Source organism: Chlorocebus sabaeus, chromosome X, assembly GCF_047675955.1.
Source record: "Chlorocebus sabaeus isolate Y175 chromosome X, mChlSab1.0.hap1, whole genome shotgun sequence".
Lineage (NCBI taxonomy): Eukaryota > Metazoa > Chordata > Mammalia > Primates > Cercopithecidae > Chlorocebus > Chlorocebus sabaeus.
In genome coordinates, this window is record NC_132933.1 from 26,274,997 (window position 1) to 26,419,175 (window position 144,179).

Consider the following 144,179-nt stretch of genomic DNA (forward strand, 5'->3'; position numbering starts at 1 on the left):
AAGAAATTAAAATGAATGAAGAAAAATATTAAGATAGATTTGGAAGGTTGAAAGTAGTACAAAAATGTTACTTAGGCGACCCCAATTTTCTGAGTAAAGATGTAAGTGATATATTTTTGTGTGTGTCTTTTGTGTGTAAGGAATTAAGAACTCACTGGAACATCATCATTTGTCAACTTATCTAAAGTCTTCTTTATTTGCACACATTATGTTATTAATTCACACAAGTTTTTTTTTTTTTTCTACTTACTATGATCAGGTTCTGATATATAATAGGCTCTCTAGTATACTGATTCTAAATCTGAAATACTAAGTACTTCTTTTTTCCCTTACCTACACAACGGTGTCACAAACAAGATAAAATCTTCTCTAGTATTTTAATTAATATTGGACACCACAGCCTAAGAGCGATACTAAATCTATTAGTGGCATGCCTTGTGCTCTGGAAAATATTCCTAAACTATTATTAACTGAATCTAGATAGAAGTCACTTGCTCACTAATCATAATATTTTGTTATCTAAAATTTAATAGTAAGTGTTAAGCAAACTGGTATCAACCTGCAAGTTTCCACTCAGTTTTACATTCTGATGTAAAGCAAGCCATTGCTGATTCTTGTCAAATGAACTAAGCTTTTGATGTTACTCAGAATCCTGTACAGCAGGAAAAAAAAGTGTGGTATGATTTTTAAATCACAGATTACTTTTAAATAAGCTTTGAGAAATAAATATGTTTTCTGAAAATCATTATGCCTAGTCTGGGATGGAATTGGTCATTAGGTTATATGGAAGTCAAATATTTAATCTTTCATTGTTAAAACAAAAATACTGAAGTGTTATATTCCTATTGAGTTACTAAGGTAGTGGGGAGGCCATAAGGTCTGGAGAAGGCAGTGACAGCAAGTTAGGAGATATTATGGTGATGATGTAAAAACAATTCAGGGGATAACTTTACAAAATAAAACTTGATTTTGTTTTGAAAATGTCAAGGTGAGGAAAAGTAACAGTTCTGGCCTTTTTACTTACATAAGAAAGTCAGCTTGACATATATTCATATTTCTTTTCTTTGTCATTACAGATAAAAACATTTTGCTCATTAGAAGCATACACAAATATTGGGTTCTTGTATGTCAATTCAGAGGAATATATATATATAAAAATGTGTGTGGATAATATGTGTATATATTCAATATATAATATATAAACTATATATGTTATATATACATATTCATTTTCAAGAGAAACCATGTGTTTAACTCCATCATATATATATATATATATATATATATAAAATTATTATTTTTAATTACAGAGCAAGATGATAGAATAGCCTCAGACTATTCTTCCCCCACAGAGATATGGACTCAATATATGGATCAGTTCCTTTTGTGAGAAATCCAGAAACCACTTAAGAGTCTCCTGCACCCCAGGCAAGTGAGAAGTTAACTGATTCAAAGCTGTTAGGAAAATTTCTGGCAGTCACTCACCATGGTCCTTTACTTCATCTTACATGGCGTGATTGGAAAAAAATTCCTTGGCCATTTCCCTGGAAATAGAAAGACTGAAATGTGTGTTCAAAGTGCTGACATCCTAGGTAGCTGTCTGAGTGATGGTTTCTGTCTTGTATAAATCTAAGTGCTGACAGGAAAGGCTGCCAAGTTTGGGGCCAGTGAGAGCAATGATGGTGGTTTGGATTAGTATGAATTCACTTGTCATAATCCCTTCACTAAACTCAGGATAAAATGAGTGGGAGAAAGTTCCCAACCCTCAGCTTCTCTCTGGAGAGGGAAAGAGTCCAAAGTTGTGGGTCTATTGTCAGACTGCCTGATGGATGGACTTCAGTCTCACTTGTGTCAGAGTGCTGATGGGACCTGGCATATTCAAGATGCCTTGGGGTTGCTCATAACCAAAAAAGAACTGAGGGGCTTGCTGCTGCTTCAGAGGACCGGTGGTACAGGACAGAGAAGCCAATGCAACATGATGGCCTCTCCCTTAGGAATTAAAGTGAAGAATAGAGAATGTGTCCAACAGTCCAGGCTTTTGGAGAGTTGCCTTAGGAAATACTTTCTATTAATTCACCCAACTTAGAATACTGATGGGACCAAGCATACTCTAGAAGTCAAGAAACCACTGGGGAAAACATGATGGCCTCTCCCTTAGGAATTGAGTTGAACAATGAAGAATATTTCCAACATGCCAGGTTTTGGGAGAGCAGCCTGAGGAAAATAATTTCTATTAATATTTCACTCAACTCAGAACACTGATGGGACCAGGCATATTCTAGAAGTCTAGAAGCCACTGGGGAAAACATGAAGGCCTCTCTCTTAGAAATTAAGGTGAACAATGAATAATATGTCAGAAATTCCAGGCTTTGGGAGAGCTGCTTGAGGAAATAATTTCTATTAATATTTTACCCAACTTAGAGTACTGATGGGACCAGGCATACTCTAGAAGTCTAGAAGCCACTGAGGAAAATGGAATCAGGATGGCTTGCAGCATCCCCATAAAACCTTCAGTAACACAGGTGAATAACAGAGGAAGTACGAGATTACAAGCTTCTGAAAGAAGAAAGTGGCAGATTTCTCTAACTGGGAATTCACACATGCAAGTCCAGAGAAGACAAATCCATGGAAAAGACTTGGTAGCTGCTATAGTTTAGATGTTTGTCCCTTCCAAGTTTCCTGTTACAATTTGATTACCAATGTTAGAGGGGGGCCTAATGGAAGGAGTTGGCATCATGGGGACAAATCCTTCATGAATAGATGAATGCCCTTGGCAGAGGGAGGAGTGAGTGATTTTTTTTTTCACACTATCAGTTCCAGCGAGGACAGGTTGTTGAAAAGGGCCTGGCACCTTTCCCCTATGTTTCTTAATTCCCGTCTCACCATGTGATCTCTGCACATGCTGGCTCCACTTTGCCTTTCAACATGAGTGGAAGCAGCCTGAGGTTCTCACTAGTAGCCAAGTAGATGTAGGCATCATGCTTCTTGTAATAGCCTTCAGAACCCTGAGCCAAATAAACCTCTTTTCTTTATAAATTACCCAGTCTCAGGCATTATTTTATAGCAACACTGAATGGACTAAGAAGAAATTGGCCTGGCGCGGTGGCTCAAGCCTGTAATCCCAGCACTTTGGGAGGCCGAGACGGGCGGATCACGAGGTCAGGAGATCCAGACCATCCTGGCTAACACGGTGAAACCCCGTCTCTACTAAAAAAATACAAAAAACTAGCCGGGTGAGGTGGCGGGCACCTGTAGTCCCAGCTACTCGGGAGGCTGAGGCAGGAGAATGTCCTAAACCCGGGAGGCGGAGCTTGCAGTGAGCTGAGATCCAGCCACTGCACTCCAGCCTGGGCGACAGAGCGAGACTCCGTCTCAAAAAAAAAAGAAGAAGAAATTGGTGCCAAGATTTGGATGTTTCTCCAATAATGCCTGAAAATGTAAAAGAGACTTTAGACCTGGATAATGAGCAGAGGTAGGAAAAGTCTGGAGGGCTAAGAAAAAGATAAAATGACAAGGGGACATTTGTAACTTCTTAGAGATTGGTTAAGTAGTTGTAATCAAAACGCTTGTAGAAACAGAGACAGTAGAGACCACGGTGACAAAATGTCTGATAAAAATGAGAAATTGATTGGGAATTAGAGCAAAGGTTACCCTTGTTATTTCATGGCCAATAACTTGGCTCTATTATGTTTATGACCTATTGCTTTGCGGAAGTCTGAACTTAGTGATGACCTAGGGATCTGGCAGAATAAATTTCTAAGCAGTGAAACCTTTTTTTTTTTTTTTTTTTTTTTTTTTTAAACAAAAGTGGTGTGGTGTATTTTAATAGCTTACATTCAAATTTGACAGCAAAATGATGGTCTAAAGGTAGGATTTATAATTAAAAGGGAAGCAGAACATAAAAACTTGGAAAATTTACAGACTGGCCATTTACTAAAGAAGAAAATAACATTTTAAGAAGGAGAATCAAAGGATGCTACAGAAAAAAACCACTTGCTAGAGAGACATTAACATGGATAAAAGAAACTAGGTGCTAATAGTCAAGACAATGAAAAACATGTCTCCAAGGCATTTCAGAAATCTTTGAGGCCATCTCTCCCACCACAAGCCCAGAGGACTAGAAAGACAGAATTGTTATGGAGGAAAATAAGGGAACCCTGTTGTAATGTGGTACCTCTGAATCTTGTTCAATGTATCATGGCAGCTCTGGCTTCAGTGGTGGCTCAAACATCCCCAGGTGCTGATTGGGTTACCACTACAGAGAGGGCAAGTGGTAAGCCTTGGCAGCTTCCACATGGTGCCAAGTGTGCAGTTACCCAGAATACAAAAATAGTGGAAGCTCAGTGGCTTTCACCTAGATTTCAGTGGATGTATTTGAAAGCTAGCGTGCCCTGGCAGAAACCTGCTGCAGTCAAAGAGCCACGAGAGACATCTTCTACTAGAGCAGTGTCAAGTAGAGCCATGAGAGTAGGACTGCTGTGAAGACCCCAAAATGATGGAGCCATTGGTAGTATGCAACTTCAACATAGAAAAGCCATGGGCATTCAACTGCAACCCATGAGAGCAGCTACCTGGTCTGTGTATAGCAAAGCCATGAAGGTGGGGCTGCTCTAAGCTTCAGGAGCCCACCCTTCACACCGCTGAAGGGAGAAGTGGAGGCAAAGCAGATTATTTTAAAGCTTTAATATTTAATCTCTGTTATGCTGGGTTTTGGACTTGCATGGGGTCTGTTATGCTTTCCATTTATCCAATTTATCCATTTTGGAATGGGAATGCTTACCCAATGACAGTACAACCATTGTATCATAAAAGTAAATAGCTTGTTTTTGACTCTACATGCTCACAGCTATAAGGAACTTACTTTAAATTTTATATGAGACTTTTGAATTTGTACTTTTAATTTAATGTTAATATGAGTTAAGAATGTGGGAACTATTGAGAAAGGATGGTTGCATTTTTCAATGTAAGAAGGACATGAGATCTGGTGGACATGGGATAGAATGCTATAGTTTGGATATTTGTTCCCTCCAAATCTTATGTTGAAATCTGATACTCTGATGTTGGAAGTGATTTTATGGGGGTACATAAAATATTTTGTTACAGGTATGCAATGCATAATAATCACATCAAGGTAAATGGGATATCCATCACCTCAAGCATTTATTCTTTGTATTTCAAACCATCCAATTATCCTCTGTATTTGAAATGTGCAAGAAATTATTGTTGACTGTAGTCACCTTGTTGTGCTATCAAATACTAGTTATTTATTTTATCTAGCTACATTTTTGTACCTACTAAGCATGTATCCCCAACAACCCTTCTCAGCCTTGAACAATCATCATTCTACTCTCTATCTTCACAAAGTCAATTGTTTTCGTTTTTAGCTCCCACAAATAGATGAGAAAATGTGAATTTTATCTTTCTGTGCCTGGCTCATCTCACTTAATGACTTCTCATCCCATCCAGGTTGTTGCAAATGACAGGATCTCACCCTTTTTTATGGCTGAATAGTACTGCATCGTGTATATGTACTAAATTATCTGTTCTTCTGATGAAGGACACTTAGGTTGCTTCCAAAACTTAGCTTTTGTGAACAATGCTGCAACAAATATGAGAGAGCAGATATATCTATGATATACTGATTTCCTTTCTCTTGGGTATATAAATAGTAGCAGGTTGGCTGGATTAAACAGTAGTTCTGTTTTTAGATTTTGAGGAACCTTCAAACTGTGTTCCACAGTTTTGTATTGATTTAAATTCACACCAACAGTGTACAAGGATTTCCTTTTCTCCACATCTTTGTCAGCATTTGTTATTGCCTGTCTTTTGGATAAAAGACATTTTAACTAGGTTGATACAATATCTCTGTAGTTTTGATTTGCATTTCTCTGATGACCAATGATGTTAAGCAAGTTTTCATGTACCCGTTTCCCATTTTCCCATGTTCTTTTGAGAAATTTCTACCTAGGCCTTTTTCCTTTTACTGTATCAGATTATTAGACTTTTTCTTATAAAGTTGTTTATGAATCTCCTGTCAGATGGACAGTATGCAAATTATTTTCTCTCATTCTGTAAGTTGTCTCTCCACTTTGTTGATTGTTTTCTTTGCTGTGCATAAGAAAGTAATCTGTCCAGACCAATGTTCTGGAGAGTCTTTTAAATGTATTTTTCAGTATTTTCATAGCTTGAGGTTTTGAATTTAAGTCATTAATCCATTTCAATTTGATTTAAGTATATGGCAAGAGATAGTGTTGTAGTATCATTCTTCTGCATATGAATATTCAGTTTAACAGTGCCATTTTTTGAAGAGACTGCTTTCCTCAATGTGTTTTTGACACCTTTGTTGAAAATGAGATCAATTTAGATGTATGGATTTGTTTCTGTGTTCTTTATTGTGTTCCATTGGTTGATGGCTCTCTTTTTATGCCAATACCATGCTCTTTTGCTTACTATACTTCTGTAGTATAATTTGAAGCCTGGTTATATGATTTCTCTAGTTTAGTTCTTTTTGTTAAGGATAGCTTTGGATATCCTGGGTCTTTTGTAGTTCCATATAAATTTTAGGATTTTTTTATATTTAAGTGACAAATGTTATGGTATTTTGATAAGGATTGCATTGAATCTTTAGATTCCTTTATATAGCATGAACTTTTTAACACTATCAATTCTTCCAAACAATGAACATAAAATATTTTTTGTCCTCTAATTTCTTTCATCAATATTTTATCACTTTCATTATACAGATCTTTCCCTTCTTTAAGTTAAATCTTAAGCATTTAATTTTATTTATATCTATTATAAATGGGATTATATTCTTAATTTATTTTTCAGATTATTCTCTGTTGGCGTATAGGAATGCTACTGATTTTTATATGTTGTTTTTTGTATGCTGCAACTTTACTGAATTTGCTCATCAGTTCTAAGTGTCTTTTTGTGGTATCTATAATTTTCAAAATATAAGAAAACCTATCATCTGAAAATAAGGAAAATTTGACTTCTTTCCAATTTGGATTCCCTTTATTTCTTTCTCTTGTCTGATTGCTCTGACTAGGACTTCAGTACTATGTTGATTAACAGTGGTGAACATGGGCATTTTTGTTGTGTTCCAGGTTGTAGAGTGAAGAAAAGTTTTAGGATTTCCCCATTCAGTATGTTACGAGCTTTGGGTCTGTTATATGTAGCTTTTATTGTATTCTGGTATGTTACTTCTACACCCTGTTTTCTAAGGGTTTTTATTTTGAAGGGATGTTGAATTTTATCAAAAGTTTTTCAGCATCAATTAAAAGGATCATATGGTTATGTCCTTTGCTCTGTTAATATGATGTATCACATTGATTGATTTGCATGTGTTAAACTATACTTGGGATAGTTTAAATAAACGCAACTTGGTAATGATAAGTAATATTTTTAATGTGTTGCTGAATTCATTTTGATAATATTTTGTTGCAGATTTTTGCATCAGTATTCATCAGAGATATTAGATTTTAGTTTTCTTTTCTGATGTATCTTTGTCTGGTTTTTGAATCATTAATACTGGACTCAAAATAAGCTTAAAAGTATTTCCTTTGCCTCTGTTTTTCAGAATATTTGAGTATTTTTGTTCAGCAGTGAAACTGTAGTTTCCAAAAATCCTCTTATTATTGATTTTTTGTTTTATTTCATGGTGGTCAGAAAATATCCTTGACATCACTTCATTTTTAAAATTTTTTTTCCAAGAATGCTTTTGTAGCCTAACCTATGGTTTATCCTTGAGAAGAATCCACATGCTGAGGAGAATAATGTATTCTGTCTCTGTTGATTGAAATGTTCTGTAAACATATGTTAGGTCCGTTTGCATTATAGTGCAGATTCTGTCTAATGTTTTCTTGTTAATTTTTGTATTAATGTTCTCTCCAGTGCTAGGAGTGAGAATTTGAAGTCTCCAGATATTATTGTATTGGGGTCTATCTCTCTGCTTAGTTGTAGAAATCTTTGCTTTATATATCTGAGTGCTCCAGTGTTGGGTGTATATATATTAAAATTGTTACAGCCTCTTGCTAAATTGACCAATTTGTCAATGTATAATGACCATACTTATGTAGTTTTTCTCTTGAAATCTGTCTTGTCTAATACAAGAATAACTACTCCTGCTCTTTTCTGGTTTTAATTTTCATGGAATATCATTTTCCATCCCTTCATTTTCAGTCTGTGTGTTTTTGGAGGTTAAATATGTTTCTTTTAGGCAACAGATCATTGGGTCTTCTTTCTTGATTGAGTAATTTAGTCCATTTATGTTGAATGTTATTATTGATAAATAATGATTTACTTCGGTTATTTGGTTATTTGTTTTCTGATTGTTTTGTGGTCTTACCTTTCTTCTTTCCTTTCTGCATGTCTTCTCTTTGATGAAGGTAATTTTCTCTGGTGGTATGTTTTAATTTCTTGCTTTTTACTTTTTGTGTATCTGTGGCATGTTTTTTGATTTGAAAAACCACTACTACAGTGTTATATATTATGTGTTTTTCTTTGTGCTTACTATTACCAGTAAGCTTTGCACTTTAAGATGAGTACTTCTTGCACACGAACATTCTTTCCTTTCTGATTGAAATGGTAACTTGAGCATGTCTTTTAGGACAAGTCTGGTGTTGATAAAACCACTCAGCTTTTGTTTTTCTAGGAAGGCCTTTATTTCTCCTTCATGTTTGAAGAATAATTTTGCCAGATATAAAACTCTATGGTAAAAAGTTTTTTTCTTCAACACTTCAAATACGTAATGCCACTCTCTCCTGGCCTATAAGATTTTCACTGAAAATTCTGCTGATGGATTTATTGGAGCTCCATTGTATGTTATTTGTTTCTTTTATCTTGTTGCTCTTATGATTATTTCCTTTGGGAGTGTGATTGTTAAATGTCTAGAGGTAATCATCTTTGAGTTAAATCTCCTTGCTGTCCTATAATCTTTTTGTGCTGGAATATTGATATCTTTCTCTAAGTTTGGAAAGTTCTCTAGAATTAACTCTTTCAAAAAATTTTCTGCTCCATCTCTAACTCTACATCCTGTTTAAGGTCAGTAACTCTTAGATTTTTCCTTTTGAGATTATTTTCTAGATCTTTTATCCATGCATTATTCTTTTTATTATTTTTTCTTTTGTCTCCACTTGTTGTGTATTTTCAAGTAGACTGCCTCAAGCTCACTAATTCTTCTGCTTGATCAATTCTGCTGTTTTGTGACTCTGATGCATTCTTCAGTATGTCAGTTGCACTTTTCAGCTCCAGTATTCTGCATGATTCTTTTTTACTAATTCAATCTCTTTGTTAATTTTCTCTGATAAGATTCTGAATTACGGTTCTTTGTTATTTTTAATTTCACTAAGTTTCCTCAAGACAACTATTTTGAATTTTCTATTCGAAAGGTCACATATCTCTGTCTCTCCAGACATTGGTCCTTGGTGCAACATTTAGTTCATTAGGTGAAGTTATGTTTTCCTGGACAGTCTTGATGCTTGTGGATGTTCATTAGAGAGTCTGAGATTTAAAGTGTTAGGTATTTATTTTACCATCTGGGTTTGTTTGTACCCATCCTTCTTGGAAACATTTTCCATGTAATCAGTTACTGGGTGTTGTAATTTAAATTTCAGATTTTCTTTACTTCATCCATAAAGTACATTAGGAGGTACTGCAAATTCCGTAATGCTGTGGCTTTCAGTCTCATTGAGAAACCATATTTGTGGTCTTTAATAAGATCCTAAAGCATTCTCCAGATTACCAGGCTGAGACTCTTGTTCTCTTCCCTTACTTTCTCTCAAATAGTCTCTTTCTCTCTATACTGAGTTTCCTGGATCAAATACCCCTGTAGCCACCAACAATAGAACTGTGCTGGATCAAACTTGAAGCCAGCACAGCACTGGGTCTTGCCCAAGGCCTATCCTAACCACTGCCTGGCTATTGCCTATGACAACTCAAGGCTCCATGGCTGTACAATCAGCAGATGGGAAAGGCAGCCAGGCTTTTGCCATTTTCTTCAAGTCAGCAGGTTCCCTCTCCCCAAGATACGTTCAGAAATGCCATCTGGGATCCATAGCCTGCAGATGGAAGCCTTCAGAATCCACTTGGTGCTCTATTCTACTGTGGCTGAGGTGGAACCCAAAAATCAAGACAAAAGTCATCTCACTATTCCCACCCATTTTCATAAGCACATGAGTCTCTCTCCATGACCACCACTGGCCCAGTCCTACAGTGAATACTGACTGACTATGCCCAGTGTTCACTCAAAACCCAAGGGGCTTTACTCAGCTTGTGGTGAATGCTGCTAGGCCTGGGACTCTTCATTCAGGGTGGTGGGCTCAACTCTGGCCAAGGGCAGATCCAGAAATTCTGTCTAGATTGCATGCCCCCCACCAGGACTCAGTCAGGAATTGCAGTTTTTGTGGGGTTAGACTGCCTTTCAAGTTTATTTAGAATCCCAGAGAACTTTAGCCCTTGGGGGCAAGGCTTGCAGGACCTCAGGTTTGGACCTCTGGGATGGGCAGATTCCCTCTGGCTAGGGCTGGTCTAAATGCTCCCTCCAAGGGCACCAGGTGAGTTTTGTCAAATGTTGCTTTTTTCTGTGACAGGGCAGCATTGAGTTCTAATGCAAAGTCCCACAATCACTGTGCTGTCTCTCCCACAAGCAAACAGAATTTCCTCATGCCACATGACCCTCGTGTGGAGTCATGCTGTTGGCAATTTAAGACTGTCTTTCCTACCTTTTCGGTGCCTTGTTTAGTAATATAAATTTGTAATCAGGTACTGTGATAGCTCACCTGATTTATGTTTCTTATGATGTTGCATTTTTTGTGTGTATAGTTTGTCAATTTTGTGTTCTTACAGGGAGGACAGCTGGTGGAGGCTTCTATTTGGCCATCTTGCTCCTTCTTCTCATTTTACTAGTTAGATAGATGGTCATGTTGCATATGTAACTTAATATTATTTTCTGCTTAAAATTACATAATTACTATCTATAGATTATAAGGTAGTATTCACAAGCCTCATAATGACCTCAATTGAAAAACCATACAATGGACACACAGAAAATAAAAAGCAAGAAATTCAACCTTATCATCAGAAAAAATTACTTTCAATACAGAAAGACAGGAAAAAAATCACAATGAAAATCACAAAACAACCAGAAAACAACAAAAAGGCAGTAGTAAGTCCTTGCTTATCAATAATAACATTGAATGTAAATGGACTAAACTTTCCAAGCAAAAGACATAGACAGACTAAATGAATAAAAACACAAGGCCTATTGATGTGTTGCATACAAGAAGCACATTTTACTTAAAAAAATACACATACACTGAAAAGAAAGGTATGGAAAAAGATATTTCATGCCAACGGAAAACAAAAACAAGTGGGAGTTAATATATGTATATAAGACAAAGTATATTTCAGACAAAAAATATAAGAAAAAATATAAGAAGGGACAAAGAAGATTACAATATAATGATAAAGGGGTCAATTAAGCAAAAAGAAATAAAGATTTTAAATATATATATACCCAATTCTGAGGAACCCAGATCTATAAAGGAAATATTATTAGAGATAAAGAGAAATATAGGCTTCAATATAATAATAGCTGGAGACTCAATATCCTACTTTCAGCGTTGGACAGACCTTTCAGACAGAAAATCAACAAAGAAACGTTAGATTTAGTCTGTACCGTAAACCAAATGAACCCAATATGTGTTTAGAGAACATTTCGTTTAATAGCTACAGAATACACATTCTTTTTCTCAGCACGTGAATTATTCTCAAAGATAGATCATATGTTAGGTCACAAAAGAAGTCTGAAAACATTTTAAAAACTAAAATAATATCAAACATCTTCTCTGACCATAAGGAAATCAAACTTGAAATTCATAACAAGAGAAATTTTGAAAACTATACAAATACGGAAATAAAACAATATGCTTCAGAATGACTAGTGGGCCAATGAATAAATTAAGAAGAAAATAGAAAAAATTCTTGAAACAAATGATAATTGAAACACAACATACCAAACCCTATGGGATACAGGAAGAGCAGCATTAAGAGGGAAGTTTGTAGCTATAAGTGCCTACATCACAAGAGAGGAAAAACTTCAAATTAACAACCTGATGATTCATCTTAAAGAGCTAGAAAATCAAGAGCAAACCAAAACCAAAATTAGTAGGAGAAAAGGAATAATAAATATCAGAGTAGGAACAAATGAAATTGAAATATAAAAACAATACCAAAAATCAGTGAAGCTAAAAGTTACCTTTTTGAAAAGTTATACAAAATTGACATACCTTTGGCCAGAGTAAAAAATGAAGAGAGAAGATCCAAATAAACAATATCTGAAATGAAATAGGAAACATTACAACTGATACTGCAGAAATTTAAAGGACTATTAGTAGCTACTATGAACAACTATATGCCCATACACCAGAAAATCTAGAAGAAATGGACAAATTTCTAGACATACACAATCTACCAAGGTTAAATCAGGAAGAAATTCAAAACTTGATCAGACCAATATCAAGTAAAGAGATCAAAGCCATAATAAAGGTCTCCCAGCAAAGAAAAATCAGGGACCTGATGGCCTCACTGCTGAATTTTACCAAAAATGTAAGCAAGAAATAGTACCAGTCTTACTCAAACTATTCTGAAAAACAAATGGGGAAGGAATACGTCCAATCTTATTCTGTGATGCTAGTATTACTCTGATACCAAAACCACACAAAGACACATCAGTAAAAGAAAACTACAGGCCAATACCTCTGATGAATATTAATACAAAAACCCCCAATAAAATACTATCAAACCAAATTCAAAAATACATTAGAAAGATCATTCATCATGATCAAGTGGGATTTATCCTGGGGATGCAAGAATGGTACAATATACACAATTCAATCATTGAGATACATCATATCAACAGAATGAAGGATAAAAACCATGTGATCATTTCAACTGATGTTGAAAAAGCATTTGATAAAATTCAACATCCTTTTATGATAAAAACATTAAAAAATCTGGGGATAGAAGGAACATACCTCAACATCACAAAGGCATATAGGACAGACGCACAGCTATTGTCATACTGAATTGGTAAAATTTTAAAGCCTTTTATCTAAGATCTGGAAAATGACAAGGATGCCCATTGTCAACACTATTATAAAACATAGTACCTGCAGTTCTTACTAGAGCAATGACACAAGTGAAAGATATAAAGGGTATCTAAACTGGAAAAGAATATTTCAAATTATGCTTGTTTGCAGATAATATAATCTTATATTCGGAAAAACCTAAAGACTTTAAAGAGAAATGTTAGAGCTGATAAACTAAATCAGTAAAGGAACGGGATACCAAATAAACATACTGCAATCAGTAGCATTTCTATATGCCAACAGTGAATAATATGAAAAATATATAAAAGTAGTAATCTCATTTACAGTAGTTAAACATAAAATTAGATACCTGGAAATTAACCAAAGAATTGAAAAATCTCTACAATGAAAACTATGACACACTAATGAAAATAATTAAAAAGGATAGAAAAAAATGAAAAAAAAATCCATATTTATTAATTGGAAAAATAAATATTGTTAAAATGGCCATATTCCAAATTTGTGTGAACATATTCAATTTTGTTTTTGAAAGATGTGGAGTGTAAATGACTATATAACTAAAAAAGGAAGTACATAAATTTAAATACTATACAATATTCCATTCAGTGAACGTAATGAAGTTGATTCAGTCCTTTATAAATAATTGACAAATTAAATATCTTATATAATTTCTGTAATATTATTTCAAAGAACGTTTTCTCCAAATCTTGTCAACACTTTATTCTTTTTAAATTAGGTTTATAATATTAGGATTTCTGAATGGAAGGGTAGAGAATAGTACTCACTGGAACTGAGTCTGGTTTTGCTAAATAATATACATATGCAGGCTAGAGTTATTTTTATGGAGAAATGCAAATAGAAAAGCTGAAATAATGGGGTGGTATTTTAATAACAGCAGTTTACCACCTTCAAAGTCAGATGAGAACTTCTGTATACATTACAAATGTGTCTAATGTAAATGTTACTAGACTTCCATCTGAATACCTGTATATATATTCAGTGAGGTTTGGTGCTGTGAACTATGTCTACTATGAATTCACTCTTTATAATGGAGCCTCATGGCAGAACATGTAAAGTCATGATAGAGTAGAAAATCTACCAAATAACTCAGTAGTCCAAGTACCCCAGACACAGTCGGTATCATATGCCATAATGAATTAAGACAAACTGATACAATGATTAATTTCAAACTGGGTATAGTGAAGCATAGAAAAAACTTAATTCACAGCAAAACTGGTCACCATTCCATACTATATCTAAATAAATTTATATTATACTAAAGTTACTTTTACAAACCTTCAGTAATTCATATTCATTTTAATTTGTAATAAACTTATCTTCAAACACTAAACTGTTTTTTCCTTTTAACTTTCCAGATAAAATTGACCTCATGCAAAAATATTCAGCATGTTAGATGGAAATTGAACTTAGAAACCATTTGGTGAATTTCCCACATTTATAGAGGATGAAATTAGATCCACTATTTCTTTTCTGAGACAGTCAAAATCAGGTAGCTGGTACATGACAGAGAAGAGGCAGGAAACCAGGTGTCCCACTTTCCAGTTAAAGGACTTTCCATTATCCTATCACTTCTACCCCTCCATCCATCACAAATTTGTTAGTGGGGCACTTTCATTTCCTGGCCACTTTCTAACCTCTGAGAATGAGTAGTGATAGATTAATTAAACTAATTCCTACTGATGGATATCTAATTCATTCATCAATATACTGCATTTAGTTAGTAGACCCTAGAGACACGAACTAAAATAGTGCCTCAGACCTGCTTTTCCTGAACATACTAAAATTATTCCTTTCCGACTTATCCCTGGCTAGTGGGTTAAGAGGTGGTGTATAGCAAGGTTTGATTTTCAGCACTCTTCTCTCTCACACTTCATTCTCTTCCAAAATAATCTAATTTATGTTTGAAGGCTTTCAGAATTACAAACAAATTATCTCAATTTCAGGCCTCATCTTTAACGAATATTCAACTGACTAATTAGCACCTCTTCTTGTAATTTCAAACTCACAATGTAGAAAGTAAAACCCAAGATTCATGGTGCCCAACATTGGAAGATTTCCAGTTGCTTTCTCATTATTCCCTATCTGTTGAATGGCATGTCCATCCATTCAGTAATGCCAATACAGAACTTTGACAGTCTTTCTTGACACTTCCCTCTCTTTAAGTCCTAGTAATCTCATAAATCGTCAAGTTGTGGGAATTTTCACTCTTCTACATCTCTAGAATAAGGACATTAAGATTTGGAAATTTAACTTCTCCTAAGCCTTTTTAATCTGTCATCTTCCTAGTCCAAGTTACCATTCTGAGATTCCTAGTTTATGTAGCATCCTAACTAAACTACTTGGTTATACTTCGTTCTTATTCTTAAAATGTTATCAAGTTAGAACCAGTGTGATCTAGCAATTGAATGTAGAGATTGGAAAAAGAGGAATCAAAGATGATATCCAAGTTTTTATTTAGATGACTGGGTGGATAATGTTTCAAGTCATCGAGATAGAGAACACTTGGACAGAGGAAGGGGAACATCACACACCAGGGCCTGTTGTGGGGAAGGGGGAGGGGGGAGGGTTAGCATTAGGAGATATACCTAATGTAAATGATGAGTTAATGGATGCAGCACACCAGCATGGCACGTGTATACATATGTAACAAACCTGCATGTTGTACACGTGTACCCTAGAACTTAAAGTATAATTAAAAAATACAAAAAAAGAGAACACAGAAAAGGGATAAGTCTTTGTGATCTCAAAAGTAGTCTGTGTGTAGGTTGTGATGTAAAGACATAGGAGTGGATGAGATCTTCTAGAGAGTTTAATAAAAGAAGTAGAAGAAGAATGAAATTTGAAAAGTAGGATTATCATTTTAATAACATAGTTCTCTAAATTAAAAAAAAAACAAGGAGCAAAAACAGTATTTATTAGAAATATTAAGTGCTGGATATTCTAATGAGACAGATTCTTCAGGTGACGAATCTTTTGGTTAGATGACATACATAACTGCTTGTTTAATGTCTACCTTTTCTACTAAGGTGGACACCATAGAGGATGGTGACATGATAAGGAAAAAAAATAAACAATGCGACTGCTTTTACTTAAGCATCCTAACTATTCATATCCAATGGACCTGACAATCCTACTGCACTTACCTAATCAATTTTTTCTCACTTTCCTGGATGACATATCTCACCTGAAATATCTATCACTTCCTCCCACTTTCCTCATTTTCAGCTGATGAAAATTCTTATTTTGCAAGAAAATTGAAGCACTCAGAAGAGACTCACACAATAATCCTATCCTTTAGTCTATGAAATTACCTTTTTCCTGTTCCTATTACAATTTTATCCTATTATTTTTGTGTAAACTATCCCTGTATCTTGATAAGGACAATTATTTTATTATGCACTAGATTCCACCCCTCTCATTCGCTTATCCAAAGACATTCTCTAAGTTTTTTTCCCTCTTCATCAATTGCTCCCACTATACTGCATCATTGCCAGCTGCCTACAAACATGTCATAATCCTTGCTATCTTAATAAATTATCTGGATTCTGTACTCTACTCCAGCTGCTACCACCACTTGTCTCTCCTCCGCTTTAAGGGTAACATCTCTGAACAGATTATCTACACATGCACCTTTACTTCCTCTCTTCTCATTCTGCCCTATTAATATGTGGGAGATAATAAAACAGCATACAGAATATACAGAGATTATACATATGTGAATTATGATATATATAAGAAAAGTGAATGAAATATAGAGAAATAATTTAACAAATATTTATAAAGCAAAACTGTTACTACTATCCAGTTAAAAAGCTAGAACATTACCAGTACCCCAGAACCACTCCTCTGTCACCCAATATCTGGTTATTCCCACTCAAGATGTCACATTCCTAGAGATAACTTGTTACCATGCGTTTTATAACAGTAATTTATTTGCTGTATTTTATAGTTTTACCTCAAATCTCTACATCCCTAAATAAAATGGTTTGCCTTTGCTTGTTTTTAAAACATGTAAAAATGAAAATTTACTGTATTCTTTTTTCTTCTTTAACATCATCATTATATGTAATGAAACTCATCCATGATAAAGTTATAGTTTGTTCATGTTCATTGCTGAATAGTATGTAATTGTATAAATACACAAAAATTAATTTTTCCTTTTTTATTGGCGGACATAAAGGTATTTATATATTTGGGTTACCTATGTAACAAACCTGCACATTCTGCACACGTATCCCAGAACTTAAAGTAAAAATTTTTAAAAAAAGAAGAGAAAAAAAAAATATATATATATATGTGTGTATCTCACATTCTCTTTATCCACTTGATGGATGGGTATTTGGGATGTTTCCATATTTTTGCAATTGCAAATTGTATTGTTATAAACATGTGTGTGCAAGTATCTTTTATGTATAATGACTTTTTTTCCTCTGGGTAGACACCTAGTAGTAGGATTGCTGGATCAAACAGTAGATCTACTTTTAGTTCTTTCAGGAATCTCCACACTGTTTTCCATAATAGTTGTATTCATTTACACTCCCACCAACAGTGTAGAAGTGTTCCACTTTCACTGCATCCATAGCAACATCTATTGTTTTTTGATTTTGTTTTTATTATGGCCATTCTTGAAGGAGTGAGATGGTATCTCATTGTGGTTTTGATTTGCATTTTCCTGATAATTAGGGATGTTGAGCATTTTTTTCATATACTTGTTGGCCATTTGTATATCTTGTTTTGATAATTGTCTATTCATGTCCTTAGCCCACTTTTTGATGGGATTGTTTGTTTTTATTTCTTTTGTTGCATTTGCTTTTGGGCTCTTGGTCATGAAATCTTTGCCTAAGCCAATGTCTAAAAGAGTTTTTTGATGTTATTTTCTGGTGTCTTTATGGTTTCAAGTCTTAGATTTAAGCCTTCGATCCATTTTGACTTCATTTTTTTATAGGGTGAGATCCAGCTTTACTCTTCTACTTGTAGCTTGGCAATTATCACAGCACCATTTGTTGAATAGACTGTCCTTTTTCCACTTAATGTTTTTGTTTGCTTTGTTGAAAATCAGTTGGCTGTAAGTGCTTGGTTTTATTTCTGTGGTATCTATTCTATTCCAGCGGTCTATGTGCCTATTTTGATACCAATACCATGCTGTTTTTGTGATTATGGCCATGTGGTATAATTTGAAGTTGGGTAATATGATGCCTCCAGATTTGTTCTTTTTGCTTAGCCTTGCTTTGGCTATGGGGGCTCTTTTTTGATTCCATGTGAGTTTTAGGACTGTTTTTTCCAGTTCTGTGATAAATGATGGTAGTAGTTTGATGAGGTTTGCATCGAGTTTGTAGTTTGCCTTGGGCAGTATGGTCATTTTCACGATATTGATTCTATTAATCCAAGAGCATGGGATGTGTTCCATTTGTTAGTGTCATCTATGATTTCTTTCAGCAGTGTTCTGTAGTTTTCCTTGTAGAGGTATTGTGCGCCCTTGGCCAGGTATATTTTTAAATATTTTATTATTCTTTTTCAGCTATTGTGAAAGGGGTTGAGTTTTTTATTCGATTCTCAGTTTGGTAGCTGTTAGTGTATAGCAGAGCTACTGACTCGTGTACATTAATTTTGTATCCGGAAAGTTTACTGAACTCATTTCCCAGCTGTAGGAGTGTTTTGGATGAATCTTTAGGGCTTTCTTGATATATGATCATATCATCAGCAAACAGTGACAGTTTGACTTCCTCATTACTGATTCGGATGTCCTTTATTTCTTTCTCTTGTCTGATCGCTCTGGCTAGGACTTCCAGCACTGTGTTGAATAGAAGTGGTGAAAGTGGGCATACTTGTCTTGTTTCCATTCTCAGGGGGAATTATTTCAGCTATTTCCCATTCAGTATAATGTTGGCTGTGGGTTTGTCGTAGATGGCTTTTATTACCTTAACGTATGTCCCTTCTATGCCTACTTTGCTGAGGGTTTTTATCACAAAAGGTCACTGTGCTTGTCAAATTATTTTTCCATGTTTACTGAGATGATCATGTGATTTTTGCTTTTAATTCTGTTTATGTGGCATATTACATTTATTGGCTTACATATGTTAAACCATCCCTGCATCCCTGGTATGAAACTCACTTGATCGTGGTGGATTATCTTTTTAATTTTATCTTTCTGCTTATCGAAACTTAACATATATTGCTTTCTGGAATGTATTTCATTTTAGAAAGACATATTCATTGTACAATGTTAGGGGATTACGGTATACAGCAAAAAAAAAAAAAAATGAATACCACCAACAAAGTCAGCAATTTGAGATAATCATAATTATCATTTTGGTTTAAATCTTTCTATAGGTGTTATTTAAAACATATATGTATATTAACATTTAGAAAATTTGACTACAACTTTTGAAAATATTTTGTTACACTATTTTAGCATTATATGTTGTACAAAATATGATAAATTATCGGAGTTTTCTGTGATGTGACATATATAAAACATTTTAAAAGAGTTATATATTATATCATCTTACTAATGAACTGTTTTTTTGTTTTCCTAATGTTTAAATTTTCATTAGGTCTATTCCTATACTGTCAGGAATATTATTTAAAGAATGACATGTCCAGTCAGACTTCAGTATTCCTGGGCTCCACATTCTTGTATTCTAATAATTGGAGATCAAAAATATTCAAAACATAACAAAACATAACAATACTACAAGAAAAAATAACACAAATAAAAATACAGTGTAGTAACTATTTACACAGCATTTACATTTGATTAAAAAGTATATATAATCTAATAATTATTACAAGTCTATGAGAACAGGCATGTAGATTATATGCAAATACTGTAACATTTTGTAATAAGGACTTGAGCATCCACAGATTTTAGTATTTATGGGGGCCCTGGAACCAATTTTTTGTGGATAACTGGGGATAACTGTACATAAATTCTTACATTTCTAGTTATGTCCACAGTACAAGTTACTAAATATTTAAGTTTAAACACAAATTACATATATGTTTAAAAATCATTACATATGGCCACATTTCTCTACTGAATTTTACCATTTCATATTTTCACCATTAGTGGAAAAGAAATGTTTTACCTACTGAATTATTCCTAACATCTGATATTATTTTCAAAGTTATTGTCAGTTTTAAAGATATCTATGTTTATTTTGCATTTCTTTGAGAACTGTTTAGTTTAAAAAATAACACTGAAGAGAAGAATTATGTTTATTTATATCTATTTCCTTTATGGAATTAAAGGATTATTTTATTATCCACAATATATCAATATATTATACCACTTACTGACATGCAATAATTTTCTCTACATTGAGCATGCCAGTTCTTCATCACATATTTCTTTTTCTAATTTTTATTTTAGAATCGGGAGTTCACGTGCAGGTTTGTTATATAGGTAAACTGCATGTCATGGAGGTTTTTTGTACATATTAGTTCATCATCCAGGTAACAAGCATAATAGATAATAGGTATTTTTTCTGGTCCCCTTCCTCCTCCAACTCTCCAGTTTGAAACAGGCCCCAGTGTCTGTTCCTCTCTTAGTGTCCACGGGTTCTCACTTTTTAACTCTCACTTATAAGTGAGAACATGTGGTGTTTGGTTTTCTGTTCCTGTGTTAATGTGCTCAGGATAATGGCCTCCAGGTCCATTCATGTTACTGCAAAGAACACGATCTCATTCTTTTTTTATGGCTGCATCGTCTTCCACAGTGTATATGTACCACATTTTCTATATCCAGGCTACTGTAAATGGTAATTTAGGTTAATTCCATGTTTTTGTTATTGTGAATAGTGTGTAATGAACATACACGTGCATGTATCTTTATGATACAAAAATTCATATTACTTTGAGTATATATTTAATAATGAGCTTGCTAGGTTAAATGTTAATTCTGTGTTAAATTCTTTGAGGAATTGCTACACTTCTTTGCACAATGGCTGAACTAATTTACACAGCCACCACCAATGTATAAGCATTCCCTTTACTCCCTTTTTACTTTTAATGATAACCACTTTGATTGGTTTGAAAGGGTATCTCTTTGTGGCTTTGATTTGCATTTCTGCAATGATTAGCAATTTTGAGCATTTTTTTTTTATCTGCTTGTTGGCCATGTGTGTGTCTTCTTTTGAAAAGTGTCTGTTCATATCCTTTACCCACTTTTGTATGAGTTTTTTTTTTCCTTGTATATAGATTCTGGATATTAGATCTTTGTCAGATGCATAGTTTGCAAGTATTTCCTTCCATTCTGTAGGTTATCTGTTTACTCTGTCGGTAGTTTCTTTTGCTGTAAAATTCTTTGTCCATTTTTTTTATATTTGTTGGTTTAATATCTGTTTTGTCTGAAATTAATATTGCAACCCCTGCTTTTTCTCTGCTTTCCATTTGCTGGATAATTTTTTCTCTATCTCTTTATTTTGAGCCTGTGGATGCCATTATATGTGAGATGGGTCTCTTGAAGACATCATACAAATAGGTCTTAGCTGTTTAACCAGTTTGCCACTCTTTGCCCTTTAATTGGGGTATTTAGTCTATTTACATTCAAAGTTAGTGTTGCTATGTTTGGATTTGATCCTGTCATTGTGTTGTTTGCTGGTTATTTTGCAAACTTGTTTGTGTGGTTGCTTTATAGTATCATGTACTTAAATGTGTTGTTGTGTTGGCTGGTAACACTATGTCTTACCCATATTTAGTTCTCTTTTCAGAACCTCTTGTAGGGCAGGTCTTTCATCAACCACATCTAAGAGTTTTATTTACCTATTAGTTTGTTTAAAATTTTTTGCCATAAGGGATTATTAAATTTTGTATATTTGAATGTTTCTTTGCCCTTATGACTTTTTTCTTTAATGCTATAATGACAAATGTCTCTGAAAAAATAATCTTTTTTTGTTTTTAATGAGCTCATTAATTTTGTCCTTTAAGTAAACAGTCAGCTCTTCTAAAGCTATTTACTGAATAATCTTTTCCCCTGTACTCTTGTTTTGTTATGGTTGACAATTTAAGAAACATCTAAATTTTTAATCTTGATTTCTAGGGAAACTTTTATCGTATAGACTCCATACATGCCTTCAGAGAACGCTTATTTAGTGCTTCTTTTCTGACACAGTGACTATGTCTATAGTGGTGCCAGTGCAATGCCATTTAAATTATCTTTTTAAATTTCTTTAATATTTTTGAGTACATATCACATGTATAAATTTATGGGGTGCATGATATTTTTTAAAACAAACATGTAATGTGAAACAAGCACAACATGGAGAATTGGGCATCCATCCCCTCAAACATTTATCTTTTGAGTTAACAATCCCATTACAATCTTTAAGTTATTTTAAAATGCACAATGACATTATTGTTGACTATAGTTGCCCTATTGTGCTATCAAATAGTAGAAGACTTTATTCATTAATTTTTTGTAATCATTAACCATCCCCAACTCCACTATCATTCACAGCCTCTGGTTACCAACCTTCTACTCTCTATGCCCATGGATTAAATTGTTCTGAACATTCGATCTCACAAATAAGTGAGAACCGGTTGTGTCTATCTTTCTGTGCCTGGCTTATTCACTGAACATAATAATCTCCAGTTTCAATCATATTGCTGTAATGACTGGATCTCATTCTTTTTTATGTTTGAATAGTACTCCATTGTGTATATGTACCACATTCTCTTTATCCATTCATCTGTTGATGGACACTTAGGTTGTTTCCAGATGATAATGATTGTAATCAGTGCTGCAACAAAGGAGTGCAGATATCTCTTTTATATACTGATTTCCTTTTGGGGGAGTGCATATATCCAGGAGTGGAATTACTGGATCATGTGGTAGCTCAATTTTTAGTTTTCAGAAAAACCTCCACACTGTTCTTCATAGGGGTTTACTGACTTACATTCTCACCAATACTGTACAAGTGTTATCTTTTCTCCACATCCTCACCAGAATTTGTTATTGCCTGTCTTTGGATATAAGCCATTTTACATGGGGTGAAATTATCTCATTGTCACATATGTCTTTTATTATGTTGTGGTATGTTCCTTTCATCTCCAGGTTTTTGAGAGTCTTTATCATAAAAATGTTGAGATTTAGCAAATGTTATTTCAACATCAATTGAAACGTTCATATCGTTGTTATCCTTCATTCTATTGATACGATGTATCTCATTGACTGAGTTATGTATGTTGAAATATTCTTGCATCCTGGGTTAAATCTCACTTGATCATGATGAATGATCTTTCTAATATATTATTAAATTTGCTTGGTTAGTATTTTGTTTTTGTATTAATATTCATCAGAATTATTGGCCTGTAGTTTTCTTTTTCTGATGTTTATTTGTGTGGTGTTGGTATCAGACTAAAACTGGCCTCATAGAATGAGTTTGAAAGTATTTCCACATCCTCGATTTTTCAGAATAGTTTGGGTATGATTGGTATTGGTATAATTTTTTTTAATGTTTCATAGAATTCAGAAGTGAAGCCATCAGGTCTCTGGCTTTTCTTTAGTGTGAAACATTTTTTTATGGCTTTGATCTTGTTACTCTTTTTGGTCTGTTCAGGGTTTGGATTTCTTCCTAGTTCAATTTTGGTAGGTTGTATGTGTCTAGCAATTTTTCTTTCTTCTAGATATTCAAATTTATTGGCATATAGTTGCTCATAGTAACCACTAATGATCTGAATTTCTGCAGTATCAGTTGTAATGTCTCCTTTCTTATTTCTGATTTATTTGGCTTCTCTTTCTCTCTCTCTCTCTCTCTCTTTCTCTCTGTCTGTCTGTCTTTAGTCAGGCCAAAGGTTTGTCAATTTGTATAACTTTTCAAAGAATACACTTTTGGTTTCACTAATCTTTTGTATTTTTAAATTTCAATTTCATTCATTTCTGCTCTGATCTTCATTATTTCTTTTCTTCTACTAATTTTGGGTTTGGTTTCCTTTGGCTTTTTCAGTTCTTTAAGATGCTTCATTAGATTTTGCCTTTGAAGTTTTTTATTCCTCTTTGATGTTGGCACTTATAGCTATGAACTTCCCTCTTAGTACTGCTTTTGCTGTATCCAACAGGTTTTGATATGTTGTGTTTCCATTATCATTTTTTTTCAAAAAATTTTTCAATCTTGTTCTTAATTTGTTCATTGGCCCACTGGTCATTCAGGAGCATATTGTTTATTTCTATGTATTTTTATAGTTCCCAAATTCTATCTTGTTATTAATTTCTAGATCTATTTCATTCTGATCAGAAAAGATACTTAATATTATTTCAAATTTTGAATGTTTTAAGACTTGTTTTGTTACCTAACATATGGTCTATTCTTGAGAATGACCCTGACCCATGTGCTGAGGAAAATAATGTGTATTCTGCAGCTGTAAAACAAAATGCTTTGTAAATTTCTATTATATCCATTTGGTCTATAGTGTAGATAAAGTCTGATGTTTTTGCTGATTTTCTATGTGGAAGACTTGTCCAATGCTGAAAGCGGGATTTTGAATTCTCCAGCTGTTATTGTATCAGGCACTCTCTCTCTCTTTAGCTCTAATAATATTTTCTTTAAGTATCTGGGTTCCCCAGAGTTGTATGATTCATATATATGTATTTAAAAATGTTATATTTTCTTGCTTAATTGACCCCTTTATCATTATATCATAATCTTCTTTGTTACTTCTTATATTTTTTGTCTGAAATGTACTTTTTTTATCTATGTATAGAAACTTCTGCTTGTGTTTGGTTACCGTTGGCATGGAATTCTTTTTCCATCACTTTCTTTTCAGTCTATGTGTGTATTTATAGGTGAAGTGTTTTTATTGTAGGCAACACATCAGTAGGTCTTTTTATTTCATCCACTTAGCCTTTTTATGTATTTTGAAGAAAGAGTTTAGTCCATTCTCAGTCAATGTTATTGATAAGTAAGAGCTTACTCATATCATGCTGTTATGTTTTCTGGTTGTTTTATGGTCTCCTCTTCATTCTTTGTTTCCTTCCTGTCTTCCTCTAGTGAAGGTGAATTTCTCTGGTGATATGATTTACATTCTTTCTAGATATTTTATTTGCATATATTGCGTGGTTTTTTGCCATGAGGCTTGCAAATACTATCTTATAACCCATTAGTTTAAACTGATAAAAACTTAACACTATTTGTATAAACATACAAACAAGCAAAAAAAAAAAAAAAACTAATAAAATGTGTATGCCTTAACTTCATCTCCCCACTTTTTAACTTGTTGCTATTTCTATTTATGTATTATTGTACTGGCTATGACTTGAAAACTTGTTATAGTTGGCCGGGTCCGGTGGCTCAAGCCTGTAATCCCAGCACTTTGGGAGGCCGAGACTGGCAGATCACGAGGTCAGGAGATCCAGACCATCCTGGCTAACACGGTGAAACCCCGTCTCTACTAAAAAAATACAAAAAACTAGCCAGGCGAGGTGGCGGGTGCCTGTAGTCCCAGCTACTTGGGAGGCTTAGGCAGGAGAATGGCATAAACCCGGGAGGTGGAGCTTGCAGTGAGCTGAGATCCGACCACTGCAGTCCAGTCTGGGCGACAGAGCGAGACTCCGTCTCAAAAAAAAAATTAAAAAAAAAAAAAGAAAACTTGTTATAGTTGGTATTTTGGTTGGTTAGATGCAGAATTCACTTGCCATTTTCATTCTTCCCAGTGGGAGCTGCAGACCAGAGCTGATTCTATTTGTCCATCTTGGCTGCCCTGCCCCCCTACTCAATATTAACTATTTTTAATGTACAGTTCCATAACATTAAGAACATTTACATTGTTGTGCAGTCATCACCATCATTCATCTCAAGAACTTTTTTTCTTCTCCAGCTGAAACTCTGTACCTGCTAAATGCTAACTCCCCATTTCTCCTTTTCCTCAACTCCTGGCAACTACCATTCTACTTTGTGTCTCCGAATTTGACTACTCTAGATACAAGATGTAAGTAGAATATTAAAATATTTTTGTGACTTGTTTATTTTAGTTAGCACAATGCCTTTAAGATTCATCAAAGTAGCAGCATGTGTCAGAATTTTCTTTCTTGTTATGGCTGAATAATAATCTATCATATTTGGCTATTGTAACTAATGCTGCTATGAGCATGGTTGTACAAATATATATTTGACATCATGCTTTCAATTATTTGGGGTGTATACTGAAGAGTGAAATTGCTGGATTATACAGCAACTATATTTTTAATTTTTTGAGGAACTTCCATAATATTTTCCATGGCTGCTTCTCCAGTTTACATTCTCAAGAGTAGTACACAAGAGGTTTAAATTTATCCACATTCTCACCAACACTTCCTATTTTATATTGTTTTTCAGAATCTATAAAAATATTTTAATGGATGTGAAGTAGTATGTCATTGTAGTTTTGGTTTACATTTTATAATGATTAGTGACGTTGAGCATTTTTTATTTGCTTATTGGCCATTTGTATATCATCTTTGGAAAGGTGTCTATTTAAGTCCTTTGCTCATTTTTTTAAATAGGGATACTCGTTTTATTACTTTTTAGAGCTGGGAGTTCTTTATATATTTTACATATAAATCTGTTTTCAAATATAGACTTTACAGATATTTTCTCTCATTCCCTAGGTTTTCTTTCACTATGTTGATAGTATCTTCTAATGCACAAAAGGTTTTGCATTTTGATGATGTCCAATTTATTTATATTTTCTTTGGTTGCTTCTGCATTTGGTGTCATATCCAGAGAATTATTACCATGGCCAATGTAATGAAAATTTCCTCTTTTTTTTCTTCCAAGAGTTTTATAGCTTTCTCTCTTACATTTAAGTGTTTGATCTATTTCAAGTAAGTCTTTGTATATGATACAAGGTAATTGTCCAACTTCAGTATTTTGCATGTAGTTTTCCAAGCACCATTGCTTCTATCCTGCTTTAAGTTTCTTGGATGAACAAACCTAACTCCTACTTCAGGGCCATTGTACTTAACTCTTCCCCCTGAAATGCCCCAGCTGCAGATATTTGTGAGATTGGTTCTATCTCACCATAAAAGTTAAATTCAAATGTTACATCCTCAGATAAATCTCCCATTCTCTACAAGCCCTTCTAGCATCACTCTAGGACATCTCTATCCTATTATTTTATTTAACTTCCTTTATATAATTTTTTAATATCTTTTTTTTGCTGGTTACTATTGGCAAGGGTGGGTGTATAATATGGGGAGATATATAGGCCAAAGGGTACAAATTTGCAAATATGTAGAATAAATAAGTCTAGAGATCTAAGGTACAACATGAAAACTACAGTTATATTATTGTATCCTAAAGATATGCTAAGAGAGTAGATTTTGGGTGCTCTTACCACACACACACACACACAAAGGGAGGGGTGAGTATGGCTCTTCAGAGTTTTTTGGTGGTTGTCTGCAAATTTTAGGATTTTTTTTCTATTTTTATGATGAATGCCATTGGAATTTTCACAGAGACTGTGTTCAGTCTATATTGTTTAGGGTGGTAGGGATATTTTAACAATATTATTTTTCCCACCTATGAACACAGGGTATCTTTCCTTTCATTTGTATTTTGTTCAATTTTTTTCATTAATGTTTTATCATTTTCAGTGTACAAATCTGTCAACTCTTCATTGAAATTTGTTACTAGATTTTTTTATCTTACCATAAAGGGAATTTTTAATTTTTTTTAGATAAATGATTATCTGTATATACAAATGCCACTAATTTTCGTATATTGTTTTTATTCTACAACTTTACTAAATGTATTTATTATTTCAAACAGGTTTCTTTGTTTAATCTTTAGGGTTTCTACATATAAGATGATGTCATCTACCATCTGACCCAGCAATTCCTCTTCTGGGTATATATCCAATTGAAAAAATATCACCATCTTTTAAACAAACTTGCATTCCCATAGTAATTGGTGCATTATTAACAATAACTGAGATATGGAAACAACCTAGGTCGTCATGAATGCATGAACAAATAAAAAACTTTGAGACTGATTTATCCATCCATCTATCTATCCACACACACACACACACACACACACACACACACACACACACACATATGTGTATATTCAGATGTAATAAAGGAAATTCTGCCATTTGCCACAACATGGATGGACCTATAGTACATTGTTCTAGGTAAAATAATCCAGATGCAGAAAGAAACATATTACATAATTTCACTTATACAGTATGTGAAATATTTTTTTAAAAGCTCAAATACATAAAGATAGAAAATGAAACTGGTTACCATTGTTCTAGGTAAAATAATCCAGATGCAGAAAGAAAAATATTACATAATCTCACTTATACAGTATGTGAAATATTTTTTTTAAAGTTCAAATACACAAAGATAGAAAATGAAACTGGTTACCATGGAGTCTAGGGGAGAGGAAAAGAAATATGTAGGTCAAAGAATACAACGTAGTAGATATGTATAATGAACAAGTCTAGAAATTTAATGTGCAACATAAGGACTAAAGTTGATAGCACTGTATTAGAGATTTTTGTTAAACAAGTAGATATTATCTGTTCTTGTCACAAAAAATTACTATGTGAGATAATAGATATGTTCATCTGATTCACTATAGTTACCATTGTACTGTCTATGTGTCTCTATGTATCATTATGTATCCCATAACATCCTTGCAAACCTTAAATATACAAAATAAAATGTATTGTTTAATGGGTAACTATGTAAGATAATGTTAATTTGCTGGATGATAGTAACCTTTTCGCTATGTATACGTAAACAACATGTTTTACAATTTAAATATATACAATAACAATATTATTAATTTATTCAAGTTTTTGTATCCTCTTCTACCCGCTCGGTTTCCTGTTTCCATGGAATGTAAGCTATATGAGATCAGGGACTCTGTTAACTAATGGTGAAGTAGAAGAGGTTTGCACACAATAGGAGATTGATAGTTTTTTTAAATTTCTTACTGACTTTTCATTTTCAGTAATAAACTTACAAATTTTTTTTTGTTTCAACATTTGTTCTATATTGAAAAGGAAACAAATAGACATTGCATGCAGATTCACCATATTATCTAAAATGTAAATCCATATATTTTTCTTTATGGAGTAAAAAACAAAACAAAACTGTCTTATTACCAAAAAAATCCAAAGCACAAATCTATAATAGAAAGGAAAGTGGTTACTATTCTTTTCTTAATGTGTCTCTTTTCTTTTGTCCCATTACTTTTGAAGAAAATGCCATATGCTGTAAAGTTTAATGAAATGGCAAAATGACTTGAATACAAATTGTTCTGCATTACTTAGAAAATACATCATTTGGTGATGCAGCTTTCCTGAAAGATGTTTTGGAAAGTGTTTTTGTATATTTACTAGAAATACTAATTTAAATTGGACTATATTTCTCCATGGGGTGCAAATATGATTTTCAGCTAGAACGGTTATCAGAGTATATTGTTTCAGGCTATTTTTCAAGAAGAGAGAACAGAGGACAATTCTCCAATGGGAGTGAAAAAGTTGCATAATTATGTCATAAAACATTAACTTAACAGTAGGAAGTAGAACTTATGAACCACTATAAGTTCTGTTCTCTTGGGTTTAGTTTTTTACAACCATAATAAATCTAATAGATACACAATTTCTTTATTGAGACAAAAATTGTATTTGTTTTCAAGCCCTAGCAATCTCCTACGAGCACGGGCAAGCATTCACACAGGCCACACACGCAAAACGTGTGTGAAATATCTGGTATATTTTTAAAATTAAAATGCCCTACTAGCATTTTCTTCTTAGGAATTGATTTAGGAATTAAATCATTAAATTAATGATTCCTTTGAGTTTTAGAATGTCAGGATGTATTATAAATTGTAAGAAAAACATTAAATGTGAAAACACTATCTTCACAGTCAATCCTAGCATCTTATTGCATAGGAATATAAAATGACAAATGGTGGTAAATTCTCCTGTCTCAATGAGATCATCATCTGCTTATGTGAGTACCTTCGAAGTGGAATAAATCACAATTGTGTTTTCTCTATATATTTTCCTTTTACATAGCACTCTGGATAATAGTTCGCACTCTCTTGTTCTCAGAAATCTCAGTACTAAGATTCCTTAAATCTTCAAGGTAAATTTCTCTACATGTCTGAATACCATGGATTTAAAATGTCAACGAATCACTGGAAGAGACACTTATATTCTTAAATGGCTTTATACTTTAGTTAAGTCCTTCTATCTGTGACAGTTATCATATTGTATTTTTCAATATTTAAGTTTTTACTTTATTTTTTCACAGTGCTTCATTCCTCCTTTAAAAAAATTGACTTCACATCACTAACACTTCCAGTGTCTCAAAGATTGATTAGTCTAGGAAATTCATAATTGTATAGTTTTAGCCCTTTTCTTTTTTCTGTTTTCAGACTTTCATGCACCTGAAATCCATTATCGTGTTTTTCTTTAGTCGTCTCTATTTCAGAAAAAAAAAATAAGCTTAGTTTTCCTCTCTGTTCTCATGAGTCCTATTTTGCAAAATTTGAAATATTTTCAGAATCAGTTTCATAATATCTTCAAGGTATCTAAACCTATAACATCCTTTTAAAAATGTTGAAAGAATATAGACTGCTTTATTATGGAATATTTTTAACAGTATAACTGCTGATCTTACTAAATGGATACAAATCTATCGTTATTTAATGATGGAAATATATTCAGTCATTGCAAAAGTAGTTTTTCATTGTCCATTCCGTATTTTTCATTAAAATGTATTATGCCAATTATCTATTCGAGAAATTATTTAAGCAGCCCCAATGATATCAATAGACATATACTGGACTTCATGCTTTATTGCCAAATCTTAAGAAATTTGAACTTGCCTCACATGCATTCTACATTTTATCTAGCTTGTCATCATTAAAGAGGTTACTGGAGGACATGCAGCACAATCACAGTCTGGATCAGTGTTTGACTAGTACAATATTTTGATTATAGACATAAATGCATGATCATGAGTTTTATAAATAAACACAGTTGTTTTCAGGTATTTGAGAGATGGGATTCACATATTACCAGAAGAGTTGCTTAAACACACATTGGTTAATTATATCCCAGAAAAAAAAATTTCAACAAGATGTATTAATCAACAAAGTCATTGTCTTAGTCCTGGAAATGCTGCCATTATGGGTCTCTAGGGTTAGCTGTCAAGTTTTATTAGGTCACAGAGTTGGCAGCATCACAGTTCTGGGTTCATCTTCTAGTCAGTTAATTGGTTATATAAGCAGTATTCGCTGGCTTGCATGTTAATGGTTGCCTTTATTAGAATAAATAAAAGACAAAATCACAGTAAGAGTAAGTTCTGTTCAAGGTGTCATCCCCAGAGATTAGCCAGCCATCTCAAAATGCCTCCCTGATGTCACAAAATAGTCTATAAGACAGCACAGATAATTCCCTTCTCTAGTAGTTCAAAACCTAAAAAATGAACAGCACTAACACAGTTTCATTAATAGGGAAAGGTAGCTTCATTAATATGAAAAGATGGCATGGCAAAGCTGTGAAGCAACCTTAGAGTTCAAATCCCAGCTCTGTTTACTGCTGCATTGCGAAATTTTTTAAAATCTCTTTCTTCACTTTTTCTCTTCTGTAAAATTGACATGAAAACAGTGGCTGTTTCACAGCGTTACTATGAAGATTAAAGTTAATACTTATTGCAAATCTCTGAAAACAACATTTTCTCAATAGTGTAAACTATAATGATTGTTAAATGAAAATTTTTGCAAGGCTTGTAATTGTACTTTTGAGCAGGATTATCTTGATAACAGAAGCTCCAGAATTAAAAGTCACAATAGTCACTTAGAAAACCAAAGATGAAAGGAATTTTAAAATTCCTTAGTAGAACAACTTGCAAACTAAATTTTATGGGCAATGATATTCGATTGCTCCTTTTTTTTAGCAGTCAAATCCTGTTTTCAAATAAAAGATTTTGCAGAGCACCAATTTATAAAATAGCTAAGAGCAGAGTTCACCATGCTGTGCAACAGATTGCCAGAATGAATTACTTCTAATCGAACCTTTTATTCTTTCACCAACAACTCCCATTTACTAGGAGATTTTCTAGACCCCACATATGAATGAGACGATGTGGTGTCCGACTTACTTCACTTGACATAATATCTTCTAAGTTCATCTATGTTGTCTCAAATGACAGAATTACCCGTTGCTTTCTTTTCAAGACCAAAATAGTATTTCATTGTGAATATATATCACTTTTAAAAAAATCATTCATCTGTTGATGGACATTTCAGAGTTTCCAAATCTTAGCTATTGTGTATGATACTGCAGTTATGTTAACTAAAATGTATTGTGTAATTTAAAACAGCTAACAGAGAAAATGTTAAATATTCTCACCAAAAATAAATGATATTTGAGGTGATGTATATCATAATCAGCCTGATTTAATCATTCTACAATGTATACATGTATTAAAAAACTACATTGCAACCATTATACACACACATACACACACACACAATTATTCTTTGTCAACAAAAAAATAAAATAATTTCCTTTAATAAAGTAGAGTTGTTTTATTGAAGCAAGGATAGTTCTCCCTTTCCCTTCATCTCTTGGCATCATCAAAGGCCTGATTCCTCTTAAAAACAAAATAAACTTAATCTAACTGTGTCAAGAATTGGTTCCTTCTGGTGGGTTCTTGGTCTCGCTGACTTCAAGAATGAAGCTGTGGACCCTCGCTGTGAGTATTACAGTTCTTAAAGATGGTGTGTCTAGAGTTTGTACCTTCAGATGTTCAGATGTGTCTGGAGTTTCTTCCTTCCAGTGCGTTCGTGGTCTTGCTGACTTCAGGAGTGAAGCCGCAGACCTTTGCAGTGAGTGTTGCAGCTCTTAAAGGTGGTATGGACCCAAAGAGTGAGCAGCAGCAAGATTTATTGTGAAGAGCGGAAGAAGAAAGCTTCCACAGCCTGGAAGGCCCTGCCCACATCCTGCTGACTGGTCTATTTAACAGAGTGCTGATTGGTGTGTTTACAATCCTTTAGCTAGACACAGAGCACTGATTGGTGCATTTTTACAGAGTGCTGATTGGTGCATTTACAATCCTTTAGCTAGACAGAAAAGTTCTCCAAGTCCCCATCCAACCCAGAAGCCCAGCTGGCTTCACCTCTCATAACGACAGACTTCTCTACTTTGTAGAAGTCATCATTCAAATAAATATATCTAAGGAAATGTGAATAGTCAATGTAGATAATCCAGACTCTTTTGGTGGCCTTAGAGCATTGTATAATGAGTAAAAGTGTCTGTCCCACACAGATCTGGAAGCCATAAGTTTTTCAACTATCTGATCAAAGATTAAGTCCCAGAGAAAATACTTTTGATTTCCTAGCTCTTATTTTAAAATCACACCATAACGTTAGATGGGAATCCATTATACATCAATAATAATGACACTCAATGCTTAATATGTCTTAATATAATTTCTTCTATACAAAAATGCTACCTAAAATATTTTGCATGTTAGGAGTTGATAACTAATAACTCTTCAGAGTATGCTTCCATTCTAATGGCCCTTTGTTGCTGAAAATCTATTTTATTAGAGAAATAATGTTCACGTAACACAAAATTGACCATTTTAACCACCTTGAAGGGTACAATTCAGTGGCTGTTAGTATATTCACAATGTTTTATTACCATTACCACTGATTCTAGAATATTTTCATCATCCTAAAAAGAAACTCTGTACACATTAAGTTGTTACTCCCCATTTTCCCTCACTCAGCCCCTGGAAACCACTACTCTGCTTTCTTTCTATATAAAATTGCCTATTCTGGGCACTTCACAAAAATAGAATCATACAATATGTGGCCTTTTTTATCTGGCTTCTTTCACTTAGTGTAATGTTTTTGAGGTTAATCTCTTATGTAGTTTGTTCATTCATTTTCACAGATTTACAATATTCCATTGTATGGCTATGCCACATTTTATTTAGTAGGTGATGGCCATTTAGTTTGTTTCCATTTTTCAGCTACTGTAAAAAATGGTGCTATGAACATCTGGGCAAAAGTTATTTTAAAAACATATGCTTTAAGTTATCTCAAGTATACAATTAAGAAGTATTCACATTGACTTGTAAGGAAATTTTATGTTTACATTTTATCAAAGAGCCAGTGTGTTTTCTGTTGTAGCACCACCATTTTGCATTCTCATTAGCAATGTACAGGTGTTCCAATACCTCCACATTCTTATCAACAATTCTTATTTCCTGTTTTTTTTTTATTATGACAAATATGGTGGGTGTGAAGTGGCATATGACTTTGATTTGCACTTCCATAATGACTAAAGATGTTGAACCTCCATCTTTATTTCAATATTTTATTTTTGTTAATGATGGGAATATTTTCTCAGTAAATTTAAGCAATCAACTTTATAACAGGGAAGGATAAGCTAGGGTTAGACGTAGAAAAGTTAATGTACATTATCTTGAAATTGTAAGGAGACAAGTGTTTGAATGAAACTTTATCTATCTTTGTTAGCCAAACAATATTAAAATAAGAAAATTTTGAATAGAAAACTGTACCTGGTTCTCATATTTCAAGCACAAAAACATTTTAAATAAAAATTCTACTTTTTGGATCTATTTAAGTAATTTTAAAATAAAAAGTAACGTGGATTGTAGAGTATAGCAATGAAAACATTAAATAATATAATTTTAAGAAGCAATTAGCTATTCCACATGAAATAAAATCAATGATTACATAAATTCAACATGATTATGAAGACAAAAGCAAACACACAAAGTGTAATCATTTTCAGTTCCTTGTTTAACACATATATTAATACATTTCCCAAAATCAAACAAAATAACACCAACATCTACTAATACCACAATCACAATGAGACTCCTAAAACTTACTTAATTATTAACATTTCAAAAATCTAATTCTCACATAAATTATATAATCAAGCATATTTTCTATGCTTTGCAAACTGGTGAAAGCACAGTCTTCTTCAGGATTCTCTAGAATTTATAATTCAACTCATGTTGAACCCCACAATTCCTGTTGACTTTGGTGAATCTTCTGAGCAGGTCTTCATTTACCAGAATATAAGCATATACTCAATGCAACTTTAAAAAGAATAGAAGGCCTTCATACTTGTTTGTTTTCAATTATATCTCATCATTAATTCTGTGCAGAGTTATGTTTTCTCAACTTAATATTTTTGCAACTTTTTAATTTTTTTCATTTTTTTCTATGTATTTCAACCCTTCTAACTGCAGCTGATTCAGCTTTTCATTTTGACTTTCATCTAGAGTTATGTTTTCACACATTACAGGATTGAATATAAAATAGGTGTCAGGAGGTAACAGACCATCAAGCATTATACAGACTGCTTCTATATCTGTAGCACTGTTGATAACATTAGAAAGTTTGGTTTTCAAGCTTGTGTGTATCACAGTGTTTTTCATATCACTCTCCGAATGTCCAGTGTCCAGACATACTATGCACTCTAATGGGATATCCGGCAAAAGACATTTACGCTCATGCATTGCTAATGCCAAAGAGTTATTCAGAAGCAAACCTCCACCTTGATGAAGATCATTTCCCAATGTGTATTCTCCAAAGTAGCCTGGAGCAGCAGATGAGGCTCTAATGGCCTGCCACATTTTATACTGACAGCCTCTGAAATGACAGTTGATTCCAGCAAAATGGCCATAGTTTCTATGTTTAGAAACAACAAATTATAGTTTCTAAGCACTTTAGCTTCTAAAACACCAATATATTTTTGTGTTATCCTCTGTTTACTATGGTACTTACGGCAGTTACCTTAAGGCATGTGTGGTTTCTTGCTGTTGCAATCAATAGTGCAAATCACATTCTATTTTTCAGATTTTTTCCCCATATTTGACTGCTATAAAACGCATGGCTTCAACTCATTTTAACTTTTCCAACAATGAAATTTTGTGAAAATACATCTGATCCTAATGTTTTATAAAGTTTCTCACATTCATCCAAAAACATATGAAAAAATCCCGACATGAAAGCTAATATGGCACCTGTGCTTACATCACAAATGTAATGAAAGAGCTGGTAAACTGGTTTCTGAGTTAGTTCAACTAATTTTCATATTGTCTGCAGAGCAACTACATAACTTGTTCCTCTATCATCAAATGTAAAATTGGGATTCCTCTCCCTTGCACTGGACGCATGAAAATTTTAAAGCCAAAAATTATCTAAGTGCAGCCTAAAGTGTTTCACCTTTAATTTGTCTCAGCCAGAATAAATATGGAATAATTATTTCTTCTTATTATTATTATTATTATACTTTAAGTTCTAGGGTACATGTGCATAACGTGCAGGTTTGTTATATATGTATACTTGTGCCATGTTGGTGTGCTGCACCCATCAACTCGTCAGCACCCATCAACTCGTCATTTACATCAGGTATAACTCCCAATGCCATCGCTCCCCCCTCCCCACTCCCCATGATAGGCCCCGGTTTGTGAAGTTCCCCTTCCCGAGTCCAAGTGATCTCATTGTTCACTTCCCACCTATGAGTGACAACATGTGGTGTTTGGTTTTCTGTTCTTGTGGATAGTTTGCTAAGAATGATGGTTTCCAGCTGCATCCATGTCCCTACAAAGGACACAAACTCATCCTTTTTTATGGCTGCATAGTATTCCATGGTGTATATGTGCCACATTTTCTTAATCCAGTCTATCTCTGATGGACATTACGGTTGATTCCAAGTCTTTGCTATTGTGAATACTGCCGCAATAAACATACGTGTGCAAGTGTCTTTATAGCAGCATGATTTATAATCCTTTGGGTATATACCCAGTAATGGGATGGCTGGGTCGTATGGTACATCTAATTCTAGATCCTTGAGGAAACGCCATACTGTTTTCCATAATGGTTGAACTAGTTTACAATCCCACCAACAGTGTAAAAGTGTTCCTATTTCTCCACATCCTCTCCAGCACCTGTTGTTTCCTGACTTTTTAATGATCGCCATTCTAACTGGTGTGAGATGGTATCTCATTGTGGTTTTGACTTCCATTTCTCTGATGGCCAGTGATGATGAGCATTTTTTCATGTGTCTGTTGGCTGTATGAATGTCTTCTTTTGAGAAATGTCTGTTCATATCCTTTGCCCACTTTTTGATGGGGTTGTTTGTTTTTTTCTTGTAAATTTGTTTGAGTTCTCGGTAGGTTCTGGATATTAGCCCTTTGTCAGATGAGTAGATTGCAAAACTTTTCTCCCATTCTGTAGGTTGCCTGTTCACTCTGATGGTAATTTCTTTTGCTGTGCAGAAGCTCTTTAGTTTAATTAGATCCCATTTGTCAATTTTGGCTTTTGCTGCCATTGCTTTTGGTGTTTTAGACATGAAGTCTTTGCCCATGCCTATGTCCTGAATGGTACTACCTAGGTTTTCCTCTAGGATTTTTATGGTATTAGGTCTAACATTTAAGTCTCTAATCCATCTTGAATTAATTTTCGTATAAGGATTAAGGAAAGGATCCAGTTTCAGCTTTCTACTTATGGCTAGCCAATTTTCCCAGCACCATTTATTAAATAGGGAATCCTTTCCCCATTTCTTGTTTCTCTCAGGTTTGTCAAAGATCAGATGGCTGTAGATGTGTGGTATTATTTCTGAAGACTCTGTTCTGTTTCATTGGTCTATATCTCTGTTTTGGTACCAGTACCATGCTGTTTTGGTTACTGTAGCCTTGTAGTATAGTTTGAAGTCAGGTAGCGTGATGCCTCCAGCTTTGTTCTTTTGACTTAGGATTGTCTTGGAGATGCGGGCTCTTTTTTGGTTCCATATGAACTTTAAAGCAGTTTTTTCCAATTCTGTGAAGAAACTCAGTGGTAGCTTGATGGGGATGGCATTGAATCTATAAATTACCTTGGGCAGTATGGCCATTTTCACGATATTGATTCTTCCTATCCATGAGCATGGTATGTTCTTCCATTTGTTTGTGTCCTCTTTTATTTCACTGAGCAGTGGTTTGTAGTTCTCCTTGAAGGGGCCCTTTACATCCCTTGTAAGTTGGATTCCTAGGTATTTTATTCTCTTTGAAGCAATTGTGAATGGAAGTTCATTCCTGATTTGGCTCTCTGTTTGTCTGTTACTGGTGTATAAGAATGCTTGTGATTTTCACACATTGATTTTGTATCCTGAGACTTTGCTGAAGTTGCTTATCAGCTTAAGGAGATTTGGGGCTGAGAAAATGGGGTTTTCTAAATATACAATCATGTCATCTGCAAAGAGGGACAATTTGACTTCTTCTTTTCCTAACTGAATACCCTTGATTTCTTTCTCTTGCCTGATTGCCCTAGCCAGAACTTCCAACACTATGTTGAATAGGAGTGGTGAGAGAGGGCATCCCTGTCTTGTGCCAGTTTTCAAAGGGAATTTTTCCAGTTTTTGGCCATTCAGTATGATATTGGCTGTGGGTTTGTCATAAATAGCTCTTATTATTTTGAGGTACGTGCCATCAATACCGAATTCATTGAGAGTTTTTAGCATGAAGGGCTGTTGAATTTTGTCAAAAGCCTTTTCTGCATCTATTGAGATAATGATGTGGTTCTTGTCTTTGGTTCTGTTTATATGCTGGATTATGTTTGTTGATTTGCGAATGTTGAACCAGCCTTGCATCCCAGGGATGAAGCCCACTTGATCATGGTGGATAAGCTTTTTGATGTGCTGCTGAATCCGGTTTGCCAGTATTTTATTGAGGATTTTTGCATTGATGTTCATCAGGGATATTGGTCTAAAATTCTCTTCTTTTGTTGTGTCTCTGCCAGGCTTTGGTATCAGGATGATGTTGGCCTCATAAAATGAGTTAGGGAGGATTGCCTCTTTTTCTATTGATTGGAATAGTTTCAGAAGGAATGGTACCAGCTCCTCCTTGTATCTCTGGTAGAACTCAGCTGTGAATCCATGTGGTCCTGGACTTTTTTTGGTTGGTAAGCTATTAATTATTGCCTCAATTTCAGAGCCTGCTATTGGTCTATTCAGGGATTCAACTTCTTCCTGGTTTAGTCTTGGAAGAGTGTAAGTGTCCAGGAAATTATCCATTTCTTCTAGATTTTCCAGTTTATTTGCGTAGAGGTGTTTATAGTATTCTCTGATGGTAGTTTGTATTTCTGTGGGGTCGGTGGTGATATCCCCTTTATCTTTTATTGCATCTATTTGATTCTTCTCTCTTTTCTTCTTTATTAGTCTTGCTAGCAGTCTGTCAATTTTGTTGATCTTTTCAAAAAACCAACTCCTGGATTCATTGATTTTTTGGAGGGTTTTTTGTGTCTCTATCTCCTTCAGTTCTGCTCTGATCTTAGTTATTTCTTGCCTTCTGCTAGCTTTCGAATGTGTTTGCTCTTGCTTCTCTAGTTCTTTTAATTGTGATGTTAGGCTGTCAATTTTAGATCCTTCCTGCTTTCTCTTGTGGGCATTTAGTGCTATAAATTTCCCTCTACACACTGCTTTAAATGTGTCCCAGAGATTCTGGTATGTTGTATCTTTGTTCTCATTGGTTTCAAAGAACATCTTTATTTCTGCCTTCATTTCGTTATGTACCCAGTAGTCATTCAGGAGCAGGTTGTACAGTTTCCATGTAGTTGAGTGGTTTTGATTGAGTTTCTTAGTCCTGAGTTCTAGTTTGATTGCGCTGTGGTCTGAGAGACAGTTTGTTATAATTTCTGTTCTTGTACGTTTGCTGAGGAGTGCTTTACTTCCAATTATGTGATCAATTTTGGAGTAAGTGTGATGTGGTGCTGAGAAGAATGTATATTCTGTTGATTTGGGGTGGAGAGTTCTATAGATGTCTATTAGGTCTGCTTGCTGCAGAGATGAGTTCAATTCCTGGATATCCTTGTTAACTTTCTGTCTCGTTGATCTGTCTAATGTTGACAGTGGAGTGTTGAAGTCTCCCATTATTATTGTATGGGAGTCTAAGTCTCTTTGTAAGTCTCTAAGGACTTGCTTTATGAATCTGGGTGCTCCTGTATTGGGTGCATATATATTTAAGAGTGTTAGCTCTTCTTGTTGAATTGATCCCTTTACCATTATGTAATGGCCTTCGTTGTCTCTTTTGATCTTTGATGGTTTAAATTCTGTTTTATCAGAGACTAGTATTGCAACCCCTGCTTTTTTTTGTTCTCCATTTGCTTGGTAAATCTTCCTCCATCCCTTTATTTTGAGCCTATGTATGTCTCTGCATGTGAGATGGGTCTCCTGAATACAGCAGACTGATGGGTCTTGACTCTTTATCCAGTTTGCCAGTCTGTGTCTTTTAATTGGAGCATTTAGTCCATTTACATTTAAGGTTAAGATTGTTATGTGTGAACTTCATCCTGCCATTATGATATTAACTGGTTATTTTGCTCTTTAGTTGATGCAGTTTCTTCCTAGCCTCGATGGTCTTTACATTTTGGCATGTTTTTGCAATGGCTGGTACCGGTTGTTCCTTTCCATATTTAGTGCTTCCTTCAGGGTCTCTTGTAAGGCAGGCCTAGTGGTGACAAAATCTCTAAGCATTTGCTTATCTCTAAAGGATTTTATTTCTCCTTCACTTATGAAACTTAGTTTGGCTGCATATGAAATTCTGGGTTTAAAATTCTTTTCTTTAAGAATGTTGAATATTGGCCCCCACTCTCTTCTGGCTTGGAGAGTTTCTGCTGAGAGATCTGCTGTTAGTCTGATGGGCTTCCCTTTGTGGGTAACCCGACCTTTCTCTCTGGCTGCCCTTAAGTTTTTTTCCTTCATTTCAACTTTGGTGAATCTGGCAATTATGTGTCTTGGAGTTGCTCTTCTCGAGGAGTATCTTTGTGGCGTTCTCTGTATTTCCTGGATTTGAATGTTGGCCTGCCCTACTAGGTTGGGGAAGTTCTCCTGGATGATATCCTGAAGAGTGTTTTCCAACTTGGTTCCATTTTCCCCCTCACTTTCAGGCACCCCAATCAGACGTAGATTTGGTCTTTTTACATAATCCCATACTTCTTGCAGACTTTGTTCATTTCTTTTTCTTCTTTTTTCTTTTGGTTTCTCTTCTCGCTTCATTTCGTTCATTTGATCCTCAATCGGTGATATGCTTTCTTCCAGTTGATCGAGTCGGTTACTGAAGCTTGTGCATTTGTCACGTATTTCTCGTGTCATGGTTTTCATCTCTTTCATTTCGTTTATGACCTTCTTTGCATTAATTACTCTAGCCATCAATTCTTCCACTTTTTTTTCAAGATTTTTAGTTTCTTTGCGCTGGGTACGTAATTCCTCCTTTAGCTCTGAGAAGTTTGATGGACTGAAGCCTTCTTCTCTCATCTCATCAAAGTCATTCTCCGTCCAGCTTTGATCTGTTGCTGGCAATGAGCTGCGTTCCTTAGCCGGGGGAGATGCGCTCTTATTTTTTGAATTTCCAGCTTTTCTGCCCTGCTTTTTCCCCATCTTTGTGGTTTTATCTGCCTCTGGTCTTTGATGATGGTGATGTAATGATGGGGTTTTGGTGTAGGTGTCCTTCCTGTTTGATAGTTTTCCTTCTAACGGTCAGGACCCTCAGCTGTAGGTCTGTTGGAGATTGCTTGAGGTCCACTCCAGACCCTGTTTGCCTGGGTATCAGCAGCAGAGGCTGCAGAAGATAGAATATTGCTGGACAGCGAGTGTACCTGTCTGATTCTTGCTTTGGAAGCTTCCTCTCAGGGGTGTACTCCACCCTGTGAGGTGTGGGGTGTCAGACTGCCCCTAGTGGGGGATGTCTCCCAGTTAGGCTACTCCGGGGTCAGGGACCCACTTGAGCAGGCAGTCTGTCCCTTCTCAGATCTCAACCTCCGTGTTGGGAGATCCACTGCTCTCTTCAAAGCTGTCAGACAGAGTCGTTTGCATCTGCAGAGGTTTCTGCTGCTTTTGTTATTGTTTACTGTGCCCTGTCCCCAGAGTTGGAGTCTACAGAGACAGGCAGGTTTCGTTGACCTGCTGTGAGCTCCACCCAGTTCGAGCTTCCCAGCGGCTTTGTTTACCTACTTAAGCCTCAGCAATGGCGGGCGCCCCTCCCCCAGCCTCGCTGCTGCCTTGCCGGTAGATCGCAGACTGCTGTGCTAGCAATGAGGGAGGCTCCGTGGGCGTGGGACCCTCCCGGCCAGGTGTGGGATATAATCTCCTGGTGTGCCCGTTTGCTTAAAGCACAGTATTGGGATGGGAGTTACCCAATTTTCCAGGTGTTGTGTGTCTCAGTTCCCCTGGCTAGGAAAAAGGATTCCCTTCCCCCTTGCACTTCCCAGGTGAGTCGATGCCTCACCCTGCTTCAGCTCTCACTGGTCGGGCTGCAACAGCTGACCAGCACCGATTGTCCGGCACTCCCTAGTGACATGAACCCAGTACCTCAGTTGAAAATGCAGAAATCACTGGTCTTCTGTGTCACTCGCGCTGGGAGTTGGAGACTGGAGCTGTTCCTATGCGGCCATCTTGCTCCGCCCAGGAATGTTTTGGAACAATTATTTCTTTAACAGAAACTCATTTCCTTCAATACAGTCTAGATGATGAAAATTCAGTTCTTCAACCCCAGTAATACAGGACTTCAGGTCAGTTGTTTTTCCCAATAGCTGAACTAACACCCAGGTTCTGTTATCAATATTCACCCTTGCAATAATAATTTCTCCTTGAAGAGATAAATGGTTGTTCTTCTCTGCATTTTTGTCTTTGCTGATAGCCTGCTCCATTTTAGTAGGCTTTTCCTATTTTTCTAAGTGTTTCTTTAAATCATAATTTAAATTGGGGAAAAGTCCACCTATATTCCACCTACAAAAGATTATACAATTTCACTGGGATGAAAAAGAAAGTAATACTTTGTTTAGTTGAAACTAGAACTTCAGGTATTGCAATAGGATTTGAAGGATTTTCCACAGTATCTAAAGAAGATTCTGAGCCAGACTTATCAGTCAGTATGTCCAGATCTGAAGAACTTAATTTCTCTTCTTCAACCCGCTTACCTTCAAGTTCTGATTTGTCCTGGAATTGCTTTTTTTTTTTTCTTTTTTTTTTCACCTGTTTTTTCGAGACACATTTTCCTCACATTTGAAATAAGAGTTAACATAATTTGATGAAAAGTAGAATGGCTCTTTAAGTTTTGTGGTTATATTAGTCACATAATAAAAAAGATAACTTATATCTTCTTTTTATGTCTAATCTGGCATTTCTCTTTTGAAAAAGGACACTTTTCTATTTATTTTTCAGATTTTTTTTCAGAGATTGTATGTCCTGTTTTACTTTTCTTTTTGGTTTGTTTTAACCAGTCATTATTTGATACTTTTCTTAATATTTGAGAATTTCTCTTGAATTGAACTAAACGTGAAATAATTTCATTCTGATTACCAAAAACAGCCTTTGAAATAGTTTAAAAGTACTTTTAATATGGTACATACAAATGCTCATTTTAGTAAGTCCTTTGGGAGCGGGTAAACAATGGAGAGTAACAGTGCTTTCTGTCAGTATGTGCTTCACTTTTGTCTATTTACATATTACTTTGTTTGTATGAAAACCTCTTTGTAGATGAATGTGACTTATCCTGTAGCAATGCTTAGGTCACAACAGGAAATGCAGTTTCTTGCTTGGGTAGGCCCAAAGCCTAGGGCCACTTAGTCCTGCCTGGCAGTGGGGCAGTTCTGGATCCGGGGGCTTCTGTGGTCACCCTGCCACTGAGGGCTGATGGAGCCTGGGGTTGCTAAAGTCTGTCTGGTGGTGGTGCAAACCAGAGATCAACTCTGGTGTGCATGCCTGAACTCTGGGGCTTTGGGGTATGGCTTGGCACTGGAGAACGTTAGTGACTCAGTACTGTAGATACCAGCCTGGAGTCTGGGTTTATGGTGACTTACTTGGTGCTAGGTTTTACTGTGGTTAACTTAATGTTACAGGCTAAGGCAATGTTTAGTGCTCACTTCTTTCTCCTTACCCCAAATGGAAGGTATCTCTCTCAACACTGTTGCTCCTTAAGGTTGGGGGAGGGGTGATGTGAGTAATGTCAAACTGCCCTTTTTATCCTCCCTTTCAGTGCGTCTTTTTATATTTCTGTACTGCACCTGAATACTGTAAGGAGTCACCCAGTTCCAGCCAGGCGCGGTGGCTCACACCTTAATCCCAGCACTTTGGGAGGCTGAGGCAGGCAAATCACAAGGTCAGGAGATGAGGACCATCCTGGCTAACACGGTGAAACCACGTCTCTACTAAAAATACAAAAAATTAGCCTGGCGTGGGGGCGTGCGCCTGTAGTGCCATCTGCTGGGGAGGCTGAGGCAGGAGAATGGCGTGAACCCGGGAGGCGGAGCTTGCAGTGAGCCGAGATTGCGAGGTCCCGCCATTGCACTCCAGCCTGGGCTACAGAGCGAGGAGACTTAGTCTCAAAAAAAAAAAAAAAAAAAAAGAGTCACCCAGTTCCCTTAGCTCTTGTGAAGAGTTTTCAGTAAAGGGTAGTTGTTCAAACTGATATTTCTTCAGGTGAGGATTGCTAGAGAGTCCTCTATGGTCTTGCTCTGCTCCTCTCCTCTGAAGTTATTAATATAAATCTTCTCTCTTTTAATCGTGGTCAGTCTACATACAGTTTAATAACTTAATTGCTAATCTTTTTAAAAACAACTTTTGGTATTGTTGATCCCCTCTATTGCTTTCATATTCTCTATTTCATTCATCCTATTATAGTCTTTATTATTTTATTCCTTATGGCTGTTTTTCAATTTGTTTTCTCTTCTTTTTCTAGTTACTTAAGGTGTATAGAAAGGATATTGATTTGAGGTTCTTCTCTTTTTTTAACATAGCATTTATGGCTGTATATTTTTATTTAAGTGCTGTTTTTACTTCATCTCATAAGTTTTGTGCATTTTTTAAAATTTATCTAAATTAGTTTGCTAATTTTCTTGTAATTTTTTAAAATAATCGTCTAAGAGAGGTTTTTTGTTTAATTTCTGAACTTTCCAGATTTCCTTCAGTTACTGATTTTCAATTTCATGTGTGTGTGTGTGTGTGTGTGTGTGGTAAGGTAAAGTTCTTTTTAAGATTTCAGTTACACAAAATCTATTGAGACATGTTTTATCACATATAAAATATTGTCTATCCATGAAATTTTTTGTGAATTTGGGAATAAAACCTACTTCGTAATATGGGCTAGGTTGCTCTCTATATATATTTTAGGTCTGATATGTTTATAGTTTTTTTTCAAGTCTTCTATTTCCTTGTTTACATTTTCTATATTTTTTCCATTATTAAAAGTAGATTTTGAAATATGCTGCTATTATTTTAGAACAATGTACTTTTCCTCTCAATCTAATGATTATACTTCATATATTTTGACTCTGTTGTTGTGTGTATATTTATAATTAAAATATCTTTGTGATTAGTGGAATTCATTATCCTTGTATAATGTATTTATTGTCTTGTAAGAATTTTTGCTTTAAAGTTTTTTATATTTGCTATTAGTGTAGCCACTTCAGCTCTAATTGGCTTCTGTTTGTATGGAATATATTTTTCCATTCTTTTACATTTAATCAATTTATGGTTTGGGTTCTTAAGTGTGTCTCTTACCTCGGATAGTTGATTAATTCTTTTTATCCTTTATGCAACTATGTGCCTTCTAATTGAAGAGTTCATTTCATTTACATTTTAAAAAATTATTAAAAAATTGATATCCAAGTTTGCTGTCATTTATCTGTATATCTTTCGCCATTTTTGTTTCTCATTTTCTTCATTACTTTTTTTTATGTTTTATTTGTTTGTGTATGCATGCACCTGTTAGATTTCTTTCTTAACTTTTATTCTGCATATTTTTTTGAGTAATTTTTCCAGGGGTTTTCTTTGAGTATTACTAGGTATATCTTAAACTGCTAACAATGTAGTTTTAATTACTACAAACTTAGCTTTAATAGTATACAAAATCCATGTTCCTATATAGCTCTGCTTCTCTACTGTTCTTGTCACAACTTACATATTTATATATTGTGTGGCCATCAGGATAAAGCAATCCCATTATTAATTTTTGCACAGGAATTTGTTTCTGGTAAGGGCTCTATGCTTTGCTTGCAGATGATCACTTTATTATTCCATGAACTTTATTTTGTGCACTTGTGGAGATGGGAGGAAAGAGAGGGAGAGAGGGCGGAGGGGGGAGAGAGAGGGAGAAACTGCTCTCTGGTGTCTCTTCTCACAAACCCATTTATCCTCTAAAATCAGGGTTCTGCTTTCATGACCTCATTTAATTTTAATCACCTCTTTAGTTACCCTACATTCAAATATAGGCACAATGAGAATTTACATATCATTTAATTTAGGGAGGACACAAACATTCAGTCCATAACATTCTTTCAGATTTAGTTTATGTAAAAGTGACTTAAATTCTCTTTAATTTTTGAAGGGTAATTTTAACAAATATAAAATTATTGATTGACATATTTTTTTCTTTGAACACTTAACATATGTTGCCACTGTCTTTTGAGCTCCATGGTTTCTGATGAGAAGTCAGCTATTGTTGAGATTCTCTTGTAAGTGGCAAGCTGCTTCTGTCTTGCTGCTTTGAAAAATTATCTTTTTGTCTTTGTTTTTTGAGAGTTTGATATGTTTCTCAAAGTATATGTCTTTGAGAATATTCTACTGAGGGTTTATTGAGTTTCTTGATATTTAGAATTATGTCTATAACCTAATTTGGGACTATTTTGAGAGCTGTTTTTTCAAATTATATTTATGTCTTTTCTATCTCTGTACTTACTTCTGGATCTACATCATGCATATATTGATTAATTTGTTATATCATGTGTATTTTAAATTTTTTAAAAAATCTTTGTTTCTCAGCCTAAATAATCTCAATTAACTGTTTTCAAGATCCTCCATCCTTTATTGGTGTGCTTAAAACTGCTGTTGAACTACTCCAGTAATTATTTCATTTCAATTATTGTACTTTTTAACTCAAATTTTTTTATTTGGTTCATTTTGGTTATATCTGTCTCCTTACTAATGTTCTCAATTTGGTTAGACATTCTCATACATTCCTTTATTTCTTTGTATAGAGTTTCTGTTTATTCATTGATCATATTCTAAATAGTTGATTTAAAATTTTGTTTAGAAATCCAGTGTCAGGGTCTTTGCAGGCACAGATTTTAGTAGTTTTTTTGTTTTGTTTTGTTTTGTTTTCTGCTGTGTAAAAGCAATTTTTTTTTGCCTGCTTTATATTTTTTCTGGTAAACTGGATATTTGGTACATTGTAATATGGCAACTCTGGAAATTAGATTGTTCTGGCTCCAAACTTTGTTGTTGTTGCTTATTGCAGTTGTTTTTTTCTTTATTGACTTGTCTGAACTAATTTTGCAAAGTACGTATTCTTTGTTGTACGTCACCACTAAAACCTGTTTAACATTAGCTTAGCAATGAACTAGTGACTCAACAGATATTTCTTTACATGTCTGAAAAAATTATAACAAAACCCTCCCAGTTGTGCAGATTGACTCTGCATTTGTGTTGGTTTATGCTTTCAACACTTGACCTGGCAGTTTAAAACTCTACTTTTCCTTCATTTCTTGCCTGTGAGTCTCCCAAAGCTAACTTTGCCTCCATTTTTTTGCTTGCGAGTCTCCCAAAGGTCAGCCAAAGACAAAAGTTTAGGGACTTCTCATTTAACTTCTGAATACATGCCAGTCCTGGGCATGCACATGACATCTTAGATTCCCAGAAATATGTGACAGCTTTTTAAAGCCCTTACTCCCAATATGGCTCAGTAACCAGACTTTTTTCTCAATCATTTTAGTTTGTCTATCATTTACCTCACTACTATCCATTGTCCTATGTGGCAACAAATAATGCACCTACTTTTAAATGTTTTCCACGATATTCCCTGAAGGTAGCCACTTCAGCCCTGCTAGAGTACTGAGCTAGGTGAAATAAAGGGAAACCCTGGCCAGGAGTGGTGGCTCATGCCTGAAATCCCAGCATTTTGGAAGGCCAAGGCGATTGGATCACCTGAGATCAGGAGTTCAAGACCAGCCTGACTAACATGGTGAAACCCTGTCTGTACAAAAAATACAAAATATTAGCTGGGCGTGGTGGCGCACGCCTGTAATCCCAGGTACTCCAGAGGCTGAGACAGGAGAATTGCTTGAACCTGGGAGGCAGACATTGCAGTGAACCGAGATCATGCTACTACACTGTAGCCTGGGCAACAAGAGCAAAACTCTGTCTTAAAAAAAAAAAAAAAAAAAAAAAAAAAAGCCCTTTGAGCTGATACTTCAGCGTGTCACCAAATAGGTAAAAAATAAATTAATTAATTAATTAAATAAATAAATAAAAATTTAAAAACTATAATTCTTGGAGTATATGATTTATTGTCTCTCTCCATCACTAGGAATTTATAACCAGATGTGGGCAATATTCTTTAAGGCTACTATCAACGTGAGAAGTATGGGGTGGGTAAAACACTTAAAAATTTTCTTAATGAAATTCAGATTTTTAAAAATATTTACCTTGTTGCTGTGAATTTCTGATTAGTTCTCAGAGCTCTTCTAAATGTGATTGTGTCAGTTTATGCCATATAAATATATTCTTTTGTGGAACAATGGACTTTGGTAGTTTTATACTCTCCCATTTTTACTGACATCACTGGAAATTTACTTTTAAATAAGTCATGCATTATCTTAAGAGAACCTAGAGGCCTGTGCATAATAATGATAACAGGTCAGAAAATTGAAGTCTGGAAATAATCAGTGTTGTTTGTAACTTTATCTGTGCTTCCTTGTGGCATTGAAAATTTGTTAATTTAATTAGCACCCAAAGTTTAACTGATTCTACATTCCTTTGTGAAGAAAATTGTTAAAATTGCCTCTATAATAATTAGCTGTAAAAAAACACCAAGTTTTATTCTCACATATAAAAAATTATCACACTGAAACCTTTATTTCAGGGTGGCCAATTTAGATTAATTAATAGGTGTTATTGCAAAATCTTGAATTTGCAATGAAAATGTAAGAATATTGCATTGTCTACACATGGAAGTTAACATAGATAATTATAACAAGTGCTGAATAATTTAAAAAGCAGTGTTTTTATATTGAGCACCTCTATTCAAACCAAAGTTCACTTTATGGGAAAGGGAAAGCTTAAAACATGTGAGCCAATTTTTAAAATCTATGCAATAGTATTACAAATGGTATATTTTAAAGTCAACATCTAAATTAATCCTAATTTTTCAATAGAACTTTATTTTCTCCAAATGTGTAGACATAGTGACTCCCTGTAAAAATTTAACATTAACAATTAGGTGAGTTTGACCCTTTACACGCTATTGAACTTAAGATAATATTCGCTATGTGAATTATATCATCTGCAGAACTCATTTACAATAAAATATTCAAATGCACTGAAAAATAGTGTATGCATCTCTTTTTTGAGTTCACATTCCAGTATTCCTTTGACTGAAAAAAAATTCATGCTTACATTTGCCCAAGTCATTTTGTACATCTCCACTAGTTTCTCTGCAGTAGTGTATGCAAAAGAAAACTTGTGATTAGTTTTCAAATTCAGAGTAACATCATTTGTTCTTTAATAGTTATGCTTAACTAATAATTAGATGTTGATTATTTAAAATATGTTTGAACACACTCTTGGATCACAGAACTATGAAAATAGAAACCAACACCAAAAAATTACTCAAACCCATACAATGACATGGAAATTAAACAACCGGCTCCTGCATGACTTTTGGGTAAACAATGAAATCAAGGTAGAAAATAAATTGCTTGAAACCCATGAGAACAAAGATAAAACATACCGTAATCTCACAGCTAAAGTAGTGTTAAGACTGAAGTTTATAGCACTAAACACAAACATCAAAAAGTTAGAAAGATCTCAAATTTACAACCCCGCATTCCACCTAGAGAAAGAAGAGCAAACCAATCCCAAAGCTAGCAGATGACAAGAAATTACCAAAATGAGAGCTGAACTGAAGAAAACAGAGACACAAAAAAGTATACAAAATATCAAGGAATCCAGGAATTGTTTTATTGAATGCAAGAATAAGATTCATAGACTACTATATGGACTAATAAAGAAAAAAATAATAAAGAAGATCCAAAGAAATACAATCTTTTTCTTTTTCTTTCTGATTATTATACTTTAATTTCTAGGGTACGTGTGCACAACGTGCAGGTTTGTTACATATGCATACATGTGCCATGTTGGTGTGCTGCACCCATCAACTCATCATTTACATTAGGTATATCTCCTAATGCTATCCCTCCCCCTACCCGCCCGCCACAATAGGCCCCAGTGTGTGATGTTCCCCTTCCTGTGTCCAAGTGATCTCATTGTTCAATTTCCACCTATGAGTGAGAATATGCAGTGTTTGGTTTTCTGTTCTTGCAATAGTTGCTGAGAATGATGATTTCCAGCTGCATCCATGTCCCTACAAAGGGCACAAACTCATCCTTTTTTATGGCTGCATAGTATTCCATGGTGTATATGTGCTATATTTTCTTAATCCAGTCTGTCACTGATGGACATTTGGGTTGATTCCAAGTCTTGGCTATTGTGAATAGTGCTGCAATAAACATATGTGTGCATGTGTCTTTATAGCAGCATGACTTATAATCCTTTGGTTATATCCCCAGTAATGGGATGGCTGGGTCAAATGATATTTCTAGTTCTAGATCCTTGAGGAATCACCACACTGTTTTCCACAATGGTTGAACTAGTTTACAGTCCCACCAACAGTGTAAAAGTGTTCCTATTTCTCCACATCCTCTCCAGCACCTGTTGTTTCCTGATTTTTTAATGATTGCCTTTCTAACTGGTGTGAGATAGTATCTCATTGTGGTTTTGATTTGCATTTCTCCGATGGCCAGTGATGATGAGCATTTTTTCATGTGTCTGTTGACTGTATGAATGTCTTCTTTTGAGAAGTGTCTGTTCATATCCTTTGCCCACTTTTTGATGGGGTTGTTTGTTTTTTTCTTGTCAATTTGTTTGAGTTCTTTGTAGGTTCTGGATATTAGCCCTTTGTCAGATGAGTAGATTGCAAAACTTTTCTCCCATTCTGTAGGTTGCCTGTTCACTCTGATGGTAGTTTCTTTTGCTGTGCAGAAGCTCTTTAGTTTAATGAGATCCCATTTGTCAATTTTGACTTTTGCTGCCATTGCTTTTGGTGTTTTAGACATGAAGTCCTTGCCCATGCCTATGTTCTGAATGGTATTACCTAGGTTTTCTTCTAGGGTTTTTATGGTATTAGGTCTAACATTTAAGTCTCTAATCCATCTTGAATTAATTTTCGTATAAGGATTAAGGAAAGGATCCAGTTTCAGCTTTCTACTTATGGTTAGCCAATTTTCCCAGCACCATTTATTAAATAGGGAATCCTTTCCCCATTTCTTATTTTTCTCAGGTTTGTCAAAGTTCAGATGGCTGTAGATGTGTGGTATTTTTTTCTAAGGGCTCTGTTCTGTTTCATTGGTCTATATCTCTGTTTTGGTACCAGTACCATAGTGTTTTGGTTACTGTAGCCTTGTAGTATAGTTTGAAGTCAGGTAGCATGATGCCTCCAGCTTTGTTCTTTTGGCTTAGGATTGTCTTGGCAACGCGGGCTCTTTTTTGGTTCCATATGAACTTTAAAGCAGTTTTTTTCCAATTCTGTGAAGTAGGTCACTGGTTGCTTAATGGGGATGGCAATGAATCTATAAATTACCTTGGGCAGTATGGCCATTTTCACAATATTGATTCTTCCTATCCATGAGCATGGTATGTTCTTCCATTTGTTTGTGTCCTCTTTTATTTCACTGAGCAGTGGTTTGTAGTTCTCCTTGAAGAGGTCGTTTACATCCCTTGCAAGTTGGATTCCTAGGTATTTTATTCTCTTTGAAGCTATTGTGAATGGGAGTTCATTCATGATTTGAATCTCTGTCTGTTACTGGTGTATAAAAATGCTTGTGATTTTCACACATTGATTTTGTATCCTGAGACTTTGCTGAAGTTGCTTATCAGCTTAAGGAGATTTGGGGCTGGGACAATGGGGTTTTCTAAATATACAATCATGTCATATGCAAAGAGGGACAATTTGACTTCTTCTTTTCCTAACTGAATACCCTTGATTTCTTTCTCTTGCCTGATTGCTCTAGCCAGAACTTTCAATACTATGTTGAATAGGAGTGGTGAGAGAGGGCATCCCTTTCTTGTGCCAGTTTTCAAAGGGAATGCTTCCAGTTTTTGCCCATTCAGTATGATATTGGCTGTGAGTTTGTCATAAATAGCTCTTATTATTTTGAGATACGTGCCATCAATACCGAATTTATTGAGAGTTTTTAGCATGAAGGGCTGTTGAATTTTGTCAAAGGCCTTTTCTGCATCTATTGAGATAATCATGTGGTTTTTGCCTTTGGTTCTGTTTATTTGTTGGATTACATTTATTGATTTGCGTATGTTGAACCAGCCTTGCATCCCAGGGATGAAGCCCACTTGATCATGGTGGATAAGCTTTTTGATGTGCTGCTGGATTCGGTTTGCCAGTATTTTATTGAGGATTTTTGCATCGATGTTCATCAGGAATATTGGTCTAAAATTCTCTTTTTTTGTTGTGTCTCTGCCAGACTTTGGTATCAGGATGATGTTGGCCTCATAAAATGAGTTAGGGAGGATTCCCTCTTTTTCTATTGATTGGAATAGTTTCAGAAGGAATGGTACCAGCTCCTCCTTATGCCTCCGGTAGAATTCTGCTGTGAATCCGTCTGGTCCTGGACTTTTTTTGGTTGGTAGGCTATTAATTATTGCCTCAATTTCAGAGTCTGCTATTGGTCTATTCAGGGATTCAACTTCTTCCTGGTTTAGTCTTGGGAGAGTGTAAGTGTCCAGGAAATTATCCATTTCTTCTAGATTTTCTAGTTTATTTGCATAGAGGTATTTATAGTATTCTCTGATGGTAGTTTGTATTTCTGTGGGTTCAGCGGTGATATCCCCTTTATCATTTTTTATTGCGTCTATTTGAGTCTTCTCTCTTTTCTTCTTTATTAGTCTTTCTAGCAGTCTGTCAATTTTGTTGATCTTTTCAAAAAACCAGCTCCTGGATTCATTGATTTTTTGAGGGTTTTTTGTGTCTTTATCTCCTTCAGTTCTGCTCTGATCTTAGTTATTTCTTGCCTTCTGCTAGCTTTTAAATGTGTTTGCTCTTGCTTCTCTAGCTCTTTTAATTGTGATGCTAAGGTGTCAATTTTAGATCTTTCCAGCTTTCTCTTGTGGGAATTTAGTGCTATAAATTTAATCACAAATGATAATGGAGACATTATCATTGGCCCCATAGAAACACAAAAAAATCTCAGAGACTGCTATGAACACTTCTATGTTCACAAATTTAAAAACCCAGAAGAAATGGATGAATTCTCAGAAACAATCTCCCAAGAGTGAAGGAGAAAGAAACTAAATCCCTGAGGAGATCAATATTGAGTTCCAAAATTGAATCGGTAATAAAAAGCCTGTCTACAAGAAAAAAAGCCAGAACCAGTTGGATTCACCGCCAAATGTTATCAGATTTATAATGAAGCACTGGTACCATTGCTACTCAAACTATCCAAAAAAATCAGTAAGGAGATATCCCTGACTAACTCATTCTATGAAGTCAGTGTTATCCTGATAACAAAAGCTGTCATGAAGACAACAAAGAAAGAAAACATCAGGCCAATAACCTTAATAAACATAGATGCCAAAATCCTCAACAAAATACTAGCAAACCGAATCCAGCAGTACATCAAAAAGCTACTCCATCAAGATCAAGTAGGCTTTATCTTTGGGATGCAAGATTGATTCTGAATACGCCAATTAATAAATGTGATTCACCACAAAAATACAACTAAAAACAAAACCAAATGATCATCTCAATAAATTCAGAAAAGGCTTTTAATAAAATTCAATATCACTTCATGTTAACCCTCACCAAACTAGGCATTGAAGAAATAGACTTAAAAATGATAAGAGCCATCTGTGATCAACTTACAGCCAACATCATGCTGAATGGGCATAAGCTGCATGCCTTCGCCTTGAGAATCAGAACAAGAAAAAGATGCCCACCTTCACCTTTTTTATAAAACATAGTGCTGGAAGTCCCAGCCAGAACAATTAAGAAAGCAAAATAAATAAAATACATCTAGGTAGGAAGAGAGGAAGTTAAACTATCTCTGCTTGTAGACAATGTGATTCTATACCTAGAAAACTTTATAGTCTGTTCCCAAAAGCTCCTGTGTCTGTTAAACAATCTTAACACAGTTCAGGATACAAGATTGATGAACAAAAATTAGTAGCATTTTTATACACTAACAACATCCAAGCTGAGAGCAAAGTCAAGAATGCAATCAAATACACAACTGCCACAAAAAGAATAAAATACATAGGAATACAGCTAACAAGGCAGGTGAAAGATCTCTACAATCAGAATTACAAAGCATTGCTCAAAGAATTCAGAGATGACACAAAGAACTGGAAAAATATTCCAGGCTCATGTATAGAATGAATCAGTATTGACAAAATAACCATATTCTCCAAAGCCATTTATAGATTCAATGCTATTCCTATCAAACTACAAATAATATTCTTCACAGATTTTTTTTAAGAAAACACTATTTTAAAATTTATACGTGGTGGATCATAGTGGCTCATGCCTGTAATCCCAGCACTTTGGGATGCCAAGGCAGGCAGATCACTTGGAGCCAGGAGTTCAACACCAGCCTGGACAACACGGTGAAACCTCGTCTCTACTAAAAATGCAAAAATATATATAAATAAATGAACAACTGGGTGTGTTAACACATGCCTATAATCCCAGCTACTTGGGAGGCTGAGACCTGAGAATTACTTGAGCCTGGGAGGTAGAAGTTATAGTGAGCCGAGATCACCCCACTGCACTCCATCCTGGGCATTTAAACAAAAGGAATGAAACAGGAGGCTTCACATTACCCAACTTCAAACTATACTATAAGGCTTCAGTAACTAAAACAGCATGATACTGGGGCAAAACAGACACACTGACCAATGGAACAGAATAGAAAGCCTAAATATAGCCACACACCTACACCCACCTGATGTTCAACAAAGTTTACAAAACAAGCAATGCAGTAAGGACTCCCTGTTCAATAAATAGTGCTGAGATAAATGACAGGCATATGCAGAAGATTGAAGCTGGATCCTTTCCTTATATCATATACAAAAATCAACTCACGAGGAATTAAACATTAAAATGTAAACGCTAACCTTATTTAAAACCCTTGAAATAAACCTAGGAAACATAATTCTAGACATAGGCCCTGCCAAGATTTTATGAAGAAGATGCCAACAATAAAAATTGACAAATGGAAATTAAACAAAAGAACTTCTACAGAGCACAAAGAAACTATCAATAAACAACCTACAAAATGGGAGGAAATATTTGCAATGTATACATTTCATAAAGGTCTAATACCCAGGTTCTATAAAGAACTTAAACAAATGAACAAGCAAAGACCAAAGAACCCCATTAAACAGTGTTGCAAAGTACATGAACAGAGACTTGTCAATGGAAGACATACACACAGCCAATAAGAATATAAAAAGCAGCCAACAAGAATATAAAAACATGCTCAACATTACTAATCACTACAGAAAAGCAAATCAAAACCACAATCATATACCATCTCACACCATTCAGAAAGGCTATTATTCAAAAAGCAAAAAATAGGTGCTGGTGAGGTTTCAGAAAAGGGGAACACCTACAATGTTGGTGAGAGTATGAATTACTTCAGCCATTGTGGAAAGCAGTGTGGCAATTTCTCAAAGAACTTGAAACAGAAATATCATTAAAGCCAGGTAAAGTGGCTCATGCCTGTGATCCCAGCACTTTAGGAGGCTGAGGCAGGCAGATGACTTGAGATCAGGAGTTTGAGCCGGCCTGGCCAACATGGTGAAACCATGTCTCTACTAAACATACAAAAATAATCTGGGCATGGTGGCACACACTAGTAATCCCAAGCTACTTGGGAGGCCTAGGAGGGAGGACCACTTGAACCCAGGAGGCAGAGGTTGCAGGGAGCCAAGATCACACCACAACATTTCAGCCTGGGTGACAGAGGGAGACTCAGTCTCAAAAGAAAAAAAAGAAGAAGAAAAGAAAAAAAGAAAAGAAATACCATTCAACCTAGTAACCTCATTATTTGGTATATACCCAAAGGAATATAAATCTTTCTATCATAGAAACACATGCATGCATATGTTCATTGCAGCACTATTTACAATAGCAAAGAAATGGAATCAACCTAAATGTCTATCAATGGTAGACTGGATAAGGAAAATGTGTTACATAAACATCATGGAATTGTATGCAGCCATAGAATTGATTACAACAACATGATCATATCCTTTGCAGCAACATAGATGAAGCTGGAGGCCATAATCCTAAGCAAACTGTCACAGGAACAGAAAACCAAATAGCACATATTCTAGATTATGACTGGAGATAAACATTGAGTACCCATGGACACAAAAAAGGAAGCAACATATATCAGGTTCTGCTTGAGGGTGAAGAATAGGAGGAGTGAGAGGGTAGAAAAACTACTTATAATTTATTATGCTTATTAACTGGGTGATGAAATTATCTGTATTCCAAACCCCTGTGACACATAATTTACTTATATAATAAACCTGCCATGTACCCCTAATCTAAAAAAAATAAAATATGTTTGGTGGTTTATAACACATGCAAAGAAATGAGCTTGCAAAGACTTGCCCCACATTAGTTAAAATGAAGAACTTTGAAATTAAATCAATCAGAGTTGGAATCTAAGTTCTGCAAGTAACACACTCTGTGAACTTAGGCATTTTTATTTCAATAGCTGTAGGGGTACAAGTGATTTTTGGTTACATGGATAAATTTTGTAACGGCAAAGACTGAGAAGTTAGTATACCAATTATCCGAATAGTATAAATTTTGCCCAAAAGGTGATTTTCTAATTCCTCACACCCCTCCTAACTTCCCCTTTTCTGACTTTCTGATGTCCATTATACCACTCTGTATGCCTTTACCTACCCATAGCTTACCTCTCACTTATAAATGAGAATGTGTGTTATTCAGTTTTCTGTTCCTTAGTTACTTCCCCTTGGATAATAGATAATAGCCTCCAGTTCCATCCAAGTCATTTCAAAAAGCATGAATTCAGTCTTTTTTTATGGCTGAGTAGTATTTAACAATGTGTGTATGTGTAATATATACAAACACACATAAATATGTACATAAATATAAATGTATATGTGTGTATATACATAAATGTGGTATAAACACACACATATTCCATGATGTGTGTATGAGTCTATACACATAACAATAAATGTATATATAATGTGTGTGTATATATATACATAACCGCATTTTTAAATCCACTCATTGGTTTATGGGTACTTAGGTTAATTCTGTTGTTTTGCAATCATCAATTGTGCTGTGATAAGCATAGAAGTGTGGGGTTCTTTTTTTAATATAATGACTTATTTTCTTTTGAGTGGATACCAGTACTGGGATTGTGGGTCAAATAATATATCCACTTTTAGTTCCTTTGGAAAAATCCATATTTTTTAATAGAGGTTGTACTAATTTACATTCCCTACAACAGTGTATAAACATTCCCTTTACACCACATCTGCACCAACATTTATGACATATATATATATTTTTTACTTTTAAAAATGACCATTCTGACTAGGGTAAGGTGATATCTCCTGGTGGTTTTAATTTGTATTTCCCCGATAATTCCTGATGTTGAGCATTTTTTTTCACATGTTTGTTTGGTCATTTGTATGTCTTCTTTTGAGAAATATCTATCCATATCATTTGCCCACTTTGTAATATTATTCATTTTGTTCTTGCTGATTTGTGTTATTGTAGAAATATTAGTTATTTTTTGGATGTATAGTTTGTGAATATTTTCTTTGATTCTATAGATTGTCTACTTATTCTGTTGATAAGTTCTTTAGCTATGCAGAAATACTTCAGTTTAATTCAGTCCCATACCTTTATTTTTTGTTGAATTTTTATTTGAGGACTTATTCACAAATTATTTGATAGTGCCAGCATCCAGAAGAGGTTTTTCTAGATTTGCTTCTAGAATTCCTATGGTTTCTGGTCTTATATTTAAGCTTTTAATCCATCTTGAGATAAATTTTTATATGGCAAGAGATACAGATCTAATTTCATTCTTCTGTATACACCTATACAATTTTCCCAGCACCATTTATTGAATAGGGTGTCTGTCTCAAGTGTATGTTTTGGATGACTTTTACAAGATCAGTTGGTTGTAAGTATTTGGCTTTATTTCTAGGTTCTCTATTCTGTTCCATTGATGTGTCTATTTTAATAGCAGTACCATACTGTTTTGGTTATTATAGCCTTGTGGTATAATTTGAAATCATGTAATGTAATGCCTCCAAATTTGTTATTTTTGTTTAGGGTTGTTTTGGCTCTTTGGGCTCTTTTTTTGGTTCCTTACAAATTTCAGAATAGTTTTTCCTAATTTTGTGAAAACTGGCATTGGTATTTGTATAGGAATTGTATTTATTGAGTAGATGGCTATTGCTTTGGGCAGCATGGTCATTTTTATATTATTGATTCTTCTAATCCATGAGCTGAGTATATTTTTTCATTTGTGTCATTTATTATTTCTTTCATCAGTATTTTGTAGTTATATTTGTAGATATCTTTCACCACCTTGATTAAGTATATTTGTAAGTATTTTATGTCTTTTGCCACTGTTTTAAATGGGATTGAGCTCTTTATTTAATTTGCAACCTGGTCATTGTTGTATAGTAGTGCTAGTGATTCCTGTTCATTGACTTTGTAACCTGAAACTTTAGTGAATTCATTTATCAAATCTAGGAGTCTCTTTGGGGAATCTTTTGGATTTTCAAGATATGGGATTATATTATTGGAAAACACAGTTAGTTTGACTTCTTCTTCTTCTTTTTTTTTTTTTCAATCTGATTGCCCTTTATTTTGTTGTGTTGTTTTGTTTGTTTGTTTTTATTTTTATTTATTTATTTATTTATTTATTTATTTATTTTTGCCTGACTGCTGTAGCTAGGACTTCCAGTAGTATGTTGAATAGAAATGGTGAAAGTAGAGATTCTTATCATGTTCAGTTCTTAAGGGGAATGCTTTCATCTTTTCTCCATTCAGTATGACATTGGCTTTGAGTTTCTCATATATGGCTTTTATTATTTTGAAGTTTGTTTCCTCTGTGTCTAGTTGTTGAGGGTTTTTATCGTGAAAACACACTGAATGATATCGAATGCCTTTTCTGCATCTATTGAGATGCTAATGCAATTTTTGTTTTTAATTCTGATTATGTGATAAACTACATTTATTAACTTGTGTGTATTGAACCATCATTTTGTCCTTGAGAGGAAATCCACTTGGTTGTGGTAAATTATCTTTTTAATATGCTGTTGCATTCTGTCTGCAAGTATTTTGTTGAGGATTTTTGCATCTATGTTCATCAGATATATTGGTTTGTACTTTCTTTTTGGTTGTGTTTTGTTGTTGTTGTTGTTATTGTTGTTGTTGTTTTTCCTGGTTTTGGTATTAGGGTGATACTGGCTTCATAGAATTAGTTAGGGAGAATTATCCCTTTCTTGATCTTTTGGAATAGTTTCAGTAGGGTTGGCCCCAGTTCTTCTTTAAATGTCTAATAGAATTTGGTTGATAATCTGTGGTCCTGAGCTTTTTCTTGTTGGAAACTTTATTACTGAATGAATTTCATTAATTTTTATTTCTGTTTTCAGGATATTTATTTCTTTCTGATTTATTCTTAGGTGGCTGTATGTTACCAAGATTTTAATCATTCCTTCTATGTTTTCTAGTTTGTGTTCATAAAGATGTTTATAGCTGGTTAGGAACATCTTTTTACTCTTTGGTATCAGCTCTAATGTCTACATTGTCATTTCTGTTTGAGCTTACTTGAATCTTCTCTCTTCCATGGGGTGTTGAGCCTGCGAGTGCACAGACATCAAGAGTTGAGGTTTGGGAGCCTCTGTCTAGATTTCAGAGGATATATGGAAAACCCTAGATGTCTAGGCAGAAGCTTGCTGCAGTGGTGGAGCCCTCACTGAGAACCTCTACTAGGGCAGCACAGAGGAAAAATGTGGGGTTGGAGCCCCCACACAGAGTTCCCACTGGGGCACTGCCTAGTGGAGCTGTGAGAAAAATGACACTGTCATTCAGCCTCCAAAATGGTAGCTACACTGGAAGCTTGCACAGTGCACCTGAAAAAGCCACAGGCACTCATTGCCAACCTTTGAGAGCAGCTGTGAGGGCAGAGCCCTGCAGAGCCACAGGGGCAGAGCTGCTCAAGACCTTGGGAGCCTACCTCTTGCATCATGTACCTTGGATATGAGGCATGAAGTCAAAAGTGATTATTCTGGAGCTTTAAGATTTAATAACTGCCTTGACACAACAGGAAAGTCACTGGAAAAAGAATACTTACTAAATGCCTATACTCCCATTGTATCTTGGAAGCGGCTCACTTGTTTTTGATTTTACAAGCTCACAGGTTGAAGGGACTATGCTTGTCTCAGATGAGACTTTGGACTTTGAACTTTTGAGTTAATGTTAAAATGAGTTAAGACTTTGGGAGAGTGTTGGAAATTCATGGTTGTATTTTGTAATTTGAGAAGAACAAGAGATTTTGGAGGGGCCGAGGGCAGAATTATATGGTTTATGTCTGCATCTCCACTCATACCTCATGTCAAATTGTAATCCCCAATGTTGGAAGTGGGGCCTGATGTGTGGTGGAGTGGATTTATTCTTAGGTCCTGTTCTCATGATTTATCACAAGATCTCGTTGTTTAAAAGTGTATAGCACCTCCACCTTCTCTCGTTTCCTCTTGCTTTAGCAATGTAAAATGTTCCTGCTTCCCCTTTGCTTTCCATTATGATTATAAGTCTTCTGAGGCCTCCCCAGCCACACGTCCTGTACAGCCTGCAGAACCATGAGCCAATTAAATCTGTTTTATTTATAAATTACCCAGTCTCAGGTATTTTTTATAGCAATGTGAGAATGGAATAATACAGAGTCCAAGAGACATGTTGAATATATGTAATGTGCTACCCTGGACAAAATTCTACAACAGAAAAAATGTGATAAAAATAAGGCAAATCTGAATAAACTGTGGACTTTAGTTAGATATATCAATACTGATTTACTAATTATAACAAATATGTCATACTAATTTCAGATATGTTTAATAGAGGAAATCGGGTACAAAATATATGGGGACTCTTTGATATCTCCATAATTTGGGGGAAATTTAAAATGTATAGAATAAAAAGTTCACTTTTTAAAGATTAATGAAGATAATATTTAAACATCATGAATAACAATATTAACTATATATATTTATTTATGTAAATAACATTAATATAGAACTCACATATCAATAAAGGTAGTACCCACTACATAAATTCCCACACATAAATAAGAAAAAGACCAAGACAACTTAGAGTTACATAACCAAGATTATGAAGTAGGAGATATAAGTTTTTATACTCAGATAAAGTAACAGCTATAGACATCTATTCACAAACCAAAATAATCCCAGAAGTACTCAAACACTCATTTAAGAATCTGCAGTAGCACAGTGTAGTAAAACAATGAAGATTATCAACACAGAAAATGTCACTGATGAGATTACTGTACCTGAGCCCACTGGAGATGACTACAAACAGAGAAGAAAGTTGGATCTTGCCAATCACTTGGCAAGAACATTTGTGGTCCCCAGCAGCCTGCTCAGCAGAGGACATGAAAATCTTTTGTCACTGTAGTAACCAAGAGGCATTCCTTTTGGAGAACTTTTCAGAGAGAAAAGTGACTCATATTCTTCTCAACAAGCACACTGCTGTGACACCCAGGGTGGTCTTTAGTAGCCACCTCTCCCAACCCTATGTGGATGTCTCTGACCCATGAGTTGCAGCCACGCAGTGAGCGTCCAAACCCCAAATTTTGGCCCTGTGATGAGTGGCACTCTCTCATGTCTCAGACACTGGAGCCACTGCCATAGGTGCCACCGTTGGCCCAAGAGCCATAATCTTTTTGTGAAACCAAGCTGCAGGCACCAAGATTACTCATAGAGACCTCACTCATGCCCAGCCTTCTGTATCTAAAGAGAACACTCAAGTTCTCGACCTTGTCTCTGTAGCTGTGCTGTATGCACCTGTGCCTTAGGGTGCCAGACTCATGCTCATAGTGAGTGAGTGCATACTGTTGGAACCTAAGTCAAGTTGCCTCTGCATACACCTGTGTTCCAGAAACCAATTCAGTCACCATGGAAAGCCAGACCATGCCATGGACACTGGAGCCATTATAGCTCTGTGTGTATCTGTTCTTCTAGGCTCTATGGCTGCACTGAGAGTTCCCATGCCTCAGTCACTATACTCACTGGCCAAGCAAGCCAGAATCAAGTTGCATTGTTAATTACTTAAAAGATATTGTTATAACTATATAGATGTTTTATGTAAGCCACAAGGTAACCACAACCCTCCCAAAAAAATGTAGTAGATACACAAAAAATTGAAAAGTGAAGAATCAAAGAATACTACCACAGAAAATAATCTAATCACAGGGACAGCAAGAGAGGAAGAAAGAAACAAATAATCTACAAATTTACCAGAAAGTGATTCATGAGATAACAGGAGTAAGTTCTTATCTATCAATAATGATTAGAATTTAAGTGGATTAAATACTTTAATCAAAATAAAGAGAGTGGCTGAATGGGAAGAAAGAGAGAGAGAGAGAGAAGAAGGAAAGAAAGAGAGAGAGAAAGAAAAAAGAAAGAGAAAGAAAGAAAGAAGAAAGAAAGAAAGAAGAAAGAAAGAAAGAAAGAAAAGAAAGAAAGAAAGAAAGAAAGAAAGAAAGAAAGAAAGAAAAGAAAAGAAAGAGAAGGAAAGAAAGGAAAGAAAGAAAGAAAGAAAGAAAGGAAGGAAGGAAGGAAGGAAGGAAGGAAGGAAGGAAGGAAGGAAGGAAAGAAGGAAGGAAGGAAGGAAGGAAGGAAGGAAAAAAATAAAAGAAGGAAGAATACAGCTGTAAGTTGCCTACAAGAGACCCATTTCACAATTAAGGACACATGTAGATTGAAAGTGAAGGAATGAAAACAGATATTTCATGCAAATAGAAACCAAAAGAGAGCAGGGTTACCTATAGTTATATCAGATAAAATAGACTTTAAGTAAAAAACTGGAAAAAGAGCCAAAGACTATCATTACATTATGATAAAGGTGTCAGTTCATCAAAAGGATATAACAGTTGTAAATATATTTGCACCAAACTCCAGAGTCTCTGAATATATATAGCAAGTATAAATAGATCTGAAAACAGAGACAGACTGCAATAAAATAACAGTAGGGGAATTTAAATCCCCACTTTCAACAATGGAAAGATCATTCAGACAGAAAATCAATAAGGAAACATTGGACTTAAACAATACTTTAGACCAAATTAACCTAACAGACACACATAACATTCCACCCAACAGAGGAAGAATACACATTATTTTCAGACATACACAGATTATTCTTCTGGATAGGTCATATGTTAGTTCAGAAAACAAGTCTCATAAATTTTTGTCAACTTAAAAAAATTGGCTGGACACAGTGGCTCATGCCTGTAATCCCAGCACTTTGAGAGGCCGAGGCTGGTGGATCATGTGAGGCCAGGAGTTCGAGACAAGCCTGGCCAACATGGCAAAACCCCATCTTCACTAAAAATACAAAAATTTCCCGGCTGTGGTGGCAGGTGCTTGTAATCCCAGCTACTCGCAAAGCTGAAGTAGGAGAATCACTTGAACCTGGGAGGCAGAGGTTGCAGTGAGCCAAGACTGCGCCACTATACTCCAGCCTGGGAGACAAGAGTGAAACTCCATCTCAAAAAAAAAAAAAAAAAATGAATAAAAGTCATAAAAACAGGAAAAGACAATCCAATAAAAATATTATCAAAGATACATGAAAAGACATTTTACAAAATATGATACTCCAAAGGAAACAAATACTTGAACATAAATTTATTAGTAATAAAATAAATTATAGTTGAAACCACAATATACCACTACATACACACCAAAATGGTGCAAATAAAATTTAATTAGACCAATAATGCCAAGTTTCAGAGAAGACATAGAAAAAAAAAAGGTCTCATATGCTGATGACATTCATTTAACTTTTTACAGTTACTTTGGAAGTCTTTAGTATTAACTGCTAAAGCAGTAGATATGCATATCCGAGATTAAATAATTCTACTTTTACATATGTACCTGACAAATTGAATACACGTTTTCACCAAAAATGGGTCAAGAAAGTCAAAATAAGCATAAATTAAACCATTCAAAAAATGGAAAAAAGAAAAACAAATGTGTGTCAACAGTACAGCAGGTATTGATATATTTATTCAATAAAATGTTAGTTAATAAAATTGCATGAACTACTTCTATGTAGGGAGACCCCCTGAAACTATTGCTACAGAAGAAAAGATGAAATGCTCCTGATGACTGTAAATACAAAATTACATACAGGATTGTGTAAAGACAATGCCAGGTTGGGCTGCCAAAATGAGCCACAGTGTGTGATGTGCTTCCCCCTGCAGAAAGCCTATGAACGGATGTGCAGTCAGGGAGGTTTCACATCACCAAGATTCCTGTCCCAGAAAAGCAGATGCTCATAGCTCTGGGAATGGAATGTGACCCTTGTGGAGAGCCTACAAACAGATGCATGAGGGGTGCCTGTTCATATGGGTAAGATAGGGCTATAAACGCCCTCATCTTGCCACAGGCTCCTCTAGGCCTCTTTGGGGTTAAGACATACTCCCTTCTGAGGATTTCTGCTCTAACCAGTTGTCTAGCTTCACATCCTGTTTCTATGGAATGTTTGTAACCAGCTTTTGCTGCAGCTGTTACTGTTGATTAATATCTTGCTAATCATAGGTTATGGAAAAACTGTGTTTCTGTTCTAAGGCTCTGTTAGAAATTAATGATGCACACACTATATTGTAAATTGTTATCTCTGTATACCGTACTTCTGCATACAGATGTTATGTTAAAGAATTGCTTCATCCCCATGTGACCATCTCACCTCATAATCAAATGACCCTAAATCCCTCACTAACCTACCCCCACCCTCACTAAACTTAATAATAAATGCTGGTATATCCAGTGCATTGGCAGCACCACAGGACCAGAAGGTGGTGACCCCCCTGGACCCAGCTTTTACTATCTTGTGTGTGTCTATTATTTCTTGACCCTGCTGATCTGCCTGGGAGCGAAGAGAGACTCCATTGCACTGAGGACTGCTGGCCAGATTCCACAATACTGCTACACATGATGACAACATAAATGAGTTTCAGCATTATATTGAGTGAAAGATCCCAGAAACAAAATTACATATTTACATTAAATTCAAACTCAGCAAAATTCTCACTTTTTAGGGTTCAGGATAATGATTCCCATTGGAATATAAGGTGAAAAGAACATTTTGAAAGGCACATGAATATATCTTCCAGGATACTAAAAATATTAATTTTAAAACTGGATAATAGTTATCTGGTTTCACATTAAGATTACATAGAACTGTGCACGTGAGATTTTTGTACTTTTTGAATATATGCTTTACTTAAATAAAACCGTTTTTGAAGCCAAAGCACCGATTTTTTTTTTTTTTTTTTTTTTTTTTTTTTTTTTTTTTTTTTTTTTTTTTTTTTTACAAAATGTACATTACTTGCAACAAAGCATGTAGACAAATTGTCTCCAAACTAACATTCTTCTGACTCATAGACTACTTTATAGATCATTCCTTATTCTAAGTCTTTCAGATTTGAGTGAGTGGACATATGTATAGATGAACCAAGTTTGAATTTCTGTATTTACTGGTGAGAATTCACTTTCAAATCAACTATGAGATAGCATCACTATTTGAATAGCTGTGTTGATACTTTTGACAATATTTGTATGTAAAGTAAATTACCCACAATAAGAAGTTTTACTGGATTTAATGTAGGAATCTTTTTTTTTTTTTTTTTTTTTTTTTTTTTGCTCCTTAGCTCAGTTAGATCTGGATTCTTGTCTCAAGACCAGGAAGAAATAGTCAGATGGACATTGAAGAGTGAGAGGAGTAGAATTTTTAAGCAAAAAGAAAAGTTCTCAGCAAAAAAGAGGTCCTGAAAGCAGGTTGCTGGTTGCCTTGTTCACATTTGAATACAAGAGCTTCTATATAACCAAGCTGATGGGGCTGGGTTCCCTATTTGTATAAGATGCAAATTCCCGGTGTCTCCACCCCATCCTTCCAGTGTGCAAGCAGGCCCTGAGTCTGAGCTGCTCCATGTTGATTTTTTTTTTTTTCTTCTTACTGAGCATGTGTTAAGGAACAAAATTTTTCACTAGGGGAATGTTTAGGCAAGCCCCCTGTGGAAGTTCCCTTATCAGCACAAAACATCTGGTGTAAACACTTGTGGGCCAGGTCAGAGGTTCTCTGGGAAAACTTTCCCTTACTGTCTGCCTGAAGCAAGCTGGCTAACTCTTTTTATTACCTGCTTCAGGAGTGGAGACCCCAACTGCTGTTGGGGAAAGTGGATGAGGATCATTCTTAACTGCTTCCTGCATATAGGGATCTCTGTTTTGGGAAAGTGGCAGTTAGGGCTTCTCCTGAGGTCAGTTTAAGGTTCCCCAGAAAAATGGCATGTCCACGCATGATTTCATTTGCATCACCATTTGAAGTTTAATGGCCTCTAAGTGAGAAGAAACAATTCAGGTTATTAGAAGACATCTATCAAAATGAAACAAGGGAGTAAAGATAGCTAAAAAATCCCAAGACTGCTGACATGCCCAGATAACTGGTGGTTATGGTTATGCCTGCTAAGATTTGGGTGCATGGGGCTTGGTTTTGTTTAGCTCCCTTGGTCTTATTTTCCCAAATAAAGAAATCTCTGGGTATTGGGGACCTTATTTACTCCTATCATCTGACAAAATTCGCAAGACAATTGCTCAGAATTAAAACATTGATCCAGATTTTTTTATGTTACCCATCCATTTTGTTTCCTCTGAACTGCAGCCAGAGATCACTGGTTGGTTCACAGGAATAAGCAGAGTTAGTCTAAAATGTAGACAAAAACTTAAAAAACAACTAATAAGATAAGAATTTAGTGAAAAATGTATGATAAACTTTGAAACATAATTTTTGTCTCTCCGGTCCTCATTTTGTGAAAAACAAATCATAACAGGACTGAATTATTTGCAAAATAAAATTTAGTCTTATACTTGGCTGGGTTATTTGCATAAAGTGCAGCAAGAATAATTATTTTTACATAGATTTTTAAAAATGACTTTGATGGAACTCTGTTCCACAAGGAACCTCAGATAAGACATTTTAAAGCCTAGCCAAACCAATGGGTTTGAACCCTCAAATACCTATGAGTTGGGTAAATTCCTCTCTTCTTGAGGTACCAAGGACATGGGGCTCCTTGGCCTGTTAGAAAGTGACATTCTTTACTCACCACAGGTTAGGAACCCTGTATAGGGACTGTGTAAACAAGGTATGAGACCAGTTTTCCCAAGGAGCTTTTATTGGCTCTACATATCAACCTTGATTCCATAAAGGAGAACATATCTGGCTGGGCATGGTGGCTCACATTTGTAATCCTAGCACTTTGGGAAGCCAAGTCAGGTGGATCACCTGAGGTCAAGAGATCGAGACCAGCCTGGCCAACATGGCAGAACCCCATCTCTACTAAAAATACAAAAAAAAAAAAAAAAAAAAAAAATTAGCAGGGTGTGGTGGCAGGCACCTGTAATCCCAGCTACTTGGGAGGCTGAGTCAGGACAATTGCTTGAACCTTGGAGGTGGAGGTTACAGTGAGCCAATATCATGCCACTGCACTCCAGCCAGCCTTAGTGACAGAGTAAAAGTCTGTCTCAGAGGAAAAAAAAAAAAAAGGAAAACATATCCTCCCAGTCAAAGCCTTGGTAAAACAACCAGTTTCTCCAGTTGTACCCCATTGCAAAAGACAATGAATTTTTATTGCACCAATACAAATGACTGTATTTCCATAACTTAAGAATACTCATAAATAATTTCCAAAGTTTGGAGAAGCCAGGCAGTGAGAAACAAATATATTACAAATGTTGTTCATAAGAGTAAAACTTAATTATTAAAGACCTTAAATGGCTCAAAAAATATTTTCCTTTACTCTGACAACCAAAACAAGGATAAGCAACATTTTGCTCAAAAAGGTTTAAAAGATTACTTCAGTTTTCTGTTAGTTCAGTCCACTCTGTTAACTCTTGTCATGCTTGATAATCACGAACATTTCACGGCTTCATAAATCCCGTATGTTTTTCCTTTATTCCAAGGACATAATACCCAAAGTTATCAGGAACCTGAATTTTGAGAGCACCTGTCAGAGTCCTATAGCTGATTATAAACCATCTTTTGAAAAGGATGAAGACAAGACAACAATTGTCTGTGAATGACAAAATATCCAGGGTCATTACAGTCAAGAACACAATTGACAAGAAAATTTATATTATTTCTGTGGTTTACAATAACTTAACATAATAACCTTAATTATAATTGATAGCATTTAGGCAGACATTAGAATTTTAGAAATCCCATACAATTTTGAAATATATATTAATATTATTCACTAAAATATAACCTAAAGAAGACTGAACATCATTTTGGCCATCCCATGTAACTAAACATGTCAAATAATCCTGTTTACCTCTCTTTTGGATACTCCAGGTACCCTCTGTAGCATCCAAAAGCTAAGAGTCGGGAATGACAATTTTTGAAGCTGAAGTTTGATTTTTGGAACCCTGTTAAATATGTTAGAGGTTCAAAGCACTTGATATTATGAAATAGAATTCCAGATTACCATAAGTCATTTATTTTAGACAAAATGATTACTCAAAAATTTTAAAACAAGGCAAAATCTTTTACTCATTAAGAGGTAAGACTTACTTTTCCAAAAAAAAATCTGTCTTTAATATTACATAGTAATCCAGTATAAGAGAAAGAAAGCCAAATTTCACCCCTGCATTAGTCTACTATAAATGTCAACTCCATTTTTTAAAATAAAACCTTTTAAATAATTCTATCTAAACAAGCTTGACAATGAGGTGAGATTCTTATAAACCTTATATAACCCTTTACAAATTTTTGTTAGAGAGCAGATCACTACCTTAAGAAAACCTTGCTGTGCATTTATTTCAATTCTCAATTTACCTAAAAACTATATACCTTTTTGAAGTTAGTCAATATGTTAACACACAGAATTTCTTTTGGAAGATTAATTTTTATATACCTTCTGCCACATGTTTAAACCTTCAACTTTATCTTATCCAATTCAAAACAATCATTTAATCCTAGGAAAAAATTTACATTTCCATGCCTTCTTATAATTATTTATTAAAAACACACTTTACTTTCCTTATACAACTTACATGTAAATCTATTTTCAATAGTTTCAATTACATGTTGTAATTGTAACTCTTAGCAACTTTTAACTTTAATGTAAAACCTGGTAAGTTATTTTAATTATGTACTAGGCATTGATAAAATCAGACGTTTTTCCAGCATAGTTAAGGGCAAAGTTCATTCCAGATGTAATAGGCCTTACCAACTGTGAAGTAGGCAGGTCAAAGAAGTTTATAAACTTGAAACATTTAGCAAACCTAGTATCTGACCTACATGATTCAGCCCACATATTTACATTTTGAAGACATTTGTATTTGACCAATTATCTTTAAAACTGCCTTTATTTCTTAAAAATTAAATAACCTAAACTAAAAGTCATTACTGCTTTTATTTTTTCTTTAAAAATATCTGATATCTGATCTAAGAACTTACTTTTCTTTAAGCCAATTAATTATAACTCTCTTTTTTATATAAACATCACACACATAAGACATATTTGATTACACAGACAGACATGAGAAGATCCGGTAATTATAAGATTTCTCATTTGCCAGTTTCCTAATTGGATTATTGTCCTCAGAGTGCAGCTTTTCAAGAAACAGGGTTAAGAAAGCATGTGGTTTAACAGAGCCTAATAAGCAGATATAACTGGAAGACAAAAACAGATATTGAGAGGGATCTATCAGCTTTTAATTCCTGGGGCCCTATGATAAGGACAGAGGGTTTTTTCCCCAAAATGAGGTTTATGGTGCCTTCTCTGTATTTATCCAGGAGTCACAGGCTATCAGAAGTTTTCTTAGAACCTGTCATGAATGCATAAATATTGGTGAGATACAACGGAAAGAAGTAATTCAGTTGATTGAGAGAAAAACCTTCTCCAGAAAAACAATATCCAAGAAGAGAAAAACATAAAGAATTTTCAAATATACCTATAGCTTTGATATCCACTTTAAATTAAGCTCAGTGCTCTTTAAGAAAAGCTTTAAATACCTTGTTACCTGACTTTAGCCATGCCAAGTGATCATTATTTCTCGCTTTTGAGCTTTAGCAAAGGTAACCTCACGAGTGAAACTAACAAGCCTCAACTAATGTTATTACTGAACCATGAGTGCATGAGATATTTTTAAAGATATGGTACGCAGTTTCTACAAAATCTAGAATCTTCAAAGGTAGCTCAAAGAGAGAAATATTCAAGTAAGAAAGCTAGAAGTTGTTCATGGAGTGGAAGGAAATCAGCAAATGGTAAAAGTCATGCAGATATTAACCCAAAAGTATTCATTCTCTAAGCTGTGATTGAACTTGGGCCACCATTGTAAAATGGCAAATGTCAAAATAAAGTACTACCACATGGTTACAAGGTCAAGCTCCAAAGGATGTAGAACAAGATGAAGGCCTGTAGCAAACTTTGTTACTAACCTGTTTGCTGGGCTGGCTTGAACAGCAGGCTCGTGGCGTCCCAAGCCTGTGTTCTATCCTAAGGTATTCCTCCTTATGACACAACCATACAGAAAGACACACAAAGCACTCCAGATTGGCTACAGCTTAAGACTAGCCTCATAAATCCTCTTTTCCATTCATCAAATCTTTGCAGAGAATATAAACAGTGATTTTTATCATTCATTCAATTAGTTTGCACAGGGAGAGCGAGGCCAGAAGTCCAACTGGTAAGAACGTCTACCAATTTGCTAGCATGTCAGGCTTCTGGGTTCCCTTTCCCCAGCTCAATTTTAATCCAAGAAGTTTAAGGTTTGGGGAAATTAACTTTTCCCAGTTTGGAGAATGCATCTGAGGGAAGAGTCCTGTGGTACAGAAATACAATTTTCTATCCACAAAAAAAAGACAGAACAGATGAGGAAAAGGGAGAAGTAAGGCATTTTTTCCAAAGGAGACTCAGTGATTAACAAGGCAGTCAAGAGAAATGCAGGCTGCAGATGATTGGTTACTCGCCTAAAAAGAGGAGGACAAGGCATCCCCCATTCCTTCTTCCTAGTGAATAATCAGCCTACATGAGGGAGGGAATGATAAAGCATGCTCTTTCTTTCTTCAATCCTTATATCCTTGAGTCCCAGTGACTTTCATGGGGTGCCAATGCAGCTTTCACCCTTGTGAACAGAGAGCTTTGAGGGTGGGAATTATTTACCCTTACCCACACACTACTTGTCCTCCTGTTGTCAGGGGGTTCCCTATTTGTATAAGATGCAAATTCCTGGTGGTACCATCCCACCCTTCCAGTGAACTTGCAGGCCCTTAATCTGAACTGCTCCATATTGATTTACTTTCCTTACTGAGCATGTGTTAAGGAACAAAATTTTTCACTGTGGGAATGTTTAGGCAAGCCCCCTGTGCAAGTTCCATTATCTGCACAAAACATCTGGTACAATCACTTGTGAGGTGGCTTGGAGGTTCTCTGGGGGACCCTTTCATTGTTGTCTGCCTAAAGCAAGCTGGCTAACTCCTTTCAGCTTTGTGTATCACTTGGGAAGAAAGAAAGTAAAACAAAACAAAATGATTCAGTAAAATCAATTCATTAACACACACACACATATTTCATTTGTTAGTTCCCCAAAGTAAATGGCTAGTAATAAAATTTTTTTTAAATTGAAAATTTAGTATAAATTGAATTCCTTTATTATTTTCATTGCCTTTAGTTTCAGTGTTTACAGCTAGCCAGAGATGTTTCTGGATCAAAACTGAAGATAGTATTTTATATTTTTAATTATTAATTTTCATAAGTAAAATGGAGATATAGACAATTTTAGCCACTACACTTTTTTTTTTTTTTTGCATGTGAAAATAAGAACTGGTTTCAATAAATTGGCAGCATTAATTTGCATCATCTTTAACAATTAGTCTTGGAAGTATGCTCAACAATTAAGCCAAAGGGGCACAATAGGTTGTAGATACTAGTGCAATTATTTGCACCTACTGTACTGTGAAGCAAGAAGCCCAGGCTAAATGCAATGTAGTCACTGTGGAGATTTACATCATAATTTATATCCTGTTATTTCTTTTATAGCTGATAAACGTTCAATAAACTAAATACAATACTGTATGTTTTAATAATAGTCTTTATCTTTAAAGTCAAAATAAATGAATACAATTCACTAGAAATCCCAAGTTTGTACCTATTTCTGACCTTTTTGGTCCTTACCGAATTGATATTTGTAAAAAATGGAAGGTATATTTTAGTAGTAAGTTAGGAAAAAATCCTCAGAAACCCCATTATTTTGAATTCAACTAATTCAAATGCATGATCATTATCTTGAGAATGTGCTTTATTTATGAAAAGGTATTTAAACTATAAATGAATAATCTCAACACATCGATCTCTTCACAATTAGTCATCTGTCTAACAACCATTCATTTTTTCATTCATTACTTTAACAAATACTTCTCCAGAGCCTCTTACATGTTATAAACTCTACAACTACTTGAGTTATAGAGATTAATAAGATTTGGCCCACCAGTCTCAGTTCACAGTACAAAGAAATACATGAATATAATCAATCAGAATACTGTGAATAGAGAATAAAGAAGCACAGAGTGCTTTATGAGAAGACATGGTATCTACTTTGCCTTAAGGTGGGAGTAAAGTTCATGAAAGCCTTCCAAGAAAATGTATAGCTGAGTCTAAAAAAAAAAAAAAAAAAAAGTAGTTTTTTTTTTTTTTCCTATGGAAAAAGAGGCTAAAGACATTTTAATTTAAAGCACTGACTTGCATGACAGCATGATATGTTATTGAAATGGTGAGGCTTGGAGAAGAGTGTATCTGAGCAGGTGGTAGATGATGAAATTGTGAAGCTAGACAGTGTTCAGATTATGAAGGGTTTATTTTTCACACTAACATTTTGAATTGTATAGGTGTTGAGGTAACATTGAAGAATTTTAAGCAGAAAAGTGTTACTTTCCACAATGAAGAGTAGACTGGAGCTAAAAGAAATTAGAAATATCACATAGAGACCACTTAAAAGGCTGTTGCAATAGGCCAGACAGAAAAAGGATCAAGTTCTAAACTCAGGACATAAGTGAACAATACTTGTGTGCAAAGTATTCCTGATGCAGGGATATTGTTAGGCAACTTCTTCTCATATTTTGTGTAAACAAAATTTCCCCGAACTAAAGAATGTACAGAAGATGCACTTTATCAATACTGACTCCATCATCTAGTAACTGTATAAGCTAGAACAGCTTAAATTCTGTGCCTTTTCCAAAGTTGCAATATGGGAGGTAAATAAATAAACATTTAATTATATATTTGTATAACTATACATATGTTTATATATTTGTGTGATATTACATATTTATAAATTATGAGATGATTGTGAAAATTAAATGATATAATACATGCAACTCTGCATTAAGTGTGCATTAAAAATTAATTATCATTCATTAATACTTAATATTACAAAAGTATGATCCCTGAGAGAGAAGTATGCCCTTGATATCTAAGCAAAAACTATAGTGTTAGCAAAATCAGTATTAAGCTCATTATTAAAACCCAAAGATAACACAGCAGTATTGCTTCAAATGTTACTATTTTTGATTAAACAAAATAGTTATGTTCTACCACTAATCACAAATATTTTTACTTACCTATGTTTTCCTTCAATCTGCCAACACAAAACATAGTTAAAGTTCAAAAGTGTTTACTGAGAAATCCTATGTATATTTTTTTACTCCAGATGTTAGTTCTAATCATATTAGAAAAAAAGTTTATATCATTTCTAGCTATTCTACTCCCTCATGGAAATATTTCATATTAAATATTTTCAGATTAAGAATTCAAGCTGATTGCAATTTGTCCTTTGCATTTATATATCAGTCTAGTTTCTATTTTCTTCCATTGCATTATATTCAGTTATTACCCTTACCTCTGGCTCCATCATTCATTATTTGTGTGGCCTTTGATAAATTAATTAATCCATGTAAAATTTAGTTTTCTATTTTCTAAAGGTAAGAAAGATTAATAGTACTCAACTCACAATTAAGTGATGAGGGAGCAAGATGGCAGAAAAGAAGGCTCCACTGATAGTGCCACCCATGAGGACACCAAGTTAACAACCATCTACACAAAAAAACCACCTTCATAAGACCCCAAAATTAGGTAAGCCTTCATAATACCCCAATCTTACTTAGTATCACTGAAAGAAGCACTTTAAAGGTAGAAAAAACAGTCTTGAATCACAGACACCACCCTTCCCTCACCCCCTGTAGTGGCAGCATGGTTCAGAGGGCCTCTCTAAGTGCTAGGGGAGGGAGAGCACAGAAATCGTGAAGCATTGAACACTCAGTGCTGTCCTGCTAGACAAAAAAACAAACAAACAACAACAACAACAACAAGAAAAAGTGACCAGATTCCCGCCCATGGAGTGGAGCATTTAAACTTTAAACAATCCCCAGCCAGAGTGGTACTGCTGATTCCAGACGTCAGAACTCTAGTTCCCACTAACCGCCCCACGGTGGTCTAGAGTGTTCTAAGTCTCTAAGTAAACCTGACAGGCAGTCGAGGCCATAAGGACTTAAACTCTTAGGCAAGTCCCGGTGCTGAACTCGGCCCAGAGACAGTGGGCTAGGGCAGTACATAACCTAGTGAGACACCAGCTGGGATGCCAAAAGGAGTGCTGGCATCAATCCTCCCCTAACCCCAAGCTGCACAGCACATGACTCTTTAAAGAGACCCCTTCCTTCCACTTGAGGAAAGGAGAGGAAACTGTAGGAAGGGCTTTCTCTAGCATCTTGCATACCAGCTCAGACACAGGAGGGTAGGAAACTAGTCAGAGTTATGAGGCCCACATTCCAGGTCCTAGAGTCTGGGTGACATTGGTAGACATGCCTTGAGACAGAAGGGAACCCATTGCCTTGAAGAAAACAGGCCAGTTCTGGCAGCATTTGTAACTTGCTGACTGAAGAGTCTATAGGCGCTGAGTAAGCAGTAGTGATACCCAGGTACTATATTGAGGGCATGAATCTGTAAGACTTTGCTGGCTTCAGGTGAGATCCAGCAATTTACCAGATAAAAAACTAACAAAGAAACATTAGACTTATTGAGCTGCAGCATAGCTGCTTAGTTGCTTTTGAGATTTTTTTAGTCAATGCATAATGGAAGCTTCTTTCTTCTAAAAGTTGCCAGTACCACTTTGGGAGAAGTGAATCACTATATATTTAATGTAAAAGTTATTACACTAAACAGGATAAACTTTTGACTCCCCTTTTGTTCATTTGTGGATTAAGTGGTATAATACTTAATTTTGGCATTGGACGCTTAAGATTATGTAACCTAGCTACTTTGGGATGGTCTTAGAATATTTTTCTGGTAACTTGTTCCATTTCCTGAATCCTCTTTGCAAACAAAATGACACATTATCCTGATTTTTTTCTTCTGTTTGGTTTATGTCTATTTTAATTAAATATGAATACATAAAGTTAAAAAAAGAAACATTGAACTTAATCTGCATCATATACTAAATGTACCTAATGGATATTTACAAAACATTTCATCCAAGAGCTGCAGAATACTCATTCTTTTCATCAGCACATGAATTATTCTCAAGACCATATTTTAGGTTACAAAACAAGTCTTAAGACATTCAAATAAATGAATTCATATCAGGTATCTGCACTGACCACATGGAATAAAACTAGAAATCAATAACATGAAGAATTTTGGAAACTATGCAAATACACCCAAATTAAACAATATGTTCCTGAATAACCAGTGGGCCAATGACAAAATTAAGAAAGAAACTGAAAAATTTCTTGAAACAAATAATAATATACAAAAAACATACAAAACCTATGGGAAACAAAATAGCAAAAGCAGCCCTAAGAGAGAAGTTTATAGCTACATGCACCTGCATCAAAAAAGAAAAAATAAAACCTCAATTGAACACTCCAATGATGCATCTTAAAGAATTAGAGAAGCAAGAAAAAGCCAAACTAAAAAGTTGTAGAAGACAAGTAATTAGTATGATCAGACCATAAATACATAAATCTGAAATGAAGAAAACAATAAAAATTGTCACTGAAATAAAAAGGTTTTTTTAATTTAAACAAAATTGACAAAACCTTAGACTAAGAATAAAAGGGAGAAGATACAAGTAAATAAAATCAGAAATGACAAAAGATACATTACAGCTGATAATGTAGAAATTCACAGAATCATTAGTGGCTATTATCAGCAACTTGTATGCCAATAAATTGGAAAATCTAGAAGAAAGAGACAAATTTTTAGACACATTCAACCTGCCTAGGTTGAACCGGGAATAAATTTAAAATCTGAAGAGACCAGTAACAAGTAACAAGATTGAAACTATAGTAAAAGATCTCCCAGTGAAAACTAAAACAACAACAAACAAAAAACAACCCCAGGACTGGATGGCTTCATTGCTGAATTCTCCCAAACATTTAAAGAAGAACTAATACCAATGCTACTCAAACTATTCAGAGGTGAGGGGAAAACTTCCAAACTCATTCTCAAGGCCAGCATTATTCTGATTCCGAGATCAGACAAAGACACATAAAACAAGAAAACTAAAGGCCAATATATATGATGAATATTATTGTTTTTTATTGTTTATTTTTATGGGTACATAGTAGGTGTATATATTTATGAGGTACATGAGATGTTTTAATGTAAGCATGCAATGTGAGACAAGGACATCAAGGAAAATGATGCATCCATTGCCTCAAGAATTTATCCTTTCTGTTGCAAACAACTAATTACACTCTTTGAGTTATTTTAAAATGTACAATTAAGTTTTTATTGACTACAGTCACCCTGCTGTGCTATCCAATAGTAGAACTTATTCTTTCTCTTATTTTGTGCACATTAATCATCCCCACCTACTCCGCCTACCCCCAGCCACCCTTCCCAGCCTCTGGTAACCATCCTTGTACTCTCTTTGTCCATGAGCTTCAATGTTTTGATTTTTAGATCCTACAGATAAGTGAGAACACGCAATGTATGTCTTTCTGTGCCTAGCTTATTTCACTGAACATAATGATCTCCAGGGCCATCCATGTTTTTGCATTATTTTTATGGCTGAATAGTACTCCATTGTGTATATGTACCAAATTATCTTTATTTGTTCATCTGTTGATGGACACTTAGGTTTCATCCAAATCTTAGCTACTGTAAACAATGTTGCAACAAACATAGGTGTGCAGATATCCGTTCCATGGACTGATATCCTTTCTTTAGAATACATACCCAGCAGTGGGATTGCTGAATCATATGGTAGTTCTATTTACAGTTTTTTAAGGAACCTCGAAACTGTTCTCCATGGTGGTTGTACTAATTTAATTCCCACCAATAATGTACAAAGGGTCCCTTTTCTCCACATCCCTGCCAACATTTTTTATTGCCTGTCTTTTGAATAATAAGCCATTTTTACTTGGATGAAATGCTATGTCACTGTAGTTTTGATTTGCATTTCTGTGATGTTAAGCAAATTTTATATGTCAGTTTGCCATTTGTGTGTCTTCTTTTGAGTAATGCCTATTCAAATTGTTTTCCCATTTTTTTGGATCAGATTATTAGATTTTTTCCTATAGAGTTGTTTGAGCTCCTTTTATATTCCGGTTATGAATCCCTTGCCAGATGTGTAGTTTGCCAACATTTTCTCTTATTTGGTGGGTTGTCTCTTCAATTTTTTGCTGTATCCTTTGCTGTGTAGAAGATTTTTAACTGAATGTGAATGCGTTTGTCCATTTTTGCTTTGGTTTTCTGTGCTTGGGGGTATTACTCAAATTCTTGTCCAGAACAATGCCCTGGAGATTTCCCCCAAAGTTTTCTTGTAGTAGTTTTATAGTTTGAGGTCTTAGATTTGAGTCATTAATACATTTTGTATATGGCAAAAGATAGGGATCTAGTTTCATTCTTCTGCATATAGATATCTAATATTTCCAGCACTATTTATTGAAAAGACTGCTTTGTTCTCAGTGAATATTCTTGGCACCTTGTTAAAAGTGAGTTCACTCTAGGTGTGTGGATTTGTTTCTGAATTCTCGATTCTGTTCCATTGTTCTGTGTGTCTGATTTTATGCCAGTACAATGCTCTTTTGTTCATTATAGTTCTATAGTGTAATTTGAAGTCAGGTGATGCAATTCCTCTAGTTTTATTCATTTTTCTAAGCACAGGATTCTTTCTTCTATTTCTGTGAAGAATGCCATTGGTATTTTGAAAGAGATTGCATTAAATCTGTAAATTTCTTTGGGTAGTGTGGACACTTTAGCAATATCAGTCCTTCCAATCCATAAACATGGAATTAATTTTTTCCATCTTTTGGTGGTTCTCTCTGATTTATAGTTTATATTATAGAGATCTTTCTTTAGTTAATTCCTAGGTATTTAATTTTGTGTGTCTATTATAAATGGAATTAATTTTTCACTTACTTTTCAATTTGTTCACTGTTGGTGTATGGAAATTATACTAATTTTTGTATGTTAATTTTGTTATCCTTCAATTTTACACAATTTATCAGTTCAAATAGTTTTTTCTATAGTCTTTAAGGTTTTCCAAATAGAAGATCACATCATCTAAAAACAAGGAAAATTTGACATTTCCTTCCCAATTTGGATTCCCTTTATATCCTTCTGTTTTCTGATTATTTCAGCTAGGTCGTCTATGATTATGTTGAATAGCAGTAGTAAAGGAGGACATGGTTGTCATGTTCCAGATCTTAGACTAAAGGCTTCCTGTTTTGCTCCATTCAGTATGATAGTAGCTGTGGGTGTGTTCTATATTGCTTTTATTATGTTGAGGTATGTTCCTTCTATCCTCAGTTTTTCAGGGTTTTTATCTTGAAGGTAAGTTGAATTTTATTAAATGTTTTTTCAGCATCAATTGAAATGATCATATGGTTTTTATTCTTCATTCTGTGGATATAATATTTTATATGATTGATTTGCATATATTGACCCATCCTTGCAACCCAACAGTAAATCCCACTTGGTTATCATGAGTGGTCATTCTAACTGCGTGGTTGAATTTGATTTGCTAGTATTTTGTTGAAAATTTTTGCATAAATATTCATCAGAAATATTGGCCTGTAGGGGTGTGCGGGTGTGTGTGTGTGTGTGCATGTGTGTATGTGTGTGTGTGTGTGTGTGTCTGTGTCATTATCTGGTTTTGGTATTAGGGTAATAATGGCCTCATAGAATGAGTTTGAAGGTATTTTCTCCTTCTCTATTTTTTGAAATAGTTTAGGTAGGATTAGTATTAGTTTCCATTTAAATGTTTGGTAAAATTCAGCAGTAAAGCCATCAGGTCTCTGGCTTTTTTATTTTCTTTATAATGGATTTGATCAAATCACTTGTTATTGGATTGCTCAGATTTTGAATTTTACCTGTTTCAATTTTGGTAGCTTTTATGTAGGTAGGAATTTGTCAATTTATTCAAGATTGACCACATTATTAGCATATAGTTACTCATAGTAGCTACTAATAATCTTTTAAATTTCTGCAGTATCTATTGTAATGTCTCCTTTTGCATTTCTGATTTTATTTATTTGGATCCTCTCTCTTATTTTCTTAGACTAATTAATGTATGTCAGTTTTGTATAACTTTTCAAGAAAATCAACTTTTTTTCATTGATCTATTGTGTATATTTTTCCATTTTAATTTTATTTATTTCTGCTTTATTTTTATTACTCTTCTTAAGAATTTTGGATTTGGTTTGCTCCTGCTTTTCTTGTTCTTTAAGATGAATTGTTAGATTGCTTATTTGAAATTTTTTCCTGTTTTGTGAGGTAGAAAATTATAACTATAAATCTCACTCTTATTACAGATTTTGCTGTATTCACAGGTTTTGTTACATTGTATTTCCACTTCCAAAATTTCCAGATATTTTTAGATTTCCTTTTAAATTTTTTTATAGACCCACTGGTCATTTAGGAGCATATTGTTTAATTTGTACATATTGATTTAGTTTCCACAATCTCTGATTTTATTCTATCGTGATCAGAGAAGATGCTTGATAATATTTCAAAATTTTAAATGTTTTAAGGGTTGTTATAATAAATAGACTGCTAGCTACAGTAAAAAAATAAAGATGAAAGATTCAAATAAACATAATTAGAAATTACAATGAGGATATTACCACTGACCCCACAGAAATACAATCAACTATCAGAAAAAATTATGAACACCTCTATGCACATAAACTAGAAAATGTAGAAGAAATGGATCAATTTGTGGACACATACACCTGCCCAAAACTGAACCAGGAAGAAATTGAATCTTTGAACAGGCTAATACAAATTTCTGAAATGTAAGCAGTAATAAATAGCCTGCCAACCAGACATATTTACAGCTGAATTGTAAATATGTACAAAACAATTTACAAAGAAAAGTTGGAAATATTCCAACTAAAACTATTCCAAAAAAGTTGAGGAGGAGGGACTCCTCCTGAACTCATTCTATGAGGCCATTATCATTCTCATACCAAAACCTGGCTAAAAAGCAAAACAAAACAAAACAAAAAAACAATAACAACAACAGGAAAACTTCAGGCTAACATCCTAGATAAACGTCGATGCAAAAACTCTCAACCTAATATTGGCAAACCAAATTCAGTACCACATCATAAAGCTTATCCAACACAATCAAGTAGGCTTTATCCCTGGGATGCACGGTTGGTTCAGCATACACAAATCAATAAATATGATTCATCACATAAACAGAAATAAAGACAAGAAAACACATAAATATCTCAATAGATGCAGAAAAGTCATTTGATAATATTTAACACCCATTTATGTTAAAATTCTCAATAAAATAGATATTGAAGAAACATACCTCAAATAACAAGAGCCATCTATGACAAACCCACAGTCAACATCATACTGAATGGGCAAAAGCTGGACGCATTCTCCTTGCAAACCGGCACAAGACAAGGATGCCTTCTCTTACCACTCCTATTAAACATAGTACTGGAAGCTCTAGTCAGGGAAATCAGGCAAGATAAAGAAATAATGAGCATCCAATTAGAAAGAGAGGAAGTCAAACTATCCGTTTTTGCAGATGACATGATTGTATACCTAAAAAAACTCCATGTCTCAGCCAAACTATTTTCAGCAGTCTAAGGATACAAAATCAATGTGCAAAAATCACTAGCGTTCTTTTTTTTTTTTTTTTTTTTTTTTTTTCCGAGACAAAATCTCGCTCTGTTGCCCAGGCTGGAGGCCAGTGGCGTGATCTCGGCTCACTGTAAGCTCCACCTTCCGGATTCACGCCATTCTCCTGCCTCAACCTCCCGAGTAGCTGGGAGTACAGGTGTGTGCCACCACGCCCTGCCCTTTTTTTTTTTTGGTATTTTTAGTAAAGACAGGGTTTCACCATGTTAGCCAGGATGGTCTCGATCTCCTGACCTCGATCCACCCGCCTCGGCCTCCCAAAGTGTTGGGATTACAGGCGTGAGTCACTGTGCCCGGCCAAAAATCACTAGCATTCTTATACCCCCAAAACAGTCAAACCAAGATCTCAATCAGCAACAAACTCCCATTCCCAATTGCTGCAAAAAGAACAAAATACTTGGAATACGGCTAACTAGGAGGTAAAACATTTCTACAAGAGGACCTACAAACTACTTCTCAAAGAAATCAGAGGTGACACAAAAAGAATAATATTCCACGATCATGGATAGAAAGATTCAATATTGTTAAAATGGCCATACTGCCCAAAGCAGTTGATATAGTAAATGTGATTTTTATTAAACTACCATCACCTTTTTGTCTAGAACTAGAGAAAACTATTTTAAAATTAATATGGAACCCCAAAAAAGCCCTAAAGGTGAAGGGAATTCTCAGCAAAAAGATTAAAGCTGGAGGCATCATGCTGACTGATTTCACAGTATACTAAAAGGCTGCAGTAACAACCAAGCTACAGCATGGTTGTTTTACAAAAACAGACACATATACAAATGAAACAAAATAGAGAGCCCAGAAATAAGACCACACACTTACAAATATCTGATCTTTGTCAAACTTGACAAAAACAAGCAATGGGGAAATGATTCCCTTTCTAATAAATGGTGCTGGTAAAACTAACTAGCCATATGCAGAAAACAGAAACTGGACCCGTTTCTTACACCATATAGAAAAATTAACTCAAGATGGATAAAGACTTAACTGTAAAACCCAAAACTATAAAACTCCTAGAAGACAACCTAAATACTACCATTTAGGATATAGAAATGGGCAAATATTGCATGACAAAGACACCAAAAGCAATTGCAATGAAAGCAAAAATTGACAAATGGGATCAAACTAAAGAGCATGTGTACAGCAAAAGAAATTATCAACAGAATAAATAGACAACTTACAGAATGGGAGAAAATTTTAGCAAACTATGCATCTAACAGAGGTCTAATATTCAGAATCTGTAATAAACTTAAACAAGTTTACAAAAAAAAAACAAAAAGTAGGCAAAAGACATGAACAGACACTTTCCAAAAGAAGACAAACATGTGGCCAGCAATCATATAAAAAAACTCAACATCACTGATCAGTAGAGAAATGCAAACCAAAATCAATATGAGGCACCACCTCACACTAGTTAGAATGGCTATTTATTTATTGAATAAATGTATTATTTATTGAAAAGTCAAAAAATAAAAGATGTTGATGAGGCTATAGAGAAAAAGGAACGCTTATACACTGTTTGTGGTAGTGTAAATTAGTTCAGCCGTTGTGGAAGACAGTGTGGTGATTCTTCAAAGACCTAAAGACAGAAATACTATTCAACTCACAAATCCCATTACAGGTTATACATCCAAAGGAATATAAATAATTTTATTATAAAGACACATGCATATGTATATTCATTGCAGCACTACTCACAATAGTAAATACATGGAATCAACCTAAATATCCATCAATAGTAGACTGGATAAACAAAATAAGGTAAAATACACATAATAGAGTACTATGCAGCCATAAAAAAAATGAGGTCATGTCATTTGCAGGTACATGGATGTAGATGTAGGCCATTATCCTTAGCAAACTAACACAGAAACAGAAAACCAAATATTGCATATTCTCACTTATAAGTAGGGGCCAAATGGTATGAACACATGGACATATACAAGGGAATAAAACACATTGGGGCCTTTTGGAGAGTAGAGGTTGAGAGGAGAGAGAGGATTGGGAAAAATAACTAATGAGTACTAGGCTTGATATCTGTATGATTAAATAGTCTGTAAAAGAAGCCCCGATGACACAAGTTTACTTACGTAACAAGCCTGCACTTGTACCCCTGAACTTTAAATAATAGTTAAAAAATAAAAAATAAAGTATATATTAATATCACCAATACATAAATTATTGTCAGCAAAAAAGTTTTGCGATGACCTTAAGAATAATCCATGTGTTGAGGACAATCATGTTTATTCTGCAGCTCTTGGATAAAATGTTCTGTAAATATCTATTAGATTTATTTGTTCTATGGTGCATATTAAGTCTGACCTTTCTTTGTTAATTTCCTATCTGGAAGATCTGTCCAATGCTGAAAGTGGGGCATTAAAATTTCTAGCTATTATTTTATTGAGGCTTACCTCTCTCTTTAGCTTTTATGTATTTGCTTTTAATGTCTGAGTGTTCCAGTGTTGGGTGCACATATATTTGAAATTGTCATATCCTATAACTGAATTAACACCTTTGTCAGGCCTCTGAGCCCAAGCCAAGCCATCGCATCCCCTGTAACTTGCACATATAAGCCCAGATGGCCTGAAGTAACTGAAGATTCACAAAAGAAGTGCAAATGCCCTGCCTCGCCTTAACCGAGGACATTCCACCACAAAAGAAGTGAAAATGGCCGGTCCTTGCCTTAAGCGATGATATTATCTTGTGAAATTCCTTTTCCTGGCTCAAAAAACTCCCCCACTGAGCACCTTGTGACCCCCACTCCTGCCCACCAGAGAACAACCCCCCTTTGACTGTAATTTTCCTTTACCTACCCAAATCCTATAAAACGGCCGCACCCTTATTTCCCTTCCCTTCCCTTCGCTGACTGTCTTTTCGGACTCAGCCCGCCTACACCCAGGTGAAATAAACAGCCATGTTGCTCACACAAAGCCTATTTGGTGGTCTCTTCACAGGGACACGCATGACAACCTTTATCATTATATAGTGACACCCTTTGTCTCTTTATAGTTTCTGACTTGAAATCAATGATTTTTAATATAAGAATAGCAACTCCTACTCTTATTTTTTGGTTTCTATTGACATGGAATATCTTTTTTCATTCCTTTATTTTCAGACTATGTGTGCTTTTATAGGTGAAATGTGTGTGTGTGTGTGTGTGTGTGTGTGTTTTCGAAGCAACAGATCATTGGACTTGCTTTTCATCCATTCAGCCAGTCTATGCATTTTGTGCATTTCGATTGGATAATTTAGTCCACTTATATCCAGTGCTATTATTGATAAGTAAGGACTCATTCCTGCCATTTTGTTATTTATTTTTTTCTTGTTTTCTTTTTTTTTTTTTTCTTCTCTTTGTTATTTCTTTCCTTCCTTTCTTCCTCTAGGGGAGATGATTTTCTGTGGTGATATGATTTAGTTTCTTGCTTTTTAATTTTGTGTATTCATTGTATGTTTTATGATTTGAAGTTACCATGAGGCTTGCAAATATTACCTTATAACCCATTATTTTAAGCTTAGAACACTATTTACATAAACACTTAACTTACATAAACACTTAACACTATTTACATAAACAAAGAAACAAAAGGAAATTATGCCTTTACTTTTTACCCTCCACTTCTTAACTTTTTGTTGTTTCTCTTTATATCTCATTGTACTATTTCTTGAAATATAGTTTTAGTTATTTTTTATTGGTTCATTGTTTATTTTTTCTACTTAGACTAAAGGAGTTGACACTCCACGGCTACAATGTTATAATATTCTGGTTTTTTTCCTTGTACTTACTATTATCTGTCACTTTTACATCTGCAGGTGATTACTTACTGCTTATTAATGTCCTTTTCTTTCTAATTGAAGTACTCACTTCATTTTTGTAGGACTCATCGGGTATTGACGAAATCTGTCAGCTTTTGTTTGTCTGGGAAAGTCTGGCTGATTCTAGAAAACAATATAATTTATGGTTATCTAATGCCAATAAATTTTGCATTATACACCATCAAAATTCAGTGTAAAATTTATTATATTACCACATTAAATTTTGTCATAATACTTTGAAATTTTTCCACAGGGGAACAAAACAAACAAACAAATATAAAAAAAAAAAAACCCGTAAAAAAATTTTTAAACAATTTGGGAGACAAAGGTAACCCTAACAGTTTATAGGCAAATTATTATCTCTGCTGCAAAGGCAATAGAACTTTTATTTACTCTCTTTCCATTCAAGTGTTTTTCAAGATATCACACTAACTCCTTTTATTTATACTGTCCAACAAGAAATTCATCTCATTAAAACTGAGCCACTCTCCTGTTTTTGTGAGTTTATAATTCAAAAAGCCTCTATGTGAGAATAACATCAGCAAGATGGCAGATTGGGAGTTTCCAGCACTCAGCATCTTCACAGAAACGTGCATTTGAACAAACATTCACTCAAAAAGGTAACTTCACAAGAGCAAAGTAATTCAGGTAAGCAATTGCCACAAATGGTTGAAACACTTAAACAAGAAAGGATTCATTAAAGAGGTATACAAAAAAAAGTTTAACATTACTCATGTCACCCCTTCCCTCTATGTGGAGGAAGGAGAATGAAGTGAGAAACAGTGCCACTGACCTTAACACCAATCCAGCTCCAGGCTGGATCCTACAGACTCAAATTTCAAGATAACCCTAGAGCCAGGTCAGGCCCAGCATCCCTAGGATTCACAGGCCGGCACCCACAGACTAAGGTTCCAGGTTGCCCCAAAGACCTAGGTTTTAGGCTCACCATAGTGCCAGGGAAGCCCCTGGCTTAGGAGGGCTTAGACTCCAAGCAGGCCATTGTGGATCCAGGCTCCAGGCTGGTCCTAGTTGCCTCAGGCTCCAAGTCTGCCCCAGTGCTAGACTAGCCCCAGTAGGTTCAGGCATGAGGCCTGCCACCACGGACCAAGGTGCCAGGCCCTCTTCAGCACTAGGTGGATCCTCATGAACTCAGGTCTAAAAGCCACCCCAGGCTCAAGGCCATCTTCTGCAACCCCAGGCTCCAGGATAGTACTTGTGGACCAGGCTTTAGGCAAGCCTCAGTACCATGTCAACCCCCATTTCCCAACTCCAGGCCAGCCCTTACAGGGGCAGGCTTCGGGAAAGCCCTAATGCTAGGTCAGCTCCCATGTCCTGAGACTCCAGGCCAGCTCCTAGGGACCCAGACTCAAGCATGTCACTGGATACCCAGGTCCGAGGACCAGCTCTATAGTCTGAGGAACCAGGATCACTCCAGTAGATCCTAACATTAGAACAGTCTCTATGGACTCAGGGCAGGTCCATCCCAGTGGATCAAAGCACCAAGCACACCCCAGCCCCAGATAAGCCCTCAGTGACTCAGGATTAGGGCCTATCCCAGGATCCAGTCTGGCATCTGCAGCCTTTACACCAGTCCAGCACCCATGGATCTATGCACCAAGACCACCTCAGTGCCAGTATGACCCCTGTAGACTCAGGTTCAAGGCTCCAAGACTGTAGCTGAAGCCCCAAATTTCAAGCATCTCCTGCCACCTCAGGCTCCACACCCACCCTGTGGCCCCAGGTACCAGGCTTGTACCTCAAAAACTAAGTTCTAGGACTGTCCCAGTGTCGGGTCAGACCCCATTGTCCTAGAGTCCAGGCTAGACACCACAATCCAGGCACATGGTTTTCTACCAGAGACCGAGGCCCAAGGCCCACTTCCATGTGCTTACATTTCAGGCTCCCCACAGTGGGCCTTGGTAACGTCAGTGCATGCAGACTAAGGACCACACCCATTCTGTATGACCCAGGTGCCAAACTCACACCAGCAGTAGGCTAGCTAAGATGGACTGTGGTTCAAAGCCTGTCACAGGGTTCGGAGTGGAAACTGTGGCCCCAGGCACCAGGACATGATCCACAGTCCCAAGTTCCTGGCCTGTCTTTGTGGACTCAGGCTCTAGGCTTGCCGTGGAACTAGGCCTGTCCCTACAACATAAGACTCTAGGCTGAACTCTGTGGAGCGAGGCTGTAAGCCTGTCCCATGCCCAGAGCATCCCCAGTGGCCCCAGGATCCAGACTGGACCACCCAAAATCTTTAGACAGACTGATTGTTGAAGGGCTTTTCCTAACAAAGCCAGCCTGTAAATGTACCCACTTCAAATGTGCAGACACAAATGCAAGACATGAGTCAGGAATAACCAGGATAATATGACACTACAAAAAGAACAAAATGAAGCACCAGTAAGCTACTATAAAAATGAAAATTGACTGGGCGTCATGCTCGTGACTGTAATCCTAACACTTTGGGAGGTTAAGGCAGATGGATCACTTGAGCGCAGAGGCTCGAGACCAGCCTGGGCAGCATGACAAAACCCCATCAGTGAGCTACAAGAGAGCACAGATGAAGAAATGTAGTTATGAATAGTGTAACAATATTTTGGTCAATGATGAACCACATATACAATGATGTTTCCATAAGATTATAATGGAGCTGAAAAATTCTTATTGCCTGTTTACCTCTAATATAGTCATTGTTAAATCATGGAAAAATGCTTTATTTACATATTTGTGGTGATGCTGGTAAAACAAACCCACTCCTTAAGAAAAACCTCAGGCAAGTCCTTCAGAAGGTATTCCAGAAAAAGGCATTGTTATCATAGGAGCTGACAGTTCCATGTGCATTATTGCCCCTAAAGAATTTCCTGTGAGACAAAATACACAGGTGGAATACAGTGATATTGATAATCCTAATCCTGTGCAGGCCTAGGCTAGCATGTGTGTTTGTGTCTTCATTTTTAACAAAAAGAAATAAAAATTATAAAAAGATAAAAATAGAAAAAATGCTAGTAAAGATACAAAGAAAAAGTATTTTTGTATAGCTGTACAGTGTGGTTGTGTTTTAAGCTAAGTGTGGTTGTGTTTTAAGCTAAGTGTTATTACAAAAGAGTCAAAAAGTTAAAAGATAAAAAGTTTACAAAGTAAAAATATTATCATAAGCTAAGTTTATTATTGATGAAAGAAAATATATTTTTATAAATGTAGTGTAACTTTAGTGTATTTTTCATAAAGTCTATAGAAGTGTATGGTAAGTTCCTAGGCCTTTACATTACCTCAAGACTCACCCACTGACTCACTTAGGAGTGCAAGCTTTATTCATAGTAAGTACCCTATATAGGTGTAGTATGTTTTATCTTTTATAATTTACTTTTGTTGTACCTTTTCAATGTTTGGATACATTTAGATGCATAAATATTTACAATTCCATTACAATTGTCTATAGTATTCAGTACAGAAACATTTACAGGCGGGTGGCCTAGGAGCAATAGCCTATACTATTATAGCCTAAATATCTTGTAGGCTATAATGTCTAGGTTTGTGTAGGTACACTCTTTGATGTTTACTCAATGACAAAATTGCTTAATGACACATTTATCAGAATTTATCATTATTGTGCAATTCATGACTATACTTGCAATGAGAATAAGGATATCTGAACAAACAAAGATTAACCATTAAAAAGAACCAAACAAACATTCTGGAACTGGGAGAACAAAATTACAAACATTAAAAATTGTATGAAGTTACAACAGTAGACATGATCAAACAGTAGAAAGAATCAGTGAGCATAAAAGCAGGTCATTTGAAATTTTCTGGTCAGAAAAACAAAAAGAAAAGGAGAATAAAGCCTACAAGACTTAAGAGACAACGTAATATGAGCCAAATAGGCATTATGAAAGTTCCAAAAGGAACAAAGAAAGAGAAAAAGGCAAAAAGCATATTTTGAAGAAAAAAAAATGATGACTCTCTAAATGTGGAGAGGAAAATGAACATCCTGATCCATGGAATGTAAAGAGCCTCAAATAGAACAAGAAAGGAACAAGACACAGATATTCACTGTCACCACTTTTATTCACTCTGACACTGAGAGTTCTAACTAGAGTAATTAGGCAAGAGAAAGAAATAAAAGTAATCCAAATTAGCTTTAAAAAGTTAAATTGTCTCTATTTGAAGTTAACATGATGATATGTATTTGAAAACCCATAAATTTCTACCTCCTGCCCTCAAAAAAAAAAAAAAAAAAAAAAAAAAACCTGATGGAACTAAAACAAATACAGTAAATTTACAGGAAGTAAAATCAAAATGAAAAAATCAATGTGTTATATCAAAATAAAAATCTGTTATGCCTCTATATACTAACAAAGAATTATCAAAAAGAAATTAAGAATTCAATCCTATTTATAATATGATCAAAATATTAAATATTTAAGAATAAATTTAACCAAAGAAGACATGACTAATCTGTACACTAAAAAATTTGAAACTTTGATGAAACAATGGAGTAAAACTTGTTATTTAGAGGTATATTATTTCAATGCCTAATTTGTTGAGGGTTTTTAACATGAAGGTATGTTGGATTTTATCAACAGACTTTTCTGTGTCTATTGAAATAATCATGTGGTTTTACTGTTAATTATGGTTCTGTGGTGAATCCCATTTATTGATTTGTGCATGTTAAACCAAACTAGCATCCCAGGAATAAAGCCTGCTTCATCACGGTGAATTAGCTTTTTGATATGCTGCTGGATTCAGTTTGCTAGAATTTTGTTGAGGACATTCATGTCTATGTTAATAAAGGATATTTGCCTGAAGTTGTTATTTTTTATTTTGTCTCTGCCAGGCTTTCATATCAGAATGATGCTGGCTACATAGAATGAGTTAGGGATAAGTCCCTCCTCCTCGATTTTTCGGAATAATTTCAGTAGGATTGATACTAGCTCTTCTGCTCTTCTTTGTACATCTGGTAGAATTTGGCTGTGAATCCATCTGGCCCAGGGTTTTTATTGGTTGGTAGACTTTTTATTACTAATTCACTTTCAGAACTCATTATTGGTCTTTTCAGGATTTTAATTTCTTCTTGGTTCAATCTTTTGAGACTGTGTGTTTCCAGAAATTTGTCCGTTTCCCTCTAGGTTTTCTACTTTATGTGCAGAGAGGTGTTCATAGCAGTCCCAGGATTTTTTATATTTCTTTGGGATCAATTGTAATGTAACCTTTGTCATTTCAGATTGTGTTAATTTGGATCTTTTCTCTTTTTTTCTTTATTAAACTTGCTAGTGGTTTATCTATCTTGTTTAATCTTTTGAAGAACCAACTTTTGGGCTCTTTCATCTTAAGTATGGATATTCACATCTCAATTTTATTCAGTTCAGCTCTGATTTTAGTTATTTTTTGTCTTTTGCTAGCTTTGGGTTGATTTGCTCTTGCTTTTTCTAGTGCCTCTAGATATGATGTTAGGTTGTATATTTGAGATCCTTCTAACTTTTTTTTTTAACTTTTAAGTTCAAGGGCACATGTGCAGGTTTGTTACACAGGTAAACTTGTGTCATGGAGGTTTGTTGTACAGATTATTTCATCACCCAGGTATTAAGCCTAGTACTCATTGGTTATTTTTCCTGATCCTTTCCCTCATCCCACCCTTCACCCTCCAATAAGCCCCACTGTGTGTTGTTTCCCTCTTAGTTTCCATGTGTTCTCCTCATTTAGCTCCCACTTATAAGTGATATCATGTGATATTTTGTATTCTATCTCTACATTAGTTTGCTAAGGATAATGGCCTTCAGCTCCAGCCATGTCCCTACAAAGAAAACGATTCTGTTATTTTTTATGGCATCATGTGATTTTATGGTGTATATTTAGTGTTATAAACGTCTATATTAACTGCTTTAGTTGCTTTAGCTTTAGCTGCGTCTTAAAGAGTCTACTGTGTTGTATATCTGTTTTTATTAATTTCAAATTTTTTTTTATTTCTGCCTTAATTTTATTTTATTTTACCCAAAAGTCATTCAGAAGCAGGTTGTTAAACTTCTATGTAATTGTATAGTTTTCATAGCATGGATTTCATAGCTCTTCATGGTATTGATTTCCATTTTTGTTTCTCTGTGGTCTGAGAGTGTGGTTTGTATAATTTTGAGTTTTTTGAATTTATTGAGGCTTACATTATGGCTGAGCATGTGGGCAATCTTAGAGTATGCACTGTATGAAGATGGGAAGAATGTATATTCTATTGCTAGATGGAGTGTTCTGTGGATATAGATTAGGTCCAATTGGTCAAGTGTTGAGCTTGTCAAATCCAGAATATTCTTGTCAGTTTTCTGACTCATTGATCCATTTAACATTGTCAGCAGAATATCAGAAGTTGTTTAAATCTCATCCCAGATCTCCAAGAAAGTGTTTTATAAATCTGGGTGTTCCAATGTTGTGTATGTGTGTGTGTGTGTGTATATACATATATATATATATATTTATATATATATATATATATGACAGTTAAGTCTTCTCCTTGCATTGAGATCTTTATCATTATGTAACACCCTTCTTTGTCCTTTATGATCACCGTTGGTTTACAGTTTGCTTTATCTGGTATAAGAATAACAACACTTGCTCTTTTTTGTTTTCTGTTTTCCTGATAGATCTTTCTCCATCCCTTTATTTTGAGCTTATGGTGTCATTACTTGTGAGATAGGTCTCTTAAAGACAGTAGACAGTTGAGACTTGCTTCTTTATCCTACTTGATACTCTATGACTTTTAAGTGGGACATTTAGCCTAGAGAACCCCATAAACCCATCCAGAAGGCTTCTAGAACTGATAAATGTCTTCAGTAAAGTTATACAATATGAAATCAACATACAAAATAGGAGCATTTCTCAACACCAATAATGTCTAAGCTCAGAGGCAAATCAAAAATGTAATTCCATTTACAATATCCACAAAAAATACATAGAAATACGGCTTACCAAAGAGGTGAAAGATTTCTACAGCAAGAATTACAAAACACTGCTGAAAGAAATTATAAATGACATAAACAAATAGAAACACATTTAATGTTCCTGGATAGAAAGAATCGATATTTTTAAAATGGTCATATAGCCCAAAGCAATTTACAGATTCAGTACAATTCCCATCAAACAACAAACATCATTTTTAACAGAATTAGAATAAACTATTACAAAATTCATAGTGAAACAGAAATGAGTCCAAAGTGCCAAAACAATCCTAAGCAAAATAAGCAAAACTGGAGACATCACATTATTCAACTTCAAACTATACTACAAGGCTACTGTAACTAAAATAATATCGTACTAGTACAAAAGAGAGACATACACTAATGGAACAAGACAGATAACCAAGAAATAAAGGTACACACCTGCAACCACCTGATTTTCAACAAAGTCAACAACAACAAACAATAGGGAAAGGACTCCCTATTTAACAAGTGGTGCTGGGATAACAGGGTGATCACGTGCAGAAAATTGAAACTGGATATCTTCCTTTGACTATATACAAAAACTAACTCAAGATGAACCAAATACTTAAATATAAGACCTAAAGCAATTAAAAATCCTACAAGAAAACCTATAAAATACCATTCTGGTCATTGGACTTGGCAAAGAATTTATGACTAAATCACCAAAAGCAATAGCAACAAAAATGGACAAGTGGAACCTAATTAAATTAAAGAGATTATGCACAGCAAAAGGAACTATCAACAGAGTAAACAGACATCCTACAGAATGGGAGAAAATATTCCGAAACTATGCATCCAAGAAATGTGTGATATCCAGAATCTATAAACAACTTAAAACAAATCAGCAAGCAAAAAAACAAAACAAAAGCCCCATTAAAAAATGGGCAAAGAACATGAACGAAGATTTTTCCAAAGAGACATATATTTGGCCAACAAATATATGAAAACATATTTATCATCACTAATCATTAGAGATGTGAAAATCAAACTCACAATGAGATACCATCTCACACCAGTCAGAACGGCTATTATTAAAAAGTGAAGAAACAACATATACTGATGAGATTGCAGAGAAAAAGGTACACTTATACACTCCTGGTAGAAATGTAAAGTAGTTCAGTCACTGTGAAGAGTAGTGTGAAGATTTCTCGAATAACTTAAAACGTAACTACCATTGGACCCATTAATCCTACCACTTGGTATATACCCAAAGGAAAATAAATCATTCTACCAAAAAGACACATGCATACATATGTTTTCACCACTAGTCACAAGAGCGAAGACATAGAATCAACCCAAATGTACATCAGTGGTTGATTGGATATAGAATGTGTGGTATATATACATCAATGAAACAGAGCAGAGAACCCAGAAGTAAACCTACACATGTAAGATCAAGTGATCTTTGATAAGGCTGCCAAGAATACAAAATGTGGAAAAGATAGTCTCTTCAATAAATAGTGTTGGGACAACTGGATACGCAAATGTAAAATAATGAAATTTGACCCTCATCTCACACCACATACAAAAATCAACTAAAAATGAGCTAAAAAATTAAAATAAGATCTAAAAGTGTAAATCTAGTGGTAGAAAATGTGTGAAACATGAAAACAAAAACATATGGAGGAAGCTTTTTGGCATTGGTTTATGCAATTATCTTTTTTGATGTGACTCTAAAAACACAGGCAAGATATCAAAAATAGAAATTGAATTTTATTAAAATAAAAGCTTCCGCACAGCAAAGTAAATATTCAAGAGTGTCAAGATTAAGACTAAATCTACAGAATGGGAGAAAATATTTTCAAACCATGCAGCTGATAATGTAGAAAATATTTAACAAATTTTATCAACTCATAACAATAAAGCAATCCAATTAAAAATGGAAAAAGGATCATAATAGACATTTCTGAAAATCAAAAATATATATTTCCAACACATATATGACAAAATGCTCAACATCTGTAATTGTCAGGAAAATGCAAATCAATACCACAATGAGACATCATGTCACACTTGTTGGATGGTCTCTGTAGTTCCTTGGTCTATTTTGTGTTGCTAAAAGGAATACCTGAGACTAGGTAATTAATTTAAAAAAATAGGTTGATTTGATCATGATTCTCATGAATGGAAAGTTCAAGATGAGGCATCTGCATCTACTGAGGACCTCAGGCTGCTTCCACTCATGATAGAAGGTAAAAGGAAGCTGGTGTGTGCTGAGATCACATGGTGAAAAAAGGAAGCAAGAAAGAGAAGTGGTAGATGCTGGGCTATGATGAGCAACAAATATTCATGGGAGCTACTAATGTGAGAACTCATTCACCCCCAATGGGGGGCATTAGTCTATTAATCAGGGATCTGCCTCTATGACCTAAACATCTCCCATTAGGGCCTACTACTAACATTGGGGATCAAATTTCAACATGAAGTTTGGAAGGGACAAGCATCCAAACCATAGCATATGGCCATTATCAAAAAGACAAAAGATAAGAGTTATGAGGAGAAAAGGAATTCTTTTTATACTCTTTTTGGGAATGTAATTTTTTATGGCCATTATGGAAAACAGTGTAAAGATTCCCATAAAAATTAAAAAATAGAACAAACATATGATTCAGTAATCCACTACTGAATACATACTCAAAGGAAATGAATTCAGTATGTCAATGAGATAGCCACACTCTCATGTTCATTGCAGCGCTATTCACAATAGTCAACATATGTAAGCAGACTGAGTTCCTGTCAAAGTATGAGTGGATCAAGAAAAAGTGGAATATATACACCTTAAAGAAGAAGAAGATCCTATCATTTGCAACAACATGATGAACCTGGAGGACATTATGCTTACTGAGATAAGCCAGGCACAGAAACACAAATATTACAAGAACTCACTTGTTTGTGGAATCTAAAGAGCAGACCTCACAGAAACAAAGAATAGAATGCTGATAGCCAGCGGCTGGGATTTGGGGAAAGTAAGAAAAATGGTAGTCAAAAAATATAAAATTTCAGTTGTGCAGAATGAACACATTTTACATCTATACACATGAATACATTAGGATCTAATTTACAGCATGGTGACTATAGTTAACAATACTGTATTATATACTTGAAATTTGTTTAAATGTTCTCAACAACAAAAAACAAATACTAACTATATGAGGTGAAGGATATGTTAATTAACTTGATTGCAGTTATCATTTCACAATGTATAGAAATATCAAAACATCACCTTGTATACCTTAAATATATACAAATTTCATTTGTCAATTTTATCTCAATAAATCTTTCAAAAAATCACTGAGTTGAAATTGTGTCTTAGTCGTTTTTCAGTTTCTGTAGCTGAATTTTTGAAACTGAGTAACTTATTTTTTAAACAAGGAAATTTATTCCTCAGAGTTCTGGAGGCAGGGAAGTCCAAGCTTTAAGTGCTGCCTCTGGTGAAGGCCTTCTTATTGCATCATAACATGGTGGAAAGCATCATACGATGAGAGAGCAAGAATGTGACAGATCAGGTTTCTCTTCTTGTTTTTATAAAGCCATAGTCCCACAATGGATGTCCCATCCTGATGACCTTATCTAATCTTAATTACCTCTCAAAGAGCCTTCGTCTTAATACTATTACAATTGGTATTAAATTTCAGCATGAGTTTTGGTGAGGACATTCATACCATAGCAAATTGCTACTAAAGCAAAAAAAAAAAAAAAGTGGGTGGTAATTACTAACCTAGATTCTGTTGCCGATGAAAGGTTATGTGGCAGCTGTGCATTCTGGTTCAGAGATGTAAAAGCCCTGCCATTGTTTGACTGGTGGTGAGCATTTCGGAGGATGAAGGTAGAATATGACGAAACAGCCTTGTCATTCAGATAGAAATATGCCAGATAGTAATTGGCATGTTATTTTGTGTAACTTCCAGGATCCTCTAAGAGCACAAAGCCTGGCCAGTCTCGTGGTCATTGGCCCTGTGAACTGCTATAGCAAACAATCACAAATTTTAAAAGTAATATAAAATCAGGTCATTTGACTGATAATGGGAGTAAGAAGGGGATTGAAAAATTGAATGTTTTTGCTCCACAGACCTGTTGCTTGGCTTTTGAATTGAGCAGGGAGGAATACACACACATGGGTAATTATAACCATAGTAAACAAACATTCACCTTTTATGTCACTATTAAGCAATAAAGTAGAGGCCAGGCATGGTGGCTCATGCCTGTAATCTCAGCACTTTGGGAGGCCAAGGTGGGTGATTCATTTGAGGTCAGGAGTTTGAGACCAGACTGGCCAACATGGTGAAACTCTGTCTCTACTAAAAATACAAACAAACAAACAAACAGGAAATGAGCTGGGCATGGTGGCACACGCCTGTAATTCCAGCTATTCAGGAGGCTGAGACACGAGAATTGCTTGAACCCAGGAGGTGGAGGTTGCAGCAGTGAGCCGAAATTGTGCCACTGCACTCCAGCCTGGGTGACAGAGTGAGACCCTGTCTCAAAAAAAAAAAAAAAAAAAAAGTAAAGTAGAATATTTACTATCACAGTATCACATGAGTTTCCACATAAAATGTGGAAATTTATGTGACTTTTTACTTTGACGTATATTCATAATCTTTTAGGGTTTTTTCCTGCCAATAGAAACAATGCTTATAAAAATGCTCTTATATGTATGTCCTGGTACAGAAGATTAAACTTTTTCTAGGATATAAACCGAGGAGGGGAATTGCTGAATCCTATGCTATACACATAGTCAATATTATTATATAATACTATGTTGCTTTCCAAAGAACTGTCCCAATTTACATTTCTACCAGCAGTGTATAATTTTTCCAGTTATTTCATATATTCACCAATCCTTGATAATATTAGGTTTGACATGTTTGCCAAATTAGTATGGAATGAAGTGACATTTCTCTTTGGTTTTAATTTGCATTTTCTACTTACTATTGAGATAGAGCGTCATTTTAATTATACATTCACCATTCATTTTTGCTCTCTTGTGAAATGCCTTTTCATGAAGTTTTTATTTTTACTATTGATACATTGATGTTCTTCATACATTCTGGATACATATCCATTTTTGGTGATATGTGTTACAAACATTAACTCCCAGTTGATTTTTTTTCTAATTCTCTGGTTGGTAACTTTTTTAGATTCATGGGTTTTTAATTTAATTCAAACATCTTTCTCTTTATCATTAGCCTTTCTTATGTTCTTTATGAAAGTGGATGTTCCTATCAAGATTGTGCAGACATAGCTCTGTACTATCTTCCAAAACCCATATTTTTCTTTTTTGCCTTTCACATTTTATCTACACATTATCTGAAATAAATTATTGTGAATGGTATAAGGAAGGAAATAATTTCTTTTATTTTCCATACTAATGTATAACTAACTCACAATTATTTATTAAAAATGTCATCATTCCCGGCTAGAGTGATACATTTATCAATATATCTAACTCTGTCTATATATGTATGTATGTATGTTATGTATGTATCTATCTATTATATATCAATTTATGTAGTCTGTTTCTGACATCTTTATTCTATTCCACAGATCTCTTTTGTCTATAATTGAACCAATTCCCCACAGCTTAAATAACTGTAACAATGTGTATTCCTATCTAGTGAAGGAAGTTCTTTGATCATTTTTTCTTCCAGAATGTTTTGGATATTCTATGCACTTCTCATTTGCACATAAATGTTGGTATCAGCTACTCAATATCTAAAATACTTTTTCTTCTTTACTGTTAGACATTCTTATACAGTATGAACACAAGTTCTTTCTCAGTCGTGCGTATTATAAATGTACTATCTAATATAAGGCTTGTCTTTAATCTCTCTTTAGGGTGTCTTTTGATGAACAGATATTGTTGATTTTAATATGGCAAAATCAATCAGTTTTTAAATCTTTTAATGTATATTTTTTAATATTTGTGGGTAGGTAGTAGGTGTATATATTTATGTGGAACATAAGATGATTTGATACAGGGATGCAATACATGATAATCATATCATAAAATGAAGTATCCATCCCCTCAAGCATTTATTCTTTGTGTTACAAACAATGCAATTATACTCTTTTAGTTATTTTTAAAAACACAATTAAATTATTATTGACTATAGTCACCATGCTATTCTATCAAATACTAGGTCTTTTTCATTCATTCTAACATTTTTTTTTAATTTATTAATCATGTCCACTTCCACTCTACTCACTCACTACCCTTCCCATCCTCTTGTAACCATTTTATACTCTCTTTTAATGTTGGTTTAATTGTTGTAATTTTTAGTTCCCACAAATAAGTGAGAACACATGATATTTGTCTTTCTATGCCTGGCTTATTTCACTTAACACACAATGACCTCCAGTTCTATCAGTGTTGTTGCAAATGACTGAACGTCATTGCTTTTTATGGCTGTATAGTATTCTATTGTGTATAACACCACATTTTCTTTAGTAATCCATCTATTGATCAATATCTAGGTTGCGTCCGTACCTTGACTATGGTGAAAGGAACTGCAACAAACATGAGAGTGCATATGCCAATTTGATATCAATTTGATACCAATTTGACTTTTTTTTCCTTTTGGGTATATATTCAGCAGTGGGATTGCTGGATCATATAGTAGCTCTATTTTTAGTTTTATGAGGAACCTCTAAATTGTTTTCCATAGTAATTGTACTAACTTATATTCCCAACAGTAGTGTATGAGGGTTCACTGTTCTCCACATGATCGCCTGGATTTGTTATTGCCTGTCTTTTGGATATAAGCCATTTTAACTGGGGTGAGATGACATCTCATTGTAGTTTTTATATATCTTCTCATATGTCTGTGTTCCATTTGTATGTCTACTTTTGAGAAATTTCTATTCAAATCTTTTGCCCATTTTTGATCATATTATCAGATTTTTTAACCATAGGATTGTTGAAGCTTCTAATATATTCTGGTTATTAATCCCTTGTCAGATGGGGAGTTTGCAAATATTTTCTCCCATTCTGTGGATTGTCTCTTCAGTTTTTGATTGTTTCCTTTGCTTGCAGAAATGTTTTAACTTGATTTGATCTCATTTGTCCATTTTTGCTTTTGTAGCCTGTGCTTATGGGGTATTACTCAAGAAATTTTTGCTCAGACCAACGTCCTGGATAGTTTCACAAAGTTTTATTATAGTAATTGCATAGTTTAAGATCCTAGATTTAATTCATCAAACAATTTTCATTTGATTTTTGTATATGCAAGCAACAAGTTTTTGGGTTTTTTTTTTCTGTTTTTCTGGGGGTTTTTTTGTTTTTTTTTTTTTTGTTTTTTTTTGTTTTTCTTTTCTTTTTTGATTATAGATAGAAGGCAGTGTTAGCATGCTTCTCCCACTTGGAAAGAGAGAATAGTGGGTAGAGATTCACACTCTTAATTTTTTTTCCAAGAACCATCAGAGACACTTGCCAGGAAAACCAAAAGGATCCACAGATCCTTTAAAAGAAGTGGAAGGCTCACTGTGTGAGACAGGCAAAAACCTGTAAGTTTACAGATTGTGAGACAGGGGAAGCCAGCCTCTAAGCACACATCCCCACCAAGAAATCTGAAAATTCAAATCATAGGAGAAGGCCTTAACCCTGCCTCGAGCTGAAATGGATTTATGGATGGCATGAAATATAAAAGCAGAAGAAGCAGTGGGATGTGCCTTGTAGTCATTTCCATTCTCCAGCATGAGCCCAGGGAAGCCATTCCTGACTATACCTCACAGGGTCCCTTGGGGGAAGTCAGCCAATAAACTCAAGGGAGGGATCACAGGGTGGAAGACGCTCTCAAATACATTTTGTGATATTATTTTGAGTAGTGACGATCTCCTTTAAACAGAACCTGGGAGCAAGTGGGAAGTGTGCTGCAGACATGAGCATAGGAGATGGGTGCCCAGCCTCACAGGCAGACAAGGAGGGTGGTGACCTGAAAGCTGTGATTGTTATCTCTGCAAAGAAACATACCACCTGAGGAAGGTGTAAGTTCTGTGCACAGGCTGCCTGGATCTAAATCTGGTGCTATTAATAGGGCACTGCAGGAGCGAGACCAACCTTGCCTAACAGGTGGGAACTGGGTGAGGCTTATTGCTGCCTGTTACACCCCACTTCTTTTGCAAAGTCTTGTGCACAGCAGAGCCAGTTAGAGTCCCCTCTGGAACATCACGCCAGTGGCCTGAGAACCACCCTTTGTCTCCCACAGCTGCCATAAAAGACCCCATCCAAAGAAAGTCTTAGCTCAGACCCACCTAACTGGGCCCCTACCTCTTGGTATTTCCCCAGTGGCACTGGTAGCTTTACACACAGGACATAAACTTGTGGGAGCTTTATAGCTCTGTCCATTGCCTAGGAAACCAGAATCCTTCCCCTGGACAACTTAGGGCAAACTCAAATCTCACTGCTATTACCACAGCTGGTGCTCTGTGAGTCATTTAGGCACCAGAGTTACAGTGTTAAAGTATCCTGTGTTTTTCTGTGTGATTACTCTTACCAGTGAATTTTGTAACTTTGATTGATTTCTTATTTCTCACTAACATCCTTTAATTTCTGATTAAAATAATCTCTTTCACATTTCTTTTAGTACAGGTCTGATGTTGATTAAATCCTTCAGTTTTTGTTTGTCTGGAAAGGTCTTTTTTTCTCCTTCATGATTGAAGAATAATTTTGCTAGATATAATATTCTAGGGTAAGAGTTTTGATCCTGCAACACTTCAAGTATGTCATGCCACTCTCTCCTGCCATGTAAAATTTCCACTGAAAAGTACGCTGCCAGTAGTATTTGAACTCCATTGTATTTTATTTGTTTATTTTCTCTTGTGGCTTATAGGATCCTTTTTTAAAAAAAAATCCTTAAACTTTGCAAGTTTGATTACTAAATTCCTTGAGGTAGTGTCCTCATCTTTCAGAGGAATGGGCCCCCATATGATTCAGGGTTGGTCCATAAAGGCTGTCTAAGAGCCAAGTCCTGGAATCGGGGATCTCAGTTTCCCACTTGGTGCTCTACCACACTGTGGCTAAGGTGCCAGACAAAGTACACTTTACTTTTTCCTGCACTTTTCTCAAACAGAAGGAGTCTCACCCCATAGTCACTCCAGCTGGGAATATGCTCAGTCTCACTAGAAACCAGCAAATCTCAGAGGCCCTTGACGTACTACCTGGGTATTGCTCCTGGTTATTCAGAGTCCAAGGTTTCTGTTGGTAGCAGGTGTTGAATCCTGACAGGTCTGAGTCTTTCCCTTTAAGGGAGCAAGTCCCCTTCTGACCAGGAGTGTGTCTAGAAATGTTGTGTGAGAGCTAGGTCCTGGGAAAGGGGCCTCAGGACTCTGATCAATGTCCTATCTTGCTGTGGCTGAGGTGTTGTCCAAGATGCTAGACAAAGTACTCCCAAATCTTCCTTCTCTTCTCCTCAATTGGAAGGAAGAGATCTTTTTATTTGAGCCGAGAGCTCTGAAGCCTCTCCCTGCGGTGTCCCAGTTGGTATCACAGGAGGTCAGGTGGACCCCCAGTCCACTGGCTCTGGGCCCAGCTCAGCACGAGGACTCAATTAGGAGTTGCATTCCCTGTGGCCTAGACTGCCTTTCAAATTTCTTAGGGGTCCAGAGTACTTTAGCCCGTGGTGGTGATGTTTGCAGAAACTCAAATTTTAACTGCTGGGATTGATGCTTCCCCTCTGGCTAGGGCTGGTTTAAGTGCTCCCTCCGTGGATGGGCATTAGCTGAGTTTTATCTTGTTTTGTTTTTTGCTATAACAAGGGCAGGACTGAGTTCAGTGTCTCACAATTGCTGGCTCCTCCTCTCTCCAGGACACAAAAATGCTCTCCACATTCCACTGGTGCTGCCTGGAGATGGGAGAAGGGTAGTGCCAGCAATACATTACTGTTTTTCCTGCTTCTTCTGTGTCTCTTTTACTGATATGAAGTTGAAATCTGGTAATGTGAGTGAGTGCTCACCTTATTTTTGGTTCTTACAAAGGTGGTTGTGTGTGTGCATGTGTGTGTGTGTGTGTGTGTGTTTGTGTGTAGATGTAAATTGGTGTCCTTGAAGGGGGGGGTTGGTTGGTGGATGTTCCCATTCCACCATCTTGCCCCCTGAAGGCTTGATCAGTTTTTATTATGATTTATGAATGTTTTATCTTCTATGTTTTCTCTTCCCTGAGTTCATGAAATTATTTGTCTATGTGGTTTTCTAAAAGTTTTTAGTTTTACTTTTTATCTTAAATCTTTAACTTACTTAAAAATCAATTTTTAAAATTGGGTTAGAGGTGGATAAAGATGGCTGAATAGAAGCCCTCAGAGATCATTTCTTCTGCAGAAATATCAAATTAAACAATCAGCCACCCAAAATACACCTTCATAAAAAAAAAAAAATAGGCTTCAGTACCAGCTCAGCCACCAATGAGATAGAGCAGCAAGTGGGGTCCTGGCATACCAGATTCCAGGCTTTGCTCTTGAATGGCATTTCTTGACCCACTGCTGCGAAGGGTGAGAATCAGACCTTGCAGCATTCACAACACGCTGACTGAAGAGCCTTTGGGCTTTGAGTGAACTTTGAGTGAACATAGCAGTATCCATGCAATACTTTCCATGAGTTTTATGTGGTGGTGGCCATAAGGAGAATGTTTGCTGCTTGAGGAAAGAGGAGAGAAGAGTGGGAAGGGATTTGTCTTGTGCCTTGGGTGTCAGATCAGTCATAGTAGAATGGAATATCAGATTGATTTCTAAGTTCAGGTCCAGGTTTCCAGTTGACATCTCTGGACTGGCTTGGAGTTTGGAGGAACTTGCTGCCGTGAATAAAAAGATGCAGGGCTGGCTGGATTCACCACCTGCTGATTGTAATGTCCTTGTGCATTAAGAAAGTGTAGGCAGTAGTAGGCAGACAACAGTCATCACGGGCCTTGGGAAAGATACCGTGCTATGCTGGCTTCAGGCCTGATTAATCACATTTCCAGTCTTGATTGCTGCTGTAGTGCTTCTGCAACCCCTGTCTCAGCTCCTGTCAGACTAGCACGGACAGAAGTCTTTACTTCATTTGTTTGGGGGAAGGTAGGGAAGGGAACAACACACTCTGGCTGGTCCAAATCTTACCCAAGACCACCAATGCCATGCCTCCATGAGTCTGCAAGAGGTAGAGTGTTACTGGGCTTGGGGTGTCCCCTAATGTAGCTATGGCTACAATGACCAAATATTTACATCACAACACCCAGGTCCCTTGGGATACTTGGAAAGCCTTTCTAAGAAGGATGGCAACAAATAAACCTGGACTGGGAAAACTACAGTAAATTCCTATCTCTTAAATGCTCAGACACCATTGAATATCCACAAGCATCAAGCTTATTCAAGAAAACATTACCTTACCAAATGAACTAAATAAGACATCAGTGACCAATCCCAGAGAGACAGAGTAGTATGTCTCCTCAGACAGAGGTTTCAAAATAATTGTTTTGAGGAAGCTCAATAAAATTCAAGTTAACAAAGAGAAGGAATTCAGAATTTTATCAGATAAACTTAACAAATAGACTAATAAAAAAGCATCAAGCAGAAATTCTGGAAGTGAAAAATGCAACTAACATACTGAAGAATGCATCAGAGTCCTTTAATAGCAGAATTGAATAAGCAGAAGAAAGAATTAGTGAAGCTATTTGAAAATACATAGTTAGAGGAGATGAAAAACAAATTAAAAGGAATGAAGCATGCCTACAACATTTACAAAATATCCTCTAAAGGGCAAATCTAAGTGTTATTGGACTTGTAAATGAGGTAGAGAGAGAGAGACCAGTGTAGAAACTTATTCAAGTGTATAATAAAAGAAAAAATCCCAAACCTAAAGAAACACACCAATATTCTAATACAGAAAGGTAATAGACTATGAAGTAGATTTAACCCAAAGAAGACTATGTAAAGGCATTCAATAACCAAGCTCCAAAAGGTCAAGGATAAAGAAAGGATCCTAGAAGTAACAAGAGAAAAGACAAAAAAAAACATATAATGCAGCTCAAATACATCAGCAGCAGACTTCTCAGAGGAAACATTACTGGCAAGAAAACAATGGGATCACATAACTAAAGTTCTGGAGGAGGAAAACTTTCATTCTGGAGTAGCATATCCAGGGGAAATATCCTTCAAACATGAAGAAGAAATAAAGACATTCCCAGAAAACAAAAGCTGAAGGATATCATCAACACCAGACCTGCCTAACAAGAAATGATAAAAGGAATTCTTCAATCTGAAGGAAAAAGACATTAACAATAGAGCAATAAGAAATCATCTGAAGGTCCAAAACTCACTGGTAATAGTTGGTACACAGCAAAACACAGAATATTATAACACTGTAATTAAGTTCTGTAACTTACTCGTATTGTGAGTAGAAAGGCTAAAAGATGAACCAATGAAAAGTGATAGCTATGACAACTTTTCAAGACATAGGCAATACAATAAAATACAAATAGAAACAACAACATGTTAAAAAGCAGGGAGATGAAGTTAAGGGTAGAGCCTTGATTAGTTTATCTTTGCTTGTTTGTTAGACTGGTTGTTCCTATGCAATCAGTGTTAGGTGGCCATCAGTTTAAAATAATGGTTTATGAGATGTTCTTTGCAAGCCTCATTCTAACATCATTTAAAAAAAAATGTTCAACATACACACACAAAATAAAAAGCAAGAAATTTAAGCATAAGACCTGAGAAAACCACCTTCACTAAAACGCAGACACGAGGGAAGGAAAGAAGGAAGAGAAGACAACAAAACAACCAGAAAACAAATAAAAAATAAGAGTAAGTTTTTACTTATCAATAATAACATTGAACATAAATGGACTAAACTCTCCAATCAAAAGACATAGAGTGATGAATGGATTTCAAAAATCCCAGCAATCTATTGCCCACATGAAAAACATTTCACCTATGAATACACACAGAGACTGAAAATAAGGGATAGAAAAATATATTCCATCTCAATGAAAACCAAAAAAAAAAAAAAAAAAAAAAAAAAAAAAAGCAGGAGTAGCTATACTTAGGTCAGATAAAATGGATCTCAAGACAAAAAGTATAAAAAATAACAAGGAAGGTCATTATATAGCAATACATGGAACAATTCAGCAAAAAAATATATAACAATTGTCAATATATACGCACCCACACTGGAGCACCCAGATATATGAAGCAAATGTTATTAGAACTAAAGGAAAAGATATACCCCAATACAATAATACCTGGAGACTTCAACATCCTATATTCAGCATTGGACAGATCATCCAGACAGAAAATTTAAAAAGAAACATCAAATTTAATCTGCACAATAGAACAAATTGACCTAATATTTATTTATAGAATATTTCATCCAACAGCTGTGAAATCCACATTCTTCTCTTCAACACATGGATTATCCTCAAGTATATCTGATGCATTAGGACACACAACAAGTCTTAAAAAATTCAAAAACATAAAGCAATATTATCTTATCTGACCACAGGGAAATAAAACTAGATATCATTAACAAGATTAATTTAGAAAACTATACAAATATATGAAAAGTAAACAATATGCTAATGAATTACCAGTGGTCAAATGAATAAATTTAGAAGATGTTTTTTAAAAAAAATATGGAAACAAGTTAAAATGGAAACACAATCTACCAAAACCCATGGGATACAGTGAAATTGTTACTAAGAGAAAAGACTATAGCAAAAAGGGCCTATATCAGATAAGTAGAAAAACTTTAAATAACCAACCTAATGATGCATCTTAAGTAACTAGAAAAGTAAGAGCAAGTGAAATCCAAAATTAGTAGAAGAAATAAAGTAATAAAGATCAGAACAGAAATAGATGAAATTAAAAATATACAAAAGATCAATGAAATAAAAACTTGATATATTTCAAAAGATAAACAAAACAGACAAACCTTTAACCAGACTAATAACAAAAGAGAGACGACTCAAATAAATAGGATCAGAGATGAAAAAGGAAACATCGCAATCAATACCACAGAAATTAAAGGATCATTAAAGGATCAAAGGATCATATAAACAACTGTGATGTGCCAATAAATTGGAAAACCTAACAGCAACGGACAAATTCCTAGACACACAGAACCTAAGAAGGCTGAACCATAAAAAAACCCAAAACCTGAACACGCCAATATAAAGTGATGAGATTGAAGCCATAGTAAATATCTCCCAGCAAAGAAAAGCCCAAGATTCGATGGTTTCACTGCTGAATTTTACCAAACATTTAAAGAACTCATACTAACGTTGCTGAAAGTATTTCAAAAAATAGAGAAGTAGGGAGTTCTTTCAGACTTATTCTGTGAATTTTGTATTACCATAATATCAAAACTAGACAAAGACACATCAAAAAAGAAAACTACAGACCACTATTCCTGATGAACACCGAAGCAAAAGTTCTCAAGAAAATACTAACAAATCAAATTCTACAACAGTTGAAAATGATCATTCATCATGACCAAGTGAGATTTATTCCAGAGATGAAAGAATGCTTTCATAGATGCAAATCAATCAATATGATACATTATGTCAGCAGAATGAAGGACAAAAACCATATGATCATTGCAATTGAGGCTGAAAAACCATTAGATAAAACTAAAATCTCTTCATGATAGAAGCCCTCAAAAAACTTGGTATAAAAGGAGCACACCTCAACACAGGTAGACCCAAAGCCAGTCTCATGCTGAATGGTGAAAACATGAAAGCCTTTACACTAAGAATTGGAAGAAGGAAAGGATGTCCACGTTCACTACTGTCATTCAACATAGTAACAGAAGTCCTATCTACAGAAATCAAAACAAAGAAGAAAGAAAAAGAAAGAAAGAGATAAAGAACGAAAGAAAGAATGAAAGAAAGAACGAAAGAAAGAACGAAAGAACGAAGGAAAGAACGAAAGAAAGAACGAAAGAAAGAACGAACGAAAGAAAGAAAGAAAGAAAGAAAGAAAGAAAGAAAGAAAGAAAGGGCATCCAAAGAAGGACAAAGAAGAAGTCAAATCATCTTGTTTGTATGTGATGTGATCATATATTTGGAAAACCTAAAGATTCCACCAAAAAACAATTAGAAGTCATGGAATTACTGTAAACAAATTTAGTAATATTGCAGGTTACAAAATCAATGTACAAAAATCAGTAGCATGTCTGTATGCAAATAGTAAACAATCTGAAAAAGAAATTGAAAAAGTAAGTTCATTAAAATAGCTACAAATATATAAAATACCTGAGAATAAACTTAAACAAAGAAGTGAAGGAACTCTACAATGAAAACTATAATACACTGATATAATAAATTGAAAATGACACAAAAAAATTGGAAAGGTGCTACGCTCATGGATTAGAAAAATCAAAATTGTTAAAATATCCTTACTACCCAAATCAATCTACAGGTTCAATGCAATCCCTATCAAAATACCAATAACATTCTTCACAGAAATAGAAAAAGTAATCCTAAAATTATATAGAAACACACACACACACACACACACAAACAAAAAACAAAAAACAAAAACCAGAATAACCAAAGCTATCCTGTACAAAAAAAGTTAAACTGGAGAAATCACCTTACCTGACTTCAAATTGTATTACAAAGATATAGGAACCAAAACAACATGGTATTGGCATAGAGACAGACACATAGAGCAATGGAACAGAAGAGAGAACGCATAAACAAATCCACACGTCTACAGTGAACTCGTTTTTGACTAAGGTGCCAAGAATATACATTAGGGAGAGCATAGTTGTTTCACCAAATGGTGCTGGAAAAACTTGTTATCAATATACAGTCGAAAGTAACTGAAGTCCTATCTTCCAATTATACAAAAATAAAATCAAAATGGATTAAAGACTTAAATATCAGACCTCCCTATATGAAACCGCTAAAAGAAAACATTGGGAAAACTATTCAGGACATTGAACTGGGCAAAGATTTCTTGAGTAATACCCCATAAGCATAGGCAACCAAAACAAAAATGGACAAGTTGGATCCAACCAAGTTAAAAGCCTTCTTTTAACTTCTTTTGCACAGTGATGGAAACAACAAAGTGGAGAGACAACTCAAAGAATGGGAGAAAATATTTGCAAACTACTCATTTGACAAGAGATTAATAATCAGAATATATAAGTAGCTCAAAGAACTCAATAGGAATAAAAAAACCTAAACATCTGATCAAAAATGACAATAAATCTGAATGGATATTTCTCAAAGGAAGACATACAAATGGCGAACAGGTATATGACCGGGTGCTCAACATCACATCTATCATCAGAGAAATGCACATCAAAACTACAATGGGATATCATCACGCCCCAGTTAAAATAACTTTTATCCAAAAGAGAGGCAATAACAAATGCTGGCAAGTTTGTGGAGAAAAGGAAAGCTTCATACAATGTTGGTGGGAATGTAAATTACTACAACCACTATGGGAGAACAATTTGGAGGTTCCTTAAATTTTTATTTTATTTATTTATTTTTTTTTGAGACGGAGTCTGGCTCTGTCGCCCAGGCTGGAGTGCAGTGGCCGGATCTCAGCTCACTGCAAGCTCCGCCTCCCGGGTTTACGCCATTCTCCTGCCTCAGCCTCCCGAGTAGCTGGGACTACAGGCGCCACCACCTTGCCCGGCTAGTTTTTTGTATTTTTTAGTAGAGACGGGGTTTCACCATGTTAGCCAGGATGGTATTGATCTCCTGACCTCGTGATCCGCCCGTCTCGGCCTCCCAAAGTGCTGGGATTACAGGCTTGAGCCACCGCGCCCGGCCTAGTTCCTTAAATTTTAAAAGCAAAGCTACCACTGTTCGGTATAGGCCCAGTAGAAAGGAAATCAGTATGTCAAAGATGTACCTGCACTCCTATGTTTATTGCAACACTATTCACAATAGTTAAGATTTGGAAACAATCTAACTGTCCATCAACAGATGGATTAATAAAGAAAATTTGATACATATACACAATGGAATATTATTCAGCCATAAAAATGAATGAGAGCGTATCATTTGCAACAACATGGATGGAGTTGAAGGTCATAATGTTAAGTAAAATAAGTCAAGCACAGAAAGACAAACTTCATACTTTCTAACTCATTTGTGGGAACTAAACATTGAAGCAATAGAGTTCAAGGATATTGAAAGTAAAATGATAGTTATCAGAGGCTGGAAAGTGTAGTAAGGCTTTGGGAAGGAAGTCGGGGTGGTTAATGTGTACAAAAAAAATGGAAAGAATGAATAAGATCCAGTGTTTGATAGCACAGTAGGGTGACTATAGTCAATAACAATTTAATCATACATTTTTTAAATAACTAAAAGTATAATTGGATTTTTTCTCACACAAAGGATAAATGCTTCAGGTGATGGATACCCCATTTTTTCTGATCCTGATGTGATTATTATACATTGTATGCCTGATTTTAAAAATTAAAACAAAATTCTTATATAAAAAGGAAAATAAAAGATACATTCTTGAGGTGGTGGATATTCTATTTATCCCGATGTGATTATGACACACTGTGTGCCTGTATCAAAATATCTCATGTACCCAGTACATACACACAGCTTCTGTGTACCCATAAAAAAACTAAAAATTAAAAAAAATTCAAACTAAAATTAGGAAAAAAATATATATGGTGAGTTATAGGTCCAATTTCACTTTTTTAGTCATATGGTCAACCAACTGTCCTAACAACACATTGAAAAGTCTTTCTAATCTTGCCAATTCAATAGGCATCAATTTTCCATTTACATTTCATTTCTAGTTTGAGATTCCTTGTTCTGTTCAATTTATACGTTTGTCTATTCATCTATCCTGACTTAATATAGTTTTATAATAATGTTTACATCTTGCTGGTCAAATTATCCTGCCGTGTTTTTCTTCTTTACATGTCTTTGCTATTTTTGGACATTTTCACTTGAATATATGTGTTAAAATTAGGTAAAATTGCACCAAAAATCCCTGGAAATTTTTTTACTGGCGATGTATTCAACTTAAAATTTTTCAAATTCTAGATTTTGTATTCTTAAGCAATTGACTCTACACTTCAGAAACCAATATATAAGCTTCTCAGGACAATAATTATTATTATTTTTTGCTCAAACTTGTATCCCATAGGCCTAATATAATGCTTACCGTATAATAGGGACCCAATAAATATTTGTTGAATATTGAAGAAAAGAATAATTATATAGATTATTTTAAGGAGATAAGATTTTTTTAATGATTTGCAGTCTTCTGATCCATAAACCTAATATATTTCACTTGTATTTGTTGCTAGGGCTGCCATAGCAAAACACGAGAGAGTGAGTGGCTTAAATAGCAGAAATTTATTTTGTCAGTTTTCATGGCCACAATTCCAAGATCAAGGTGTCATTAGGGTTGCTTTCTGGTGAAGTCTCCTTCCTGGTTTACCTTATCACTGTGTCCTCAGGTGGCCTTTCCTCTGTGTACATGCAGAGAGATCTCAGGTGTCTCTTCTTCTAATAAGATCATCAGTTCTATGGGATTAGGGCACCAACCTTATGACCTCATTAATTTGAATGATTTCCCTAAAGGCTCTATCTCCAAATACAATCACATTGAAGATTCGATTATTAATATGAATTTTTGGGTGACATAATTCAGTCCATAGGATTACCATTTATTTCATAATTATTTAATATCTTTCATAAAGTTTTTAAATATCTCCCTATCTAATAAGTATAATTATATATTGGTGTTAGTAAGTACATTTTTTAAATTAAATTTTCTTCCTGTTAGTTTCTGGTATCTACAAATGCAATTTGATTTTCTATAGTGATTTTTGTAAGCAACCACCTTGCTGAAATTGTACCTTAATTCTATGATTTATTTATAAATTATTTTGAGTTGTCAGTCTACAGAATCATAAAATCCTTTTCAATCCCTGTAGGTTTGTTCTTTTCCCTTACATTACTGAATAGGATCTTCAGTGCAGTTTTGAAAATAAATGGTAATAACGAGCACCCTTGTCTAGGTACTGAAGTCAGTAAACTATGGAATATCTTCAGTGTTCAACAACTATTAACGCAGATCTAGACAAGTAAATTACTTTTACCATTTTAACATTATTATGTTTGCCCTTAATTTTATAGGTATTTTCCTAATTAAAAATATACCTTGTTTCCTAAGTTTTTTTTTTCTCCCTATGAATGAGGGGGACAAACATTTTTGTTTATTTCGTGAGGTCATTGATTTTTCTCACAAATGTGCGGATGTGGTGAATTATATTAATTGATTTTTTAAAGTTATTACGACCTCTCTATATTACCACTGTTCTAATTTACCCCTAGAGTGTCTTTGCCTTTACGATCAACCGCACTATAGACTTATTTACCCTTGACAGCTCATAATTTAAATATCCCATTTATTCTTTTAGAACTAAGACATGCCATGGCCCAGGCTATACCACAATCAGTCTGAGTTTTAGTTTCCCATCATTTTGTGTTCAGCTTGTTTCTGACAAACATCTCTCTACCTTTTACCTCATGAGCAAATAAGGTTTTGTAATTCACTCTCTATATGCACATTTTTTCAATATAGAAAAATTTTACTTTTCCCTCAGGAGAGAAAAATCTAGATATGGCCAACAGAATTTTTCCATCACATCAAAGTTTACAGAAAACAGTTCTGTTCTCAAAATGACTCTAGGTCAAAAGTCCCAAGGGAAGGGTACGAGTAAAGGTGAGAAAAAATTGATTGCAATCAGGGAATATATTGAAGTATCATTGTGGAGAGTTCTCTTTCTTTTCAGTTGTTAGCTAAGTGCATTAGAACAAAAAAAAAAAAAAAAAATGATGACCTTCATAGATAAGGTTGAAATCAAGAAAAAAGCTTTCACTTCCTTTTTCACCCTGAAGGTTGATTTTTATCAGCACGCTTAAATGCATTTGGAAAGAATGTTTATGGGTAGGGGTGAACTTTTAATTCACTTTCTTCATTTTCCATTCTTATTGATCAATTACATTTCTTAGTATTGTCACCCAGCCATTTGTTTATTAGTTTTAGTATTAAATTAAGTAATTTTATGTAACTAGAAGACTAATTTTTTTAAATATGACATATATATTTTGGTGTTTATGCAGTGTATATGACTGTAAAATGTGTACACGATATTGGAGTATGTCAATGCTTGCTATTTATGTATTGTACTTCTTGTTCAATTAATTTTAAGTATTCAAAGAGTTTTTAGTTTGAAATATACTTTTGTCACAGATACTACTGATGCATAGTCCAATATCACAGTTATTTTTCTACCAACATAATTTAGCTGCATAGAACTTTTGAAATATAGGACCAGTTTTTTGTGTGCTTGCTACGACCAGACACTGTATGAGGCACCTTCCTTGTACTATGTCATTTAATCTGAACAAAAGTCCTATAAAGAAGATAATATTTTTTCTCATTTTATATATGAGAAAAACTGAAACTCAGAAAAGTTGGGTAGCTTACCCATGGTCACATAGTCAGTTAGTAAGTGCTAGAGTGAGATTAAAACCGAGTCAATGCAATCAGTTGTCAAAATCTGGTTGGAAATAAAGTTGGAGGAAGAGAAGACATAACTGCTTAATATGCATTTATTGATCCATCAAATATTTATTGAGCACTTAACTCTAGGGTAGTCCTGTGTGTGCAATAGTTATGTAAGTAAAACCATGATTACACAGTGATTCGTAGCTCAGGCTTCATAAGCTCTAGGTAGATAACAAAACTCTATTTTTTTAATGCTTCTTCTGAGATAAGCTCTGTACTGGATGTTTAACATGCCCACTGTAACTGGAACCTCACAAAACCCTTTGAGGTAGCTGTTTTTATTCCCCTTTTATAACCAATGAAACTTTAAATCAAAGTAATTAAGAAACTTATTTAAGGCTATGTAGTGGACACAGGTTGAGCATCCCAAACCAAAAAAAAAAAAAAAAAAGAGAGAGAGATCCAAAGTGCTCCAAATTCTGAAACTTTTTAACTTCCAACATGATACCACATGAGAAAATTTCCACATCTGACCTCATGTGATTGGTCATAGTCCAAACTTTGTTTCACGCACAAAATTATATTATAAATACTGTATGAAATTGCCTTTAAGCAATGTGTAAAAGGTTAATATGAAACATAAATACATTTCATGTTTAAACATTGTTCAGTGCCCAGGATATTTTATTATGTATATGCAAATATTCTAAATCCAAAAAATGTCCCAAATCTAAAACACTGCTGGCCCCAACCTGTATATGGAACTTGACTTATTCCTAACCAATTATTATAAACCATGCAGAATTTTTAAGTGTATTTGATGCTATTGACACTTTATGATATAATTACCACAGAATCATGTATCATGAAAGTATCTTAATAATAATGAAATACAACTTTTTCATATCGAAGCCAGGACTCAAGTCTTGTCATGCTCATGTCAGTGATAAGTACTTGGGACACTACTCTTTCTCTAGACTAGGTCCTTATGGACCTTATCTGTTGCTATAAAAAATTGTCGAATGAAGTTCTTCCTAGCAACTTAGTTTGTTTATAATCCACTTTTAATCTTCTTGTCTACATCAAAGAAATACATAGACATGCCATGTTACGTGTCAGGGATATGTTTTGTTGAAAGATTTTATGGAAATCCAGTTCAGCCAGGAGTGGTATTTAGTTACACCGATGTGATCAGAGTAGTATGTACACATTTTGTTATAATCACTGTCACTTGATTTTTGTGTTCTAGATCACAAGATCCTTGAAAGCAGGCATAGTGTAGTATTTGGGTTTGGACTGACTCAAGTATCTCAACTGAAAGATTTTAAACAACTCATTTAATATTTGTGCAAGAGTTTATTGTTTATAAAATGAAAACAATTATTGTTTGTAGAAATCATTTAGCAGAGTGCTATTCATGTAATACAAACAGTACATATTAATTTTATTTCTCTATTTGTCTTACATATAAAAGGTGATGGGCGAATATTTAGTGAATGAGTAGATGAATGTTTGAATGATAGAAAACAGTGTATCCTGGATTTATAGTTTGCTCTAGAAGAATCTAGCAAAATTGAATAAGAAAAAAACCCACAAAGTTATCCAATAGCTCTTATCTTACATATTTGTTAATTAAACCATCTCTTCACAGATAGTGGTAATATGATCAGCATTTAAAAACATAGGAGGCCATTGATCATTTAATGCACCATCTTAGTTACCACTTGCATCATACTAGATGATTGTTCTAAATTGTTGATTCCCTCCCCATCCCATCTCCATAAACAGAGTATAGCTTTCCACCTCTTGAGTTTAGGTTTAGCCAATTACTTTCTTTGACAGGTGATGCATTTGTTACATTTATAACTATCAACGTTCCCCAAAGGTAAAATAATGGTCAGGTGATATCTCCCCTCTATAAAGAGAATAGACTAAAAGTGAGTAATAAAAATATCAATGTGTCAAACCATTAATCAAAAATGTACTTCAATAGGCTAATGGAAAGAAGCAATATACTAGATTCTATGCCTAAGGTCTCTATATCTGTGTGCTATTTTAAATACTTCAAAAAGTTTAAAGAAAATGTAGCACATATCAAATGTAATGATGCACAGCCTAAGCAAGATGATAAATGTGTTTGGTTTTGGCTGAGAGTTTATCAACTCGGTTGTAAAAATCTTGTAGAGAAACCACATATGTTGCATATAAATGATAAACTTCCCATGTGGCTTTTAGGGGAAGGCTCCAAAACTTCATGTAATTTCAAATTGAACGAACTGCCTCAAAGATCTCTTTGACAGCTGAAACAATGTTACTGCAAAATGATCATAATGATGGATTTCCTTAATTTAGTAGCACAGAAAAGCCTGGTCGGTAAGAATTTTACTAATCTTTAGGTTCCTGTAGATTTCTTAAGGTTAGTATGCCCTTTGAAGAATAATAGTATGCTTTAGAGATGTCCGGAGTCAGTTAACCAAACTGCAGTTTTCGTTAGGCTTGGTTCTACAGAGCTTATGTGTAGAGGCATATTTACAACGGTTGATGATCCTATTTTTACATAGTGGTACATCACTACCCAACAGACTAAGGATGAAAGACAGCTGAAAAATGCTTCTTTATAAAATGGATATAAATTTGGACATTAGAACAAGCTGTACAGAGTGATAGAATCTATATACAGACTCTGATTGGGACAAAATGTAGATTTCTACACATTTTTGATGGCTGGAGCAACTCTATTTCATAACTCTGTCTGGCTCTCCTATATTATAAAGGAATATGGGAGAAACTCAATTTTCTGAGGTTAGTCATTACACTTTAACTTACTGCCTCTTCTTTTCCACTTCAGAAACCTACATTGGATTTTACAGATCAGCTAACCAAGTGCTGTGATATGTCATGCCCAGTTACTTCAGTCACATTGTGTTCGTTATAGACACAACTTAATGCTATGTGACTGATGTAATCAGACAATGTAGTGCACAATGAGGTGTCACCCTGAGATATTTAAAGAGACAGCTTTTTTAAAAAAATGATATTTTAAAGTTGTGATACTAGAAACCAAACAAGTAACTCAATTTGGGAGTGATATGCTACGAAAATTATGATATGGAAAACAGAAAAAAAAGTAAAACCATTTTTCTTTTCACAGATCAGAAAGATTTGTAAAATGTGCATATGTGTGTGTTTGTGTGTATATATTAATATGTTAAAAGTAGTGAGCTGGAGTGAGTCATGGTAATTTGGCTTTAACTTTTCAAACTATCTTAAGAGAGAAAAAAATCTGCCATTATAAAAAATCTCTTTGCCCCGTTTTAATACAGGACACATACATTTGATGCTTAAAACTGTTTTATGTGGCTAAGAAATTAAAAAATACTATGTAGAGTATTTACTGATGATATTTCCAGTATTACCATTATATCATAGAATTATGACAAGCCATGTATAACTGGTTAAAAAAGGACTTGGGATTAAAGTCTGAAAGACAGGGAGCAGCTACTAGCTCACTGATACGGTTTGGCGATGTCCTCACTCAAATGTCATCTTGGATTGTAGCTTCCGTAATTCCCATGTGTCATGGTAGGAACCCAGTGGGAGGTAATTAAATCATGAAGACAGAATTTTCCCATGCTGTTCTCATGATAGTGAATAAGTCTCATGAGATCTGATGGTTCAAAAAGGACACTTCCCCTGCACACACTCCCCCTTGCCTTCCACCATGAAAGACATGACTTTGCTCCTCCTTCACCTGCCACCATGATTGTGGGGCCTCCCCGGCCATATGGAACTTGTGAGTCCATTAAACCTCTTTTGCTTTATAAATTACCCAGTCTCTGGTATGTCTTTATTAGCAGCGTGAGAACTGATTAATACACACACCTATTATTTAATGTTCCGTTTTAAGTTCTATTATGAACAAATAATCATTAGTTAGCTTAACTAACTTTCTGAACCTAGTTGAAACCTGTCATTCTGGGAATATAATGCATGAAATGGGCCTGTGTGCATAAAATCCCATTAAAACACTGTTGTCTACACAATTACTATTTTATGTTTACATATTGTTTTCAAGAAGAAGATTTTAATTTCACAGAATGTAAATGCAAAAATATCATGCAGAAGCTCATTTTGATTATGTGGGGGCAACAGATAATGAAGGCCTAAAATAAGACCAGGGAAATGAGGTAGTGGAACTCAGGGAGGTTTTCAATTGATTAAAGAAATACAAATATTCTTACTAATGAATTGGATAACATACACTCTATTTTTATTGACCAAGTTCACTGTGGGAAACTAGAAAGACATTTATTTTGTCAATGAAATGACTACTGCTTTAAAAAATGAAACAAAAACAAAAGCAAAAGCCACACAAAGTGGCAGCAAAATAAGTGACTTACAATCACTCAGAAAATGAACGCCCAAAGTAGCTTTTAGAAAAATTGTGCAATTTGTAGATTTGCTGTGAACTTAATTTTATTTTAATCAAAATCAAATATGCACAGAGTTTAAAAAGTGAAATCATTCCACATGTTAATAAAGGAAAAGAAATCGTTCGGTACTCTGCCTTGTTTCTCTTAATGACTTCTTCTTCTTCTCTAAAACAGGCTTTCAACTCTTAGAGGTTATTTCCACAGTCCTAAATAGTGTGATTATACTAGTAGTATTCATTTTTTTTCTACTTTCGTATTACCTGTTAACTTCCTACTATAGAATATGAGGTCTTAGCTTTATGTTCTCAACCTCCAATGAAGAGAAAAGTTATCTTTCTTCTCTGCTTCCATTATACTTGTATAACAGTATTTTTAAATAAGGAAGCATTAAATATTCACATATTTATGATGTTTTCCTTTCCTTGGAATTAAAAATAGGTTTTTTGATTTTTTTATTACCTTGATTTTCACTGAACTTATAAGTAGTCCATAACTACACTCTCTTTAAACCATGTAAATCTCATTTCAATACATTCCACCATAGGAAGTAGGCTGGGTTTTTTTTTTCCCCCTTTCTTTTCTTTTTTATTTGCGAATAACTCCTCCTGAAACTCTCTGTTCTTATTACAATGTGGACCACGACATAGCTTTTATGGAGTTTCTTTTGCTGTCCTCCTGAACATTCACTTCATTACTGTTTTGAATCCACGTCCTTGAATTTCTATATTTTCGTTTACATCCTCATTTTCTTGAGCACATTCTCAAGTTGTTTCCTGGAAAAGATGAGTGAGAAGTTGCTTTTTAAATTGTTTTGATGTCACAAAATTTCTTTTTTAAATCACTTCCGAATTATAATCTGGCTTACATTATAAATGTAAGTTTACATTATAAATCATCTTCCCTCATAATCTCGAAATCTATGCTTTTTTTGTCTTCTAGTTTTCAATATACTCTTTTGTCTTCTAGTTTTCAGTACTTCCATTGAGAAGTCTTATACCCTACTGATTTGTGACCTTTTGAATGTTATTAGATTGTGTTTCTCTTCCTCTTCCAAGAAGCTTTAACGATAATCTCTTTAAGTTTAGGATTAAAATATAATAACATAATATTTGTGCAGCTATGTTTTCCTTCATTGTGATGAGTATTCTTTGAGCCACTTCATCCTAGAATCTCGTATTCTTAAGATCCGCTAAGTGTCCTTAAATCAGTTCTTTGATTATTTTCTCTTCTATGTTCTTTGTCATTGTTCTAATCTTTCCTTCTTTTTACCTTTCTTCTTTTTTTCCTTCCTCCCTCCCTCCTTTCCTTCCTCTATCCTTCCTTCCCTGTCCTTTCTACATTGTGAAGAAGTACTTCAACTATATCATTTTTTCCTTTTTTTCTCTCTCTCTTTCTATATATATATATACACACACACACACATATAAATATATACACATATGTTATATACACAAACATACACACCCATATAAACAGGTTTTATATATAAAACAGGTTTATAAACGAGGTTATATATATACCTATATATTATTAGGTTTATAAACCTATAGGTGTATATATATATAGGTATATATATAATATATATATATAATTATGTTTATAAACCTGTTTTATATATATTATATATATAACCTGTTTATATAAGACCTGTTTATATGTATATATAACCTGTTTGTGTGTGTGTGTGTGTGTGTGTGTGTCTGCGTGTGTCTGTCTGTGTGTCTGTGTGTAGAGAGAAAGATACAGGGAGGTCCTTTTTGTATCTCATATTAAATAACTTATCTTTTTTTCATGTCATTGACAGTGTTCATGGTTGCTTGTTTCTTTTGTTTTTTGCTCACGTTAGACCTTTTCCACAACAATTTGTTGGTCCTTGACTGTATTCCATAGCTAAGAAAATGTCCTAAGAAGTTGTTTGGAAGTGTCATGTACATTCTTGGAGCTTGTTGATTTTTGTTCTTCACTGTACAGTGATTCTGCTGGAATGGTTTCACTGAGGAACCTCCAACAGTCAGATTCTTCACACTCATTTCCCTGACAAATTAGTCTATATTATTGTGATAATAGCTCAAACGTTTCCCTGACAAGAATGATATATGTATTTTAGTAGGACTTTTATTTTCTTAATTCTAAAGATAATTGTAATAGTAATTTGTGTTACATATAATGAAAAACTTTTGATTATCTTTTCTTCCCTTTCCAATCTACATTTATATTTAGTTAAATTTTTTGAAAGTATTCACAGTATTATTATTGTTATATAATTATTATGACTCAATTATTAAATTCACTTGGCTAAAACTAGTCTCACTACCTTCTCTGGATTATTCTCCTAAACTTTTTATTTTGAGATACTTATACATTCACAGGAATTTGCAGTAATAGTACAGAGAAGTTTCATGTACTCTTGACCTGGTTTTCAATGGCTACATATTTCCTTGTAGGAATGGGTATTTTATATACAGACCCATAACTAATAATTGATCTCTTAACAATATAATGCTGCTGGTATGCTACAGTGCTTGCAAGTCATCACTTTCATAGTGAGGAAATGTAAATCTGTATATATTAGCATAAATCAGAGAAATTATAGGAACCACTGTGGAGCAGAATTCACTCTTATAGACTGTGGTGACAGAAAGCATGTATGGGTTTCAGTGCTTTTCTGGAAGAGTTGATATATTGGTTTCAACAAAATCCTGTGCTGTCTTTCAAATGTTCTATTAAAATGAATATTAGTAAAATCATGGAACACTGTAATATAGGGAATTATATTTCGGTCTTCAAGTTTTGATAGAGATTGAGAACAATATGGAATTTAAAGAAAGGAATAGATTTCATCCCTGAATAACCGATTAGGCAGTATTTAAATAGCTACTTATATATGTGTTTCTGTGTTCCTATTGATACGAAGTCATCCATATTATTGAGATAAGCCCATTTACAACTAGAAGGAACTTCAGAAAGAATGTAATCCTTTCACTGTACATAGAATTAAACCAAGGCCAAGAGTGATGCAATGACTTTCTCAAGTCACATCCTGATTATATGGGTTCTAATTCAGTGCTTAATCAGGCATAATTAATTAATTTACTCGCCATATATTATCACAAGATTGAGTACACAAAATGAATAGAAAAATATAAAATGTGAGTAAGGTTACTTTACGTAAGTCACAATCTCAAACTAAAAATTTACCTTCCATTTTAGTTCACTCATTCAGCAGCATTTTGATCAGAAACAGACAAGCATACTCATCTGAAAATACAGAAATAAAAACTAGAATCTGCTTGATCTCTGAGAAGTTTTTTTCTAGACCACATAATGTTAGCTTAGGACAGAGATGAATAGGGCTGGGATGAGTTCTAAAACAAGTCTACACCTCACACTTTAGTAAGATAAATTAGCTTAAGTAGGATCTAAAGGGTTTGTATTTTTATTTTATTTCTATTTGTTTTCTTATTAGAGCCTCAATTCCCCCTGTTAATGGTCTGTCCCTAAAAAATAGATACCAATTTTTAAAAGTTGGGGAAAGTCTGTGTCAGCTTACATCCATATAGACCTCACATCTAGATGAGTAAGATGTTAAAATATAATTATTTAAGAGGTTTTCTCCTCAATGTCTGCTGACATTTACCATTTATTCACATGTAGGCCACAAGATTAACTTTTTTTTACTATATAGGTTTTTCTGCTCTTTTATTTTTTTTTCTAAATACACAGCTTGACGTGAGACAGTGATCCCAATTTAGTAGCTCTTGGATGGGGCCATGGACACTATGACACAGCAGATCATGTTTTAGTTACAGATTACATATGCAAAATACCCAGCATGCTATCCAGAATATATAGGATTTTAATAAATACTGGTTTTCTATCCTTTATCCACATATCTATCTGTTTCTTCTATTATTAGACTGTGGGCTGCTCAACACTGGGATACATGCCAATTGTTATCACTTCAGTACACATTTCCTTTGGTACAGAGTCTGGCACTTTGCAGGCACAGTCTTCAGTGAAAACTTGTCATATTACTGGACTATTCTACAACAAGATATTACTGTGTGAGATTATATTTATGGGGATAGAGTTGGATCTGTGGTCTATGTAAAATCATAGAATAATGAACGTGCCTATCTGAAATTTTTCTCAAAATTTGGGAGATTTACATGAGAAAAGCCACATATAAAAGTCTACATATAATTGCATTACTGAAGTAAATGTTAAAAGATAGCTTATGATTGATTGGCTTTGAGTTTCTTTATGAAGGGGACCATGCCTTCCACCTTTTGGATAACAACTTAGTACCCCAAATAGTATCATGTTTCTAGAGTAAGCTTAATAAATATTGAATTGATGTATTGTAATTAGCTTCGCCCTTTCAAAAACTATTAAAATTTTTACTTCTCAAGTTATTTTTATTTCCTCTAGCTCATGCTAATATGCACTCAGTAGAAACCCAACATTTTATACAATATGTTATTTGGATTTGAAAAAGAAATGTCATGAACACAGTGAGCAAAAGTTGGGATGTGAAACTTCTTGAATCTAGTTAATAAAGTCCCTTCAATAGAGTAAAGCCAAGTAGATATTTTAGACCATATTCAATGTTAACTTTTCCTATTCTCTTGGCACTCTGCATTGTCCATATACTTCTCAAGTTTATTTATTTAAAAACAACTTCTGAATTCCTATTACTTTCAGTGTTGCTTGATTGACTTATTTCACTGACTTTTCAGTGGCAAACAATGTAGGCTTACAAGAGGTGAATGTCAAGAAAAAAAAAAAGCTTCAATTCTCTTGATGTGTGCCAGAATCAGCACACACAACAGTAATCTGCCACTTAGGCCCTTGATAACTAGAAAGTACAGAAACAGACCTTTTGTTCTTGGTGCATACACACAAAGACAAACAAGTAGATCAGCATTTAGTTATGAGGATAACTGGGCAAAAAACTGGGCATGACTGTTTTATATCATACATGTTTTAATAGAAGCTTAGTCTTGGCATCCCATATAGAAATAAAGTCATAAGGGTCAGTGAGCAAATTCAATTTTATAAGTATGTATTGTAGAATATCTGATATGAACAAGAATATGAAATGGGTATTGCACTCAAGTGGTTCATATTCTAGAAGAGGAGACAAAAATATAAACAACATTTGACCCATAATTACTTGAAAACACTATGTAAACAGTAACATCATAGACATCCAGACAAAGTATAGTGTGAGACAAGAAAATAATGCGGTTGAAAGTAGGATTTAATTTTGGCATTGGCATTTTAAAAATAAGTATGACCTTAACAGTCAGAGATAGAGCTGATGTCATTCCAAGGAGAGAAAACATCATGAACAAAAGTAAAGAACCACACAAGTGCAGCCCGAAGTACTTGCAGCAGAGGAAAGAGTGATAAGAATCCAGGCTAAAGAGGTAGGTTAAGAGAGATGATGGTACTTTTGAATACCACGAGAAATTTAGATATTATTCAAAAGACAAAGGACAGTTTTAGAGTAAGTAAGTGGCATAATCAATTTTGAAATTTAGTAAGATCAATGTGGTAGGAGTGTAGTGGTTTAAAATCAGTACAAATCAGAGGGAAAAGAGCATATCGCAATAGACCCCAAGCATGAAAAAAGGGACTAAATTGGAAGAGGTGATGAATGGATAAGGGATATGTGAAAAATATCTTGCAATGTAAATCAATACACAATGTAATCAGAGAGCAACACCAACACTTCTACCATAGAGTATGGTAATACACAGAATACATGACAAGGAATATGACCAGATGTGAAACTATCGTGGATGAATTGAATGTCATGGAATTAAATCAATTATGAGAAGGCTCAGTTGGGAGCAACGGATCTTTAAATATCAATCCATGTGATTCTAAGAGAAACTCCAACTCAAGGATTGGTAAATCAGTGGTATTCCCTCACAGATAAGATGGTTAATAACATTAGTCCAACATTACTTGGACTCACATCTTTACACCTTTGGAACACTTTTATTTGAAAACAACCTTTAAAAAGATCAGCACTATTCACAATAGCAAAGTCATGGAATCAATCTTACAGTACATCAATGGTGGATTGAATTAAGCAAATATGGTACATATATACCATGGAATAATATGCAGCCATAAAAATAAGGGAATCATGTACTTTGCAGCAATATGGATGAAACTATAGGTCATTTTCCTGAGTACATTAACACTGAAACAGAAAAACAAATACCACATGTTATCACTTAGGAGAGCTAAATAATGGGAACATGTGGACATAAAGATGCAAAAAAAAAAAAAAAAAAGTAGACACTGGGGACTTAAAAGAGGGGTATGGGCAGGGCGTGGTGTCTCCAACCTGTAAATCCAGCACTTTGGGAGGCCAAAACGGGCAGATCATTTGAGACCAGAAGTTTGAGACCAGCCTGGTCAACATGGAGAAACCATGTCTCTAACAAACATATAAGTTAGCCAGCATGGTGGCACACACGTGTAGTCCCAGTTGCACAGGAGGCTGAGGCATGAGAATGGCTGGAAACCAGGAGGCAGAGGTTGCAGTGTGCTGATATTGTGCTACTGCACTCCAGCCTGGGAGACAGATGGAGACTGTCTCACAAAAAGGAGAGGCATAGGTAGGGAGGGGAGAAAGGGTTAAAAACTTACCTGTTGGGTACTATATTCACTGTTTGGATGATGAGTTCACTGAAGCCCAAACCCCAGCAATAAGCAATATACACATGTAACAAATATGTACCCCCTGAATCTAAAATGGAAAGAAGAGAGATCAGTCAATTATAAAGTGTATGGAAAATGCTTTCATATAAAGTTAAGCACTTAGAGTTTACTTAAGTAATTGAAGTGCAAATCACCCTTGGCTCTGTAGGTGCAAAATCTTGGTGGGCATGGCTAGGAAACTTTACTAGAAAATCAGAAATGGTTTTGTTGTTTTATTTCATTTTTCTTTTCAGGTGTGAGTCATCTCGTGTAAACTCAAAACGCAAGGGTTTTTTAGAAGCCAAAAACATCATTATTTCTACACACTAAGTAATGGAAAAGTTTTAGGGTAAATGTGCATATTTCCAGAGATGGCTACTTTCAGATGAAATACTGCAAATCATGTGGGAGACTTCCCAACAGACTTAAGGATTAGGGCCCTTTAGACACTGGTTATAGCATGTGCAAATGCAGTGGGTTTTTATAATTACATTGCATATATATTGTTAGCTGCTGGGGCACTTCTATGGCTAATTCCATGGTTATTAAAATCCTGCAATTAGAATTAACTTTTGCAGTCTTTAGTGTCAAGACAAGAGTAACTGTGGCAGCAGCACCTACACCTGCACAGATTTATATTTCTAACTGGAATGAAAACATGTTTTTTTGATAAAACGCTTTCAGTGTGATTTGAAGGCAACAAGTAAAGGACAATGTGCATAGTTTAATATTCACACTACTGTAGTCACTATCTGACCACAATTGATATTGGAAAGGATGACATTTCTCTTATAGACAAGAGTATTTTCCAGTCGCCAGTGACTACTAAATGTATGTCTCTAATGCATGTGTCCTCAATCATAGAGACTGGCACAAAAATGTCTGCATTATATAGGTAATTAATGCCTGCTGTAGAAATAATACATGCCAAAATGTCAGTTGCTCATAAAAAAAGCAGATGTTCCTGCATGGACATTTATTTGGCACAGGTTTACCCCCAAGCAGTGATTCAGAGTTCCAGGCTCCTTTTATTTAGAAGCTCTGCCAATGCCAAGGGCTTCCTTAGAATACTGCACTATATAATGCACATTTAGCCATCTGTTGAAAATAGTGAAATATACACAACACACGCACACACACACACACACACACACACAGAGAGAGAGAGAGAGAGAGAGAGAAAGAGAGAGAAAGAGAGAGAGAAATGACCATGCAGATTTTTAGCAGCCCAGTATGGATTAGATATCCATCACTGTCTACATTCTACATTCTACAATTAGTCCCTTGCCAATACCCAGATGCAAAAGGACTGATACATATAGTCTTTTTGTATGTATAGGTGGATAGGAAAATGGTGTGGAAACTGAATTTTTAGCACATTACATTAAGACACGAATTACATGAAATTTAATTATGTCCATGAGGGAAGGCACAAAACATTCCTGATTAAAGAGAAAGATTCCGATAAAACAACTGAGGATCTAGGATTGCACTATTTTTGCATAAAAAGAGTCATGAATTGATTCCTGTCAGATATTTCAGCCTGTGTGATTGTGGCATGGTCCAATGAAAACACAGCTAGGAGTTTAAATACTTATGGTCTTGACTTCATTACTGGTTACGTGACCTTTGACACAGTCCATAACTATTTCAGTCTTATCATTCGTGTTCAGAAACTGATAACCCAGATTATGGGATTTTGCTGAACTGAAGGAGAAGCCACAAGGTCTCTCTGACCTTCCGTCCACGATTCCCCCACCACTGCCTCCCATCTCTCAATCCAATGTGTCTCCTAAAACAGGGAATAAAGTTGTTCTCTGAAGTTCCTTATCTGCCTAAAGTCCAGACTTGTCAACATTAAAACAACAAAAACTGAGTGTTCATTAACTAAACTCATACTGCAGGAAGAAAGACTGAAATCTTTCAATCTGTCAATAAACCTGGACAGTCTTTTGTCATGAACCTTGTCAGCTCTGGGGGTCCAATAGACTTTGTCCCAGGCCCATTGTATTCTTCAAGTCCACTGAATTCCTCTAAAAATAATGTACTTCCCTTTGGATGCTAATAAATTTATATGCCATTTTGTCAGTTATTTTTCAGCAAAACTTCAGAGGGCAAAGGGGAAGTTTTCCCTAGATCCCTATGTCATCTGTCTGTAAAGAGAAGCTACTAATTCTAGCCTTTATATTTCACAATTTGTACAAGATAGCTATGATAGACCTAAAGTGAAAGTAGCACAATGCACATCATACAGCAACCTGACCTGCCAACTGGGAATAACTGCTATGCTTTTCTTTTATTCCTGCCAACTCTAATTTCTCCTGGTTTCCTTCTCATCACACAAGAATTGTTGTTAAATAGAATATGATGGGCTAACAGATAAGACTTTAATTATAATCTTCATCTCTGTGCTTTTCTTTGGTTATTCCAGCATGGAAAAGTGAGTACTCTACAGAAGGATATGTATTTCACGGGACAGGTCTACTGACAAGTGCTGAGCATGATACAGAAAATAACTAAAATAACAGGCAGAAATGACAAATTTTATTTTAACAATTTCTAACTGAATTTTTAGTTCTTTTTAAATAAAAATAGCCAGGTGAAGTGGCTCATGCCTGTAATCCCAGCACTTTGGGAGGACAAAGTGGGTGGGTCACTTGAGCTCAGGAGTTTAAGACCAGCCTGGGCAACGTAGTGAAACCCCATCTCTTCAAAAAATACAAAAATTAGTGGGGCATGATGTTGCGAGCTTGTGATCCCAAAATACTCCTGATACAGAGTTGGGAGGATCGCTTGAGCTGGGGCGGCAGAGGCTGCAGTGAGCCAAAAGCACACCACTGTCCTCCAGCCTGAGTGGCAGAGCAAGATCCTGTCTCAAATAAACTAAAAATTTAAATAAAAATAAACCTTTTAATACTGTAAACAAAGACAATTGGATCTCAATGTAGAACAAAGATGGGCCTTTTCCTCTCACTTTCCTCCTTCTTCCAATTTATTTTTAGTACCACTTTTATGCAAATATTTGTATGAAGCAGGGTAGCACAGTTTCGTATTAGCTTATTCCAAATGCAAAATAGCTGAAGAGTTACTAAATAAGGAAAATTGAGGTCACATATTTATAGGTATTGATAAGAGAAGTCAAATTAATCATTGGCCTTTTAAGGTGAGGTGCTTCCCCCCCCCCATACTGGAAATGTATTTTATATCATGAGTATTTCATTTGATTCTAAGACTCTGAAACAGAAAAGGTTTGTATAAGGTAAACATAATTTTTGAAGCCATAGAGAGACCAGTCTATTGAATATGTTAAAATAATTAAATGGAATAGGCCGTTAAACAGGTGGTTCTAATACCCTGCATTCCTATATAAGCAAACAAAACCTAACTCTGATTCATTTCCTTTGAGCACCTAATGTAAAGGAAAACGAAACTTGAGCTCAGCCAATCACAGGTGGCCAACTGAATATTAATTATATTTTCAGGACCTTCCCACAAGGATAGTACAAATAAAGCAATTGGTCAAACTTTAACCAAAAATTTCTTTGCTCTCCTTCACATTCACCCTATAAAAGTTTTCCTTTCAACCACCTCCAGAGGAGCTCCCAAAATACTTTTGGTTTGAAGATACCCCATTCATGAATTGCTGTCTGCTCAAATAAACTCTTTAAAATGTTGAAGTGCCAAGATTTACCTTTCAACAAATACTAATGATCTCATGGATAGCAATACAAAATAAACGTGTTAAAATTAATAAAATCTTCAGTATTACAACCGATTCAATTCAATTTGAATATACAGTTATTAAGTACTAATTAGCAATTTACATTAACATTATTACCAATCAATATGAAATCCAGCAATTGTTCCTGGGTCAGTGGTTTGGAACGGGGCTATCTATATCTTGCTGAGGATGAACATAGAGCCTCTCAATATAACCTGGTTATTCAGTCCAACAATATTTATTTATTGAATAGCTGCTGACTGCATACCATTATACATAAATGCTACAGGAAAACACAAAAATATACAAGAAATGTCAAAGTTAACATGATTAAAGAGACAATGTGCCTTTAGAGAAGAATATTTAAATAAAATTATAAAATAATAAGTAAATTTATTTTTCCTGCTGCAATAGTACTTTCAATGGAAAGTGATCATTGCACCCTAAAGAGATAGTGTGGTTTCAAGGACATTGTTAGGTAGTTTGGATTTTGCTTGAGGACAACATCCCAGGCAGAGAGAGAATGGCATGAGAAAAGGTATAGAGGATGTAATGAGTGGGAAAGTGGAGGATGCTGACTAGAAAGGTGAATTTTTACATATTAAACAAAACAATAGGTAGACAAGGCAAGAAAGCTAAAATATGATCAACTTTGAAAGCTAGGCTGAGGTTGGTTTGTGGACTTATTTCTATAGGACATTATAAAATTTTTGCACAGAAGAATGCCACCATGAAAGCAATATTTGAGACAGCCATGTGGGATCAAACATTGCTTTATAAACCTTTAGCTAATGAAGCAAACCGAACAATCTGTTTTTCCAGAAACCACACTCTTTTCACTATTGTATTCTTTTTTACACATTATGATTCTTGCATCATTTTATTGAGGCAGCCTAGGTGCCTAAGCAAAAGTGATAAAGTGTTGTGATTAAGAAACCCTACCCCCTTACACTAAAATAATTGTATTTTCATCCTGGCCCTACTACATTTTTAGTTAAGTGACTTTGGCCAAATTACTTAATTTCACTGCACTTCAGTTTTCTTGTTTGCATTGTGAAGAAAATAATAGGGTTATTATAGGATTTTACAGATTGGGAATCCAAACTATTCAGGAAGTTCTTAGGGATTTACAATGCTTGGTACATAGTAAGCACTCAGTAAAAGTTAGTTATTATTTTTATTACTCCAGTCTCATATGCCAAGATGCATATGGTTGTTGGTGTTTGCAAAATGGCTGGAGCCATATAAACATTCACATTTTCAGATAAAACTCAATAAATTGTGAGAAGAGACCTTAAGTCTCACACCAAAGATGATAATATATATATTGTAAATAAGTCAACGTGAAAATAAACAACAGATGTTTCACTAAACTAAGATAAACTCAGAGAATACAGTCAATTCCCATTTTAACTCTGTTTTATATACATTCATGTATATTCATTTCAATTCAACAAGTTTTAAAAAGAATTTCTGTCGTGAATCCAGCAGTATTTGTGAATCACTGAGCTATTCATAAGAAATACAAAGTGGAGGCCCAGTACTCAAGGAGTCGCTTCCATTTTAAGCGTGTATAAACAATACCCAGGTCAAAATTAATTTTCTCCCATGAGGATCCCCATAAATCAAAGCTTAAAAGAACACATCGATCTTCTAACACGAATGTTATTATTTTTCCTAAATCAGTAATATAAAACAATCAACTGTGTTCTTTTTTCTTGTAGATAAAGATATGTTAATTCAGCAAAGTAATACTGCTAGTTCTTTTGTTCAGAATCATAGTCTGGGGATCATTAGGGCCCCAAAACCTCCTATTGTAAGCTTATCACATTTGTTTTCAGCAAAGCCTTGAGAGAAATTTCATCGGTACATGAGAAAAATGACATTAGCACAAAAAATTTATATTTATTTATTATGTAAGATAATGTTACCCTTGTAAGAGTGGTGAGAATACCTGCAAATAACAATAATTACATTAAGTGGCATTTTCTCTAGTAATCCTATATTAGAAATCATAATAACTGTAAGACAGACTTTTCTGTAATCCCCAAGTTAGGTAGTAGCAAACAAGTCATACATCAAGTAAAAGTTCACTTTCATTAGCTACAGGTGATGCTATAAGTCCTGCTATCTGCATCTGAAAAATACATAACTTCAATTACTTTCCCCTCACGAGGATGAGATTCAATAATCACACTTTATTTTGTTATGTTTCTGGATCATGGTAACGTCATAGTCCATTTAGGCTGCTATAACAAAAATTCCATAGACTGGGTGGCTTAAATACAAATACTTGTTTTTCACGGTTCTGCAGAATGAAAATCCAATATCCAGGCACCAGCACATGTGGTATCTGTGAGGACCTTCTTCTGGTTTGCAGACTGATGATTTCTTGTTGTATTTTCACATAGAGGGAAGAGCTCACTGCGGTCTATTTTTTAAGTGCACCAATCCCATTCATAAGGGTTCCATACTCAACCTAATCACCTGCCAAAAGAAACACATCTTAATACGTTGGAATTAGGGTTTCAACAAATGAATTTTAGGAAATCACAAGCAGTCAGTCCATTGTTGTGTCACACTTTCGGTGCTAGTGAAATTAAAATGTATACAAACAACACCTACACTGACACATAATCACACACGTCAATTTTTATGAGGTTATTTGGGTTTTCTGAAGTTTGAATCCAATGACTTTTACTTCATTTACTAATAGATTCACATTATTTATTCTCCAGTTAGAAATAAAAGTATTATCCTTATTTGTGTTTTTTCAGCTTTGATGTTAATAAAAAAAATGTCGATTTTTTTTTTTGTTATACTTTAAGTTCTAGGGTACATGTGCACAACATGCAGGTTTGTTACATATGTATACATGTGCCATGTTGGTGTGCTGCACCCATTAACTCATCATTTACATTAGGTATATCTCCTAATACTATCCCTCCACCCTCCCCTCACCCCATGACAGGCCTTGGTGTGTGATGTTCCCCACCCTGTGTCCAAGTGTTCTCATTGTTCAATTCCCACCTATGAGTGAGAATGTGTGGTGTTTGGTTTTTGTCCTTGCGATAGTTTGCTGAGAATGATGGTTTCCAGTTTCATCCATGTCCCTACAAAGGACATGAAATCCTACTTTTTTTATGGCTGCATAGTATTCCATGGTGTGTATATGCCACATTTAAAAAAATTTTTTTAATTATACTTTAAGTTCTAGGGTACATGTGCACAACATGCAGGTTTGTTACATATGTATACATGTGCCATGTTGGTGTGCTGCACCCATTAACTCGTCATTTATATTAGGTATATCTCCTAATGCTATCCCTCCACCCTCCCCTCACCCCACGATAGGCCCCAGTGTGTGATGTTCCCCACCCTGTGTCCAAGTGTTCTCATTGTTCAATTCCCACCTATGAGTAAGAACATGTGGTGTTTGGTTTTCTGTTCTTGTGATAGTTTGCTCAGAGTGATGGTTTCCAGCTGCATCCATGTCCCTACAAAGGACATGAACTCATCCTTTTTATGGCCACATAGTATTCCATGGTGTATATGTGCCACATTTTCTTAATCCAGTCTGTCATTGATGGACATTTGGGTTGGTTCCAAATCTTTGCTATTGTGAATAGTGCTGCAATAAACCTACTTGTGCATGTGTCTTTATAGCAGCATGATTTATAATCCTTTGGGTATATACCCAGTAATGGGATGGCTGGGTCATATGGTACATCTAGTTCTAGATCCTTGAGGAATCACCACACTGTCTTCCACAATGGTTGTGGAAAGTCACACCAACAGTGTAAAAGTGTTCCTATTTCTCCACATCCTCTCCAGCACCTGTTGTTTCCTGACTTTTTAATGATCGCCATTCTGCCTGGTGTGAGATGGTATCTCATTGTGGTTTCGATTTGCATTTCTCTGATGGCCAGTGATGATGAGCATTTTTTCAAGTGTCTATTGGCTACATAAAGGTCTTCTTTTGAGAAATGGCTGTTCATATCCTTTGCCCACTTTTTGATGGGGTTGTTTGTTTTTTTCTTGTAAATTTGTTTGAGTTCTTTGTAGATTCTGGATATTAGCCCTTTGTCAGATGAGTAGATTGCAAAAATTTTCTCCCATTCTGTAGGTTGCCTGTTCACTCTGATGGTAGTTTCTTTTGCTGTGCAGAAGCTCTTTAGTTTAATTAGATCTCATTTGTCAATTTTGGCTTTTGTTGCCATTGCTTTTGGTGTTTTAGACATGAAGTCCTTGCCCATTCCTATGTCCTGAATGGTATTGCCTAGGTTTTCTTCTGTAATTTTTACGGTTTTAGGTCAAATATTTAAGTCTTTAATCCATCTTGAATTAATTTTTGTATAAGGTGTAAGGAAAGGATCCAGTTTCAGCCTTCTACATATGGCTAGCCAGTTTTCCCAGCACCATTTATTAAATAGGGTATCCTTTCCCCATTTCTTGTTTTTGTCAGATTTGTCAAAGATCAGATGGTTGTAGATGTGTGCTATTATTTCTGAGGGCTCTGTTCTGTTCCATTGGTCTATATCTCTGTTTTGGTACCAGTACCATGCTGTTTTGGTTACTGTGGCCAAGGCAGTGTTTAAAAGAAGGCTTTGAAAATTTGGAGCTGTCATCAAAGCATCCTGACTTATATTTATAGAAGTGTATTAATATTATTCCCTAACTTCCACCTTAGACTTTGTCTTCTAAATAGCACCTTTAACTCTTTACAGCTATAAAACTCTTTTTCTAATCTTGTCACATTAAAAGATAAAGTTTTGTTCACTGGTTACTAAATAAATTAAAAATAGCAAATTTAAGGCTTTCAATAATTTAAACTATTGTATTTCAAAAAAAGGTTTCATTTATATTCACTGTAAAATCACTTTTCCATTTTCTCTCAAATATGCTGATGTGGTATTCCATCCAACTTATTTCTCCACTGAAACCTTGTGGTATAGTTTGGCTCTGTACCCCCACTCAAATCTCTTCTCCAGTTGTAATCCTCATAATGCCCATGTGTGGAGGGTGGGAAATGGTGAGAGATGATTGGATCACAGGGACATTTTCCCCCACACTGTTCTCATGATAGTGAGTTAGTTCTCATGAGATCTGATGGTTTTATAAGGGTTTGACAGTTCCTCCTACACATGCTTTCTTCTCCTACAGCCATGTGAAGAAAGTCCTTGCTTCCCCTTTCCCTTCCAGCATGATTGTTAAGTTTCTTGAGATCTCCCCAGCCATGTGGAACTGTGAGTCAATTAATCCTCTTTCCTTTATAAATTACCCAGTCTTGGGTATTCTTTATAGCAGGGTGAAAATGGACTAATAAACCTTAGCACTATAATGCAGTCATATTAAATCCATGTAAAAAATTAGCCAAATTTTTATGTATGTATATATTTTGTATGCATAAAACAGGAAACATCTTGATAAATTACCAAATTTAGTTTTGTATAATAGAAGTAGTCTAATTTATGTCAGATATATGAATTCTAGGGTTCTGTTCCTGACAGAAAGTTCCCATGTGACTTTGAGTATGCCATTAAACCTATCTGCATCTCAATTTCTTCTTCTAAAGACTAGAAAAGATAACATGTCTTCCCAAGTTTTCTCTGAAAGCTGTTGTGAATGTCAAATGATGCAATTATTATGGAAATACTTGGGAATGTATGAAGCAATATATATCTTCAAAATGTAGTTATCCAGTTGGCCATTGTGATTGATTCAACATAACTCTTTGTCACTTCTGTTTTAATTAAGGGCAGAGACTATGTATCTAACAATCTGAAAAATTCTGTATATCTATTGCAATCACCACAACTTGTGCCAAAGAGGTGGTTCATCAAGGTGAAGAATCTGAATTTGGCCAGGCATTACTTTGTCTTGAAAAAAAAAAAAAAAAAAAAAAAAAAGTTGATATCCCTAGGAAAAGTTTGAGTGATAAAATTAAAATAATTCAATTGGAGAGAAAGTACCTGGAACAGAGAAGAGAAGAGATGGATAAGAAGTCACTACTAAGTTGAAAAATATGGTCTCTGGAATCCTTGTACTTTGTAAAGTACTTTTTTTTTTTTTTTTTTTTGCCCATATATATACTTCTCCAGGGATACACACTCCCTGATGCAAAACCACCATTTTTAGGAAATAATTGTACCAAGCATCATCGGATGATAGCTATGACTACATACCTATATTTAGTGATGAGATAAATAACAAAAACTGTCCTAGTAAGTTAAGACAATGACGATATGCAACCATTTAACCCTGGAGCTGTCAGTTCATTTCATCTCAGCTCTATTCAACTTTCATAAATTACTTACTTTATGGTACATATCAGGAAGCCATTGAGAATCAAACATAGTGAAAATGTGGCTTCTACCCTTTAGAAACTTAACAGAGATTATCAGGTTAAATATTGAATATATAGATATTTCAGAAAAACTATGATGCCAATAAGAATCATGTACGAAACGAACCATATTAAAGATCAAAGGCAGGGAGGGTATTAAAAAGGATAAATTTTATAAATACTTGCCTCATTTACTATTGAAAAATTATCTTGTGGGAATTCAATAGTAATAGAGAGAAAAGACATATATACATCTGAGACATGAGGACTTACAAATGATTAAACAAGATAGGAAAGAATGAATACACTGATGAAAAATTGAATAAACCTGGGAAGAAATTCTACAGAGATCTCGTCACCAAGTCTTTGAGAAATAAAGTTATTAGGACAGGAAAAACAACAAAATCAGTTAATCTATTACACTTATTAAACTGTAGTCGTACTGACACTGCAGAAAATAAGAATTAATCTTAATATTGCCATTTTTATTTTAATAATATTTATTTATTTTTTTATTACATTTTAAGTTCTGGGATACATGTGCAGAACATGAAGGTTTGTTACATAGGTATACATGTGCCATGGTGATTTGCTGCACCCAGCAACCCATCATCTAGTTTAGGTATTTCTCCTAATGCTATCCCTCCCCTTGTCCCCCACCCCCCAGCAGGCCCTGGTGTGTGATGTTCCCCTCCCTGTGTCCATGTGTTCTCATTATTCAACTCCCACTTATGAGTGAGAACATGCGGTGTTTGCTTTTATGTTCCTGTGTTGGTTTCTGAGAATGATGACTTCCAGCTTCATCCATGTCCCTATTAAGGACATGAACTCATTCTTTTTTATGGCTGCATAGTATTTCATGTGTATATGTGCCACGTTTTCATTATCCAGTCTATCATTGATGAACGTTTGGGTTGGTTCCAAGTCTTTGCTGTTGTAAATAGTGCTGCAATAAACATATGTGTGCATGTGTATTTATATTAGAATAATTTATAATCCTTTGGGTATATACCCAGTAATGGGACTGCCAGATCAAATGGTATTTCTAGTTCTAGATCCTTGAGGAATCACCAGATTGTCTTCCACAATGGTTGAACTAATTTGCACTCACATCAACAGTGTAAAAGTGTTCCTATTTCTCCACAGCCTCACTAGCATCTGTTTTTTTCCTGTCTCTTTGATCATTGCCATTCTAACCAGCATCAGATGGTATCTTATTGTGGTTTTGATTTGCATTTCTCTAATGAGCAGTGTTGATGAGCTATTTTTCATGTTTGTTGGACACATGGATGTCTTCTTTTGAGAAGTGTCTGTTTATATCTTTTGCCCATTTTTTGATGGATTTTTTTTTTCTTGTAAATTTGTTTAAGTTCCCTTTTGGATTCTGTATATTAGACCTTTGTCAGATGGGTAGTTTGCAAAAACTTTCTCCCATTCTGTAGGTTGTCTGTTCACTCTGATGATAGTTTCTTTTGCTGTGCAGAAGCTCTTTAGTTTGATTAGATCCCATTTGTCAATTTTGACTTTTGTTGCAATTGCTTTTGGTGTTTTAATACTGAAGTCTTTGCCCATGCTTATTTTCTGAATGCTATTGCTTAGGTTTTCTTGCAGAGATTTTATGATTTGGGGTTTTACATTTAAGCCTTTAATCCATCTAGAGTCAATTTTTGTATAAGATGTAAGGAAGGGATCCAGTTTCTGTTTTCTACATAAGGCTAGTTAGCTTTCCCAACACCATTTATTAAATAAGGAATCCTTTCCCCATTGCTTGATTTTGTCAGGTTTGTCAAAGACCAGATGGTTTTTCATGTGTGCTGTTATTTCTAAGGTCTCTGTTCTCCTTTGGTCTATATATCTGTTTAGGTCCCAGTGCCATGCTGTTTTGGTTACTGTAGTCTTGTAGCATAGTTTTAAGTCAGGTAGCATGATGCCTCCAGCTTTGTTCTTTTTGCTTAGGATTGTCTTGGCTATATGCACTCTTTTTTGGTTCCATATGAAATTTAAAGTAGTTTTTTTTTTTTTTTTTTTCTAATTCTGCAAAAAAGTCACTGGTAGCTTGATGGGAATAACATTGAATCTATGAATTACTTTGGACAGTATGGCCATTTTCACAATACTGATTCTTCCTATCCATGAGCATGGAATGTTCTCCCATTTGTTTGTGTCCTCCCTTATTTCCTTGAGCAGTGGCTTGTAGTTCTCCCTGAAGAGGTCCTCCATGTCCCTTGTAAGTTGTATTCCTTGGTATTTTACTCTCTTTGAAGCAATTGTGAATGGGAGTTCACTCATTATTTGGCTCTCTGCTTGTCTATTGTTGGTGTATAGGAGTGCTTGTGATTTTTGCACATTGATTTTGTGTTCTGAGACTTTGCTGAATTTGCTTAACAGCTTAAGGAGTTTTTTGGGCTGAGATGATGGGCTTTTCTAAATATACAATCATGTCATCTTCAAACCGGGACAATTTGACTTCCCCTTTTATTTGAATACGCTTTATTTCTTTCTCTTGTCTGATTTCTCTGGCCAGAACTTCCAATACTATGTTGAATAGAAGTGGTCAGAGAGGGCAACCTTGTCTTGTGCCTGTTTTCAAAGGGAATGCTTCTGGCTTTGTCCCTTTCAGTATGATATTGGCTATGGGTTTGTCATAAAAAGCTCTTATTATTTTGAAATAAGTTCCTTCAATACCTAGTTTATTGAGAGTTTTTAGCATAAAGGATGCTGGATTTTATCCAAAGCCTTTTCTGCATCTATTGAGATAATCTTGTGGTTTTTGTCATTGGTTGTGTTTATGTGATGGATTACGTTTATTGATTTGCGTATGTTGAAACAGCCTTGCATCCCAGGGATGAAGCTAAATTCATTGTGGTGAATAAGCTCTTTGTTGTGCTGCTGGATTCGTTTTGCCAGTATTTTATTGAGGATTTTTGCATCAATGTTCACTACGGATATTGGCCTGAAATGTTCTTTTTTTGTTGTTGTGTCTCTGCCAGGCTTTGGTATCAGGATGATGCTGGCCTTGTAAAATGAGTTAAGAAGGAGTCCCTCTTTTTCAATTGTTTGGAATAATTTCAGAAGGAATGATACCAGCTCCCCTTTGTACCTCTGGTACAATTTGGCTGTGAATCTATTTGGTCCTGGGCTTTTTTTGTTTGGTAGTCTATTAATTACTACCTCAATTTCAGAACTTGTTATTGGTCTATTCAGGAATTTGACTTCTTCCTGGTTTAGGCTTGGGAGGGTGTATGTGTCCAGGAATTTATCCATTTCTTCCAGATTTTCTTGTTTTTTGTTGTTGTTGTTGTTTTGTTTTTTTTTTGTTTGTTTGTTTATAGAGGTGTTTATAGTATTCTCTGATAGTAGTTTCTATTTCTGTGGGATCAGTGGTGATATCCCATTGTCATATTTTATTGTGTCTATTTGATTCTTCTTTCTTTTCTTTATTAGTCTAGCTAGTGGTCCATCTATTTTGTTCATTTAAAAAAAAAACAGCTCCAGGATATATTGATTTTTTGAAAGGTTTTTGTGACTCTATCTCCTTCAGTTCTGTTCTGATCTTAGTTATTTCTTGTCTTCTGCTAGCATTTGAATTTGTTTGCTCTTGCTGCTCTAGTTCTTAGAATTGTGATCTTAGGGTGTTGATTTTAAATCTTTCCAGCTTTCTGTTGTGGGCGTTTAGTGCTATAAATTTCCCTCTTAACACTGCTTTAGCTGTGTCCCAGTGATTTTGGTAATTTGTCTCTTTTTTCTCATTGGTTTCAATGAACTTCTTTATTTCTGCCTTAATTTTATCACTACCTGGTAGTCACTCAGGTTGTTCAATTTCCATGTAATTTTGTGGTTTTAAGTGAGTTTCTTTTTTTTTTTTGAGACGGAGTCTCACTCTGTCCCCAGGCTAGAGTGCGGTGGCGCGATCTCAGCCCACTGCAAGCTCCGCCTCCCGGGTTCCCGCCATTCTCCTGCCTCAGCCTCCTGAGTAGCTGGGACTACAGGCGCCCGCCACCGCGCCCAGCTAGTCTTTTTGTATTTTTTAGTAGAGACGGGGTTTCACCGTGTTAGCCAGGATGGTCTCAATCTCCTGACCTCGTGATCCACCCGTCTTGGCCTCCCAAAGTGCTGGGATTACAAGCTTGAGCCACCGCGCCCGGCCTGAGTGAGTTTCTTAACCCTGAGTTCTAATTTGATTGCACTGTGGTCTGAGAGACTGTCTGTTATGATTTCTGTTCTTTTGCATTTGCTGAGGAGTGTTTTACTTCCAATTATGTGGTCAATTTTAGAATACATGCTATGTGGTGCTGAGAAGCATGTATGTTATTTTTATATGAGTTGGAGAGTTATTTAGATGTCTATTAGGTCTGCTTGGTCCAGAGCTGAGTTCAAGCCCTGAATATCCTTATTAATTTTCTGTCTCATTGATCTAATATTGGCAGTAGGGTGTTAAAGTCTCCCATTATTATTGTATGGGAGTCTAAGTCTCTTCGTAGGTCTCTAAGAACTTGTTTTATGAGCTTTTGTGCTCCTGTTTTGGGTGCATATATATTTAGGATAGTTAGCTCTTCCTGTTGCATTGATCCCTTTACCATTATGTAATGCTCTTCTTTGTCTTTTTTTGATCTTTGTTGGTTTAAAGTCTGTTTTATCAGAGACTAGGATTGTAAACTCTGCTTTTTTTTTTCTTTCGATTTGCTTGGTAAATATTCCTCCATCCCTTTATTTTGAGCCTATGTGTGTCTTTGCACATGAGATGGGTCTCCTGAATACAGCACACAGATGGGTCTTGACTCTATCCAGTTTGCCAGTCGGTGTCTTTTAATTGGAGCATTTAGCCTATTTACATTTAAGGTTAATATTGTTAAGTGTGAATTTGATCCTGTCATTATGATGCTAGCTGGTTATTTTAAACATTATTTGATGCAGTTTCTTCATAGTGTCGTTGGCCTTTATATTTTGGTGTGTTTATGCAGTGGCTGGTAACACTTTTTCCTTTTTATATTTAGTGGTTCCTGCAGGAGCTCTTTTAAGGCAGGCCTGGTGGTGACAAAATCCCTCAGCATTTGCTTGTCTGCAAATGATTTTATCTTGTCTTCACTTATAAAGCTTAGTTTGGCTGGGTATGAAATTCTACTTTGAAAATTCTTTTCTTTAAGACTGTTAATATTGGCCCCCCTACTCTCTTCTGGCTTGTAAGTTTTCTGCAAGAAATCTGCTGTTAATCTGATAGACTTCCCTTTGTAGGTAACGTGACCTTACTCTCTGTCTACCCTTAACACTTTTTTCTTAAATTCAACCTTGGACAATCTGATGATTATGTGTCTTGGTGTTGCTCTACTCAAGGGGTATCTTAGTGATGTTCTATGTATTTCCTCAATTTGAATGTTGTCCTGTCTTGCTAGTTTTGGGAAGTTCTCCTAGATCATATCCTGAAGTGTGTTTTCCAACTCAATTCCATTCTCCCTGTTACTTTCAGGTATGCCAATCAATCGTTTGTTTGGTCTTTTCACATAGTCCCATATTTTTTGGAGACTTTGTTCTTTCCTTTTCATTACTGTTTCTCTAATCTTTTCTTCCTGCTTTATTTCAGTAAGTTGATAATCTCTGATATCCTTTCTTTTGCTTGATCGATTTGGCTATTGATACTTGTGTATTCTTCACAAAGTTCTTGTGCTGTGTTTTTCAGCTCCATCTGGTCATTTATGTTCCTCTCTAAACTGGTTATTCTAGTTAGCAGTTCCTGTAACCTTTTATCAAAGTTCTTAGCTTCCTTTCATTGGGTTAGAACATGCTCCTTTAGCTCAGAGGAGTTCGTTATTATCAACCTTCTGAAGCCTACTTCTGTCAAGTCATCAATCTCATTCTCTGTTCAGTTTTGTGCCTTTGATGGAGAGGAGTTGCAATCATTTGGAGAAGGAGCATTCTGGATTTTGGAATTTTCAGTGTTTTTGCACTGGTTTTTCCTCATCTTCATAAATTTATCTACCTTTGATCTTTGAGGCTGAAGACCTTTGGATAGGGTTTTTTGTTTGTTTGGTTGGTTTTTTTTTTTTTTTTTTTTTTTTTAGACGGAGTCTCCCTCTGTTGCCCAGGCTGGAGTGCAGTGGCCGGATCTCAGCTCACTGCAAGCTCCGCCTCCTGGGTCTACGCCATTCTCCTGCCTCAGCCTCCCAAGTAGCTGGGACTACAGGCGCCCGTCACCTCGCCCAGCTAGTTTTTTGTATTTTTTTTAGTAGAGATGGGGTTTCACCGTGTTAGCCAGGATGGTCTCGATCTCCTGACCTCGTGATCCACCCATCTCAGCCTCCCAAAGTGCTGGGATTACAGTCTTGAGCCACTGCGCCCGGCCTGAATAGGGTTTTTGTGGAGGAGTCCTTTACGTTGATGTTGATGTTATTGCTTTCTGTTTGTTAGTTTTTCTTCTAATAGTCAGGCCTCTCTTCTGCAGATGTGCTGCAATGTGCTGGAGGTCCACTCCAGACCCTGTTTGCCTGGGTATCACCAGTGGAGGTTGTAGAAGGGCCAAGATTGCTGCCTGCTCCTTTCTCTGGAAGCTTCATCCCAGAGGGGCAGCAGCCTGATGCCACCTGGGACTTTCCTGTATGAGGTGCCTGTTGACCGCTGTTGGGAGGTTTCTCCCAATTAAGAGGCTTGGGGCTCAGGGATGCACTTGAGTAAGCAGTCTGTCCCTTAGCAGAGCTGGTGCACTATGCTGGGAGAATCTTTCTTGTCAGGATCAGCTGTTGTCTTCAGAGCTGCCAGGCAAAAACAGTTAAATTTGCTGAAGCTGCACCCACAGCTGCCCTTTCCCCAAGGAACTCTGTCCCAGGAAAATGGAGGTTTTGTCTTTAAGCCCCTGACTGGGCCTGTTACCTTTCCTTCAGAGATACCCTGCCCAGTGAGGAAGAATCTAGAAAAGCAGTCTGGCCACAGCTGCTTTGCTGGACCCAACCCAGATCTCCCAACCTCCTTAGCACTGTTAGGGGAAAACTGCCTACTAAAGCTTCAGTAATGGCAGATGTCTCCGCTTGATCATCCCAGGTCAACTTCAGACTACTGTGCTGGCAACAAGAATTTCCAGACAATGGTTCTTAGCTTGCTGTGCTCTGTGGGAGTGGGAGCCACTGAGCAAGACCACTTGGCTCCCTGGATTCAGGCCCCTTTCCAGGGAGTGAATGGTTCTATCTCGCTGGGGTTCCAGGCTCCACTGTGCTATGAACAAAAATTCCTATGGCTAGCTCAGGACTGTACCCAATCAGTCACCCAGTTTTGTGCTTGAAACCCAGGACCATGGTGGTATAGGTACATGAAGAAATCTCCTGATCTGCAGATTGCAAAAACTACGGGGAAAGCATAGTAACCCAGCTGGGTACCATGGTTTCTCATGGTTTCCCTTGACTGGAGGGAGGGAGGTCCATGGCACCTTGCACTTCCCGGGTGAAGCGTTGCCCCATCCTGCTTCTGCTCGCCCTCTGTGGGCTGTACCCACTGCCTAACTTGTCCCAGTGAGATGAATTGGGTACCTCAGTTGGAAATGCAGAAATCACCCACCTTCTGCATTGGTCTCGCTGGGAGTTGCAGACCGGACCTGTTCCTATTTGGCCATCTTCCACTATATATTTTAATTGTCAGAAATCACTTTCATTTCCTTTCTATTTTTGGCATATGCTAATAAGTTGTCTGAGAAGTAAGGCTTTATTATACTCGGTTTCAAGTGATGACAGATAAAAATATTTGTGTCCTCTGAAGAAACACTGGATATAGCATGCAAGGCTTTAATAGCCATCTTCTATATTTTGTGTGGTTTATGTGTCAACAACGTTCAGTGAGCTGAGAATTAAAAATTTGACGGAGATTAAATTTTACTGATTGAAGAGCTGTAATCTACAAATTTTATCATTTTAGAAACTTTAATAATTTGGTGACTCAGTTTACTCATCTTTAGAAAGAGAATAAATGATATTTCTGTATCTGAAAGATTTTCTCTGGAAAAATGACTAATAAAATTAATCATTGCATGCAGTATGTAATATTATAAATGCTTTGTGGACTAAAGCAAAACGGGTTTGTGATTTTAATCATTCTACAAGTGGACATAAATAAAAAGAAATACATTCTTGTATTCTTTTTTTATAAATGGACAGATTTAGAGCAGCTCAGCCTTTTCTTTTCTCTTTGAAGATTTCTCTTCACTTTTCTGTTCCTACAAAGCTAGATTTTCTACTTTGTGAATGAAGAATTTCTCTATGTATCATAGCTTAGGAGTAGTTTTTCCTTGTCTGATCTTCTAATGGCTCAGCTTTGATGAAAGCACCTTGAGGCACTATGTGTTCACTTTTCTACCATCAAAGATTCTTTCTCTCTAACGTCCTTCTTTTGAGAGGTACGGCAAGAAGAACTTTCTTTTATTCAGTTTGGCAATGAATAAAATGCTAAAACAACAACTATTTTATTGTTAATGAAAATAGCTTAAAACTATTTTATTGTTATTAATAAGGGAATTATCCTTGTTATTCTCATTATTCTTCTTATCACTCCTATTATTTGTATTCTCATTATTACTGTAGCAAATTTATTGCTCTACAAATTTTCTGGACAGTTACAGTGTTTTCAGCACCATATATGCATTAATTAAATTAGAGCTTAATAATAATCTGTAAAATGGACATCTAGAAAGGTGTATCTCCATTTTAGAAGCAAGGAAACCAAGGCTTAGTGAGATTGTATAATTTGCTGATGATCACTGAGACAAGAAGTTAAAGTGTTGAAATTCAAATACAGATCTGTCTGATGATGATGTCTACTGTCCTACTAAACAATCTTCTCAAGATATTTCAAGATCTAAGCTATAAATCTAAATGTTAACTTATAAATTATAAAAATAAAGTGTATCTCCTTAATTATCATATAAGACACAATAAGTGCATTCAGAAAATCCAAAAGTTACCTGTTTATATTCACTTGCAGCTTCTATGCTAAAAGTTTTCAAAGTGTGATACCATAAAACACTGGTGTCCTGAAAATAGAACCAATGTGTTTCGTTCCCAATCTACTAACAGTCAGATGATCCTAATCCACAGAAAAATCAAGCTGATTAATAAAATTTTATTCATCTAAAAATGTTTTCATGTAGTTTTCTTGAGCTGTTAGCATTTAAATTTCAGTGGATAATCATTTGATTTTGGTCTTTTCATATGTGCTCTTGCCTTTCTTCCTTTTCTACTCTGCAGTAATTTTTTAAAAATAATAGATTCAATTATATTACTCCCATTCAAAGTCTTAAAGTAACTTTCTGTTGTTCTTATGATAAGATTCCAAATTTTGCTCCATTCCTGTTTCTCCAAACTGAGTTTTGTTTTACTCTACTTGCTCTATTCTCTAATCTCACTAGCCTCATTCTTTCTTCAATTACTTAATACATATCTATTCTTCAGGTTTCAATTTTCATACTCCTTCCATCACTGCATAAATGCTCCTATAGGCTTTCTAAATTCATATTACTCACCACGATTATAGTTTATCAATTTATATTTAATTATGTTTTCTGTCTCCCATGTTATAGCATAAGCTCCATGAGGTCAATGACTGTTCCTGTATGCTTATCATTTTATTTCCACTGCCTATCAGAGTGCCTGCTACATAGTAAGTACATAGTAAATGCTTATTAAGTGAATGAATAAGATATAGAAAATAGCACTGAAAAAAATGTTCTATTTAATGTATACTCTTTCAAGGGCCTTTATTATATGTGTATACTTCAGGTTAAAAAGCACCCTGTACCTGAAAGCTTCAAAGAGAAATAGCAAGTTAATGCAGTGATTAACAAGGTGTTTTATGTTCTACTCAATTAACATAAACTGTCCACATGGGTAGTAAAAATGTGTTTGAAAAACCTAAAGTATAAACATTCATTTTCATATATGATGTTTTTCAATGTAGACACAGATACAGCAGAAAAGATTGAAGGTGCCTAATATTAATGAATAGAGCAGAATTAAAATCATTTGAAGCTTGCCAAACTTCAAGATTGC

General features: G+C 35.2%; 1 pseudogene; it reads right to left on the minus strand.

The window, feature by feature from the left end:
• Positions 1–35,208: 35,208 nt before the first annotated feature.
• LOC103247392 (calcium-independent phospholipase A2-gamma pseudogene) lies at positions 35,209–36,130 on the minus strand (annotated as a pseudogene).
• Positions 36,131–144,179: the final 108,049 nt, after the last annotated feature.